Source organism: Vulpes lagopus, chromosome 6 (genome assembly GCF_018345385.1).
Source record: "Vulpes lagopus strain Blue_001 chromosome 6, ASM1834538v1, whole genome shotgun sequence".
Taxonomy (NCBI): domain Eukaryota; kingdom Metazoa; phylum Chordata; class Mammalia; order Carnivora; family Canidae; genus Vulpes; species Vulpes lagopus.
The window spans coordinates 1,503,200-1,640,979 of NC_054829.1; the positions used below are offsets into that span (position 1 = coordinate 1,503,200).

General features: G+C 64.6%; 3 protein-coding genes across 6 annotated transcripts; 1 reads left to right on the forward strand and 2 right to left on the reverse strand.

The window, feature by feature from the left end:
* Positions 1–38,771: 38,771 nt before the first annotated feature.
* Positions 38,772–77,141, reverse strand: KIF26A (kinesin family member 26A). Of its 4 annotated transcripts, none has more exons than XM_041759468.1 (16): positions 76,947–77,141; positions 76,413–76,658; positions 64,811–65,242; positions 57,605–57,795; positions 51,172–51,361; positions 47,121–47,333; positions 46,543–46,636; positions 46,033–46,295; positions 45,740–45,899; positions 45,484–45,646; positions 44,993–45,155; positions 41,491–44,347; positions 40,883–41,088; positions 40,647–40,752; positions 40,216–40,366; positions 38,772–39,991 (listed from the first exon to the last, which is right to left on the reverse strand). In XM_041759468.1, the coding sequence occupies exons 1-16, from the start codon at positions 76,986–76,988 to the stop codon at positions 39,685–39,687; spliced, it is 5,784 nt and encodes a 1,927-aa protein (XP_041615402.1). In that variant the 5' UTR covers positions 76,989–77,141; the 3' UTR covers positions 38,772–39,684. The 4 variants fall into 4 exon arrangements, with proteins under 4 accessions (XP_041615402.1, XP_041615405.1, XP_041615403.1 ...); XM_041759471.1 differs by having other exon boundaries at positions 40,732–40,752; positions 76,947–77,140; XM_041759469.1 differs by having other exon boundaries at positions 40,216–40,373; positions 40,667–40,752; positions 76,947–77,140.
* A 1,783-nt stretch (positions 77,142–78,924) lies between these two features.
* Positions 78,925–91,915, forward strand: LOC121493334 (translation initiation factor IF-2-like). Its single transcript, XM_041759112.1, has 10 exons — positions 78,925–79,104; positions 79,328–79,475; positions 80,717–80,866; positions 81,614–81,654; positions 81,840–81,941; positions 82,002–82,178; positions 83,280–83,310; positions 89,271–89,406; positions 90,592–90,712; positions 91,526–91,915. Exons 1-10 carry the CDS (start codon positions 78,925–78,927, stop codon positions 91,913–91,915), a joined length of 1,476 nt encoding a protein of 491 aa, XP_041615046.1.
* Positions 91,916–95,807: 3,892 nt separating this feature from the next.
* ASPG (asparaginase) lies at positions 95,808–117,822 on the reverse strand. The gene is made up of 16 exons (XM_041760283.1): positions 117,634–117,822; positions 111,883–111,991; positions 111,130–111,241; positions 109,204–109,329; positions 108,823–108,906; positions 107,756–107,882; positions 104,242–104,354; positions 103,105–103,287; positions 102,902–103,015; positions 102,286–102,402; positions 101,283–101,378; positions 100,936–101,099; positions 98,994–99,080; positions 96,907–97,006; positions 96,615–96,677; positions 95,808–96,029 (listed from the first exon to the last, which is right to left on the reverse strand). Exons 1-16 carry the CDS (start codon positions 117,713–117,715, stop codon positions 96,009–96,011), a joined length of 1,698 nt encoding a protein of 565 aa, XP_041616217.1. The 5' UTR covers positions 117,716–117,822; the 3' UTR covers positions 95,808–96,008.
* Positions 117,823–137,780: the final 19,958 nt, after the last annotated feature.

Sequence of the window (137,780 nt, forward strand, 5' to 3'; positions counted from 1 at the left end):
CCGGAGGCCGAACACCTCGGTGCAACTGGGTGGGTCTGAGGCGGGCGCCCCGCATCCAAGAAACGGGGTTGGGGGGGCTCCGCGGAGGGCGAGCGTCCAGCCAAGCGGCCGTGCCCGCCAGGCTCTGGGTGCTTGGCTCCCACCGGGCCGCCTCACGCTCCGGGTCGGCGCCACCTCCGACCACGTGCCCATCAGCCGCGTGTCGGCCCGCGCAGAGCCCACATCCGGCCTCCAGCTGCACCCCGGCCCGCACTCCCCTGCCGGCACCTTTTGCTCCAAGACACTGGACCAAACCAAATCTAAGCCCCGAGCTTCCTGCCGAGGCCGAGGAGGGCCCGGGCCCGGGGGAAGTACATCTCTTTGGAGACACCGGCCCCACGTCAGACACCAAGGCCCATTAGCAGGCTCAGGGAAGGGAGCGGAAAGCTGAGTGCGCCCGGCAGCAGGCCTGGGAACCAAACCAGCACCCACCGCAGCCTCACCTGCAGGCCGGTAGCACACAGGATGGGGTGCTCCCCCGGGGCGGTGGGGGAGGGGGTGCTGCGGGGGCTCCCGGGAGGCGAGGCTCAGGGGCAAGAGGCCGCTGCGTCCCCCTCCGGCCTCGGCGGGCTGCAAGCTCCAGCCAGGCGGTGCAAACGGTCCCCTCTGTCCCCAGGGACTTCCTGCCCAGCTGAGCTGGAGAACAGGGCTTCCTCGGGGTTCCCCGCAGGGTCCCAGACAGGGCTCTGCAGGGCAGGAGCCAGGCAGGACCAGAACCAAGCCCTTCTACCCCAGGTGGTGGCCGAGGGACCCCAGATCCACCAGGGCAGGAGCAGGGCTTGGTCTGGGACTCGGGTCAGGGCTCAGCCCCCTCGGGGGGTCAGGGAGATTCCAGCCTCTGGCCTCCTGAGCAGGGGCCCCTCGAGGCTTCCCTGGGCTGGGCTGAGGGCCCCACACTCTCGGCCCCCAGATGCCCCAGAGGGACCAGCCTCAGCCGGGGTGCTGCCTGCAGTTTCCCGACTGGCCTCGGGCCGGACCCAGGTGCCCACCACGGCCTTTGAGGTCTTGCTGTTTCGAGGCCCACAGGGCTCTCCGTGTCCTTCGTGTGTCCTATTCCGGCCTTCGGAAACACGTGTGAACCCCCTCCGGGACAGGCTCCATGAGCCGCTGCCCCGCTGAGCCAGGATCCGGGGTAGCCCGAAGCTGGCCGTGCTGCGCTGCCCACGCCCCGGACACCGGCCAGGGCTACCAAGGATGGTTTTCTGGTTCCTTTGGGGAGACGCACGCAGCCGTGGCACGGGGACTCATCTCTGACCACAGAGGGGACTCCACGTGACCCACCCGCTCCCACCCCCTCCTGGGTCAGCTCGCATCAGCAAACGTTTGTGGAGGCTCTGGGGCGCCTGACCCAGAACTCGGCACTGGGGATCCAGGGCGCAGGCTCCCAGATGAGCCCTCTCAGGGCCCAGGGGGTGGGGGGGCAGGGGATGTGCTCAAAGATGAGCGTGAGCAGAGCCAGAAGGCTTCTCCTGCCACCTCCCGTCCCCCAGGCCTGTCCACGGGACGCTAACACTTGAGTGGGAGCTGCACCCAGGCAGCCCAGCGCAATTTCCAAAGGCGGGGGCCACGCTGGGGCGCACGGGGCCGTGAGAGCAGGTCTCTAACCTGCACACCGAGGTGCACAGGAAAGCCTTCCTCCAATGTCCCCCCACACAGGAGTCTGACTCGTCAGGGAGCAAAACTTCTCCGTCGGGGCTCAGAGCGGCTACTTCTGCTGTCCCAGGAGCCGCTCAGTGTGGAGCCATCAGAGCCAGGCCCGGGGCCCCCAGTGACCCTCACTGGCCGCTCCCAGTCAGAGGTCGGCAGCCCGAGGTGCAGGACTCGAGGGAGGGTCCTCACGCAACTCGGGGGAGGTGGGGCCCAGAGGGCCCTGTGGGTGCCACACCTGCCACTGCCCCCGGAGGCCCTTCCAAACCCAAATCCAAACCCAGATGGTCACCCATCAGCCCAGGGCCTCCAGACTGCCCCCCCCAACCTGCAGGATGGAGCCCATGTCCTTGGCTGGCATCTGGCTTCTCCGCATCCCCCTGCCCAGGGCCCCGGCCATGCTAGTCCATCGTCACAGTTTGTCCACGAGGTGCCCTCTGACCCCGCACTGAGCACCCCTTCTGCCTTTGTCTCCCTGGGTGCCCATCACTGAGCCCCAGGACGAGGCTCGAGCCCCCTGGGAACCTCTGCGTCCGTCCCCAGTCCCCAGGCCTTCCCCCGTCCTGGCTCTTCACCCGCTGGGCAGTGGCTCCCAGTGGGCATATCCCAGCTCTGATTGGTTTCGGGCGCCTGCTGCCAGCTGGGGCCTGGTGCTTGGTGAGCTTGTGTCCCAGAGTCGCAGAGAGGCTTCGGGAAGGACCTTATCCATCCTCAGCAGTACCCGCTCCACCAGCCAGTGCCCACCAGGAGCAGAGCGCCCAGGGAGGCCACCTGCTGCCTGCATGTGGAGCTCGGAGCAGGGCTGCGGGTGGGGGTGCTGGGGGCTCTGGGAGCTGCATCGGGGCCTGGGAAGCCGCTACTTCAGTCCCTATTTACGGATGGACACACTGAGGTGCGTCGCACTAAGTCACCTGGTCACATGGCCAGCAAGGGGTCCCCGAGCCCCCGCTGCTTGCATCAGTGCTTGGATTTGCACCTGCTGCGGAGCTGGGCCAGCTGCCCGGTCAGCTCCCTCACTTTGCCTTGTCCTCCGGAGGAGCCGCCACAGGAACACCCGTTCGCCCTGCAGGGACCAGGGGCGGCAGGACAGCCGCATCTGGCCCCACTCGGAAGCCCCTGCCGGCCTGAGCCGATAAGCGTGAAATGGACTTTGTGTCATCAGCCCGAGGCAGCTCCCCGTGGGTCACCCTGAGTCCTGGAAGATGCAGCCAGCTGGCCCGGAGAAGGCCCCCAGGGCGCCCCGGGGCCGCCACGCTGCCTGCAAGGGAATGCGCCCGCCCCATCTCCTCTGAGCAGACCCGGGCCTCCTCACGGCCCCAAAGCCAAATGGCGCGTGCAGCTGAGTCAACAGGACCACCCGCCTCCTTCCCAAAGGGCCAGGAGCGCGGCCGGATAATCCCCGAGCCCGGAGCCTCCGTATATCAAGGACCGCGCTGCCATCCACCTCGCAGTGTCGCGGCCAGCTCCGGTCCCCGCGCACAGGGCCTGTCGCCAGCCTGCCGAGAGGGGCGCGGAGTTATTTATGGACACGGGATCTAGACCCAGAGACACATGGCAGCTGCAAATTGACTCTCTCCTGCCCGCTCGCCTTGTCACCACCCCCCCATTTATCCAGGACGAGGTGGGAAGCTGACACTGCACGTTCGTCTTCGGGCCCCGCACATGTCACCGGGCTGCTTTATTTACCGACAGCCGCCCTGGGTCTCCAGCCGGTGCCACAGTCTCGAGATGCAGACAGGATGAGCTGCTGTCAGAGAGGCTGGAATTCCACAGGGGGCGGGGAGGGGCGGCCACTTGTGCCGTGGTGGTGGCAGGGTGGTGGCCGGGTGGTCCTCGCTCAGCGTGGCCTGCAAAGGGGCAGTGCGCCCAGCCTGCTGCGAGCGGGCCTCCTGGGCTCCTTCCCGCTCCGTAACCCCCTCCCGGAGGTCCTCCCGGGTGGGCGAGGGCCCAGCCTCCCATCTGGAGCCCCCCAACCCCGCACATCCGCAGGCAGGCCCCTAATTACGGGGCCGCCAGGACTTCATTAAAATTCATCACCACGCTCCCCAGCTCCGGGCCCTCGCCCACCCGGCCAATCACCGGCCACCACGGCCTCGTGAAGGAGGTGACCTGTGAGCTGCGGCACCTGCCAAGACCTCTGTCACTGTCGCCTGAGAACGGGCCGCAGAAGGACTTGCCGCCGACAGCATCCCACAGCCTGTCATTAAATATTGATAAAAGGCAAGAGGGGACAGCGCTATGCAAATTAGGTATTGATCTTTCCCGGCCAGGGCTGAGATGACAGGGGCTGTAGGAGAGCCAGGGGCAGGCAGGTGCCGCCCCCCGTGCCAGCCTGCAGGGGCAGGGCCTGCCATCCAGCGGGCTCTGGGTCCCTGGCACCAGAGGAGGGGGCAGGGCAGGGAGGGACGGGGGCAGACGGGTCCATCTGTCCAGCTGCGCAGCCTCCGCTCCTTAGCTGAGAGAAGGCGCTGCTTGCGGGGCCACCCCCAGGGGCAGGACCCCAGTCCCCGTGAGAGAGACAGTCCCACGCTCCTGGATCTGATCTGGGGCTTTGCTGCCCACATTGCTCTTGTTCGGTCGGACTTTGTGATGGAGCATTTGAGGTTTGTTGTTTTCTTTCTTTTTTTTCTTTACCTTAAAACCCTTTTTCTTTACCTTGAAACGAGTTGCATAGTAAATGTCCAAGAATCCGCGGTGACTCGTGTATCCTCGAGCACCTCCTCTGCAAAACAATCTCGGAGAACTCAATGATACATGACTTCAATGGACTTTCAAGAAGGAGTTTTCGAGAAGGAACGAAAGCCTTCTAGAAGGTTAGAACTAGAGGCAGAGGAACTGCGACAGGTGGGGAACATGGCCTGTGAGGTTGGAGGCTTCCAAGAGATGCTCTGCCTTTAATGAAAGGGCATGCTTCCGGAACCTTCTGGTCATCCATGGGACTGCCTACAGGATGGCACTGGGCATCTTACATGCTTGTCGCATTTAATCCACAGAAAGCCCTGGGCCTGTCGCCCCCTGGCCCTATCACTCGTGTGTCCTTGCTGGGCCAGTTCGTAGACTCAGGGCAGCCGACCCCGACAGGGCCCTGTGACTTTGCTTAAGAGATCAGTGGGTCCGTTCTTCGTTCTGGGGAAACTGATGCAAAATGGTTCCGTTCAAGCACGTGGTCTCTTCCCCTCGGCTCTCCCGAGCCCTCTGTCTCGCAGAGACAGACGTCCTCCATCCGCACCGTGGCAGTTGTGGCCAGGCTGGGGGCACACGGGGCAGACGACGGTCCTGCTTCCTCAGCCAACACTTCCCAGCCTAACCCCCGCCGTGACACCTTGCAAGATGTGGGGACTGAAGCAGGGGGGAGCCGGGACCTGCCCAGACAGGAGGCCAGGTTTCGTGGGCCTCGTATAGAATGTACCACGGCCGGGTCTCAAATGGGCCCTTGGGGCCGAGTGGAACCAGGTGGGACCCAGCCCCTACCCCAGGAACCCAAAATCGGCTCCTGAGCTTGGGTGCAGGGCTGATCCCGTAGGTGCCCGGTGGTGAGGACGGGTCACTGAGCCGGAGCAGCCGTGTGGGCACCGACCCCTCCCCAGCCAGCCTCGCACCCTCCCTGGGGGGGGATGTCTGCAGGAGGGGGTCAGGCCCTCCTCCCTAATGGCCCCCAAGGGCCCCTTCCCCTCTCCCAGGCCAGGGATGACAGGGCCTCAGGTCTGAGCCTTCCCTAGGCCCCTCCGCGACTCCCCGGTAAGACGCATCGTTAGCAGGAACCACGGTCCTCGCTCACCCGGCCCTTCAGCAGGAGCCTCCCTCCTGCGTCTTCTCAGCAACTTGCCCCCTGCCGACGGCTCCGTGCCCTGCGTCCCCCTGACCTGTGCCGTCCTCCCCACGCCCCGCAAGTCCCCGCCGCCGCGGCCCCCTCGCCGGGCATGGCAAGCACCACTGAACGTTCTGGCAAGAGTCCAGCCCAGCGGGCCTGTCTGCCGGCTGCATGCACGGGGCCCCTGGGCTGACGTCCCCACCCGGCCCGGCCTCTGCCCTCAGCTCCCTGCAGCTCCCCATCACTCAGGGCCGCCACCGCCCTGCAGGCTGCGGAGAACTCAGGGCCAGAGCGCAGGTGGGGCCTGGCCAGGTCGTGGTGTGCACAGACTGCGTGTGCCGAGAGCACTGGGCACAGCGCGTGTCCTCGCCCGGCGGGGGCAGGGGCTACAAGGCCAAGGGTGTGTGTGCGCAGCTGGGGCCAGCGGGCGGTGGCTGAGAACGGGCTCTGCAGCCGCATGTCGGGGTTCAAATCCAGCTCCTGGAAGTGTGAGAAGTTCCCCTGCGTGACGATGGCTGTTAGCATCTACTTCCAGACCCGCTTCCTGTGCCTGGCATGGACCCTGCACCTGCCTGGTGGGGCCACTGCCCCTGGTGGGGGGCAGCGGGGTGAGGGGGGCATCCGGCACCTTCCAGTGCACAGCTGTCCCCGGGCACTAGCTCAGGAGGGAGGAAGAGGCCTGGCGAGGAGCCTGCCTCCCCTCCCGCAGGCAGCCCTCCCTGATCTGTGTGTTGATGTGGGACGGCCTGGGCTCCCCGCCTCACTGACAGGGTCCCGACGGGGGCCCACACTCCCAGGGCATCACGCCCCAGCTCAGTGCACCCTCCGAGGCCCAGGACATCCAGGGCTTTCCTCAATAGCCGTGACCTTCCAAGTGAGGGTCAGATCGGGACCTTAGAAATAATTGCATTCTGCTTGTGGGGGACGTTGGTGGGGCGACGGGGACACACGTGTGCGCTCCCATGTTCCCGGCCCCCCTGCCCCGCGTATTCAGACACTGTGATGCTAGGCACACTGCTCCTGCAGCCCAGCCCAGGCTCCCGACGGGGACAGGCCCGGCCACCCCTCCGGCTGGCGAGCACAGACACGGGGCCGGCAGCACCCTCCCCGCGCCCAACCTACACCTCCGGGGCTTCCTCCTGCCTCGAAGCAAGCAACAAAGGGGTTCTCCTGCCCTCCAAACCTGAGGATGAAGGGGCCTGTGGTCGGAAGGAGCGAACACCGGGTGTCTCCTCCGTGTCCTCTGGGAAGGCACACCCGGTCCCTCCCCTCCATCGCGGGCACCTAGAGCCCTCTGGCCCCTCCTGCCTGCCCGCTACGTCATGCAATTGGAAATCCAACCAACGAGCGTCCTCGTGCTGGCAGTGGGGACTTGCCACCCCCGAGCACCGTGCTGGGGCAGGGGACAGTCTCTGCAGAGGGCCCATTGCTTCTGCGCAGACCCGAGTCTCCGGGGGCCAGATGTGGCGAGGCCACCGTCGCTGAGAGCCCCGAGGTGCCCAGGAAGGGCAACCGCCTCCACTCGCCTCCCCCCAGCCTGGGGCTGACGGCAGTGCCTCTCCACTCATTACTGACCCAGACGGCCCTGCCTATGTCCGTCTGCCCGTCTGCACCCCAAGCCGGGCCTTTGGAGGAGGGGCTGGGTGACCACGAAGCCCAGGAGTGAGAGCAGCCCCCGCCGCTTGCTACATGAGCAGGTTTCCCAAACAGGGGTGCCATCTGCAGGGTGCCTCTGCTCCTCCTCGGGGCCGCGGGTGCGGTCAGCTGCGCGAGGTTCATTCCGAGGTGTGAAGAGGCAGTCGCAGCAGGAGGAGGCGTGAAAAGCAGGTTCCCATTAACCCGCGCTACGCTTCCCACGGCGGACCCGCGTCTGTTCCTCACGCCCGCCTTTGTCCCGTTGCAAACGACTCCCACCGCTGGAGATAAATTAACACCAAGTAAAACTGACAACAGCCTGAACTCTCGTGGACAAAGCCACACCTGGACACAGCTGGAACCAAGTGGTCTTGACCGATTTTGGCTTGCAAGCGACAACCCACTCCCGCGGGGCGGGAGGGCACGACCCCACCTCAAACACTCCCTGCAGAAGGACACAGAAAATCGGACGAGGAAGACTTCAGGGACACGGGCACGTTTAGGGGGAAAACGGGAGATGGGGTTTAACTCTCCTGCAGGGAAACGGTCAGGCAATTTGATTGTCTTTGAGGTGAATGGTGGCCCCAAAGATATGAGGTCCCAGCCCCAGGAACTCCAAGGGTGGCCTTATTTGGTATAAAGGCCTTTGCAAACGGGATTAAGTTCAGGATCTTGAGACGGGAGGTTACCCTGGATTGTCCCGGGTTTGCCCGGTGCCCCGATGCAAACATGGACATTCTGATCGAGGGAAACGCAGAGGAAGAGCCGAGTGTCAGGGGCGACCTGCAGCCACAGCGGCCAAAGAGGTGGGAGGAATCTTTCCTGGAGCCCTGGCGGGAGCCCGGCCCTACACACGCCGGGATTTCAGCTCGGTGATGCTTATTTCCACCCCCAGGCCTCCTGAACTGGGAGAGAAGACGTCTCCCTTGTCCTAAGCCCCCCAGGTTGGGGATGTTTGTTACAGCAGCCCCAGGAAGCTAACGTGAGGCACGTTCTCCAGCAGGACGCCCATCAGGGTAGAGTCTTTCTTCTGGCTCCGTGTGGCGGATCATCACTACCTGGAGGACACGTGGCCTGCAGAGGCCCAGTGAGGCCGGGATCCCCGCTCAGGCTGGACCACAGTGTGGGCTGGGTTGGGGTCTCATCCGAAAGCCCGGGGAGGATGAGGACGCCACTGCCAGCCTCAAGGTGTGGTACCAGGTCCTGCTCTCTCGCTGGCAATCGGTGGGGGTGGCCCTCCGCAGGCAGAGGCCGCTTGTCACGTGGCGCCTCCCCCTTCGGCCAGCAGTGGCGTCTGGGATCCTCCTGCTGAGTCCCCACGGCCACCAGCCAGGGAAAGCCCTTAAAGGCCGTGTGGTTAGGTCAGGCCCCAGCAGAGAATCTCCCTGCCTTGAGGTCCACGGATCCATAACCTTCACTGTGAATTCCCATCTTCTAATTCCCTTATGTCGTGGAACAGAAGCCACCGGGGTGGGGGGCACAGGGCCATGTGGGGCTTCAGCACAGCACAGCCAGCTCTGTGCCCTTTATAGAGGTGCGGCCGAGGAGCTCAGGGCCAAACGTCCCCAGGTCGGAACAACAAGACGAAGCAGCCCGCGCCAGGAACATCGGGAGCCCGTGGGGCTGGCCTTGGCGGTCCCGAGTGCGCTGCTGGCCACGCCTGCGCGAGGTGGCCCCCGGCTGCAGCCCTGCCACCCCCGCCTCCAGCCCCTGCCCAGCCAGGACCTCAGGCCTCGTTCCTGGTCCACCCCCTGCTCGAGCTGACGTCCAGTCCTTGAAGGGGCCTCGGGGCCCCGGGCCTGGCTCCCCGTCCCAGCTGTCGACAGCCGCCGAGGGTCCCAGAGCCCACGCAGGTGCATGGAGCACCAGCTGTGCCAGCTGCGCGCTCAGCGCCCCGGGGTGTGCTCCCAACCGTTAGGTGCCTGAACGGCCGCCACAGCAGATGCCGTGAGCCCTCAAGCCTCACCTGCCGTGCACCCAGCCTCGCCACCCACACCCACCCGAGACCCTCCACCTAAAGGCGTCCGCAGCCATGCCCCCGGGAGAGCAGCCCCCAGCCAGCTCCCGTGGGGCGACTCCGGCACGTTCTGCATCGTCTCCCAGAGCACCCCGGGGGGCCTGCATCCCTGCCGCACCGCCAACCCCCCCTTTGTTGGCGTGCAGCCTCTGCGTCTGGCTCCCCCTCCTCTGTGGGCAATCAGGGGGCGCCCTCCAGATTCACCGCTTGCCCCGAATCTCAGGGGCCCTCCCGAGGGGAGCCAACTAGTATCGGAGGATCCAGAGGGAGGCCGCGTTTTCACAGATGAAGAGACGAGGCGGGGCAGCAAAGTAGCCAGCCCTCAGCCACAAGGCTGGTAACGCGCCAGAGCGGGGATCCCCTCCGAGGGCTGGCTCCAGGGCCACCCGCTGAGCCGCCGGATTTCTGCCATCCGTGCGTGTCCCCCTCCTTGCCCGGCGAACCGAGGCCGAGCGTCCCTGCCCTGGGAGCACAGGATCCCGGCAGCCCCGAGACTCGCTGAGCACCCGACCGGTGGCCCCGGCGTCCCCGCACACGGCCCAATTTGTCATTCATGAATTCCTCCAGACAGATGGACCGGGCTTATCTGCGAGGCGGAAGCCGCGGGATTTATGTACTGAAAAGTCTATTTCTAAAGCTGACAATAGTTGCTGAGCAATTTCTCCACAATAAATTCTGCCTCCAGCACCGGGGATCTTCTTTCTGCTGATTTGTCACATTCTAAGCTTCTCCCAGGGATCGGAATCCCACCCCGTGCATCTGAGAGGCAGGGCCCAGCCTGGCGGGGCGGACGGGCAACCCCCACCCCCGGCACCGACACGGGGGCTCGAGATGCCGCACCGCCCGCCCTCGGGGACCCGTAGACCTCAGGCGGCTGGAGGCCCGCCGGCTCCTGGCCAGAGCACCCCGGTGCAGGTCGGCCCGGGGTGCTGGGTGCCAGGCTCTGACGGGCTCCCCGGACCTGCGCCTGCAGGGGCTCCCAGCCCACTGGGCCCTGGCGCATCCCGGCGTGCCCTGTGCTGTGACCCAGGCTGGCTGGCTCGCCCGGCCCGTCCTCAGACCCCCGCAGCCCCGACCTGCGACTCTGGCGCCTACGAGAGGCCTGCTGGCCCCCCGAGCCCCCTTCCTAGAGTTCTCAGCTCTAACATGTCCCAGGGCCCCCATCTCTGCTCCCGGAGCCCCACAGTCGCTGCGCCTCTGGGCCGGATGGGACCTTCCCCGGGCACTTCCGAGGCCTGCTGGGCTCTGGCACAAAACGGTGCCAAGGACGTCCTGATGGCTGGGAAGGAGAGACACCGATTTGGTTCACACACGAGGCAATTGAATCCTCAGCTTGACATTTATTTCAGCAGAGCTGTAATTAAAATGCATTTGGGAAGCACTTACTTGTGTCTAATTAGACCTCGTTGGGTTTCTATGGAGATCCCTTCAGTCGTAACAGGAAGACCGCCGTCCCCACCCTCTCTGGCGGGCTAGGACAGAGCAAAGGCGCGCAGGGCCAGCTCACGCCGGCTGCTCCGTTCCCGCCACTCACAGGTCATCTGACGAACCCACGGGCACCCGCGTGCCGGACACCCAGCTGCACCGGGTTGGCCAAAACGGTTCCTGATGACCGGCCGGCTTCCCCAAGGGGGGTCCAGCATCTCTGCTCCCCAGGACCCCCACCCAGTCCTCCACAGAGAGGGGGCCACCAGGCCGGGAGGGCCCAGACCTCGGCCCCCCGCTCCCCAACCTTCCAGGAGCACCTGGCTCCCCAGGATGGCTGCGCGGCCTGCGACCCCTGCCCCCGCTCCACACGCAGCAGGCCAGGTCACCGCACGCGGGCTGGCCCCTGACCCAATCCCTCGGAAGGACGGACGGTCAAGAACTTTCTAAAGGGGACACAAGACAGGCCTTTGGAGTCAATGTCCTGCATCCACTCAGCGCCTCGGTGAAGTCCCGCTGTGGACGTCGCAGTGTGACGAGCGCTCAACCCCCTGAGGGCCCGAGGTCTGCGTGGGTGGCAGGGAGACAAGCAGAGAGGCTGGCAGCGCCACCTCAAGTGGCCACCCGTCTTGTCGGCGAGGAAACAGGCGGCAGGGCTCAGCCTGGAGAAGGGAGGGCCAGGTAAAGCCAAGAGCGCGCACAGCTCTCCAGGCTTGGCCGCCAGGCCCAGTGAGAGCCAGAGCTCGGGGGCAGCGGGCATCACAGGTGAGAGGGCAGGGTGCGCGGGAGGGCCTGGGCTGGCTCGGGGTCTGCATGGAGCGCAGGGTGCCGGCCGGAGGTCCCCGGAACCTGCCGGGGAAGGCGCCTCCCCCCAGGCCCAGCCCCAGGCCACCCGGCAAGGCCAGCACCCAGGAAGCCACACAAGTGGGGGGTGGCAGTGGGAGGGCCTCTCCTTGCCCTGAGCCTCCCATCCATCATCTCTAGAAGGGCCTGGTGACACCCCTCCTGCAGTTGGCAGGGCTAAGGTGGGGTGTGCCGGTTGCCAGGCGCGGGCAGCCCCATCGCTGTTTATCATCTGGTAAGAACTCGGTCCCCTTCACCTGGCACCCGTGGCACCCGGCATCCTGCGGCCTCCCCTCGTGAGCAGCCACGCTCCCATCCTGCCCAGGCGCGTGGTTGCAAGCGCCCAGGAGTGTCCGTGCACACACACGCACTCAGGGCTTGCACACGTGCACACACATGCCCCAGCGCTCATCCGCAGCCGGAGGGCGGGACTGAGTCCTGAGCTCACATTAGGCACCGCCCAAGTTGGGCTCGGAATTGGACCTGGGGCAGGAGGCCGGGGAGGCCGGCGATCCTCAGGCTGGCGGACGTGGCCCCGCCGGGAGCAGGGCCCTCCCGTACCTGGCTCTCCTCCTGCACCCCGGGCTCTCTCCTCAGACACAGGCACGGCTCCTCCCAGGCCCCCCCACTGTCCTCTGTGCCCTGCCTTGTCTTCAGGGCAGACATCGTGCATGATCCACGGCCCTCACCCGGCAGACTGTGCCCCCACAGGACCAGGAAAGTTCCACCCCATACGGTGGTTTTCCCAGGGTCCAGAAGGGTGTCCATGCTCTCCAAATGAATGCTCAGTGTTGGGGAAACTGAGTCCAGGAGAAGAGGAAGCCTCAGAGCTACAGCAGGCAGGATCACGGTGGCATGGGGTTCCGGGGCTTTCTCGGGGGACTGCTCTGGGACCCAGATGGGGGCTATGCAGGGACCACCCCACTACAGGATGGCCTGGGTCTAGCCCTTCCTGGCCCCAAGACAGCATCTGGCACATCTGGACAACTGGGCACGACCCTAGTTGTGCCACTTGAGAAACCTGAGCTGGAGGCTGTGCCAGTGGGGCCCCAGGCCCTTGCAGTCACTTTGGTCCAGGGCACAGTGCTCAGGTGGCACCCCCATCCCAGGGCGGGGGATGGAGGCGCCAGCTCAGCAGGGCCTGGAGCAGAGACATGGCCCTGGGACGGTGGGGCCTGCCAGGCTGCCCACCCACCCACCCCGCCTCCTCTAACCCCCTTGGCAGCGCCCCATGAGCCCCCCACGCTTACGGGGAGGGAGGGGACGGGCTGTTTCTCTCTCCACCCCGCCACGTGCTAAACCCCCGTCTGCGCCCCCACCTGCGGTCTGTGTGGACGGGGGTGTCCGTAGACACCTGCAAGGAGCCGTCTCTGGCTGTCTCGGGCTCCGGCAGCAAACATCTGCCCTCGGTGCCCCGAAGACACATATGGGACAGGAAACAGAGACAAAAGGGACACAGCCCGCCAGCCCTCCCGGGTGGGCCCCACAAACGGGGGCTGCAGGGACGCCCCAGCAGGAGGCACGGGTCCCCGGGGGACAGCCGCAGAGCCACTCGTAGCACCCTTCCATCATGAGCCGTCCTCTGAACGCAGCCCCGTCACCCCCGTGAGCCCCGGCCGCAGCGCCGACCGAGAACCCCCACCACCGCCAGCCTGGGGCGCACTGTGACCCAGGGCCACTGCCCTGACCACTGAGCGGTGCGGACCCAGAGAAGCCCCCCACAGCTGTGCCTCGTCAGCCCCGGCCTCCCTCGATGGCCTTGGACGGACCCCGATGGAAGCTCCCGGCTGGCCCAGCAGCCAGGTGCAGGCGGGGCGCAGAGGCCCGGAGAGCTGCAGCTGGGGTGCTGTGCCGCGAGGCCGGGGAGGGAGACACGGACGGCCACCCTGGGTCCCCCCTCTCACAGCGCCCTCTCCTTCCTCTTTCTTGAAGTTTCTCTGGTCCCTCCCGTGCCGTGCTTGTCTCCCGCCAGCATCGTCCGAGCCTGCACCTTGCATCCCGGGCCCCAGGCCCCACTGTCCTGGTCTCACTCGCCGCCCGCCGAGCAGCCAGCACACGGGTGTCCTGCCCACCTCCTGGCCGCAGGGGGCACAGCGCCGGCGTGTCCTGAACTAGAAGGTGCCCGTGCACCGTGCGCTGTGCTCTGCCTGCCTGTCTTCATTCAGGTCCCACGCGCCCTGGATGCGCTTCCCTGCGCCGTCGTCAGCTGGACCCGCCGCCGGAACAGCCCCAGCAGGCTGGTGTGACGGGACCACGGCAATCTGCCTCCACAGGGCTGGGGGGGAGGCAAGCGCCCCCAGGAGCCACCGGGAAAGGCTAAGCCGTGCTGGGCCGGGTGGATGCAGACAGGCCCCGCGCGGTCGGACGGGGCCCCTGGGCTGCCGTGTGCGCCGGGCCCACAGGCCTGGGGCAGGACGTGTCCTGTTGGCCGCTGCGGCTCCCCGCGGCCGGAGAGCAGAAGGAGGGCCGGAGCGCTCCCCATAAAGCCCACACCTGCCCGGCTCCCGTTGGCGGCCGCGTGCCCACTGCCCGCTGGGCGGGCCCAGCTGTGCCACGCGCTCGGCAGAAGGCAGGCGCGTGTGTGTGGCGGGCACACGTCGCAGCCGTGGGGGCTCAGGGGAGCCACCCAGCCGGGGTCCAAGAAGCCTGCCCCCCCACCTCCTCCCAGCCCTTCTGCCAGCTACTCACCTCCCAGAGAACATTCTAAATCAATATTTAACAGCCAGGGAGAGAGGGGGGCGGGGGAGGCCTAGGAGCGGCATCTGCACGATGCTGGTTTATGATCCTTCCTGAGAGCGGAAACAACTCGGGCACCCCCCGCCCCCCGATCCGATGGAGGAAGCCGGGCACGGGCCCAGCCTGGCCATGGGGGCCTGTCGTCCGCAGGAAGCCCCCGGCCAGCGACCCCAGGCCTCCCCCTAGCCCAGCCTGCACCTCCCCTGGTGAACCCTCCTGGGGGTGGCAGGCGAGGGGCTCAGGCCTCCTCCGTCCAACTGCTCTGCTGCTCCGACGGCAGCCACACCCCAGGGCCACACAGGGCCCGAGAGCAAGTCTAGGTCTCCCGGTCAGGCCCTCCTCCAAACATCCTGTGTCCAGGGGCTGAGGTACAGGGGAGAGTCAGGAGGGCCAGGCTGCGTACAGGGCCCCGAGGGCGGAGAGGGGCCTCCCTCCACACCTGCTGAGCCCCCCTGTCCCCTGGCCGCCCTGTCTTCGGGGTCCCTGTACGTAGCGCCTGATGACAGGTAAGCCTGGACCCGCTCGCAAGGTCAGCAAGGATGGGGCGGGGCCACAACTCGGACGGCCCCTCCTGACGTTGGCACCCACGCGGCAGCGTGACAGCTCCCCCCTGGGCCATTCAGGTCCCAAAACCAGATCAGAGGCACCCGAGCCCCAGCACGTCCCGTCGGCGCTAATGGTCCTTGAGTACCCAGCTCAACTGAGGCACCAGCTGGGGCCTCCGGGCAGCTCAGGGACCCCGGGCCACCAGCACGGGCCACCAGCACGGGCCCTAAGCCCTGGCCACACCCTCGTCTATACGCAGGATGAGCTCAGCCTCGGACACCAGCTGGGGGTGCAGCCAGGGAGCTTGGGGGCTATTTTAAGGTCCCAAGCCCCACTGCCGCTTTCTCAAGGGGGACTGTAATTGGAGGCTCCGGGAACAGACAGGCCTTGCTGCCATGTCACAAAGCACCCCCTGGCTGATCCCCCAACAAAGATAGGCAGGGCTTGGGCCCCTAATCCCGTCCATGTCCCTGGAGGGTGCCCAGGTGCCCGGGCTGGGCCAGGCCTCTGATAAGAGGCTCTAATTGGTAAGCCCAGAATAGGGCTGGTCCCCAGGGCGATCGTGTGGTCGCAGGAGGGGGAGGGTGTGGGCCAGGGGCTGGGGGTGCTAGGGACCCCGCAAGCACACTGCAGACCCTGGCGGCCTCATCTGTGGTTCCAGAAGTGAGGGGCTTTGCCCATCTGCCCCAAGCAAGCAGGGGTTTCAGCAACTGTCCTGGGTACTGGGCATCCACCTCCTCACCACCTGTCGGGGGACCGAGGCCGCTTCCTCACTCATGTACGTCTGTCCCCAACACCTGCCTGGGCTGCTGCACAAGATGGCTCTCATGCCATCTCCTCTTTAGGGGAATGGGGGTGGAGGGCCAAAAGAGAGGCCCCAGCCCACCTCCAAGGAGCTTGCAACCCCCACTCGCCTGGCTCCAAGCCCCCAAGGGCCCAGCCCTGGTTTCCCAGCCAGGAGCCTGGGATTGCTGGGCCCTCCCACAGTTGTCTCTCTAAGGGTCCCCAACCTGCCCCCCAACATCCTCTCTGTCCAGCACCCGGCCACCCATCCCTGCTGCCTCCAATCCCATGCCGTGTCCCCCAAGCCCTTTCTTCGGGCAGCCAGGCCTCAGTTCACTTTCTAGAAGACGATCAGAGCCGACCCCAAACCACCACTCCCACCATGGCTGGGGTGAGCTCTCCCCTTGGCTTCACCACCGCCCCATTTGAGGGAGTGCTGGGAGCACACACGCCTCCTCCGCCTCCTCACTCCTCATGCACGTGCATTGAGGAACCACACTGCCAGCCCCAGAAGGGACCTAACTCAGGTCCACAGAGGACAGAGCCCTTCTCAGGCACACGCACACACAGGTACACAGGCAGTGTACACTAGTGCACACACCCATGTGCATGTATGCAAGCAGGTACGTGCACACACATGTGCACACATACATGTATACCCTGCACACATGCACACATTGTACTTGCATGCACAAATAAACACGTAGACGTGTGCACACGAGTGCACACATGCCCATGTGGATGTATGCAAGCAGATACGTGCACAAGTGTGCACACATATATGTGTACCCGTGCACTTGTAGATGCACACATTGTACATGCATGCACACATACACACATGGACATGTGCGCACACAAGTGCACACACCCATGTACATGTATGCAAGCAGGTACACACACATACATACCGTGCACACATATATCCACACATGAACACAAATTATACACACATGGACATGTGTACACACCCATGTGGACGTATGCAAGCAGGTACATGCACTCGTGTGCACACATACATGTGTACCCGTGCACACATACATGCACACATTGTACACATGGACGTGCGCACACATGAGTGCACACACCCCCATGTGGATGTAAGCAAGCAGGCACGTGCACACATGTGCACACATATACGTGTATTCACGCACACATGCTGGCACTCCCAGTGGGACGCCCAGCCTGCCAGTGTGCACAGGTAACAGAGCCCTGGATGGGTGCTCTGGGCCAGCACCCCCAGCTCTGCGTGGCCTGCACAAGTCCCCCCCTCGAGGGGTGCACAGACGGCTGAACGCCCCCGGGGAACCCACGGCCTTGCCCGGTGCTTCTGGGGCCGTGTCCCTGGCGCTGCTCCAGGAAAGGCGCCCTCAGAGGTAACTGATGAGGCTGGTGCAGAAGGAGCGAGGGCAGGCCCGGGCGTGAGATGAACTATTCGTTGTGCCCGTTGCAAGCCCCGGACAGCCCCGCACGACAGACAAAGGCTGCGCGTTCCCCTTCACACGCGTAATTTATTCTCCATTAATGCCCGTGACAACCTGACAAATTAAATGTGTTTTAAATGTAATCTATCCCTAATAGTTAGCAGAAGGGGGAAAGCCCTACCTGGCTTTGAATACTTAAGCCTCCACATACGAATCGTGAACCCCCGGAGCACGAGTGCAGCGAGGATCCGAATATTATCTTTAGGTGAGACGCTGCTCGGCACCATTCACTTCCCCCGATGCAAATGCCCCGTTTTTATCTGCAGCTTACAGGCACGTCACAAATAGGATTAGAAAACCATTTCGTGAAATGGAAAAGAACAGGATTTAATGGAAAAACTAAAAGATGGTCCAAGACCCATTTTTCTTTAATGATATATTCCAGCCAGGAGATCGCCCAGGTCTCACTCCGCCCCCCACCCCGCCACCGAGACACCTGCCCACCACCCCCCGCAAGTGGAACAAAAGCCAGACCGAGCTAGGGGACCCCGGAGAAAGAAGGGGCCGCCACCGGCCAGCCCGGAAGCCATTAGGCAATTGATCCACCAGCAAAATTCACTTAGCGGCTCCCCTGGAGCTTGGTTGCCATGAACGACTTAATCCTTTGTCCTGAAGTCCATCCTGGGGTCGTCGGGGGACCGCCCTCCAGCCGCGAGCCAGGAGCCACCCAGCCGGGTGGGCAGAAGGGGCGTCTGTGCGGTGGGGGCCGGCGCCGTCTGCCCGGCCCTCTGCCCATCGCCCTGGCACTGGCCGGGGGGGGGGGGCGGCCCTCCCACACCTCACAGGCCAGGCCGGCCTGCGGGTCCCTTCCTCCTGGGTGCCCAAGGCGAGGAGCCACAGAGCTCCCGAGTCTGTTACTCTGGCTTCACGGGAAGCCTCAGCCCTGTCCTCCCCACCCTCGGGGCCCTGACTCCTGCATCCTCACCCCACGGGCCCGCTGCCTCCGGGCCTCCCGTCTCCCACGGCCACGCGCACCCTGAGCCCTGCCCACGCCCTCAGCCAGCTGTACCTCTCCCGATCTCCCAATCCCCCGATCGCCGAGCCTCCAGGCCTGCCCAGAACCCGGAGGGGTGCTTAGCTCCCTCCTCCCCTCCCCGTCACCCCGCAAAGGCTCCCCAACCAGCCACCTCTCTCACCCCAAGGTCCCCAGGTCCACAGCAGGCTCACCCACGGGCACGTTTGCCGGCCCATGCTCCCCAGCCAGGCCCTCTGCAGCCCAGCCACCTCCCCGCCTCGCCTGGACCTGCCACGCTGGGGCCCACTCACGCGCCCCTCCAGCCTGGCATCCTTACTCCCTGGCCCCCACGGCATTGACTCAGCGCCCCCGGCACCCCAGGCTCCCCCACCCTCTGCCTTCCCACCTGCTGCTCCTCCACCCAGAGGCCTGCCCTCTCTGGTCTTCGGCAAGACTCAGCTCAGTTGCCGCCTCCTCTAAGCAGCCTCCCAGGCCTGACCCCCAAGTAAATCCTACGGCTCCATCCTCCAGGATCGCAGCACCCATTGGGCTGTGGTCTCTTCACAACTACAGGCGGGTCTTCCCTCATCTCACGTCAGCGCGTGGTGAGCCCCGAGCAACACGATGTGGGAGACAGCGGGACAGACTTTAAACCAAGTGACTCAGCGTCACCTGTGGGGCTCAGCGGTTGAGCGGCTGCCTTTGGCTCAGGTCATGACCCCGAGGTCCGGGGATCGAGTCCCACGTTGGGCTCCCTACAGGGAGCCTGCTTCTCCCTCTGCCTGGGTCTCTGCCTCTCTGTCTGTCTCTCATGAATAAATAAATAAAACCTTAAAAAGTAAATAAATAAAAATAAACCAGGTGACTCAGATCTGGCTCAGCCCCACTTGTGGGTGAGCAAACCTGGTCTCTCTCCTCTGGCCTGTCTCCCCCCAAGCAGCAAGGAGGTCAATGAGGATGACCTCCCTACCCCTGGCGGTGCTCCATCCCAGCTCTCACCTGCTCTGACAGTCCCTTCACCTGCCAGCCCACCAGGGTCGTCAGCCTCCCCCCTCCCCCACCTGGTGCGTGCCCCACTCTCCCCTAGTGGGACGTGAGCCCTGGAAGGCAGAGGCACCAGAGGGCTGCAGAGAAGCCCCTCCAACAGAGACATGCCAGGCAGGACACCCAGGCGAGGGGCAGCGGGCACCCAGAGGGACTCCCAGTCCTTCACGAAATCGGGGTATCTCACACAGATGGGCATCCCCCACCTACCCCCAGAGCCCCATTTGGAAGACCTCCCCGTGTCCAAGCAGAAGGGAGCAGAGGTGAGGGGCAGCCGGCCGAGGCCGCAGGTGTACACTGCGCTGTTCAGCTTCTGCCGGGCGCCCCGTCCCCTCAGCCCCAGGCTTCCGAGAGGCACTTGGCGTCTCACCCTCCCCTTGACCAGTCAGCAAGGCCAGGTACTCCTGGGCATGTGACCATCTGCTGGTCCTGGTCACTGGGCAGAGGGGAGGGCCCCAGGCTGGCGGGGATGGGTGGCAGGGCCCAGACATTTCAGGATTTCCAGATTTCAGGAGGAAAGCGTTTGGTGCCCAAGAAAAGGACAGACAAAGCCTGTGAAAGGATCCTAGGAAGGCTGCCTGGAAGAGGCATTCCAGCATTCTGCGAAGATGGAGCGGGGGAGGAAGGGGCCGGAGCCTTAGAGGGGCTACATCCTGCATTTTCAGGAGCTGCTCAGCCAGTCTGGCCAGATTCGAGCCTTGTGAGCTGAACTGAGGCCCCCGACACCTGCACGCTCAAGTCCGACCCCCCAGGGCCTCAGAACGTGACCGCATTCAGAGATGGGGTCTTCATAGAGGGGAGCAAGTTAACACGAGGTCGCCGGGGTGCTTCCCAATCCCACAGGACTGTGTCCTCATAAGAAGAGGGCAGCAGGACACAGACAGGCACAGAGGACCGGTCAGGTGAGGACGCGGGGACAGGACGGGGTGGGAGGCCTCAGGAGGAGCCGCCCTGCCCTCGCCTGGACCTCGGCCTCCTGCCTCCACACGCTGAGACAACGAAAGGCTCTTGTCCGGGCGTCCCAGGCAGCCGTGCCAACTCGGCAAGGTTTGAAGAAAGGAGGGACGGGCAGTGGGCCGGGAAGCAGTAGGGAGCTATGGGGGCGGGCAGGGAGGGCAGCTCGCGCAGGGCCGGGTGGGGGCGCCCGCCCCGCCGACTCCCGGGGTGGACTCCGGCCCACGGCCACCCCCGCGGCAAGCGGGTGCTCCTGCCCCTGCCCCGCAGCCCGAAGGGGTGGGGCCGGGTGACCCCGTCTGGGCTGCCCTGGGAGTCAGGGTCCTGGGATCCAGCCGGCTCAGCGGGGAGTCGGCTTCTCCCCCTCCCTCCGCCCCTCCTCCTGCTTGGGCTCTCTCCCTGTCGGATAAATAAATAAAATCTTTATAAATAAATAAATAAATAAATAATCAAATACTTAAGCGCGATCCTTTACACTCAAGCTTTGTAATCCCCTTCATCTGTTTCAGAACAATTCAAGGTCGTTGTGGAAAATCCCAAGGACACAGAAGAGAAGGCAGGTGGCCGCAGTGCCGGGGCGAAGCTGCGGGTTCGATGCCCAGCGTCCCTCCTGAAGGCCCCATGGCCCTTGCCCCCTCAAGATTCAGGGCTGGGGCAGCCAGGTTCTTTCCTCCCGCCTCCTGTCCCCAAGACGACACCAGGACGTCACTGCTCTGCGCCTGAGCAGCCCCCACACCGCACTTGCCGGGGCGTCCTAAACAAAGATGTGAAATGGTTCCCCTGCAACTGGCCATCTGGGCACGGGCTGAGAGTGGCCCTGCCCAGCCAGCTCCACGGACAGCTTCACCCCTGCCCTCCCCGAGCTTGTAGGGACGCCAGGGCCTCCCAGCCATGAGCCTGGCAACACAAAGGACAGTGGGGGACCCCCTGTGATCCCCCCACAGCAGCCCTCAGGCTGGGCCACGGGGTGGCTGAGGGTGAGGAAGGTCACACACATGCCCGGCCACCAGCCACACTGCACGCCAGCCCCCCGTTAGCATCCCTGGTGACCCGTGGGTCCCTCTGCTCAGCTCTGGATGAGTCAGGAGGGCACACGGGCGGTGAGGCCAGCCGCCCCGAGGCCGAGCAGGGAGGGGAGGGCCTGGCCACGATGCGCACCTGGGGGCTCCCACGGCCTCCCGCCCCGGGGCCGCCACCAGCCCTGTGTGGGTGCCCACCCGGAGAGGGCAGCTCCGCTCCCCGTCACGGGGCTCGCTGTCCTGGAGAAGCGCGGCTCCAGCAGGCCTGATGCTTACACAAGTAACGGCTCACAAACATTCCTCAGCTGAGCGGCTCATGGTGTGTGGTGTGCACACGCATACACACGAGAAGCACGCCCGGGCCCCGGAGAAGCCCCTGGCCGCCCCGGCCCAGGCCCACCCTGCAGCAGGGGGGAGGCCCCCCTCCACAGCCCTCCAGCTTCCTGGGCTTGGGGGGGGGTGCCCGGGACTCCACCCAGAGTTCAAGCTTCTGGGTGCTCGGTGCACGCTGCACGGGAGCTTAGTCCTCAGCAAGGTGCAGAGACTGGAAGCACACGGGGCCCCCTCTGCCCAGGACTCTGCGGGATCCTCCCCAGGTCCTGGCCAGTGTTGTTCACCCCCTCAGCAGCAGGGGGACCCCCTCAGAGGAGGCTCCTCATGGCTGGGCCCTGGGGCCCGGGGACGCTGGCCAAGCACAGGCTCCCTCTGGCTGTGACAAGTGCCCACAGCTCTCCTGGGTGGCTCCCCTGGGCAGCTTTTCTCGGTACCATCAGCAGGGCTCCGTCCAGGTGCAGCAGCCCTCTCTCTCCTGCCCCCTGCCCCCAGCCCCCGGCCACGGAAGAGACCCATCAGGGCCACAGGAGGCTCCTCCAGGCTGCGGCAGGTCCCGGGCCTCTGGCCTCAGATCACCTGTCCTGTGGGGTTGGGGGCTGGACCCTGGGTGGGGGGTCTCCTAGCTCAGCCCTGCCCCAGATGTGGGTGGGGAGCTTCCACCTGCCCACCCAGACCCCTCAGGGGCCGTGGCGGTGACAGGGTCAGGGAGGGAGGTAGCAGGGCACCCCCAGCTCCCTGCCCCGAACCACAGGTAAATGACGCCCTCCCACCTGCTGGACCTGGGGCACAGGCACACAGGGGGGCGGGCTGGGGGCAGTGATGAGTGCTCTTTGGGCTGTGTTGGAACAGAGGCCCCTGGGGTGGGTGTCCTGGGGGCACACGCGGAAGGCATTTGGATGCCTGGTCTGGAGTTTAAGCTGCAGGACCAGCTGAAGGAGGAGGTAGGGGTACCCAGGGCCGCGTGGGGGTAGGCAGCAGAGACACCCCCACCCCGGAGAAGCATGGGGGGAGGGAGTGCAGGGCTGCGGAGGCTGCTACCCGGGGAGCACAGGGCCTCCCACCAGCGCTCTGCTAGGCTCTGAGCTTTCACCCAGAGGAGCATCGGGGTATAGGCCACACCTGCACCCCGTGTCCTCCCCAGCTGAGGCCTGGGGCTTGGAGATGCTGGGGGTAGGGGTAAGGCTGGGGAGCAGGGGGAGGCTGGGGGCAGCCAGGCCCTGGGGACCAGAGGAGGGGCCTTGCCACAGTCTCCCTGGCCGAGGCGGCTGAGGAGGTGGAGGCTGGGCCCCATCACGGGGCTGCACTGGCCACGAGGGGGCTGGGATGTGCTCAGCTGTGTCCCCCAGACTCACCCGTGAAGCCTTAACCCCCAGGACTGAGGAGTTGACCGTCTTTGGAGACAAGGCCTTTAAAGAGGCGACTACTTTTTTTTTTTATGCTTTTACTTATTTATTCATGAAAGACACAGAGAGAGAGAGAGAGAGAGGCAGAGACACAGGCAGAGGGAGAAGCAGGCTCCATGCGGGGAGCCCGATGCGGGACTCGATCCCGGGCCCTAGGATTGTGCCCTGAGCCAAAGGCAGACGCCCAACCGCTGAGTCACCCAGGGGTCCCAAGAGGTGACTACTTAAAAGGAGGCGTCCAGAGTGAGTCCCAGGCCCTCCGACTGGCGTCCCATCTGGAGAGATCTGTAGGCACAGACACCCCAGCCTCGCAGGGCAGAGGACACTTCAGGTACAAGCCAAGGAGCGAGGCCTCGGGGGAGCCCGACCCCACCCTCAGGGGCGCGCCGTGTCCAGGCCGGAGAGTGAGCGTCTGCTGCTTAGCCCTGGTCTGGTGCTCTGTTCTGTGGCCCTGAGCAAGCAGCCTCAGGTCTGGGGGCGGGAAACAGGGCTGAGGCCACGGCCAGGCAGGCAGACAGGCAGGGGACAGCTCTCCAGGCCTCACCCCCGGGGCAGGGCCCGGACGCGCCCCGTCCCTCTCTCACCCCGGCCCCCCGCGGGCCTGGTGCTCCTCCACCACCACAAAGCCCAGGGCCCGGCCCCCTCTGCTCGGCTCCACGCCTGCCATCACCCTCACAGCCCGAGCTCCGGAGTGGGGGGCAGGGGCAACCCCTGGAGCCCCCTGTCCAGACCAGCCTCCACGAGCCCAGCCCCACCAGCCCCCGAAATGCGGGGGACCGAATCCCCTCCCTTCCCTGCCCACCCCAAACCAGCCTTTTGCCAAACGCAGTCAATAAATTATTCAGTTTGCAAAATGCCATTATGTGTGAGTTTACTTAATTGAATAGAATAATTTATGGTAAAACCTGGGGAAAGAAAGATCGATGAGGAATGGCACAGAAGAATGATCGAGTTTCAGTGCAGGCAATTTGATTTTTATCCCTCATTATAATAATGTTAAGGGGAAAACACCAACTTAGGTCAGAATCAATATTTGCAGAGTGGCTGGACCATGAATTTTAACTGGAGGTGGGCAGGCGCGTCAATAATTAATGCCGGGTCTGCCGCCACGAGTAACAGCTGGGTTTGGGTACAAATGCCCGCTACCCGCGGATTCGCCGCTGATCATAAAAGATAATTTAGGAACAAGTCTGTTCGCGATGCGTGTGTAACAACCCAGACATGATTCAGGACGCGGCTACGCGTCGGCCTCCCAGCAAATCACCTGGGAGACAGATGGTGCAAACTCCCTGCTCCTGCTCCTCTGCGCGCCGCCCAGGGTGTCCCGGAGCCCGCAGCCGGGCCAGGCCAGGGTCCCCACGGAGGCAGCTCGCGGGGCCGCGTGTCCCGGCCGGGGGAAGCACGGGCCGGAGGCTCGGCACCTGCCAGCCGTGGGACCCCGGGCCCGGCACCTCTGCCAGGAACCTAGTGTCCTCCCCAGGCAAGCAGAACTGACGCCCCCGCTGCTGTGTCTGTGAGGAAAGGGATCCCCGGTTCTGCATAAATGCTGTTTGCCTCTACCTGAAGGCTTTCCTGACTCGACGTATTCGCCGCAGACACCTGTCCTATCCGTGTCCACGGCCCACACCATCTGTAGGGGAAATCCCTGGCTTCAATCCTGGAAGTCTGGGGGGAGCAGAGAGGTCACTGAGCCACAGTCCCCAGGCTTCATGCGTCTGGACCCTGGAGCCTCCCCAAGCCACCTTGTGTGGGCCCCTGGTACACACACCCGTGGTCGGCTCCCGGAGCCTGGGGCTATGTGCAAGTGGATTCGGGATAGCGCCCCATTTTATAGGTAAGAAACAGGCTCGGGAATGTCAAGGGACTTGCCTGAGGTCACATGTCCAGGTGGCAGAGCGAGGCCTGGGTCTGCCCATCTGCCCGATGCCAAACCGCCCTCCCTTCAGATGACCCTGCGTCCATGCAGGGCTCTAAGTGGGGGCGGGATGAGGCGGACACGATGCCACAGTCCTGGGGACCTGGCAGGAAGCTCAGGACTCAGCCACTACTTTGGATCCCTTTGGGAGCCTGGGACATCTGCTCTGAATGGAAAGTGGCAGCCAGCTACTGGCCTTATGCCCAGAGGGTGGTAGCAGCAGCCTGAGCCTACTGGTGACCTTGGGCATGACCTCCCTAAGGTCTTCTCCGAACCCTTAGAAACAGAGGGCAACAGAGAGTGGGCTATGGGCCAGGACCCATCCTCTCAAATGTAGCCCCAAACGACAACACAGGAATCCACAGACTCGGTGCCCTGTGGGGGAGCAGTGCCCATCCAAGCATCTCCCCTGTAGTACAGGTTGGCCAGAGACTGGCCCCAGCCCCACCAAGATCCACAAATGGTTTGAGCAACTTAAGGTCTGCACAGACCCTGCAAACACATTCCCCACAGATGCTTCTCCTGCAAGCCAAAGGATTTCCAAAAGCAGGCACCATGTCTACCTCATATCTGTGCCCATCCCAGCCCTGAGTCCAGCATCAAGTAGCCCTAATTGCTGTTGAGTGAGTGGGCGAGTGAATAGATGGATGGATGAGTGGATGGATGGATGGATGGATGGATGGATGGATGGATGGATGGATGAGTGGATGGATGGATGAGTGGACAGGCAGGTAGATGGAAGGATGGATGAGTGGATGGCTAGGTAGATAGATGGAGGTATGACGAAGAGGCCGTAGGTAGCTGGACACATAGTCAGATGTTAAGGAACTAAGAGACAGCAGAGAGACAGGTTGGGGTGAACAGTGGTGAACAGAATGAGAGAAAGGAAGGACTTCTGGGTAGATGGGAAGGTGGACATATGGGGAGTAGGTGGCCCCAGGAGAGTAAAGATCATCCCTGGGCCAGTTCCCGGTATTCAATACATATTTATTGAATGACCAAATGGGTGAACACATGACATCAAGTCATTGGAAGAGCGATTTCACCCCCTCTCTCCACATTGAAAGGACACAAGGAGGCCGAGGCTCTGATGTTTCTCCCAGCATCGCGGAGAGCAAAGCTGGCACAGACCGCAGGGCCAGCACCCCAGGCCCCACTTCATCCGGTGGAACGACAGGGCCCAGACACGCACCATGCACCTGCTTCACGCCGTGGTCCCGGCCCAGCTCTGCCTCTAATCGCCAGCCCACGGAGAGCATCGCCCACTTCCCCCACCTGATTGGCAAGGCTGGACGCTCACATGAGGATCCGCTCATCCCTGGGCGCTCCACGGGAGCACCTGTCAGGCGGGCTGAGGGAGGGCAGGCAGCCTGTCTGGGCGCGGGCACTAATAAAGGGGGCACGGACCACTGCCACCTGTCACAAATCAGATGGAAGGAACCTGCTTTGGGACTGAGCCACCCTCAGTTCTGCAGAGGAAACGCGAGCCGCTAGCTGCGAGCCCCCCACTGCACCCCTGCTAGCCATCCTGAAAGCCACCTCTGCCCCTCCGTGGCCTGGCCCGTCTCCTCGGCCGGCTGTGTCCCTGACAGGCCCCTCCAGCCCCCAGCCTGTCCTCACCTTCTCCTGCCCTACCTGGAAGCTCCCAAATACGCTCTCTGGCGCCAGGAGCCCGGTCCTCCTGCCTGCCCCTCGGACGTGGGGGCCAGCGGCCAAGCACGGGCTCGGGGAGAGCACCACGTGCGCAGGACACCCCCGGTCTCGGGAGCCAACCTCCCCCGGCTGGCTGCACAGGCATGGAGGTGACAAAGGAGGCCACCACCCAGGCCACCGCCGACTGTCCCCCGCCCTCGTGTAAACGGTATCCATCACCCGGGAACCTGTCAGCTCCGGGCTGGGCGGCGCTCGGGCCCTTGTCAGCTCCTCACGTGCCGCGAGGACCGGGCATGACTTCATTCGACGTTACTTAGTGACAGAGACGCCCCAGCACAGGCGCGCAAAAGCCCTGGCGGCTCAGCAGCTGCCTCTGCCCCCAGCGCGGCCTCGGCCTCCGGCCCGCTGCCCCGCACGAACGAAGGTGGAATGAACCAGAGCCAGCGGAGACACAAATTCGGGGTGCTGGCAGTCCCGGGCCTCACGCCTCGCCGGTCTCCTAAACTGGAATGGCCGGGGGGAGGCCGGACCCGGGGTGCACCCCGCCGCGCGCTGGCTCTGCGCTGGGTCCCGGCTCCTCGCTGGGCCCCTGTCCACTGGCTGACGGAGAGACCCGGAGCCAGCGGTCAGGCGGCCCCCAAGACGGAATGAGGTCCTGGTGCTTGGTAGGGGCACGGCTCTCCATCCCCACCCACGAAGGATGAGGGAGACGGGCAGCAGCGGCCCCCATCGCAGCCAGGTGTGCTGAGCACCCCCACCCCGGGCACCCCAGCTGGGCCTCCGCCCCCCCGACAGCCCAGGCAGGAGAGCCACTAGCCTGCCCACCTCACCCAGCAAACCCCCTGTGATGACATCTCCGTCCTTCATGTCGGGGCTGAACCTTCTGCCAAGAGGGACGCCTGCCTGTCGGCTCCTGCCTGCCTTCCAGGGTCCCCGGGACTGCCTTCTCTCCAGGAAGCCTTCCCTCGCCACCCCTCCCCTTTCTCTGAGCACCCCACGCCCTTTCTGTGCCCTCTCTGCAGGTCACCTGCCGGATTGGGGGTCCTGCTCCAGGACCTGCACAGTCCCGTCCCCAAGCTAATGGGGTTTGTGGGGCAGAGGCTGGGTCTCTGGGACCTCTCCCCCCGCCCCCGCCACCTACACCTTCACGGGTCCTTGATCGCTCCAGGCCCCAGCTGAGCAACGAGAGTCCTACGCCATCCTCGGCTCCTTTAAAAGAGCGGAAGACGCTCAGGTACTTCCACGAGGAAGGCGTCAGACAGGCCATGAGAGGGCCCAGGGTGGTGCGGCTGGTCCGGGCCGGGAAGCAGCTCGGCAGACAGCGCTGGGCACAACAGGCCGGACGGGGCAGGCAGGTGTCACGGGAAAGAAATCGTCTTCGTCTTGCTGTGTTGTTTTGCTCTAAGATTTTAATTTTTTTTAATTTTATTTATTTATTCATGAGAGACACGGAGAAAGAGAGAGAGAGAGAGGCGGAGACACAGGCAGAGGGAGAAGCAGGCTCCACGCAGGGAGCCCAACGTGGGACTCGAACCCGGGACCCCAGGATCACACCCCAGGCTTCAGGTGGCGCTGAACCGCTGAGCCCCCCGGGGCGCCCAGGAGTTTACTTTTATAAGTCATCTCTACACCCAACGTGGGGCTCGAACTCACCACCTTGAGATCAAGCGTCACACGCTCCACCGACCGGGCCCGCCAGGTGTCCCTGTCCGTGGTCCTGTTGAGTGAAATGCTGAGTCTTGAGCAAGGAGGACCTCCTGGCCTGAGTGCTGGTGAGACACCCCGTGCATTCCTCCCTGGGAGCCGGGGTGGGGGGCGGGTGGGCCCCGGTGTGGCAGTGGGAACAGGCTTAGAGGCATCGGAGCCCAGGTCACACCCAGGTCACACCCAGGTGGGGGAAGGGGGCGGAGCTTTGGGGGGCACACAGTGACACATGGGTTTGAGGGAGCACAGACTCGAATCCTGCAGGGCTGGGGGCGTCGGAGGGGCACGGGGCAGATGCAGGGGTGGTGGTGGGGGCAACAGAATCACAGATCTGGGGTCTGGGGCCCCAGTGTCTAGCGGAGATGTGAAGCCACACCTCACAGCGGCCGGGGGTCCCCGTGGGGAGCACAGCCTGGCAGAGGAGGCCGGCCAAAGGGACAGAGCAAGGATGCCCATGAGGAACTGAGGAGCACCCAGGGAGGAGGGAGGCGAGGGGCGGGGCGCCCCAGATGCCAGGAGGAGCAGGCTCAGAGTCAGCCTGTTCCTGCCCTTGGGGGAGGGGGGAGGCTGGCGGGCCTGTGCGAGCCCCCCCCCCCGCCAGCCCTGGGTTCCCAGCTTGCACTGGGGTGATTGCCCCATGAGTAGGGCTGGGGTGTCACCCTGGGCCCCCACTCCGGGGCTGTGGGTCCATTTGCAAGTCTAATCGCCCTGCTCCAGCTCTGGCGTTCACACCCCATATATTGGCACCCACAGCTGTGATGCCGCCTGCGTGAGCTGCTGTCTGGAAGCTCACAAGTCTGGGGGCCCCTCTGCGCCCGACTGAGGGGCCGGGCCCCGTCCCTGCCCTTGCTCCTGCCCCTGGCTCTGGATGAGACCCTTGGGGGGCAGGACCAGGACGGAGGGCAGCCTCAAGGCTTGGGCCGGAAGGCAGGGGGAGACGGCCGAGGCCGGCTGGAGCCCAGGGGCTTCCTGGAGGAGGGGGCTGGGAACATACAGGAGCAGGGCTGTGTCCCCACCTCCACTTCCCTACCTCTCACCCGGAACAGTGGGCCCACCCCCTACACACTCCCGTGGGGGGACCCCATCCCCCAAATCCCAGCCCCTCAGCCTCCCTGACCCACCACCCGTGCTCGCTGCCCCAACCCTGTCCCCACGCAGCCCCCCAACCCGCACCCCTTCCTGCAGCCATGTGCCCTGGCCCCGGGTCCTCTGGCTGGCGCAGCCCCAGGTGCCCAGCTGCTCTGGGGACACGAGGGCCCCAAGGATCATGGAAGGGACAGGACACCAGCCTCCTGGCTCCGTCCCTGGGGACCCACAGGTGTCAGGGGAGCAGGGACAGAGCCCGGGCCAGGCAGGACGGAGCACCCCTGCCATCCCCTCCAGGGCCCTGCATCCCTCCACCTTGAGCACCCCAGGGGGGCAGAAGCCTGATTCCAGGGGCCTTACCGCCCCCACGCTCACCCAGGGGGCACCGCCGGGGGACCCCAGCCCACATTCCCACCTCCATGGCGAGCCTCCCCCGCGTGTTCAGAGCTGCTGTGCGCCCTTCCCCTGCCTCAGATGCCGTCCCAAGCCCTGCGGGGCAGGTGGGAGTGAGCGTCCCCCTCTAGCGGATTAGCAGAGAGGTTCAGCAGCGCCCCGCGGCCACACAGCGGCTCCTGCACCCGACAGGCTGGCTGGGCCAGGCCCGCGACCAGTCAGCGCCTGCCCATGTCCCCGTGACCCTGGACGGGCCTCAGAGACCTGCGTACAGACCGGGAGCCGGAGCCGGGAGGGCCCGGGCAGAAGCGCGGGGCCGCCAGAGCCCTCCTGCTGCTCCAGCCGCGACAGGCGGGTCCTGCCCAGGAGCTCAGCACATGGGCCGCCTCCAGTCCCCGGCCGTGCTCAGGTGGCCACCCTGGGGATTCGCGAGCCACCCTGGGCCTTCCTGTGGTGGCCCCGCCGGGGGGGACCGACCCTCTGAACTCCAAAGGGACCCCCCAGAGGAGGTGTGGGGAAGCCTGGGCGCAGGCCCCTGCCCCGGGGTGCAGGCTTCCACGGCGTCTCCCCATGTCGGCCCTCACCTGCCGGGCCTCTTGCACCCAGGGCCCTCTTCTGCTCTCTCAGTCTGGGGCCCCCGATAGCGGGGCCCCTGAGGGGGAGACCCCGGTTCAGAGCCAGCTCCAAAGCCGAAAGATCCGGGGTCAGGGTCCCTGTTTCACGGTGGAGGAGAGTGATGAACAGAGAAGTCCGGGGGCCTGCCTGGGTCACACGGCGGTTTCTGATGATGCCTCTGAAGCGGGGGGGCCGCACCTCCTCCCCGCCTCCAGAAGCCCCCAGCATCCGGTCTGTGACCCCAGGATCTGGCTCAGGGCTGGGGGAGGGGGAGAAGAGGCAGACGGAGGGGCTGGGGTTCACTGCCCGGCTCCCAGGGCAGCCAGCTCCCGGAAGGGAGCAGGTGGGGCCTGACTCCCCCAGGGCCGGGAACCGAGACTTTCAAGGTGGCCACAGCTGAGCATCAACACAAGTGGGGGCCGCCGGGACTGTGCCCGCCGCAGCCCTGCCCCCTCCCCTCCATCCTGCCTGCTCCACCTGCATTCCCCTCCCCCCAGAACCTTCCCTGCCCCTCCCTCCCCGTCCCTCCCCTGAGCCCCACGGCTGCTGCCTCCACGGGGCCTTTGGGGAGGCTGTCCAGGACTCCAGGCGACAAGGCCACGGGCCACTCGAGGCCCACCTGCCCCTTGCATGGCCTGGCTGGTGCCAGCTCCTGGACAAGAGTGGCCAGTGGAAGCTTCTAAAAGAAAAGACTCAGAACCCCCGGGTGGCTCAGCGGTTGAACGTCCCCCTTCAACCCAGGACGTGATCCCCGAGTCCCAGGATCGAGTCCCAGGGAGGCCTGCAGGGTGAAGGAGTGAGCAGAGGGCCTCAGGCAAGAAGGCTGCGGTTCCTCCAAACCTTAGGCCTGAAAGAAGGCAGATCCGGCTTCGCCCAGCTGAGGGCTGACCCGGCTGGGGGCGTCAGCCAGGGCGTGGGACGGCCCGACCCCCCAAGACCTGCCCATGCCCCAGACCAGCCGCACCGCCCTCTCCAGAGCCAGGCCCCTGTCTGCCCGGAGAAACAAGCAAACCAGGAGAAAGGACGTGGGGATAATCATGTTTTAAAAAGTGAGTGCGGGGGCCCTGGGTGGCTCGGCGGTCGAGCACCTGCCTTCGGCCCAGGGCGTGACCCCAGGTTCCCAGGATCGAGTCCCACGTCGGGCTCCCTGCATGGAGCCTGCTTCTCCCTCTGCCTGCGTCTCTGCCTCTCTCTCTGTGTCTCTCATGAATAAATAAATAAAATCTTTAAAAAATAAATAAATAAATAAATTTTTAAAAAGGTGAGGGCCCCCAAACCGGCATCCACCCAGCCCACCGGCTAGCGGCCCTCGCCCTGTTGGGTCCTGGTGCTTGCATGCCACTTCCCATGGTGCCCACCTCCTGCAGCCTCCCTTCCCCCGCTGCCCCCAGCTCTGGGACCCCAGCCCCTCTCAAAAGGAGGGCTCACCTCAGTTCTGGCTGCCAGGAGCCTAGACCCCACTCCTGCCCAGGACCGTGCCCGCCCCCACCCTAGGGCGAAGGTGGGCTCCTTGGGCTGGCCTGATGGGACCTGCTTGGATGCCATCAGCCTGGGCGGCCAATCTGAGGGACTCTGGAAGGACACTTAAGGATCCTTCCAGCAGGCACCCTCCACCCCCCAACCCAGCAGGCAGGCTTGTGAAGGGGCCTCCATAACAGAAGAGGGCTTCCCGGGGCATCAGCCAAGGGCACCGACCCAGGGCAACCACAGCACAGAGCCCTGCCCCCAGCCTTCCTCCTGCCGCCAGGAGCTCAGGGGCCTCCTGCTGCCCCGATGGTCTGGCCTTTTTGCCCAGACAGCCCCGAGTGTCCTGCGGGGCCAGAAAGCCCTTCTGTCAGGCGATGTGGGGAAGAGCCGTCCCCTCCCGTGCGTCCCCGAGGCTCAGCGTGCAGGTTTGCTCTGGGAGCCCTAACCTGTGGCAACCATGGCCAGGGGGCCTCCCTGCAGACTTGCCAGAAAGAACTGGGGCTGGGGGGCTGGGGAAGAGGATCCCCACCCCCAAGCCAGGATTCCAAGAACTCTGACGTGACCAGCACGGAGCACTGGGGCCGCAGCCCCACACGTGTGCGCGCGTGTGTGTGCATGAATGTGCACCGATTCATAAACCCGGCTCCTGGGGGAGGCACGCTTCCCGCCGAGACCTATTTTCCTCTGTGGCTTATTAACAAATTACATGGCCCGACACACATATCCCCCCGGGACCCAGTCTCCCCACAGATCAGGACGACGGGAAATAAGTAAACGGTGCCCCCCTACTCAGCCAGCCAGCACCCCCTCCTCGCCCTGACCCCGTGCCCCTGCCTGGTCCCCTGGGCCCTGCCATCCAGCTGGCTGAGTCTTCACCCGCTCCGCCCTTGACCCCCTGCCACCCCCCACCCTGGGGGCTCAAGCACGCCAGGTTCCAGCCAGGCTGTCTGTCCTGGGACTGACCCCAGGAACCCCTGGCTCCCCTCACACGGCGGCCAGACCCAGGGAACTGTCCCCAGCTAGGCCCTCAGCCACCCCCTGCGTAGGGCTTACTGGAGGCCTTCGGGGGTGGCCCTCAGGGCCACTGAGGCGTTTATAAGGAAATAATGGACTCAGGAAGGCCCTGCCTGCTGCTCACACAGGGACCCTCTCTGCTGGGAGCCGTGCAGACAGCTGCAGGTGGCCCCAGCTGGCTCTCCCGGCCCAGATGGGGGCACCAACCCCTGGTGCCGGGACACTCCCCCCAGCCCCCCCTCCACCGCCGCCTCCCAGATTCCCAATGCCCCTCTCCCTGATGGGGGAGGATGATTGTCTTCTCTTCTTGCTAAGCACGAGCACAGCGAGCCAGCAGGAAGGCAGGACAATGGGGTGCTTGCTCCCTGATGCCTGGGACTCAGAGAAGGGGTCACCTGCCCAGGCCACCCGGCTCAGAACCTTCTGTTCCGCTGCTCTGAGGACTCCCAGAGCCTGGGAACCAGGATGCGCAGTTTTGGGGCTTCCATCAGGCTGGGGGTTCCAGGGCCAAAGAGCCTGGGGAGGGGAGACCCTGGCTGGAGCCTGCCATGCATTCTCAGCATCCCCCAGCGCAAGACGGAGCCCGGAACATTCACCTTTGGGAAATCCTGGGCTTCTGCTGCGAGGTGTGTCCCTCAGAGTGGACCCGTGGGGGTGGCCAGAGGCTCGCCTATATGAACATGTAGGCACCACGTCCCTGAAAAAGTCAGCCTCCAGCAAGCCCTGGAAACCCCCGGAAGGCTCCAGAAACCCGAGGCCAGAAGCCTTTGTGGGAGCAAGGGCACCAGCTCCCTCGGGGACACGGGTGTGCACGGGGGAGAGAAGGCGGGGGCGGCTCGGGCTGCAGAGCAGCCCCCCCAACCCCGACGTCCTGGGCTCCCAGCCGAGGCCCATCCTGTCTCGTAAAGATGCCTGCGCGCCCCGCACCAGCGCAGACAGGCCCACAAATCAGGGCAGGCCGCTGGATTTAGAACATCTCCACTCCGCCCGGCGCATCGGCTTCCCCCACGGCCACCGAGGGCTGCAAGAAATACGGCCCCGTGTCTCCGGCGCTGGAGAAACAGGAGAGATTTATTCCAAACCGTGGAGACCCGGGGCTGGCTCAGCCAGGCAGCCTCCTACAGGAGGGGAAACAGGCACGGGACGGGGGCACCTGTCCAGGACCCAGAGTGCAGCAGCCCTCCTGGGCCCCGTCCCCGGGGGGCCTGTGACAGTCTCACCCCGAAGCCCCGGTCCCCGCGGCCGGGCTGTGTGGGGCCCCCTTCCAACGCCCCGAGCTTGGGGGCTTGCTCCCTGCGGGGCCCGGGTCTTCCTCGGGCGCAGGAAACGCATTTTATTAACCTAGACCTCGGTTTCCCCTGAGCAGGGCCGCTGACGGAGCTGGGCCCGGCTGCCCGGGGCGGTGGCGTGCCCCAGCTGACCTCATAGTTCCCAAGTGATGACAGCGTGAAGGCACGTATGGGGTGACCTCACCTGGAGCCGCCCTGCGGGTTCTGGAGACGTCACCGGGCGGCCTCCAGCCCCGGGGCCCTGGCCCAGCAGGTCACTCGGGGCACTACGGCGCGGTCTGCACCAGCCGGCAGCGGCCCCCGCACACACGCCTCCCCACGGTCCCTGAGCAGACGTGGGCTCGCTGAGAGGCCCGGGGCCCGGCCACCCAGCTGTGGCCACCGAAGGGCCGCTCCCGGCCTCAGGCAGCGCCCAAGGGCCCCCTCGCTGCTCCAGACTCCCAGGGCTCCACAAGGCTGCTCAGAGCCGAGGGGACGTCCTGCCCGCAGCCCCGCTGCCTCCCGCCACAGTCGGGGAGCCCCGGGGAGGGCCCGGGCCACGGGTGCTCCCTCCCCCCGGCTGTCACGTCGGGGAGCCAGGCCCGCAGGCTCCGACGGCAGCCGGGAACCAGTGAGGAGTCAGCAGAGAGACCAGGCCGGGCAGGGACCCCGGCGCCGCAGGACGGGCGGTACGACCCCCTCTCCACACGCCCCGCACCTCAAGTCTGGCTCTGGCCAGCGGCAAGGGCTCCCGTGGCCAAAGCTGGAATAATTCTGCAACAAAGTCGAGTCGTATTGGCTTAAACCCCGAAGTAGGAGATCAGTACCCACACAGCTCGCACGGAGGGGGAATCGAGAGAGGAGGCCGGCCTCTTGGGGGATCCCTGGTATCGAGGCCGTGCCCCGCAGTGTGCTGTTCGGGGGCAGCCTGGACCAGGGGGGCGTGCGGGGAAATCCGGACGCCCGTGGGCGTTAGCTGCTGACCACGCATCAGCCGGCTCGGCCGCGCTCTGCAAGATGCTCGCGGGGAGCTGAGCCTGGGTACAGGGGACTCTGCTCGAGAGACGTCACCGGCCCTTCTCAGAGCTCTCCTGTAAATCTAAGATACAATTATTTTTAAAAGGGGGATTCTAGAACGAATATGGCGAAGGTTTAATGGGGCTGGGCGGTGGCTGCATGTGAAGTCCTGTACTTGTCTCTGGGGGCCTATATCACAAGGTGGAGGAGAAGGAGGAGGAGGGGAAGGGAGGGGGAGGAGGGGAGAAGGAGGGGAGGAGAGGGGGGAGATGGAGGAGGAGGGGAGGGGAAGAAGGGAGAGTGGAGGCAAATGAGGGGGAGGAGTGGGAGGAGGGGAGACAGTGGGGGAGGGGGGAGATAGAGGGGGATGAGGGGGCAGGAGGGAGGGCGAGAAGGAGGGAGAGAGGCAGGGGCACATTCAGGAACCCAGCTGAGAAGCCAACATTTGTTTAGAAGGCTGAGAGGCATTTGGGGTCTTCAATCTGGGGTGGGGGGACCGGGTCGGGAGGGCGCAGGTGCCGCAGGCTAGAGCTGGCCTGGAGCCCGGTGCCTCTGGGGCAGGACAGCAGCAGGGAGGGAGGGCCCCCAGCACCTGATCCAGGTACAGGCACCCGGTGGGGGCCACACGGTCCACCCCCACCCCTCCCAGAAGGCCCTTCCCCCAGCCCTGCGTTCCCACCTGCCCCCGAGCCAGGCCATGCTAGACGCCGCCCAGGTCTCATGGGGCCTCAGTGTCCCCAGCCACAGCACGGGGCGGGGTCACTGGCCACCCAGAGCCCCCGGGCCTGAGTCCTGGGCGCGGAGGCTCCTCTGCGCACCCCACCCCCACTGCAGACCCGCCCTCAGGAAGCGGGCTTCTTGGCCAGCCCAGGGAATTCCTTCCCGGCCCCCTCCCAGCCTCCTCCCGGCCTCCGTGGCTTCCTGTGTGGAAATGGGGCCTGGATCCCGCCTTGGTAAACACATTATCAGGAGGGAGAAGTCACCCTCCGAGCTTCCTGTTTGCAGCAGCAGACTCCAGGGCCAAGCGCCAGACCCCAGGACCCTCGGGCACCCAGTTGGGGACGAGCAGGGGCTGCTCTGTCCCCTCAGCCCCGGGCCCAGGAGCGGAGCCAGTGGGGGTGTCCAGCCCTGAGACAAGCCCTGCCCGACCCAAGGCTGCAGGGAGGCCCCCTGGGGGTGCTCAGACTGCCCTGGGACAGTGCACCCCAGATAGCCCATGCACCCCTGGGTGCACCAGGCAGAGGCAGGCCGGGGGGCAGCACTGGGGGAGACCAGGGGTGGACAGATGCCCAGCGCGGACACCCTCTCAAAGCCTGAGGAGGAGACTGAGGCACCCCTGCCGGGCTGCTTCTCTGCCCCAGACCTCAGGAAACGCCCCGTGCCCTGGCGGCCAGGGAGGACTGGCTGGTCACTGGGAGGGGACGACCCATCACCTCAGCCACCCCGTCCAGGCCGCAGGGCTCGGGCCCGGGGGGAGCCCACGGAGACGGCTGGCGTGACCTCACCCCCAATTCCCCGGGGGACATAGGTCAGGAGGGGGCGAGGCCCCGCAGCTGGCTTCACAGGGGCCGGGGGCCAGGAGGGGGACGGGGGCCCGGAGCGGGACGGCCCCACAGGCACCGCAGGGCCCGAGACAGGCTGAATGTGTGCTGCTCCGAGCTCCGAAGGGACCAGGCTCGCCCATCCCTGCCACCACCATCCCCAATGTCACTGCTGCCACTGCGATGACCCTGGGGATGCCGCCACCGCCCCCCCACGATCGCCACGGCGGCCAGCATCACCTCCCCGGGGCCACTGCTGTGTGCAGGTGGTCAGAGGGGGAGGCTCAGAGAGGCAGGCGCCCACTCCTGAAGCTCCCGGCTGTCCCCGGGCTGTCCCCGGGCTCCCGAAACCCCCGGGGGAGGGGGGAGCGGGGAGGTCCTCATGGCCCTTTGCCCAGATTAAGGCCGGGAAGGAGGGGGCAGGCTCCAGCCCAGGAGAAGCACCTCCTGGGGGCTGCAGGCCAGGCGCCCAGCTCCCGCCCCAGCCGCCGCCTCTCACCCTGGCTCTGGCCTGTTCCCAGCCACGCCGGTCCCTGCGCCCCCCGCCCCGGTCATCCGGCCCCGCCTGACCTCCGCCTGGCCCCCCTTCCTAGGCAGCCTCCCATGCCCAGGGCTGGGGTGGGCAGAGCAGGCCCGGACTCGCAGGGTGAGTCAGGCGGGCACCTCACCCAGGGGAGCAAGCTGGCTAGGCGCCAGGCCGGCCTTGGAGGCCGTGAGAGATGCCGCGCCTGGGCCGGCTCGTGTCCTTGTCCCCAGATGGCCCAGGCGGGCCCTCGGGCTCCCCCGGCCAGCGCTCCCACCTCCAGGGTTGGCTGGCCCCGGCCCCCACAGAGAACCCCTCGCCCCACCCTGCGAACTCTGCACCCCCTCCAAGAAGAAAGAACACGGGACCAGGAGCTGGAGGCAGCCCTGCCCACTTGGGGCTCCGTTTCCCCCAACCTCCCGAATGCAGGGCGCCCACAGATCCCCGACAGCGGGCACACATGGGGCCGCCCCGGCCGCTGTCACAGAGCTGGGTCCCAGGCGGCGGCAGCTTTCCCATCCATAAAATGGGCGCTCCCCAGCGGGGTTCCCAGCCAGTAATGACAGGGCCGAGGCTTTGATGTCCCAGATGAAAGGCGCCCCCGGCTCCCAGCTGCCCCCAGGATGGGGTTCCCACCCAGAAACGCAGGCACCACCCTCCCGGTGCTTCCCCAGGACTGTGGGAAGCAGACTCCCCTGGCTGGTCCCGAGGGTCAGCCCTCCCCAGCCCCGGGGCCTGCTCCACAGACACCCCCAACCAGGACAGGTGCAGGGGGCAGGGGTCAGAGGGGGTCAAGGGCAGGAAGGGCTCCCCGAGTGACTGAGGGGTAGAAGGAGCAGGGGTGTCCTCTCACCGGAGCCCCTCTCCCCTGTTATCAGGCCCCACCCCCCAACCCACCCAGCATCCCATCACCCCCGCCTGGACCCCTCACAGCCCCCCAGATTCAGTGGCGGAGAAGCAGGCCTGGTGGCGGTGGTGTAGGGCCAGGCTCCTCCTGGGAACCAAACCCGACCTCAGGAGAGAAAGGGACAGCCCGGGGCTGGTCTGGGCCTCCAGTGCCTCTGGATGACATGTGACCCCCACCCCGGGGACGGGGTGGGGGTGCCCACATGCCCCCGGCAGCAGGGGGCTCGGATCCAGGAGGGTCCAGGGCGGCTCTTGAACCTGCCTCCGCCCCAGCAGGACCTCCCCCTTTGAAGAGAAACTCCGTTTACTTTCTCATGCGTTCATTCTTCCTCCACCAAGTATCCTCTGAGGCCCTGCCGAGGTGCAGCCCTGCGCCCAATGTGGGGGAGCAATGACTCAGATCCCCCCCCCCTTCGAGGCCCCATGGAGGCCGGGAGTGCGGGCAGAGACCACACCAGGTGTGATGTGCAAGACGGAGCAGCCCCCGTGCTGCAGGTGGAGCCCCAGACCTCACTAGGAAGGGCCCGGCCGGCCGGGAGGGGGCACCCAGATGGAGGGGGGCAGCAGCCTGGGCTGCTTAGGACCAGGACCACAGTCTAAGCATCAGGGGGAGCAGCCTGAGGCCCCGCAAGAAGGTGCGGGGTGGGGAGGGTGGCTGTGTCCGTTGTATCTACTCACCTGTCTCCTGGAAAGACAGGCCGGGCCACCCCAGCACCTGCCTCAATTTCCCCAGCTAACATAACCCCTGGGAAGGGCCCGGGAGCCCACCAGAAAGCGCCATTTCCCCGCCAGCCCGGCCCCGCCCCCAGCCTGGGGACCCCAAGAGCTAGGGCAGCTCAGGAAGGCGGTCAGGGAGGGAACAGGGCTTGAATCCCAGGCCCCTGGGGCTGCTGCAGGGGCTGCAGGTGGAAGGCAAGTCCCCTGCCGTCCTGAAGAGGGGTCCCCCCTCGCCCGGGACCCTGGGAGGGCAGCGCGCCGCCCAGTGAGCTCAGGAGCCGTTTTAACAACCGACGTGTGTTTTATTCACAAATAAAAGCTGTAGCAAGAGGTTATCTACACATTTGTACAAAGGTCTGGACGCCCCTAGAAAATACACAAAGGTCCGAAAACAGAGCCCACTGGGATGGGAACACCACGCACGCGGGCAGGCCCACCCCCGGTCTGCAGTTGGCAAGCAGTGCCCCCAGGACCCCCGCCCTGCCCCGGGTGCCCCCCAGAAAGAGCCCGGCCTGAGGGAGACCTTCCGTAGAAAACCATAAAAACATAGATCATTTGTCTCCAAATTCCCACTGCAAATACTGCATTTATAGGCAAAATGATATAAAAATATGAACCTAACAGAACCTTTACAAAACCCTTAACTCCCCTCCCCGCCCCTTTCGTGTGTGTGTGTTGGTTTTGTTTTTTGCTCGTGGTTTTGGTAAGAATTCCTGCCGTAGAAGAAGGCGCCACGTGGGCGCTGCCCTCCCTGTGTCCTCAGGACAGAGCAGGCCCTGGGTGCTCCCAGGGAGGTGGGCCCTCCCCGCACCGGGGACCCCCCGGTGCGACACGCAGACCGGGGTCTGGCGAGCACCAGGGCCGGCTCCGCCGGGAGGAAACAGCCGTGAAGGAGAAGTAATCGTGCATCCTGGCACACGGGCCGCCCGGCCCAGAGCTGTCCTGCTACATGAGGCTGCTTGGCCGGGAGGAGCCCCGGCCGGCACCTGGACGGCCACCGCCGCCACCCGGGCCGCGGCCCGGGCACACCGTCTGCTGGTGTCTTGAGTCCTTAGCACCAAACGCAAAAAAGAGAGAAGTCCAGTTCAAGGTTAAAGGCACTTGCGTTGCTGTCTGGGTGGTGACCGTCGGTCCCCGGCACACTCCCTCCCTCCCTCCATCCTCTCCGCTTGGCCAGCCCCTCCCCCATGCCGCTCACCTTCTCCGAGCCACCCCCGGGCCACCCCGGCCGCGCCGGACCCTCCGCATCCTCATCCCTCCGACCCCCGCCACATCCACGCTCCATCCCACGTCCCCTTCCCGCGCCCCAGCGCCCAGCCTCAGACGTCCACCTCCTGCGGCCCCGGCGTGGCAGCGGGGGCGGTGACGCTGATGTCGAAGCAGGTGACCATCATGACGTGCGCCTTGCACAAGTTCACGCACTGCTCCAAGGCGGCCGTGGCGTGCTCCAGGGCCGCCAGGTACTCGGCTGACTCGGGCTCCAGCTCCGGGTCCACCTCGACTGGGGAAGGACAGCGGGCAGCCGGTCAGGCCGGGGCGCCCTCGGGGCCGAGGAAACGGGGCCCCGTCTGGCCGCGGTGAGGAGGGCACCTGGAGCTCTAGAGGGCAGTGGCCGGCTTGGGGGCGCCCAGGGCAGAGAGCAGAGTCCAGGGCCTGCAAGCCTGTGCCTCCCCCGGATGGGGAACCTCGGTGCTCCCCGCAGCGGAGGCGGGTGGGGGGACTCACACTGCTCCAGCCAGCGCCCCGGCTCCACCATCAGCCGGCCCTGGGTCTCCGCCAGCTCCCCGCAGAGGTGCTCGTGCTTGGCCTGCACCTCCCGAAGCCGCTGCTGCCTGCGCTCGGCCAGTCGCAGCTTGGCGCTGGCGCACACCAGACCCTGGGGGGCAAGGGGCAGGCGGGCGCTCAGGCACGGAGGGCCCCTACTCCCAGGGTCTCCCGGCACCCCGGGCTTTGGTCCCAAGTCCTCCTCCAGCCTCCAGGGCTGGGCAAATGTACAACGGGGGCCTCAAGGGTGGGCGAGGGCCAGACCCGGACCCCCCACCCCATGTGAGGCTTGCACGCGTGACCTTACTGCCTGGAACCCGGGCCCAGGACGACCCGGCCCAGCTATGGGAAGCCCTCCATCAGGTGCAGCTCCCCAGGACCCCGGTGCTGACCTGGGGACCCCTCCGACCACCCACTCTGCCCACGGTGGGCATTGGCGGCCGCCACGGGCTCGGGGCTGGGAGGGCTGGTTCCTACCTTCTCCACATCCTGGGAGGGCTGAGGGAAGAGGGGAAGAGGTCAGCTGGCCACTGGGCCACACCCCCAGGGGTCCCGCCTGCCATCCCAGGACTGTCACCACCAGCCCCCCTCCCGGGGGCCCCAGCGCCCGGCCGGCTGAGGCCCTGACCTCGGCCGGGTCCTCCCTCGGGGGCGGGCGGTGTCGCTGCAGGCGCTCCACGTCGTCAATCTCATACACCTTGATCTCGAAAGGCTCCTTCAGGGAGCCGGCCAGGGGCGGGGGCAGGTCCACCCACTGCCCGGGGAGGCTGGGCTTGCGGCCCAGGGCAGCGGCGTCGGGCATGGGGGCGGGGATCAGCCGTCTCCGCTGCAGACCTGGAGCAGAGATCAGGGCGCTGGGTGGGCGCGGGGGGCTGAGGGCGGAGAGAGCACAGGAGCCCGTCCAGGAGCCCCCGCCCCCACAGGCAGCCTCAACACCCCGTCGGTCACCCTGAGGCCCTGCTCGACGCCCCGGGGACAGAGTCCTGAGCCAGGCCCACCTGCATCTCCCAGGACGCCCCTCCGTGCCCCCCGCCCAGAGCCGGGAGCTGGCCCAGCCCCAGGTCCCCTCCACGCCAGCGGCGGGGGGCGCTCCCAGGCAGCTGGGCCCGAGCCCCAAAGCCAAGGCCTCGCCTGGCTCCCTGCGCCCCAGCGGGGTGACCCGCGCACGCCAGCCTCACCAGCCCGCTCCGGCGGGGCCAGCGGGGTCAGAGGGCGCGCAAACCGCCCCACACCCACCTGTGGCCCTCTTCTTGGGGGACCGCAGGCTGCGGGAGCGGGCGCCCGGGGAGGCGGCCCCGCTGTCGCTCATGGAGTCGGGGGCGGAGGAGGCGCTGCCGGTGGCCTCGCTGTCGCGGAGCACGCTCTCGTAGCCGCTGCTGCCGCCGCTGTGGTAGAACAGGGCGGTGCGGCCCATGGCGGGCGGCAGCTCCCCGCTCAGCACGCTGCTGTTGTCGCTGCCGTGGCCGCTGCTGCAGCGCTGGGGCCGCCGCGGGGCCGTCACCTTGCTGTAGGGGGACGGCAGCGCCGGGCCGGCGGGCGGCCGCTCCTCGCCCACGTTCACGCCGCTGTCACTGCCGCTGTCCGAGTCCGCCGAGCCCCAGGACGGGCCGCCTCTGCCGGGGGCCCCGCTGGCCGCCAGCTCGTTGACGCGGCTGTGGGCGGCCCGGAGCGCCTGCTTCGTGCCCATGATGGTGCCGCGGCTGGCCTTGGCCCCCACGCCGGGCGCTGCACGCGGGGCCGCCCTGGGAGCCGCCGCGGGGCCGCCGGGCATCCTGCCCACCGCGGGGGTCAGCGGCTTCACCGGAGCGCCCGGGGCCCTCGACCCAGCAGCCGCGAGGCTGCGGCCCTTGCCCCCGCCGGCCGGGGCCTTCGGGACCCCCGCACCTTTGGCCGGGCTGCCCCGGCAGGCGGGAGCGGGCCCGGGCACGGGGCTGGCGGATGGTACCCCCAACCTGGGCACGGCCCGCGCAGGCCTCCCGGGGGCGTCCCTGGCCTTGCCGCTGCCGTGCGCCAGGCCGTCGCCGCGCTCCAGAGAGCCGTGGGGGCCGGGACGGAACGCGGCCTCTGCCTTGCCGGCCCGGGCCTTCAGGCTGGCCGTGGCCCTGGGGACCGAGTGCTCGGCCCGGCCGCCCAGCCTGGCCTCCTCCTCCCCTCGGGGGAAGGCGGCAGCCGCGGCCCGGGTCAGGCCCCCGGCCGGGGGCGCGGCGGGAGCCGGGCTGCTCTTGTGTTCCAGGCTGGACTTGCGCACGGGAGGGGCCGGGGGGGCCGCTCCGCTGGGCCTGGGGAAGAGGCCTCCCTTGGGAGCCACGCTCTTCTTGCTGCCAGGGGCAGCCTTCGGGTTGGCCAGGCAGGCGGCCGCGTCGGCCAGGGCGTCCCTGCAGGATGCGGTGGGCGTGGTCACCCCCAGCGTGGTGGCCCCCCTCCGCAGCGGCGGGATCGGAGCCGCGGCCTCTGGCCTGTGGGCCGCCCTGCCTGCCAGCTCACAGCCGTCCGCCACCCTCCGGGCACAGGCCAGCACCGGGGCCGGGCTGGGGGCCCTGCCGGCAGGGACCAGCGGCAGCGGGCCTCGTTCATCGGCCCGCAGCAGCCAGGGGTCCTCGAACAGGCCTCCAGGGCCGGGCGGGCTCGGGGCCAGGCGGGAGCAGCCTGCACGACCGGCCGCAGAGGAAGTCCTCGGTTTCCGGGGAAGGCTGGAGTGGATAGTCTGCGCCGGGGCTGCCCGCCACGGGGACGCGGCCGGGGACTCCCTGCCAGGTCGGGCGGGGGCTGCCGCAGCCCCCTCCCCGGGCCGGGGACTCCGGGCCAGGCCAGGGCTGTCCGGTCTACCGTGCTCCGGGAACCGACAGCTGCCCTCATCCGGGGAGCTGCCCAGGACCGGGGGGCCCAGGGGGTCAGGCCGTGCTGGTGAGTCGGGGCTGGCCCCGAAGGGAGGCTGAGGCGCGGGGCTGTGGCGGTCGTCCGTGTAGACGCTGACCTCGCTGAGCCAGGAGCTGATGGAGGAGCCGTGGCTGCTCCCGGTCCAGGCTGCTCCCTCTGAGGGCCCGCCAGGGGCCTGCGTGGTGTAGGCATCGAACTCGTCATTGATGCTACTGATGATGCTCACCGGCCTCGACCCCGAGGCCAGGGCCTGCAGGGAGCAGTTGCTGCCGAAGCTGGCCAGGCTGGCAGGGCGGCCGGAGCCGGCAAGCCCGCCCAGGGACAGCTCCTCGACCACTGTGAACACCAGCTCATCCTCACCGTTCAGCTCCACGGGCTGCTGCAGGGTCACCGTGGTGGTCAGCAGGCCGCGCTCCAGACGGCGGCCTTGTGCCGAGGGGCGGGGGCAGCCCGCCTGCCCACTCATGCCCACGGGGGGCGTCCGTACCACGCCGTCGGCGCTCCCTCCCCCGGGGTCCTCGGGCGCTCTGCTGGCTTCCAGCTGCCGAGGAGGCGGAGGGGCCGGGCTGGGCAGTGGCCTCCTGCCTCCGCCCCCTGCGGCCTTGTCCGGCACGAGCTGCTCGGGCCTCGTGCTGCCGCCCTCCTTCTGGTCAGCACCGGCCTTTGAGGGCTCCGGGGCACCCCGCTGGGTGTCTGGGGCAGGGCTGCCTCGGGGCGTGCTGGCCGCCAGCGGGGAGCCCACTGCCTTCCTGGGGGAGGCGGCGTCAGGCGGGGAGGGCTTCCTGCCCCCGCAGGCCGGGCTGGCCTGGGCTCCGCTGGGGACACCCAGGGCGCCCGGGGGGCCCTCGCTGCCGTCAATGCCCTCCAGCCGCTCCTGCAGCTCCGCGAAGGTGCTGCAGCGGAAGTGGTCGGCGTCCCTCGGGCCCTCGGAGGGCCGGCGGCGGCTCAGCGCGGGGATGATGGGCACGAAGTCAGGCGGGCCCTCGTTGTCAGTGAGCTCGCGGTCCGAGAGCGCTGCCCCGCCGGGCCCCACGTAGATGACCGTGTCGCAGGACTGCTCACTGCTGGAGGAGTAGTCGGGGTCTCCGGGCGAGCTGGGGGCCAGGCGGCCGGGGTCCGGGGCCAGAGAGCGGGGGTGGAAGGGTCGCAGGTGTGGGGGGCGGCGGGCGCGGCCTTCCTCGCAGGAGCTGTCCCCACCTGAGGAGCTGGACGCGTACTGGGGGCGGAGCGGGCCCAGTGAGCGACCGCCTTACCCACCTCCTCATCCCCCACGTCCCGGCAACGCATGATGCACCCGGGGGAGGCACGATGCTGGCATCCACCGACCGCACCCCACCGAGGTGGCGGCAGCACCAAAGTGCTCGGGCAGCCAGCCCAGCGGACTCCGGAGATCCAAGGAAACAGCATTAAGCCGAATCACAGGGAAGCAAGAACACGCACCCAGAGCCACACCACACATAACTGCAAATCCAGGCCTCAGACCCAGGTCCGTCTGACCCCAGGGCGCCCCCCTAACCGCACTTTCCTGCCCCCGCTGACGGCTGGCACCAGGGGGCCAGAATCGGGAAGGGCCTGGGCCACGGGGACCCCAGGCCGACCCCTGACAGGCACACACAGGCCCGGAAACCACAGCCCCCACCCTAGGAGCAGTTCCAGTTCTGCTTGAGGTGCAGGTGATTTCGGGTGCAGCTCCCTGCCCTGTCCAGGCAGAGCCACAGGGGGCGGCCCCGCGACCCCAGGGCACACAGGGAGTCCAGCCAAGGATGGGCGCAGGCCCCCTCACCGTGCCAGGCAGGAGCCTCGGAGGACACGAGACCCCAGGGGTCCCCAGGAGGAGGGGCGGGCAGGAGACAGGACCAACCTTGACCTTCTTCCTGCGCAGGCGGTGGATGCGGGCAGCCAGCTGCACGGTGCTGAGCGTTTCGGCGTGGCGAGCCGGCGCGTCCGAGACGTGGGCAATCATGGTGGTCCGGCAGCTGGGGGCGGCCAGGGACTCACGCAGCAGCATGGTGAGCCTGTGCTCCCTGGGGGCGAGGGTTGCTCAGAGGCTGAGGGCCTGGGGAGGGGATGTCAGGGTGGGAGGCTGGGCGTGGGGGGTGCTACAGGGCCGGCGGGAGGGAAGGAGGCAGGCCGCCCCCCAGGACAGGGCCAGGGTCAGGTCGGGCACGCAGCCCTCGGGGCCAGGACCCCCCCCTCCTGCCACACACAAGCCCTCGGGCAGCGAGGCCCGGCGGGTGAGGGGGACATAACCGAGGGGCTCAGCGGTCTGGGCACCCTGGACAGGCCCGCCATGCCCCAGCTGGCTCCCAGGGGCCACCCCCACCAGTGCCCACCAAGGAGCCCACCACTCACCTGTGGGGCACGTGCTTGGCTCCACTGACCAGGGCCAAGATGACACTGCCCAAGGCCGACAGAGGCAGGCACGAGGGCCCCCCGGGGGCCTCCCCGCCCCGGCTGGGTGCCCCCTCACAGCCGCCCAGGTCGATGAGATGCAGGCGGCTGCGGCCTCCGGACACTGAAAGCACAGGGCAGGAAGGTGGCGGTGCGGCCCCCAGGCACCCGGACCCTGCGGGGCACCGTGTGGGGGGGGCACGCGAGCGACACCTACTTCCGCCCCTGCCGCACTTCTCCACGCGGTACTGGTAGACGTGCAGCGTGAAGAGCAGGTGCGAGCTGCCGCCGGGGCGGGTGGCGCTGCGGGCCGCCAGCGCGGCGTCCAGGTACAGGGCCGCCTTCTCGGCCGTGGGCGCCCGGAGCTCGCTCTGGTTCTGCAGTGGGGACCGGCGGAGCGGGGAGCACCAGCTGTGGCCGGGCCTGCCTCCCGGAGGCCACCCTCGCCGCCCCCAGGACCCCGGCCCTGCCCCCATCCCCGCCCCGGTGGCCACGGTGCTGGTGGCGTACCTGCGCCCCACACGCAGGGTCCTCCCGCAGGTACATGCCCGGGGACTGGGCGTCCTGGGGGCTGCCGGAGGCCACCTCGGCCAGCAGGTCCCGTGGGCTGTCGTCGGGGCCACACACCTCCGCAGCCGACACACGGACGGAGAAGCGGGTGCCCGTCCTCTCCTTGCGCTCGTCAATGAGCCTGAAGAGCCAGGAAATGGCGCAGGGCACAACGCCCAGGCTCTGGGGCGAGCTGTCCTTCCCGATCATGGTATAGGACTTGCCTGGGGGCCACGTGGGCGTGTCAGGGCCCCACGCTCGGCGTGACACGCCCTCAGAGCCCAGCCACACCCGGCTGCCTCCTGGGCCCTGCCTGGGGCCTCCTGCAGGTCGAGGGCCCCTGCCTCCCAGGACTGGCCCCCTCCCCGGCCCTGTGCCCACCTGCTGCCCACGTGGGATATGTCCGTACCCCCTTCCCGATGGCGAAATGAGCCCAGAGATGGCCGAGAGGGGATGGTGCAGGATGCTCACCGAGGCTCGTGTGGCCAAAGGACAAAATGCAGCCATCAGCCCCACTGACCACCGACTGGAGCACGTCAGCCACTGTCCCCGAGCAGACCTCCGCCTGGGAGAGGGCCACAAGGCACCGGGCAGGCGCCAGGGTCAAGGGGCCAACACCTGGCCTCCCCCCACACCCGTGTGCCCCCCGCTCACAAGGTGGCCACGCTGGCACACACGGGACCCAGGATCCACAGATCTCCACGCGCACAGACCGTGCAGACACACACAACACACACGGCACCGGCCCGCCAGCCACACGGCCCACGCCGCCACGTGGAGGCAACCAGGGACACGGAGCGCACCGCACCCCAGGTGCCCACAGACACCCAGCCAACAAGCCCCGCCACAAAGCTTCCCTGGAGCTCACCGAAAATCGGGCCCTTCCCCTGGAAACGGCCTGACCCCCCAGGGCCGGGGCCAAGGAGGAGCGTAAAGCACAACAGGCTGGGCCTGGGCCCCCCTGGCCTCGCTCCTGCCTCCTGCTCCTCACTGGGCACCAGAAGCAAGCACAGGCCTGCACCCCCCTCGGGATGCCCGCACCCCCTCACCTGCTCCGAGTCCTGCGGGAAGACGGCGTCGAAGGCAAACATCTTAGGAGCCGCAGCAGAGGCTGGCCGTCGGGGGCCCGAGCTGCCCGGGGGCCCGGCGGCCGGGTCGTACAGGGTCACCTGCTTCTTGCGTGGGTCCACCTTCAGGAAGGACGTGGACTCGGCCGAGTGCTGGGCCCCCTGCGCCGGCCAGATCCGCAGCATGACCTTCACCTGGAGGAGGCGGGCGGAGCGGGCATCTGAGCAGCCGCCTGCCCGCCCAGCGGCCGCTAATTACAGGGCAGGAGAGCTCGCGCGAGTTGAGACAGCAGGCCAGGCCCTGGCACGGGGATCCCCTCCGCAGGAATGTGGGTGCTTCACCCCAGCTCGGGCTGGAGCGGATCCCGCAGGCACAAAGCAGGGCTCACGGCAGGGACGCTAGCCTGGTGTGGGCAGTCAGCAGGCGAGGAGGCGCAGGGGCCCGGACGGGGGAGCCTGCAGGGGGAGCAGGCTCTGGGCGCCCCCGCGCACACAGGGATGCAGTGTGGGGTGACACCCGGGTGCACCCCACCCGCCCTTGACTTGCGGCTCCTCCACACCCCGTCGCTGACCCCGAGGCAGAGCCAGAAGCTAAGTGAGCTCAACCCCAAGGCATGTGGCCTTTGGGACCAGAATCAACCCCTTGCAGTCCGCAGCTCTGCTAACTTCCCTGGGAGCCCCCCCGCCCAGGCCCCCCTGGGCTTAAGGAGGAGGAAACATGCTGACAGGTCCATGTCTCTCCAGGTCATACAGCTGGAAACTGGGTCTCCTCAAATCCCAAAATGAGGGCAGAGGGCAAAGGGGAGGCCGCGGAGCAAGCAAAACAGGCCAAAGACCCCGTGCGTGGAGGGGAAGGTGCATGGCCCACACTCCCCCCAACAGGGCCTGGTCCCAGGGTGCTCCGCTGCGGGAAGGAAGGTGCTACCTGGAAGCCCGGCCGCCCCTCAGCCTGGCTCGGGAAGCGGCCAAGTGCAGCAGCAAGGAAAGCGGGCTCAGGCCTGGGGCCGGGCCCACAGGGCAGAGCATTCACCCCAGCTGCTCCCACAGGGCAGCCCAACCCCCAAGTCGGCGGCCTCTGGGCCTCCCAGCAGCACCCCCCTGCCAGCTCCCAGCCCCCAAGCCGCTCAGGGGCCCTGAGCACACCTGCGTCCACCACGAACTGGGCAGGAGGAGCAGAGGCAGAGGCGCGGACGGCCTGGGGGAGAAGCTGGGGGCCCGGTGCTGGGAAGCCCCACTTAAACCCCAGGTACGGGCAGGATCCCGGGCCAGCAGGATGTGGATGCCCCCCAGGGAAAGCTCGATTCTGCCCAAAAGGGGCTGGGGCGGGGCGGGGGGCAGGACCCTGCCTTAGCTGGCAGGTCACCAAGCAGCCTCTGTTCCGTGTGACCCTAAAACACAGAAACAGACACAAAAGCGTGCCCCCATCCTCCACCCCTGCCCTGGGCTGGGTTCCACAGGAGACAGGCACCCTAGGGAACAGAGGCCCAGAGGGGAGGGGACCCGGGACCTAGGCACAGGAGCCCAGAGCAAGCGTCACAGCAGACACCCCAGAGCCTTCGGGGAGAACCAGCACCCCAAACCGCAGCCCGTGCACGGCCGCAGGGGCGCCTCCCGACCGGGGTGAGCCCCCCGGGGAACCAGGGTCCCTCCGGGGAGGGCCCTGGACTCCACTTTCTGCCGAAGGACGCCACCTTCCACTCCCCGATGAGGTCTTCGATTTCTCCACCACAGCGTAAATCAAATTACCAGACTCATTTCAGAGCCAATATTTTTCACGGATTTAATTGTAAGTGACAGATACAGAACGCCGCAAAATTGGTTTACCGTGGGTGGCGCACCGAGGCCCACCCTCTCCCCTTGGGCACGCGGCAAATTGACACGCAAACCGGCTCCGGGAAGGAGGGTGCGTTCTCAGGGGGGCGGCGGGAAGAAACCCTTCTCCTCCGCACACCCGAACCCGGCTCCGCCCGGCGAGAATCGATTCTTTTATTCCCCCACGACACCGGCAGACAGAACTATTTCGTTTCCAGATGCCGCTGCCAGGCAGACGAAAATGTGCACTTCCCAGTAATTTCTGGCAATTTTTTTCTTTCCTTTTCAGCGTGAACTCCTGGCCACTTCAGGAGTCACCTGGGTTGTGCAGATTGGAGGGGATTCCTGGGGGGGCCCTGGGCCTGGGCTCTTGCGGGGGCAGGAGGTGCCCCCGGGGTGGGAGCCGGCCACAGTAATGGGCCCCCAGGGACCCACGGCCCGCGGGGCGGGGACAGAGCGGCCCACAGCCCGCCGTCGCCCCCGTCCTCGTCCTTGTGGAAGGCACAGGCCATTGTCTGCAAGGATCCTGTCATCGCAGCCCCGAAACAACAGGGTCTTTGCACAAGGCCGGGGCAGTAGAGTCTCCCCCCTAAATGTTCAGCGACCACAAAGCCCCCTGAATGGCTGCCAGGTAGGGGAAAAACACGTTTTGCATAAAAAAGGGCTTCCCCTCCTGCAGGGTGGCCCAGCGCGAGGGGGAGGGGCGCCCCGCACCCAGGAAGGCGCTCCTCGGTCTCTTAATACGGGAGCGATGATGAATTATCTTAAGTAGCGCATTAATGTCAGGAACCGAGCGCGATCCAACTTCTCTGTGACAATGTGAGACGCCTTTCAGGAGGCATTTCTGACTGTGACGTTCGAGCAAATCACACCCAGGGAGCCGGGGAGGGGGCACGGGAGGTGCGCAGTGGGGGGACTGGTGGCCAGGGCTCCCCGGGGGAGGGGGTGGAGGGACGGGGATGAGGGGGGGACAGGGAGGAGTCTACCACAGAGAAAAGGGAGGAGCCCCCCCCCCCCCCCCGCCCCAGAATACTTGGCTCTGTGCCTGAGACACGAGGCCCACCCCCACGCACCCCGCTTGCAGACAGAGGAGCCCAGGCGGTGCAGACGGGCCAAGTGAGCAGGCCACGGGCAGGGCCAGGCCCCGGGGCTCTCTGCCTGCCCAGCTCAGTGTCCCGCCATGGCCCTGGCGCTTGCACACCCACAGGCCGGCGGGGCTGAGCTCCCCCGACTCGAGCAGGCTCCCAGGGACCCCGAGGCAGGATCTTGAGCTTGGCTCAGGCCTGGGGCACGGTACCCTGTGAGCACCTCAGACCCCCTGCAGATCCTGTCACTGGACCCGAAGCCCCCTGAGGCATGCCCCCAGGTGGGGTGGGGGGACCGTGCCCGGGTAAGCATGGAGCCCAGCCAGCCACCTCTGCAGGGGGTGAGCCTCTGGGCGCTGGTGAGGCTGGACCAAGAGCCCAGGCGGGCGGTGGGGGGTCCACCCAACCACCCTCAGGGAGGCACCTGGGAGCGCCAGCCGGCAGCAGTGCGGGCAGACAGTGGGGAAGACACTCGGGGTCAGGTCCTGTCCTCACCCCAGAGCTGAGTGACTGCTTGGCCTCCCCACCTCCGTGGGCACAAACCGTCCGCCTCACTGACGTGCTCACACCGATCCCACGCACGCAGGACCCCGAGTAGGGCCAGGGTGCAGCTACGAGCAAACCACATGGGCCCCAACAGAAACCCACTCTCGGCAAAGGGCCACAAGAGCGGGGGGCCAGCCGGCCTGCGGCGAAACCAGGCGAGGCCCTTCCCCGCTCTGCGCCTCAGTTTCTCCACCTGAACCAGTTGACCATACATTAGCCTGGAGGGGTCCCATCCCCGCCCTGGAGCCCCACCTCGGGGTGGCATGCCTACATCTGTGGGGTCCCTGCGGGCAGACCCCAACCTGCAGTCCCAGGAAGACCCAGCTGAGTGGGCGCCCCCACTGAGACCAGCTTGTGTCCCAGGGACTCCCACCCATTCCCGAAGCCCCACCACAGTCTCCAAGCCACCAAGGTGTGCCTGGACCTCCTTGTCTCCTTGTCTCCTTGTCTGTACCCCACCTTGTCCAACCTGGGAGAAGGACAACGATCCTTCCATCTCCTGCACCCCCTCCCAGCAACTCCTCAGACCCCCGGCGTCATCCCCCCACCCCCAGCCCCCAGGGTCACCTCCAAAGCAGGAGTGGGCCTACCTTTCCAACACTGCCGGGGTTGTCCTTGACCTTGGAGGCGGCCCTGAGCAGGCAGGGGGGCGCGGGAGGCGGCCACAGCTGCAGGACCCCGCTGAAGTCCGTGGGGTAGGGGGAGGCACTGCGGGTGGCAGGGGCCGGCGGCGGATGAGGTTTCTTGCGCTTGGAGGCCAGGCTGAGCTTCTGGGCAGCCCTGGGGAGGGGAGGAGAGGGGGCTGGGGGCACTCGGCGCTGTCCTTGCCACCTGCCCGGCCCAGGAGGGGCCCCAGGACTGGGGTTGCTGTGTCCTGTGTCCCATCCTCGCCAGGCCAGGCCACAGACACCCCTCCTCTTGCCCAGCCTCAGTGCGCCCTCTTCTCACCAACCTCCATCTGCCCTGGGTCCCCAACCCAGCAGCTGCCTCGGGGTGGGGGGCAGGCTGGGGCGTGCTGGGGTCGGCCGCTCACAGGCTGTGTGACCCGGGCACGCTGACTCAGTCTCTGTGCCTCGGTATCCCCACCGCTAACATGGGGTGGCATGACCTGCACAGGCCTTGCGTGCAGCCCCGACCAGCTGAGGCGTGCAGGGCACCCAGGCCGCTGCCAGCATACAGGAGGAGCTCAATAAAGCCTGGTGTTGCTGTGACCACTGGGGCCCCCAGAGCCTCCCGCCGCCCTCACCCCACGCCCTCACCACGGCCTCCGATCCCACCGGACACGCTGCCCCTGCCGCCCCAGCCTCCAAGGCCACTCGGCCCAGGGAGGCGCCTCCAGCAACCCCCCCGACCTCCCTCCCGCCTTCACCACCGTCCTCGGCCTGGCACTGGGGCCCTGCGAGATGTGGTCCTGCCAACGGCTCGGCGTCCCCAGAACATACAGACCCACCGTCTGCCCGGACTCTGTGGTCCCAACCCTGGAGAGGCTTCCGAGGCACGTTGGAGAACCGCTGTTCCGGACTCCCGGGGCACCTGCACGCGCACACACGTGCACACTGCACGCCGAGGGCCCACCACACTCCCAGGCCTTGGCTCACGCTGACCCTCCCACCAGGGTCTCCCCACAGCGGCCCCCATGGCCGTCCTGCACATTTTCCCACAGCCCCAGCCCCCAGAACCTCCACCCCGCTCCTGGGGGCCACCGGGGCTGCACAGCACCCACCCCACGCCTCCAGCAAGGTGACACCGGGTGGCACAGATGTGAAGGAGCACGCGCTGGGCCTCGGTCTGCATCTGCCCAGATGGCCTGGCCTCGATCACCCCCTTCACGGGGGGGGGGCCGGTCAGAGGGGTACCCCGGGATGTGGTCTGAGCCCGGCCTGAAGCGCCCGCCGACGCCCATTTGCGGCCGTGCCCAGCGCCCTGCGGTGCCCGCGCTCCCCCCAGAGCCCCGCCCCGAAGGTCGCCCACAGAAGGGCCTGCCCACACGGGGCAGCCTGGCCCGCGGCTGGTCTACCGCCAGCGTCTTGCTTAACCCCACTCATCTCTAATAGGAGTTGTCTTTTAAGAGACCCCGGGGACGGCTTTCCTCCTAGCGAGGTGTCAAGGCGGGAAATGACAGTAATCTACGACGCGTGGCGGAGCTCACAGAGCGGGGGCCGGCGCCGGTGTGCGCCCGGGCGGGGCGGGGCGGGGTCCGGGGAGCGAGCCCACGGGCTGCCCGGGAGGAGCCCAAGCGACTGGGGGCGCAGGGGGCCCGGAGTCAGCCACAAGCCAACATTAGCCCGATGCCTGCCCGAGCCCACATGCTTGTAAACCTCAAAACCCCCTGCAAGGAAAAGACCCAAGACCCCCGGCCCCGTCTGCCAGCAGAGCAGGGCAGAAAGCAGGCTGCCGGCATGGCCTGGCGCAGGAGGAGTGGGAGCCAGAGAGACTGTAGGAAAGCAGGGCACGGCCACAACCCCAACGGCAGTGTGACCGGCCCTGGGGGCAGTCAGGGCTGCGAGGGGCGAGGACCAGGGAGCCTGGGCCCCCCTGCCCTGCCCGCCGCCCGGCCTCGGACGCCTGTCCTGGACCCCAACCACCCTGGGCTACGCCACGGCTTCCTGCCAACCACCCCGTGGGGAGGAGCTCGGTCCCTAACTCGAGGGGCTCCCAGCAGGCAGCCCCACCCCACCTCCTTGGCGCTGCCCCCAGGGCTGGGAGGCCGGGAGGCCGGGGAGGGGCTGGGGACCTAAGCTGAGCCTGCGAAGGTCAAGGAGGCCCCGGGGATCCAGTTCCTCACCTGTAGACTGGTTCCCAGGATTGCGGGAAGGGCAGCACCGGCAAGCGCTGGACGGCGTCGGCCAGGCCCTCAAGCTGATGGGACAGGTCAGCAGACGGCCATGGCCAAGGCACGCCTGCCCACCCCTGACAGCCCCTCCTCCCTAGGTCGAGCAGGGTCAGCCTGGGCCCCTGAAGCTGTGGGGTGCAAAGGCATCCTGAACCCACACCCCTAAGCCTCCAGGGGAAGGAGAGGCTGAGAAGGCCCGTGGCTTATGGGTAAGGTGCTGGGGAGGCCAGAGCAACGTCAGGTCGGAACCCCAATCTTCAGAGGCCACGACCGGAGGGCAGTGCTTCACCCGGTGGCTCACACACAAGAGCACAGATGGCTCTGCACCCTCCGTGACCCTCTCACGTCTGTAGCTCAGACCTCGGCGCGCCTGCGTCACCCTCAGGGGCCTAGCAGTGGAGCATGGGGAGGTGTCCTTCCCCATCGGACATGTTGCAGTCACGCCTGGACAGAGGCTGGGCCTGGCACTTTCTGAGGTCCCACCAGCCCTGGGAGTCTGCGATATTATTGGCCAGGCGTCTGCGCCCTGTGGTCGGACCTAACTCAGGGCACCCCCTCCTCCCTCCCCAGCCCTGTGGTCAGCCGCCCCGAGTGGCTGGGAGCCCAGGAGCTGTGCCCTGGCCCGCCTGGCCCTCCAGGTCCTGCTCTTACAGGCTCACCCCACCAGGCATGACTCAAAGGCATGTCTCTGCATTAACAAGAGCCCAGCACGGACACTGTCTCCTTTGATGAAACGTAGGCTCCTGTTAATTGGGACAACCCAGTGGCTGCACCCCAGTCCCTACGGCCTGAGTGGGAGCAGGGTGGGGGATCTGGGGGCCTGACCTGGTTTCTGACCAGTGAAGGTGCAGAGAGCAAGGGGAGGTGGTGCCGGGCCTCACGGAGGCCAGGAGAATGCACGGGCACCACAATCAGGCCCAGGAATGCCCACGGCACTGCTGGAGGTGGGGGCCCAGGGTGGGACCTGCAGGGGTGAGGAGTGGTGGAAGCCGGGACAGGCAGGGGAGTGAGTGGCCTGGCTCTGAAGAGAAGGCTGGACAAGAAGCAACTGCACCCCTCAGAAGACCCTCTCCCAGGAAAACTGCCCAAGCCGGGCTTCCACGGAGCCTCTGCCTCTTGCTACTACAGGAGCCAGTCCCTGTCCTGAGACGAGTTCAGGAGGCTGTGTCCCTCCACCAGGTGGGTCTCGGTAGGGCACGTGTTTGCCAAGCCCAAGGCAACATGAGAAGCTCAGGACACCCTGACATGGCTAAGCACGGGTGTGTGAGTGAGTGCATGGCCGCGTGGGTCAGCAGGTGCCGAGGTCAGCGGGTGCACAGGTCAGCAGGTGCAGGGGCGTGCACATGCATAGAGAGGGGGTGCGCAGGTGCTCCGGTGAGGGTGTAAGCAGGTGCACAGAGGAGCAGATGCACGGGTAAGTAGGTGCATGGGTGAGTGGCTGCTCAGGTGAGGGGGTGTGCAGGTGGGGGGGTGCACAGGTGAGAGAAGGAATGAGTAGATGGACGAATGAGTGAGCGGGTGAGTGAATGAATAAGTGAATGGGCACAAGGAGGAGTGGGTGAGCGGGTGCTCAGGTGATGGTGAGCAGAGAGGAGCGGGTGCACAGATAAGCAGGTGCATGGGTGAGGGAGTGCGTGGGAGAGTGGGTGCTTGGGTGAGGGGGTGAGCAGGTGCTCAGGTGAGGGGGTGAGCAGCTGGGGGGGGCACAGGTGAGAGAATGAATGAGTAGATGGATGAATGAGTGGGCGGGTGAGTGAATGAGTAAGTGAATGGGCACAAGGAGAAGTGAGTGAGTGGGTGCTTGGGTGAGGGGGTGAGGGGGTGAGCGGGTGCATAGAGGAGCAGGTGCACGGGTAAGCAGGAGCACGGGTGAGGGGGTGCCTGGGAGAGTGGGTGCTTGGGTGAGGGGGTGAGCGGGTGCATAGAGGAGCAGGTGCACGGGTAAGCAGGAGCACGGGTGAGGGGGTGCCTGGGAGAGTGGGTGCTTGGGTGAGGGGGTGAGCGGGTGCATAGAGGAGCGGGTGTGCAGGTGGGGGGTGCACAGGTGAGAGGATGAATGAGTAGATGGATGAATGAGTGAGCGGGTGAATGAGTAAGTGAATGGGCACAAGGAGGAGTGGGTGAGCGGGTGCTCGGGTGACGGGTGAGCAGGTGCAGGGAGGAGCGGGTGCGCAGGCGAGTGAATGGATGAGTAAGCGAGTGGCTGGGGGATGGGCCCCTCCAACGCCCCTCAGGGAATAGTTTGTCTTTTTACAAAGAGAAAGTGCCTCTGCCAAACCAGAAGGTGGTCTCACAGGCAGGTGGCCTTGATGGCAAAGCCTTGACCTATTCGAGGGTCTCCGGGGTGTGGGTGTTGGGCAAGGCCACCCAGGGTTTCCTAACTGGGCGGGGAAGAGGCTGGTGGTCCCGGCACGCCCCACTCGCCCTGCATCCACCCAGCAGGGAACTGCCAGCCGCAGGCCCCGAGAGCCCCCAGATCTGCCCAATGGGGGCCCAGCAGTGCGGGGCTGCCAAGAGGGACCGAGGTCACCGCAGCCAGATCCCTGACCCCGACGACCACGACTGGCATGTTCGTGTCCCCTGGGAACCTCACCTCGGGACGCACATGCCGGAGCTCCCCCCCCCCACCGCGGGATCCAGCAGCTCCTCCTCTCGTCTCTCGGGGGCCCTCCTGTCTCTGAGCCACAGCCCCCCACCAAACCCCACTCTCAACAAGAGGGCGCTCCCATCCCTCCCAGTGGCCTAGGGCCCTGCAGCCCCAGAGCAGCCGGTCTCCGACCAGACCGGGTCAAGCACGAGCTCGGAACGACGTTCCCCGCCAGACGCCGCCCCCTCGCAGCGGGCCCAGGAGCCTTGAGGAAGCTGCTGGGATCCAGCGTGGCCAACGGCGACCGACCGACGCGACGGGCTGGAAGTAATGGCAGCAGGCAGCGCGCGCCGCCTCCCCTCCCCCTCCCCCTCCCCGTCGGAAAACTTGCCTCCCGCTGTCCCCAGCACTTGTTTCTATGGTAACTTCCCAAGGTCAGCGGCAGCCTTGCTCGGGGGAGACAAAAGGCAGCCGGCACCTGCTCTGCAGGCCACGGGGTTACTAATGAGGCAGCGTGGCCCCCGGAGGGGACCTTCTCTCAGGGCCCGGGACCCTCCTGCCAGCGTGGGGGGCCGGGCGGGCTGGGCCACGACACGCGGCCTCCCACGGAGGCGGACCAGGCAGGGACCTGCCCCCGCCCGGCCCGCCCCTCCCGTGGCCCCCACGGGGACTCCAGGGCCACTGCGCAGGGCCCCCACCTGCCCGCCTCGGCGCCCCCACTCAGCAGTTAGGTCCCCAGCCGCGCCGATAAGGCTCCCGCGTGATTCATGGCTGAGCTTATCGGTGCCCGCCAGGGCTGCTAATGGGACAGTGACCCGCGGCTGGGCCTGCCATTACCGTTCATTACCACCATCACACCCGGTAACCCACAGGCCTCCCGCGGGATGAAAGCGCCGCCTCCCCTCAGCAGCCCCCCAGGGCCTGGCAAGGAACAGCTCCCCAGGGGCGGGGGCAGGGAGAGCCCCGGGCTCCCACACCCTCCAGCTACCGCAGCCCACGTCCCCGGGACCTGGGGCCTGGCACCCGACAACCTGGAGGGGGCAAACCCGGGGCTCCAGGCACATCCCCACGCCGGCACTCAGGCGGGGACAGGACCCCTGGGTGCCCGGCTGACCGTGGAGCCGCCTCTAGCGGCAGTCAATGCCCCCCCACCCGGGGAGGGGAGGGCCGTGGGTGGGGTCTGCCCCCCGGGACACCCTCCCTAGTCCATCCCAACGTCCTCCATCACTCCAGGACCCTCCCTGAAGCCCCAGGCCCGGCCCCCCCCAGCCCCCCACTGAAGCCTGAGGCCACCTGCTGTCCGCAGCCCCAGCGCACAGGCCCAGCGCAGGCCCCAGGGCCCCCGGGGCTGCACCTCCTGGGCTGGGCCTGCAGCGCTGGGTGCTTCACAGACGGGGACTCGCTGCGCCCCGCAGCACCCTCAGTACACTACCCGGAGGCACAGACGGGGCGTACGACTCACCTGTGGTTACGCGGCTCCGAAGGGGCAGGGACTGGCTTGGAACCCCGCCACTCCCCGTCCGCAGGCCACAGGGGCCGGGATCGAGGTCCCCCGCCCACGGTGCATGCCCGCCGCCCCGCCGAGGGCCCCGGGAGGACGTACCTAATGAAGAAGGAGGCTGCAGCAGACGGGCCCGTGGAGCCGCCCGCTGGGGTGCCCGGGGCCGGGGTGACCAGCGCTGTCGTGCAGACCCCGCCGTGGCCCCACGCCTTTGACACGCCGTCCGAGCTCAAGGTGGGGGGGCCGTCCCGGACCGTGTCTGCCACCGCCACGGCAGCCACTGCCGCTTCAGCCTGGGGGGAGGAGGGAGCCCGCGTGAGACCCAGACCGGTGCTGCGGAGGCCGCCCAGCACACCCCAGCCTGCCCAGCACGCTCCCGGGGGGCCTGCACGCGGGGGACCCTGCTGACGCAGCGCGGCCCACACGGGGAGGAGGACACAGACGCCCCCCCCGGGGGGACCAGACTTTCCAGCCTCTCCCGTAGCAAGTTCCAGAAATGTCGTGAGCACAGTGGTCAAGACAGATGGCCGGGGGTCCCCACCCGCTCAGCCCCAGGTCACCCACCTGGAGCGCCCAGAGGCATGATCAGAGGAGAAGCCACAATAAATATTTGTCACAGGCGCTAATTGCCCCATGTATGATAATGTATGACGTCCCCGGCATCCGAAATACTAGTCTGGCATTTCCAACTAATTAGCTAAAATAAATTCTAGAAGGGGAGACAGCCTCGTAATGAAGCACAAATGTAATTGAATGATCCCTGAGACGGCGCCAGCAAACTTGAGATCCGACCACCGTATATCACATTTATGTGGCTTGTCGGGCGCTGGACCCCAGGCCCCAGGCCAGACCCGGCCCCAGACGGGGTGCGCGCGGCCCCTGGCAGTGGAGGGAAGCGGCTGCCTCAGCCTGGGCCCCCCCCGCCCCACCCACGCCCCCGAGGGCCCCCCGGGCTCCCCGGGCACCTCGCCTGGGCCCCAGGAAGTGCATCCACTGGGCCCGACCTGGGAGGCCCGCGGTCCTCATGCTGACAGGACACGGGCCTGCCTGGCGACCCTGAGGGTGAGGAGCCCGGGCGACAGTCACATCCTGGAGGGTCCAATGTCCTCAGGGTCTCCCAAGTGACAAGGCCGGGGCAGCAGAATAAGCCCCCACGCGCCCCAGGAGGCACGTTCTGAAGCAGGTCCTGCCACCTGAGGGCAGCATTCCCCACCACGGCGGAGGGTCTCCCCCTGCCCAGCCCGTGGTCGGCACCGGCTTCCAAACCCCTCCTGGGACACAGTAAAACCAGGTCTGCAGAGGAAGGTTGCAGAGAGCCCCAAACTTTTAGCTGGATGGAAACCACACGCCACCCCCGCCCCAGCCACTGGGGCCCTGGCCGCTCCCCAAGGCTTTGAGGGACAGGTCAGCAGCAGAGAAGGGTGAACCTGAAACAGCTCAGGCCCTCACCCAGCACACCCTGCACCTGCCTTGTCTGCCTACAGGGCACGAACTCCTATGCATCCGTCAGAACCCGGCCCAGCCAGCCCTCTCCCCCAGGCCACTCCCTGCACCTGCCCCAGGGGCCCTGGCCTCTCCAGCCCTCTGACTTCGCCTCGGCCCCTCTCACTCTGTCCAGAGCTCCCTGCACCCCACCCCCAGAGTAACGGGGCCACGCTCAGCATCAGGGCTTCTCAGGCCACCAGCTTTCACGGGCACCTGACCTGTGTCAGGAATCAGGGAGACCCTGGGGGCCCTACCACACACACTGGTCCCCTGCACATCCTTGGGCTAACAGCCCGCCTGGCACATAGTAGGTGCCCCACAGAGCTGTCGTCCAGGAGTGCACAGCCTGGCAGGGGCGCAGACACAAGCCAGACCAAGCCCTTGGCTGGGAGGCGACCCCTATGCCTGAGGGAAATGGGGGTGCCAGGACACAGGGGGCCCCAGCTCACAGGGAACATTCCAGAAGGAGGGTCAGCCAGGCCTCGACCCAGGCAACAAGAAGCTGCTTCCTCTCCAGGTGGCTGCGGAAGCTCAAGGCAAATGTGTAAATCACGCAGAGCGCCGGCCCTAAGGACCCCGACGGCCCGGCCACGCCTGTCCCCACACTCCCGTCCCACACACACGTGATACACAATCGTCCCCGGCCTCCAGAGTGAATTCCTTCTGCACCGCTCGATGCACGACGAGCCCCCGGGACAGGTGCACCTCGCTGGAGCAGAGCGCGGCGGCCAAGGGCCCTAAGTAAGCTGGTCCCAGCGACACGGACCGCGGGGCCGCCTGCCCCGTGCCCGCCCCGTGCCCACCCAGTGCCTGCCCCGGCTCCGTCCAGCCCCCGGCGGCTCTGCCGTGGGGCCCAGGCCCGGTGGCTGTTCAGCGAGGTGTCCTGGCCGGCGGGGCGCCGGGGTCACCGAGGGGGCCGAGCCACCGCGCCGTCCGCTCCCGCCGAGCCCGGGCAGCCCAGCGTCGCAGGCAGCCTGTCCGCCTCGGGCCAGAACATTCCAGCACCAGCCGGCGAGGGCGCAGGCCGCCCGCACTGACCTGTCTCAGGAGTCCCGCACGCGCCTCGGCTCCACCGTCCCACGAGCTGCCGAGACACGGCTCCGGCCACCCGGACGGCCACCGCCGACTCCCGCCAAAGCAGAACCCGGGCCCGCCCAAAGAAGCTGGACAGGGCGGGGGGGGGGGGGGGGGCAGGAGGGGCAAACAAAAGGAGGTGGAGGCACCAGAGCAGCAACGAGAGAGAAGCACGAGGGGGAGAGAGGAGGGCGAGGGGCGCCGCACCGTCCCGAGGGCCCCCCGCGCCGAAGCTCAGAGCCCAGCACCAGCCAGCACCAAGGGGCCCCAGGGCGGGCCCACCGCGGGGCGCCGGGTTCCGAGGAGCACGGTTTGGGAAACGCCACAGGAACCCTCCTGAGGAAGCCTCTGGGCCCGAACGCCAAGGCCCGGAACGTTCTGGCTCGTGAAGGACAGGGTCGGCCAGGCCCTCGGGATGAATACCTCCCGGGGGCTACTTCCAGCCACAGGGTGGGGGCGGCCCGGGCCAGGGGCAGCCAGAACGGGAGCATGCACACAGCTCGCCCAGCGCGGGCACAGTGGCACTGCTTGCTGGGAGTGTGCTGGGCACAGAGCCTGGGCGGGCACCCACCTGCCCCTCGAAGCTCCCGTCACAGAAGCAGTCTCGTGGCCCAAAGTCCATTCCATGGGGCCGGGGGGCAAACTGAGGCCCAGAGGGAGGGCACCAGCAATGGGCCGGGTCCGAGAGGCAGGCCAGAACCCTCCACCCCCTGCCACCGCGGCCACATCCCTGAGGATGGGTGGGCATCTACCAGAGACCCCACGGGGGATCACAGGGACGAGGAGGCAAGCAGGCTGGCCCAGAGGTCAGCAACACTGACAAGCTGGTGCCGCACAACCTGCTCCCAGGCCTCCACCCAAGCGACCTCACCTGCTGTTGTGCGCATCAAGAGGTGTGTGGCACCTCCACCAGGAAGCCCTCCATCCTCCCACCCACGGGCCAGCCTGGAGCCCTCGGCGCTGGGTTCTCCTCCCTGGACTACGAGCCCCAGGCTCTAAGGTGTGTGCAGGATGCAGGAAGGTTTGCACAGACCCCGCTGGCCTGGCAGCAGCACCACTGACCCCTGAGCTCTGTCAGCGTGGGGGAGACAGGCTGCAGTCCACGGCCTGACCCCACGGCCATCACCCAGCATCTCGGGGCAGCCAGGGTAGCGACAGGCCAGTGCCTGGCCTCATAGGCACCTCCATCCTCCACCTGACGGTCTGAAAAGCAGCTGTCCGCCAGACTGTCTGCCGCCAGGTGGGTCCCACACCAGGTAGCATCGCTGGACACCCAGGCGGTGGAAAGAGCCAGAAAGGGCCGAGCTCCGTGCTCCCAGACGAGGGCAGCGGGCTGCTTCAGTCTTGATTACAGCCGTGGCGGGCTGCGGGCTGCTCCACCTGGATACAGGGCTCTCCTGACGGCCAGGCCATGACTTGACCCCGGCAGGACCACGGGGCAGGCTCCCGGCAACAGCACCCAGAACGTTCCGGGCCTCAGAGCCTGGGGTCCCCCGTTCCCCAATGACCATCCCTGCCACCATCCTCTTGCTCTTCATGCACCGGAACAGAAGGCGACAGGCCCAGCCCTCCCGGCTGCTGCAAACAGCCAGGCCCCGGGGCGGCTGACAGGCTGTCCTGGCCACTCGCAGCATGTCCCCCCAGAAGCATTTCCTCCCGATAGTTTAACATTCCAGAGCCGCTTCGAGCGATCGATGCCCTGGTTCCGGGGAAATTACCTCATCTGAATCCTAAAGTTCTATTTATGCTTCTAATAATCTCCCCATTGATCGCCAGGACCGTTGTCTAATTATAAATCCATTCCCACCCACCCCGCACGCAATCAATGTGCACATAAAACCGAGAGGGAGCCTTAAATGCCCGCGTTTTACAACGTGCTGGCTGCTGGCGGGGCTGCCCGGCAGGAGGCCAGCGGCCCCCCGCCCCCCGGGCCACGGAGGCAGAAAGCCTGTCAACGCCAGCTGCACCCACCCCGCTCGCTCCGCGGTCGCTCCTGCCCCTCCTCTACCTCTGGGCACTCTCAGTGAAGGACCCTCCTCTGCCTGGCACTGAGGCCCCGGCAAGGCACGCACTGGGCTCCCTCCCCGGGCAAGGAGCCCCCTGGCTACTGCCGGTGCCCCCCTCCCACTGGCCCACCACCCCTGGTGCTGGGCCTGCCATCTCTGACGCTTCCGTCTGGGCCCAGCTCAAGGCCACTTCCTCCAGGAAGCCACCAAGCTCTCCTGAGCTGCCTCCCCACCACATTCCTCCCGGGCAGCCCAGCTCTCCGCCCCGGAGACATGGGGCATGCGTGGTGGGGGCTGGCCGCCCTCTTCGTGCCTTCACCCCAAGACTCAATAAAGGAGGACTGAGAGCAGCAAGACCACACCCAGGAGGTAGCTTCACACCAACAGGAGGCTAGTTCAAGGCCCGAAGCTCTTGCCCGAGCCTCTGCGCACCCAATGCCCAAGCTGCCAAGGGCCAGGGGGCCCCAAGGACAGAGTACCCTCTGGAGGACCGGCCCCAGCAATGGGTCACAGGGTCCGGCTCCCAGCAAGGGCAGGATCTCCTCAAAGGCCATGCGGGAGGTAGCGCTATCAACCAGTACGGTCTCACGGGGCTCAGAGGGGCCAACGGGCCTGGGGGTGGAGGGGGCAGGGGCTCATCCTGCTTTGGGACCGAAAGTGCCCCCCGAAAGGCCTCCAGAGAGGCCTCAGTGCTTCACACCTCCAGTGAGGCCTCATGCTTCACATCTCCAGGGAGGCCTCCGTGCTTCATCCTTTGGGACCCATGGCCGGGGACCCTCCTTGTACCTCCATTGCCCAGGGCCCCACAGGGCACAGAGTCCCTGGGGAAGGTCTACCCATTGCTCTATTTCAGAGACGCTCCCCGGGGAAGCTTGTGCAGCTGGCTCGGTAGTAACTGGACCAAGCAGAACCAGCTTTCGTTGTCACCCACGGATCTCTGCCCCCGGCTCCATGGGGGTAGGTGATGCAGGGGGCAGCGGGGGCTTCTCCATATAGCCACACGCACCAACGCAGCAGCGTCAGGACTCACCTGGCCAGGCCCGACCCTTCTACTGTCTCCCCTGCTCTCCCCACAGCCCCATCTCCTGAGAAGGCTTCATACCTCCAGGGAACCCTCTGTGCTTCATACATCCAGGGATGTTGGGATACTTCACACCCCCAGGGAGGCCTCATGCTTCACACCTCCAAGGAGGAGGCCTAGAAGCTTCACACCTCCAGGAAGGCTGAAATGCTTCACACCTCCATGGAGGCCTCAGTGCTTCATACCTCCAAGGAGGCCTCAGTGCTTCACACTTCCAGGGAGGTTGGGATACTTCACACCTCCAGGGAGGCCTCATGCTTCACACCTCCAGGGAGGCCTCATGCTTCACACCTCCAGGGAGGCCTCATGCTTCACACCTCCAGGGAGGACTCATGCTTCACACCTCCAGGGAGGACTCATGCTTCACACCTCCAGGGAGGCCTCATGCTTCACACCTCCGGGGAGGCCTCATGCTTCACTTCCAGGGAGGCCTCATGCTTCACACCTCCGGGGAGGCCTCATGCTTCACTTCCAGGGAGGCCTCATGCTTCACACCTCCAGGGAGGCCTCATGCTTCACTTCCAGGGAGGCCTCATGCTTCACACATCTGGGCCTCCACACAGAGGGTTCCCTCGGCTTGGAAGGTCCTTCCTACTTGTTTGCCTGATGAACCTCTCTCCTGGGCTAAATAGGTGGACACACCTGAGGGCACAAGAGCCCTAGGAGAAGGTATCCCCTGAGGCTTGGGCAGAGTAGCCACGTGCTTTCTGGGGAAAGACCTTCCCAGGACAGCCTCCAGCAGTTAACCTCATGCACTACCCAAACCCAAACCCAAACTCCCTCCATGTCCTAGGAGACCCCTAAGCCAACAACCCCCCACTCCATCTCCTATCCTAGTATCCTTTCTGCCCGATGGAAAACTGGGGGTACAGCAGACACCTGGGAGAGACCACCACCAGCCAAGCTCCATGGACAGCGGGGAAGCAGCCAGCCTCAGCTCCGCCCTCCAAGACTGGCTTCATCTCAACCATGGGGGTGACACAGGCCCAGAGCCCTGCCTGACGACACTGACCCAAGTCCGTGGCACCCACAGTGCCCCCCGGTGCCCAGAGCTAGTCCCATGGAGGCCATGTCCCCCGGTGGGGGCCACAATCTGGTGCGCTGAGAGAGGAGACTTTGAGGGGGGGCGGCCTCCCCCCTCAACATGCAGCCAGCTGGAAAGGGGCGGCTCCTGAGACACCATGGGAGTGGACACAGACCTCCTCTGCCTGTGGGCCTCACCCCGCACTCCAGGCTGTGTCAGCTGGACCACAGCCCTGGGGGCAACCTGGCCTGGCAGAGGAGCCTGGAGGGGAGGGGCACTGGGGACCGCTCCTCACAAGGAGATGTTCCCTCTGTCACTAACCCTGAGAAGGAGGATCTGACGGCGTCCCAGGAGTCCTCCTGTGAGCCCACGGAACCCCACATGGTCTCAGAAGCAAGAGTGGCCAACACCATTGCCAACCACGCATGCAGGTGATGTATGAGGGGACACCCCCAGGGACGTGGCTGGGCCCTGCCCACTGAGACTCTGCCAGCAGGCCGACCGGGCCTCCCGCCACCGCGCTCATGGCCCCTTGAGCTGGGGGGAGCCACTGAGCCTGCATGACATGGGCCACGGTGAGGGGTGGACGGGGAGCCCCAAGCGGGAGCCCAGCAGCCCACCCTGCCCGGGGGACTCACCAGGCACGACGGCGGCAGGAAGCTGTTGACCCTGGAGACGCTCCACATGCCCTCCAGGCACTGCTGGGCCTGGATGGTGACGGTGCTCAGGGCCCCGCCCAGGCCAGCGGGCGCCACCGACACCTGGACACTGCGCCCGGCGGGCCAGGCCGCCCCCTTCCTCTTGTCGGGCCCCACTCGGCCCGGCTGCCTCCCTGGCGGGCCGGCAGGCACGGGCGCATCCCGCGGGCCGGTCACGGTGCCGGGACCCCCTCGAGGCGCGTCGGGGTCCTCGCGGCTGGCAGGTGCCTGGAGCAGCCGCAGGGCCTCCCGCGTGAGCTGGTTCAGGCGTGTGGCACAGACGTCACAGCGGCGCTCGGCCTCCGGGCGGCACGCAGGCAGGGTTCCCGGCGCCGGCAGCTTGTCGAGCAGCAGGGCGGACAGGCAAGGGTCCTGGGGGGACACGGGACAAAGGTGGTCAGGCCCGGGCACTCGCCCCGCACGGCGCCAGGCCAGCTCGTGCTGTGGCCGCCGCAGAATCCATAACTGATTAATAAGCCGCAAACGGTTCCGTCTGCGTGAGCCCAGCAGGACAATGATTATCGGCGCTTAGCGGGGAGGCCCACGGTGCCCCTGACAACTGCCCGCCGCCTCCGCCGAGCTAACGAGGCGTCTGTGCGCTCCCCAACCGCCAGGCCACCGGCGGCCAAGGCCAGGCGGCCCGGAAGCAGGGTCGCCGCATCCTCCAGCCCGGCCCAGGGCCCTTCCCCCGCCGTGTGCGCCCAGCCCCCGGGGGCCCCCACCCCACTCCACCCACCCACCCCTCCACTAAAGCAATAGCCATCCAGAGCCACGAGGGCTCCCCGGGCTTGGCTGGACACCCTCTCCCCGCCTTTGTGAACCCTCCAGCCCTGGTCCGAATCTGCAGAAACATGAAATGCGGCCCCACGCTAAGTGCCGCAGAAGTCATGCCGTGCAGGGACACCGGGAGGGGCGAGCCAGGCAGTCCCGGGCCCACGGAGGATGGAGGACGAGCGCCAGTGGGCAAGGAGGCAGGAGGCTCGATGCCCACCCCGCTGGACCGCAGACTCGGACTCGGTCCCCTGCAGCCCCGGCGTCCCCGCAGTACACTGGGTGAGGGGGACACACGGGTCTCCCTCATTGGGAGCCTAGTGTCCACAAAGGGCTAGGAACAGGAGCTGGGGGAGCCCAGAGGAGGCCCTCACCCAGACTGGAGGCCAGCGAGGGCTTCCTGGAAGAGGTGACACCACTGGGAGGAGGAGAAGAGGAGGGAGTCAATCCTTGGAAGGAACCTCACTGGAGAGAAGTTATCAAGAGTCCTAGTCCCAGGGCCCTCGCCCCGTCCCTCGATGGCCCCACCAGGCTCTGCCCTGGCGCCTCCCTGGGGCAGCCCTGCGGGGATCAGGCCTGATCCAGGCCCAGCCTCTCGGGCTCCCTGCCCTCCCCCAGGGAGGTAAGCCCCAGCCACAGGCACCTGCTGGCCCGGCCCAGCTGCGGCCATGACCACCCGGGACTTTCCCAGTGCCAAACCCCAAATGCGGGCCTAGGTCTTCACTTTGGCCAGCTGGGCCATGCGGGGGCGGGGGCGGGGGCGGGGGCGGGGGGTGCACCTGGACCTTCCCCTCCCCACCCAGCCAGGACCTGCTACAACGCCCCAGAGCTGGAGGCCTCTTCCCTGCCTGGCCCCAGGCAGCCCCCCGCAGCCCCCTACTCTCTGGGTGGCCACACCGCCCCCACGGACCCCAGGCAGGACCCGACTCCCGCCGGCTGCCTCGCCGGCCACAAAGGGGCCACGGCTCCCCAAACACACCCATTCCTCCGAAGAGGAAGCCGAGGCCACCCTCCCAGTGGGCGCATCTCACGCACCCCAGCCAGGCTCCCCGAGCCGGAACCGCGGCCTGCGGGGGACGGTCCAAGGGGCACCCGCTGTGGCAGGGCGGCCTCGCTGGGAGGGCGCACCGCTGGTGGGCCCCGCTCAGCCTCAGCCGCAGGCCCTGCTGCCCCCACGTACCCCGGGCCCAACGAAAGGGTGGCCCCGGCCCAGGCAAGTGGCCCCAGCTGCCCGACTTGTGGGTCCCTCCGGAAGGCCTGGATGTTCTCCGGCCGAGGGCTGGAGGGCTCCGGAGCCTCTGAAGTGCCAGCATGTCTGGTCCCAATTAGCGGACGGCAGGAAGCCAGGGCAGGGCCGGTGAGCCCGAGCCCTGCGGGGGCGGCGGGGGGGGGGGGGAGGCCCATGGAAACTCTGTGGGAGCCCCCGCCCGGGCTGGCACGCGGGGCCACCGATGGAATCCAGACACCCGGTCCCCAGCCGCAGGCCTGGCTCTGTCACTTGTCACTCCCAGCCTGTTTTCCAGGTCCCAGCTCTGATGACTCTGGATTTTCCACTCAGCGGGAGGCTGCTCCGTGGTGGACGAGCAGGAGGGAAGGAAGTGCGGGCTGCTGCAGCCATTAGCTGACTTGAAAGGCGGCCCAGCCCCCCCTCCCCGCCCCCCACCCCTTGGCCCAGCTGCCCATTGTTCCACTGCCTCTGCCTGGCCTGGGGACGTGGGGCCCCCGGGGGAGCCCCGTGGCACCCCCTGCACGGCCGCACAGAGGAGGCAGGAAGGAAAGGCCGAGCTGGAGCAGGGGCCGGCCGCTTACAGGCCTGAGCGCGCACCAGCCCCCCACCACGCTGGCCAGGGCACGGGGGCTGGGGGCGAGGCGGCAGGAAGCCAGCAAACCCCCCTCCCAGCTGTGTCATCAGGAATTCGGATGGCAGCTGGCAGGGAGGCTCCAGCCCCACCAACGCCCCAGGCCCTGGGCATCAAAGCCCCAGGAGGAAGGGAAGCAAAGCAGGAGGGCTGCTCAGTGGGGGGCCGGGCGCACCAACCCCAGCCCCGGCCTCCTGAGCCCCCAGGACGCCCGCCCACACACACCTGGGCCCCTCCCGCACTGGCAGCCAAGCGCACCTCTTGGGGGAAGCTCCCAGTGCCTGCACCGGGCCCCAGCTGACACCCCAGGGCCGCGGGGGCCTCCTGGCAGCCCAGGGAGGGGCAGGGGCGTCCTCCAACCTGTGTGTCACGTCACACACACGAGACACACAGAGGACAGAGCTGCCCTGGGGGACCACACGGAGACCCCGTGGGGCTGAGGGCCCACCCGGCCCAGCAGCGGTGGCCCAGGTGAGCATGGGGGCGGGGGCTGCCAGGCCAGAGCGGGAGCCCCGAGCTGCACGGGCCCCACGCACCCCACGCAGGAGGGACCCAAGACCTCCCACCCGTCTGCTGGCCCGGCCCGGCAGGCAGCAAGCTGCTCCCCCTCCAGGACCACGGTGGCCCTCACGTCACAAGCCAGCAGCCCCTAGACCGCCGCACGTGGGGGTGGGCAAGGCTGGGGGGTCCTTCCCAGGCCTCCTCTCCGGGCCGCGCCCAGGGGCCACGGGCCCAAGCCCCAGCTGTCGTTGGCGCAGTATCAGGAGTTCGGAGCCCCGAAAGGCCCCGCCGCCACGCCACCCCTCAGGCACCCCCGGGAGCCCCGCACCTTCAGGAAGACGGTGATTACCCCGCTGCAAAATATTACTTTTCATTTCCTCTCTACAGTCTAATTAAACAGATATTTTACTTGCATTTGGAAAATGTTTTTCTTAATTTGATTCAATTTAGCGCCGCACACCACCTACCCATCACACCGCCGGGGTTTTAGGGAGCCTCCCCCCACTTAAAAATAACGACTCGCCATTTCTCATCTGCTTTCTGGGGCTTCCGAGCTGCTTTAAGTAATCCTTCCATTTCCTCCTTCATCCAAGGCCCAGGGTGACTCCTCCAGGGATGGGCTGCCCCGTTGCCCCGCCAGGAGAAGCTTCTCGAAGCCTGGCCGGCGGAGCCCACCGCAGGGCAGAACCGGAGCCGACCAGGGCAGAGGCAGGCCCTCCGCTCCCCAATCGGCACAAACCCCCAGACTTCAGTCTGTGAGCCCCGTCACCCCGTGTCTAGAAAGGGGGCCCACGGGCGGAGCCTCCGGGGGGGCGAGCAGGCCCAGAGGCCCCCGGGAGGAGCGCCCCGAGGCCCGGTGGGCCCCTCCCCAGCACAGGCTGGGGCCTGGCCCTCTGCCTCATCCTCCCCTCCCTCCACGAACACATTGCCCGGGGCCCTGACCCTGTGCAGCTGCGCCTTCCGGAGCCGACGGCAGGTCCGGGGATGGGGGGGACCCCGCCTGCTGGGCCCGGCGCTGCTCTTGCACGGCTCCGTCGGCGGGGACGTTCCGATGCCACGTGCTGCCTGCCGGACCGGGGCTGGGGGCCGGTGGGGTTCGGTTTGCCATCCGGCCACACCCCGGCCCCTCCCACCTGCCAGGCACCTCACCGAGGAGCCCAGTGCCAGCCAGGGGCCCTGCTCACCCACGTCTACCCAGAGACCCCCGGACCTGACCCCCTCCCACCTGCCCGCGCAACCCTGGAGACCACTCCGGCCCCACCGGTCTGCAGCTCTGAGGGCCCCCTAGCTGACACCTGCCCCCCTCCTCAGCCAGAGGCAGGGGTGGGGACAGCCGGGGGTGCCGCCCGGCCCACCCAGCACGGACTGGTCCCTAAGGCCCTGTGCCAGGCACCAGCCAGCTGGGCGGTCAGGGCACACACTGGTTCATTGAGACCCCCTCCCTTCAATAGCCTCCCCTGTCCTCCGACGCCGCGATGCCACACAAGGGTGCTGGGGATCCCGGCGGCTGAAGGCCAGGCCAGCAGGATGGCCTCAGCTGGGGGCAGGGGACAGAGAGGCCAGCATCCTGGGAGCACTCACCCCACAGAGGAGGCGCACCACACACTTCGGGGGGAGCCTGGAGCCCCCCCGCACAGCTCAGTACAGCCCCGTGGGTGTGGGCCGCCGCCGCATGGACCTCATTCTCATCTGAGCAGGTTCTCACCACCGAGGAGGGGTCCACACTGCATGCAGGGCCGTGGCCAGGCTCCCCGATGCCACTCGGGAGGGCTCCAAACCCCCAGGAGGCCGGACACTGACCCGGGTGGGCCCGCGGGAAGAGGCCGGGTACAAAAGCGCAGTGGAGCCCCTGGAGTAACCCGCGTCCCCCTGCTGGGGGCCCTTGCACGCACATGGCCCCAGCCCAGAGGGGTCCCCAGCCACCAGGTCCCTCCTGTGAGGCTGCAGCTGTTGAATCAAAGGACCTCGCAGGACACCCCAGCCCCCAACCTCTGCTCCTGGGCTGGAGGGTGACCCCCCTCCTCCAGACTGCTCGACCCTTGACCTCACCCTGGTTTCCCCTCCTTGCTCTACCTGGCACCCCATGACAGTCCCCAAGCATGCTGCAGCTGTCCCCATCTTGGACCCCTTAAGGTTCCCTCCCCTCAGAGACCCTCGCTCCGTCTCCGTGGGTCTAATTCTAACCGAGATCAAACACCACCTCCTCCAGGAGGCCCTCCTAGATGCCCCTTTCCAGAGCCCTCTCTCCCAGGCCCCCAGCACTTCAGTTCGAGCAGAAACAGTGGAGGGAAAGTGGCCGGGGTGGGGGGGTGGCCTTAGGCAGGTGCCTGCTATTCCCTCCCTCGCCCCGTAGGGTGGTGGACAGTTCAGCATGTTTTGCTCAGGGGCCTGAAGCCTGGTTGCCGGTATGAGCCCTCCCGTCTCCCCTGCTCCCCCTCCCGCAGCACAACCCCACGGGCCAGGTACCCTGGGTGTCCACCCTGAGGCTCCTCTCCCCCCAGGGCTGCCGGGCGCTCTGAGAGAGGAGGGGTCCCACCCCGCGGCACACACCCAGCCCACCCTCCCCGCCGATCCCGCAGCAGCGAAGGCTGACACCATCTGGAGACGAGCACCCGCAGGCCTCCCGCTGGCCCGCTGCGCCGGCTGCAAGTGCCCCCAGGGTGCCAGGGCCGCGGGCCCATCGCCACCGACGCCCACTCTGCCGGGGACCACAGGACTCACCCGCTGCCCTGAGCCTGGGGCTAAGACACTCGGATCAGACCACAAGGCTTGAGCAGCAAGGGCTCAAAGTATGGAGGGTTCAAGAAGGGGGGCCCAGGAGAGGGGTCCCCAGGGACGAGATCAGGAGGGCCTGTGGCTGCATCAAGGGCAACCACCGAGCAAGCCACACCCAAATGGCTTCCAGACAATTCCTTGAGGTTTAGATAGGCCAGGTCCTTGGAGCTGTGCCGCGGCTGTGAAGGGTGGACGGGGACCTTTAGGGACCGGCCGACCCTATAGCCATTCCCGAGGCAGGTGCAGGATACGGGGCAGGGCCAGCGGCTGACACGCCCCACCTGGGGCAGGCTGTGGCGTGGGTCAGCATCCGTCACACAGGGGCGGAGGTGAACAGAGAGCCACGGCCCTGGGCCACGCGGGACCATCAATCCGTGGCTGCAGGAGCCCGGCCGAGCCCACCCACCCCAGAGCCGAAGCCTGGGATGCTCCAGGGGGATGGAGAGCAGAGCAGATGAGGCCAAGGAGCCCTCCCACGGACTGCCAGGAGCCCACCCCACCCCATGGGGGTCCCCCAGCCACAAAACATGACACAAAAATGAAAACGGCCTCCTTTTAACCCGGGGGAGCAAGGGACTCAGCCCCCCGGCCCTGCACCTGTCTGCTCGCATCCCCAGCTCAGCCCTGCCGCTGCCCGCAGCCGGACTCCCCCCAAGCAGACCCTCCCCGGGGGGGCACCGGGGCAGCCTACAGGGCCCGCAGCCCGCCAGCTCCCGAAGCTTCAGCCCTGCTCGTGCTGGTGCTCCGAGGGCGCTGGCTCGCACCCCCGCCCCTGGCTGCCCCCTCTCACTCCCTGAAGCCCTGCCTGGACCAGCAGGACATAGACAGGCACCCCGGTCATTCCTCACTGGACCAAGGGACACCAGAGGACACCGGCTAGACCACCTCTGTCTAGAGAGGAGGGAGGCGCTGAGGTCCCACAGAGGCTGGATGGCGAGGCGAGGCCCTCCCCGGCCTCCTCCCTCAGCCTCCCTGCCCGGGCTTGGCCGTCCCCCCGCAGTGGACGGGGAGCCTCCGAGCCCGCAGACTGCTCCCGTCCCCGCTGAGTCATCGGGGCCCCTGCCAGCTGGGAGCCTGCCCAGCCACCAGCCCCAGGGAGCGCCCGCCCCTCTCACACCTCCCTGGATGCCTCTGGAGCTGCCAGCACCTGGCTCAGCGGGGGAACACTGCCCCGCGGAGCCCCAAGGCAGGCACCGTGGTCCTGGCACAGGGGTGGCCCCCGAAACCAGTCGAGCTCAGGGCCAGGCTGCAAACAGTGTGGGGAACGGGGCTTCGGGGACTCACAGGCAGCAGAGGTCCCTCGCCAGCTGGGCCCAGCCCCTGCCCTCTCAGGGGCACAGGCAGTCGCGACAGCGCACCCAGGACGCCAGTATCGCGTGGCAGTGCCCTCAGAGCGGGGTGCCGAGGACACAGGGCATGCGGGGCCCGGGAGGCTTCCTGGTGGGGGCAGTGACAGGTGAATGCCCGCAGCCTTCGGGCTCGCTGGCCAGCGTGGTGTAAAACGTGAGCAAATGCCTGGGGGCTGCAGCAGCGGTCAGGGACCATCAGCGGTGGTTCTGGAGCTCACAGGGGGCCACGAGGACCAGGAGACCCCCTGCCGGGGCGAGCAAGAGATTTGCAAGGGCTAAATGAGAATTGATCCCTCTCCCCCATCAGGGGCGCTAATCAATTCAGCCCCAGTACTGACACGGCGAATGTCACGGGGTCTCCGGAAGAGGCACTGCCTCGGCAGCGAATGTCACGGGGTCTCCGGAGGAGGCACCGCCTCGGCGTGGCGCATCGGACTGGCAGCTGGAATGGGTCCCCGAGCAGGATCCGGGGTCCCCCTGCACCAAGGAGGGTGAGGATCGCCATCCTGGAGGATGGCGAGGCTGGTGGGGAGCTGGAGTCCAGCCCAGCAGCCCTGGGGCCGGACACAGAGGGGTGTGGGAGGGAAAGCCTGGTCACTCAGTCATTCCACAAACATTTCTGGGTGACCTGGACCCCATGCCTGTCCTGATAGAGCTCCCGGCCTAGGGGCAGCACGGAGGGCACAGAGTCCACACGGGGGTCACGGGGTGTGACGGGGTCAGGGGCAGCAGCAGGGGCTGCCCAGAGACGGGGGTCCCCGGAGTCTCCCTGCCACGCTGGCGGCGTGGCCACGGGTACTGGGGAGACACTGGTGACTCCTGAGCATGGGCGGGACGAGGGCTGGGCCTCTGCAAAGGGCGTGCTTGTGACAAGCCACTGCGGGATAAAGGCAGAGGCAGCCCCGTGCACCGGAAGGCACCTTTCGGTGAACCTTGGTCAGGCCAGAGACCCCCCCCAAGGGGTCCATGGTTGGACAACTCCCCTCTGGGTGCCCTGAGTGTGGGAGGCTGGAGGGGCACAGGCATCGGGGCCTAGACTGGAGGGGACGCTGAAAGGAGTCTGCGGGAAACTGGTGACCAGTTCACCGTGGAGGTGAGGACACAGATCGGCTGAGGCCGGGGTCTCAGGTACTCACTTGGGGGAAGGAGGACGGAGTGACCAGTGAGAAGCTGGGGGGCACTCGGGCCTGGCGGCAGAGCAAGGCCTTTGGTCCCTTGGAGGGAGGGATGCGGAGCCCCCAGGAGACTTCTCAGAGGTGGGGGCACCGGGCAAGGGCATGGGGAGCTCAGGGCAGGGAATGGGTGGGATGATCTGGGGTCACTGGGGGCCTAGGGGGGAGCACAGCCCACAGGGGGAAGGGCCCTGGGAGGCTGCTGGATAGTCCAGAGGCGGTGGCTCAGGCCCTGAGGATCCTCAAGGGGTCACCTGGACAGAAGCCCGGGGACCCTGGGGAGAGCAGAGGGGAGATGCTGGGGGGGTGCGGGGGCAGTGAGGGGTGCTCAGCCTGAAGGCCCCCATCTGGGTGTCTCCTCCACACCCGGCCCACTGCCCATCTTGGTTCAGAGAGGACAGTCTCCCAGCCTACACCTGGGCAGCAGAGCATGTTCCCTCCCCGAGGCCCCTAGCGGCCTCAGGGCACAGTCCTATCCACTCCACATAGATGACATCCCTCAGTGGGGACCACGTTCCCCCCCCCCTCACTTCCCCAGTGGAGAAACTGAGGCAGGCACAGATTGAAGAGAGGACAAGGCAGCCGGGAAGAGGCAGGCCACCTGATGGCCGGGGGCACCCACTGCCCCACTCGACCCCCATGGGCACCGAGGCCCCGGCACACAATGACTCTGGAGCCCACATCCCAACAAAGCAGCAAGGGCTGAGGTGTTCAGCCACCTTGTGCTGGCGCTGCTCTACCTGCCTGTGAAATGGGTACAAAGATGGTTCCAGATCTCAACAAATCTGCTCAGTAAGGAGAGTGGACAAGGAGCCAGCGGGGTGGAACCCTGGCAGGGACGCCAGGGGCACAGGATGGGTGGCCCAGGATAGCCTACGGTCACCTGTCTCTCTACCCTCTCAAGCCCCACCCCCAAACCTGAGATCAAGTGGGGACCCTGAGGTGAGGGCCTCCATGAGCCAGGCTGGGGTCCAGCTCCAACCCCACCCCCAGCCATAGGAGCCCAGCAAGCCCCGCACCCCAGTCGGAGCCTCCCTGGATGCAAGCGTGAGCTCAAGTGAGACGCAGGGAAGTTCTCTGTAAACTGTGAAGCGCTGTCCTTATGAAGCTCATCTGTGCAGGATGCAAAACAAGAAAGGGCCCCCTAGGGAAAATCCTAGAATGCCAACTCTACCCTCCAGCGCCTTGCTGGCCTCAGAACAGAGCCCAGGGCTGCTGGACATGGGCCAGACTCCGAGGAGGTCTGGGCTCGCCCAAAGCCATCCACACAGGCCCCCGCCCCGCCCACCACCTCCCAACCAAGGGCAGAGCGGGTCCCCACACACGCGTCCCAGACGCCACCTCCCCAGCCCTCCCTGAAGGAAGTTCTGGGGCACGGGGAGAGGCTGCAGGCTGAGATCCAGCCAGGGTGCTGGGGAGAGCCCAGGCTGCCCAGGACTATGACACCCACCAAGGTCCCAGGGTCTCAGGCCCAAGCCCCCATGTCCCCCTGGCTTGGGTGGCTCAGCCCCAGGGCCCGGAACCCCCCAAGACCTGCTTCCATCCTCACGGGAAAAACAATGCATAATAGGGCCTTCCCTGCCCTGGGCACAGCATCCTACAGGTTGGATCCCACTCCCAGAATAGCCCCAGGAGGCTACACCCATCTGACAAAGGAGGAAACGGAGCGGGGGAGGGGCCGCAGACCAGGAACAAAGCACGGGACCCTGGTCTGCAGGGTGAGCGAGCCGCTGGGGAGCAGGGGAGGCCGGGAAAGGGGATGAGCCCCCACCTGGCACCGAGGGGTACTGCCAAACTCAGAAGAGGCTGAGGCAGGGGAGGAGGTGAGCACTCTGGGTGGTCAGGGCGCTTCCCCATCAGCGTGGGCAGCGGGAGACCCCTGGGCCAGGCCCCCGCCCCCATGAGGGGCTCTCTCCACCGGGATCCCCCACCCACCTGCAACCAGCTGGCCACACGCTCAGCACCAGCAGGCAAAACCCAGCTCGGCCTCCGAGGCCCCTCCTCCCTCCGGGCTGTTTCCCCTAATGGGGTAGTAACCTGGCCCCGAGGCTCTGACAGGCCCCCAGGAAGTCGGTCCCAAACCACCGTCTCACGGGACCCAACCAGATTCAGGCCACCTGAGGCACAGAGCTTGGAAAGGCTGCGCCCCGCTCCGAGCAGCACATCGGGAGGGTCCAGCTCCAGCCCAGGGCAGGCCACAGGTCCCCTCTCGTCCGTCGCCACAGAGTGTCACCAGGACAGAAACCAGACTCACCTCCCTTCCCAGCCCCGCCCAAGACAGGAACACCAAGGGACCCCTGGAACCCAGGCTCTCGCCCCCATCCCGGCCTGCTAAGCCTCCTTAGAGAACTATATTTAGATTCAATGGGGATTATGCGGACTTCCCAAGACCGCTTTCAAAAAGACTGAAGGTCTGGCGGGAAGGGCTTCCTCTGGAGACCCCCACCTTCCCAGGCTTTGCAAACTTCCAGGGCTCATTGTTCCTAGAACAATGGTCCCAGCTCCTTCCAAGACCAGGGCAAGCCCATTGGCTGGAGAATCTGGCAAAGCCCCCTCCGAGGGCAAACACCTAGGCTGCCCGGGGCCCAGCTGCCCCCCGGTTCCCAAATGGGTGGTCACTGCCTAAGGAGGCAAAGCCCCAGGCTGTGTCCCGCACACAATTCTTAGTCCTGTCCCAGGGAGGGGTAGGCAGGGCCCCCCTCACGGTGGCAGGCCCACCGGCCGGTCCTCCAAGGCCTCCTGCCCCAGGTGTGCAGTTTCCAGACACCTGGCTGGGGGCCCAGGTGCCCCAAGGGCGACACCGCACCCAGTAACCTCTTGCTGCTGGCAGGGCAGGAGCTGTCCCGCCCTGGGTGGGGTCCGCGCCGTCTCCCTCTCGCCCTTCCCCTCCCAAACACAGGCTGTGGTTCCAGCTGCGGGACATCTGTGGCTCCGGGGAGACCCGCCTGCCCAACCCCCTCCCGCCCGCCGCGGAGCCTGGGATGAGCTGCTCCAACTCACAGGCGCTACAGGAGGAGAAACCGAGGCCCACGGAGGGAGCCAAGCAACGCCCCCTCCGGGCCCCAGGTGCTCAGGCCCAGCCCGGGAGAAGTGGGTCCCGGGAAGGCTCACTTACCCGGAGGGGTGTCCCGGGCCCGCTGACCAGCTTCCACGCCTGTCGCTTGAGCTCGGCGAGCTTCGTGTGGCAGTGGCGGCACCAGCCGCCTCCGCCCGCCGAGTGGCCCTGCTCCGCGCCTGCACCGGCGCCCTCGGGCGCGGGGCGGCTGCCGCACGGGTCCTGCTCGGGCCCGCCGGGCAGCCTCTTGCGGGGGGACACCTCCAGCACGGGCAGCGGCTCGCGGGCCGGGCCGCCCTCGGCCACCTGCGGGGGTGGGGGCAGAAGGGGGCGTGAGCCTGGGCCCCCGGGCGGCGTCTCCCGGGCCCCGGCCCCGCGGGCGGCAGAGCCCGGCGCGTCCCGGCCGCAGAGGGGGCGCCCGACCAAGTTGGGGGCGCGGGGCGCGAACCTGCCGCCCGCCCTCCGCTCCGCCCGCAGGAGGCCCGGCGCGCCCCCCGCCCCCGCTGCAGCGCGGCCCGCACCCCGCGAGCATCCTCGGCGTCCCGGGCCGCCTCGGGGCGCCCGCCGCCCCCCCCCGGGCCTGGCCGCGCGTACCGCGGGTGGCGCCGTGCACAGCGGGGAGCCGCGGCCGCCCATGGCCTGGGCGCGGGGGGGCCGGCGGGCGCTTCGGGCCGCGAGGGCTCTCGGGGTCGCCGCAGCTACGTGACCCGGCCCGGGGGCGCCCCCATGGTCCCGCCGGCCGCTGCGAAGTTGGAGGCGCGGGCGAGTGGAGCAGAGCGCGGCGGCGACGGGCGAGCAGGAGGCGAGGGCGGAGCTACGGGGGCGGGGCTACGGGAGGGGCGGGGCTATGGGAGGGGCGGGGCTATGGGAGGGGCGGGGCTACGGGGACGCCTTCCCGCCCCGCCCCGCCCCCCGCTCCGCGGCGCCCGCGGGGCCCTCCTCGCCGCGTGGCCCCTCCCCTCCAGGGACCCCAACCTGTTCGGCGAGTCCCGCCCGAGCGAGGGGCGCGGGGGGCCGAGGTGAGACGCCGGCACACTCGCGCGCATGCGCCTTCCTGCTCCCCTCCCGGGACAGCGGGGTCCGCGGGTCCCCTGGGGCGCACCGACCCACTCCTCACTTTACAGGCGAGCAAACTGAGGCCGCAGAGGGGAAGGTCTCGCCCGGGGTCGCGCCGCTAGTCGGGACGAGGTAGGGGCTGAACCGGCCCGGACACCCCCCCGTGCCCCCCTCCCCGTTGCTTTTTCCTGCAAATCCAGGTCGAGGGCACCCTCTGGGTCTCGGGGTCTCAGGTCGCACGCAGGTGAGCGTCGCCGCGGGGTGCGCCTCGGAACTGCAGCGCCTGCGCCGGAGCGTGTGCGGGGGGGCGGGGGGGCGGGGGAGCGGGGGTGCGGGGGGGCGGGTGTGCGGGGGGGCGGGTGTGCGGGGGGGCGGGGGGGGCGGGGGGGCGGGTGTCCGCCCCGGGCAGCGAGAGGTCGCGGCGCGCCGGGCCGGGGACGCGCCGGACCTGTTGTCAGGCCTGGCAGATGGGGACTTGGCTCCGGGATTAATTGCCCGTTTGTCTCCGGCTAAGAGGTCGCCCCCCGCCGCGGCGATCGGCTGCTCCCGCTGCAGCCCCGGCCTCGGAGCAGCCGCCGACACGCAGGCCGCTCGGGGTCCCGGCCCCGGGTCGGCCCCGATCGCCGGGTCGGGCTCCGAGGGCGCGGCCGCGGGCTCGCCGTGACGCGAGCGCCCCCTGCCGGCCGCCCCGAGGCGGGAGCGGGACCCGGCGCCGCGAGTCCCGGGCGGGGAGCCGCGTCCCGGGCGCCGCGAGGAGCCCAGCCGGGGAGCCCAGCCCCGGGCCCAGGCGGAGCCCCCGGCCGCGGCCGCGGCGCGCACGGGCCACCGCGGACTGCGCCCCGCCTGCCCGAGCCGTCACGCGGCCCGTCCTGTATCGGGGCTTGCCCGCCGCCCCTCGGCCCACGCACGCCTCCCCGCCGGTCCCCCCGCCGGTCCGGCCCGCCACGTGGCGGGGGATGAAGCGGGCAGGGCTCCCGGTGCCGCCCCCCAGTGCGCAGCCCAGCGGGGCCGGAGCCCCGGCGCCCGCCCTCAACTCGCGTGGGACACTCGCGCGCACGCCCCGCGCCCGGAGGTCGGCTCGGTGCCACGCGCGCCCCCCGCGCCCCCGGAGCCCCGGCGCCCCGGCCGGCCACGCCCGCAACTTCGGCGGCCCGCACCCTCGCGCCGCCCCGCAGCCCGCAGCCCGCAGCCCGCACACCCGGAGCCGCTCGGGGCCGCGCCGGCCGCAGACCGTGGGACCCCGCGTCCCCGCGCGGCTGCCCCGCGCCCGGGTCCTTGGACACAGCCTGGGGCCGAGGGGACGGGGCGGCACCGGCCGCGGGACGCCGCTCGGGACCCGCCGCCCGCGCCCCCGCACCGCCACGCCCCGTCGCGCGGCCTCACCTTGGCCCGCCGCCGCAGGAGGTGGCTGGTGAAGCCCAGGACGATCTCCGAGTCCAGGCAGAGCGCCCCCATCTCCAGCAGGCCCGGCGCCCTGCGGGGCGGGCGGGGCGGCTCGGGCGGCCCGGGCAGCGCCATGGAGAGCGGAGCGCGGGGAGCGGCCCCAGCTCCTCCCGCCGCCGCCGCCGCCGCCGCCGCCTCCCGCGCGCGCTCCCCGGCCGCGCGCCCCGCCCCGCGCACCGCGCCCCGCACCGCGCACCGCGCCCCGCGCCCCGCGCACCGCCGGCCCGAGCTCCGCCGCCCCGCGCCCGCGCCCGCGCCCCCGCGCTCCGCCCCGCCCGCCCCGCGCGCGCCGACAGCGCCCCCTCCGCCGGGCGGGCGAGCCAGACACCCGGATGGGGGCGCCGGCGCTGAGCAGGGCTCCCGGGACCTCTGCACCTCAGCCCTCCCCTCTCCAATCCGTCCCGGGGTGCGGGGGGCGGTCCCAGGCCCCGGAGACGCGTAAGGAGCCCAGGGGCCCTGTGCTCCCCATGCTCCAGAAGGCCCCTAAGGCGGCTGCTCGGAAACCCCCATCCCATGCCCCGACTTGGCCTGTGGATCCCCCAGGGCAGCCCCCCAGAGCCCCGATTCTGCCGCCGCCGGTAGCGTCTCTGCCCCTGACTCGACCCCCCTGCCCCAGCCGCTCCAGTAAGTGCCCCCAGGCTGGAGGATTTCCGGCGAGAACAAATTAGGGTCGGAGTTTCCCAAGGGTCAGGGGTAGGCCTGCCCAGGTAGCAACTGGAAGCCAGATTGTGCGTGGCCCCTGGGGTCACAAAAGGGGTCAGAGGGACATCTGTGGGGTTTGGGGGGTTAGGGGGGAGACAAGGTCCCCTAAATAATTTGGGCTCCTGGAGAAGGTCTTTGAGAGTTAAGGTGTCAGGGAAGGTGCTGCGGGGAGGGCCGTACCTGGAGGACCCGGAAAGCAGATTGGAGAGCGGCCGAGACCTGCAGGTCGGAGCCCTCGCAGAAGCCCTGCTGTGCGATGGCACCACACACCGTGTGGCTGGGGCGCTACCACTGGACCAGCCGGGCCATCCCCTCTGCCCCATGGAAGGACCACAGAGTCTCCCACCCCCCAGGCCCCTTGTGAGCCAGGAGACCCTCCCGCTCCCCAGGTTCCTCCCCTGAGTCCCACAGATGGCACCTGAAGGACCTTGTTCCCCCCAACTACACCCAACAGACACATGGCAAACACCTTATCTGTGGGCCACCAATTGCCAGCACCCTGCCCCCACCCACACTTCCGGTCAGGAGAGAGACCCTGGTTGGAGCTGGCCCCTTCCTGCCCCCGTGGCCAACTGGAGCTGTAAGAGCAGCCCGAGTTCCCCCCCACTGCCCCCGCCCCCACCAGCCCCTCCTGTGGGCTCCAGCAGGCCCCCCACGACCCCCACCTTTCCCCTCCCCCACACGCAGGCACTGGGGAGAACTGTCCTACCCCCCTCCCAAGACCCTGGGCCTAGAGGGGGGCTCCCTCCAGTGGACCCCGCTCTTCTGGGAGGAGGCTGCCCGCCATCTCAGTGGATTGATTAAAGTCATCGTGGAGATTTTTTTAACGTTTAATTTACCAGGCACGCGGTGCCGGTCAGAGCTGTCCCCAGGGAAATCTAGGCCAAGGGAGCAAACAAAACAGAAACCCCCTGCAATTGAGCGGAGTTCTGACGGGATTAATTGCTGGACTCAGCTTCCAATCAGACCCCACGTGGCAATATTTCAGGGAGGCAGGAGGACAGCGGGCTGGAGTGGTCAGGCTCCTGCGTCAGGTGTGGGAGGCCTGAGCCCAGCATAGCACCATCTGTCCGAGGTTGCCGGGGACGGTGGGAGCCCTCCTGCCCCCACGTTACACACAAACCAGCCCCTCCTGGGCCCAGCACCCTGGGGGTGGCCTCCAGCTCAGCCCCACGCCAGCCTTTACGAGAAGGGCCAGGCCTTTCGTCCAGCAGTCAGAGGGCTGGGAAGCCCCTGGCCCCCTGACGCCCCCACGGCGCCCTCTGGAAGACTGCACGGGGCAGCAGTCTCCGTGGTGCTGGAAAACGGGATCGGTAGGAAAATGGACAACGAATTCTAGCATTTGATCGTCTGTGACTGTGGACACAGGTCAACCCCCGGGAGCCCAGAGGCAGGGTAGGGCATGGTCAGGCTTGCCTCTCTGGAGATTTCTGCCCATAAAGGCTTGGACCCTTGGTGGGAGAGACACAGGACACAGGTAAGAGTCATCACCTGGGGTGGGGGGGCGCTTTCACTTCCACTTTATATCCCTCAGTGTGGTACTAACCCCTGTGGGATTTTAGCCCCGGCTGTTAGAATCTAATAAAGACATACGGATGTGTCAGTGCCTGAGGTCAGATGACCGAGGCGCATGGGCTAGAACCACCTCGGCGGGGACAGACACTCATCCCCTCCAAGAGTGGGGAGAGAGGGACGCCCGGGTGGCTCATGGGTGAAGCATCTGCCTTTGGCTCAGGTCATGATCCCGGGGTCCTGGGATGGAGCCCCATATCAGGCGCCCTGCTCAGCGGGAAGCCTGCTTTTCCCCCTCCCTCTGCCCCTCCACCCCCCCTTTCATGCTGTCTCTCTCTCAAATAAACAAATAAATTCTTTTTTTAAAAATAGGGAGGGAAAGAACCTTCCCCCTCATCTCAAAGGGGCCTTGGGACCCTCCCACGCTTCTGCAGGCCTGGTCAGCTCACCAGGCTCCCCTTGGCACCCCTGCAGAGGGTGGGCTGCGGTGGGGGAAGGATGCCTCAGGACAGCAGCGGGGATGACAGCCCAGCCGTGCCCACCTTCAGGGGCGCCTGAGTGCCGGCGGGAAGGCAGTCCTCTCTGCGGGGTGAGCAAACACTGGCATCAACTGTGGACCACACTTACCCAATGACAACATTCTCGTGATCCCCGTCTTAAAGCAAGGAAGTAGGCACGGAGCGGCAAAGGGACTTGCCAGCGTGTGTCCCAGGCGCTGTCCCTACAATCAAGAACCCCTGTGTCCTGCTGCATCTTCTCCCCCGTTGCCCCCAGGGCCTCGGGAGTGCCGCTGGGGAGGCGCAGGATGGCCGGGGCCCTCGCCCGGGAGCTCCCAGCCTGGGGACGGAGCAGGAGCCCAAGGCGGTCAGCCCCACAGTGGGCTGAGGGATCAGGGCCTGTCTGTCTAAGAGAGGGAGACTGGCCGGCTCCCTGCAGAACGGGGATGCTCACTGTGACCCCCCGCTGCCCTGCTGCTGGGTGCCCACCGCTGCCTGGCACCCCGGGGCACCCGCGCTCCCTCCGCGGCAGGCTCCCGGCTTCAGCACCTCGGCCAGCGCCGAGGCCCGGCAGGGCTGCTCCGGGGCCCTCCGCCTCGGCCCATCGGTCCCCGCGGTGGGGAGGGGCTCCAGGAGGGGGCTGGTGGCGGGGTGTCAGGTTCCCCATCATTCCTCTGCTCCTCCGTTCACTCAGCTCTGTCAGCCTAGAGTCAGCCTCGACTCCTGCTTGCTCTCACCACCCCCATGTGCTCTCCACCAGGACCTCCTGTCCCCGCTACCCTGGCACCAGGTCCAGAGTCAAAACCCACTTTCCACGGCTCTGCACCCCCTGCCGCTCCCTGGGGTCGGCTCTCCACACAGCAGCCCCGGGGGGCCTTTAGGAAGACGGGTGAGAGGGATCCCTGGGTGGCTCAGCGGTTTGGCGCCTGCCTTTGGCCCAGGGCGCAATCCTGGGGTCCCGGGATCAAGTCCCGTGTCGGGCTCCCGGCGTGGACCCTGCTTCTCCCTCCACCTGTGTCTGCCTCTCTCTCTCTCTATCATGAACAAATAAATAAAATCTTTATTTAAAAAAACGGGTGAGAAAAATAAAAAATAAAAATTTTAAAAATTAAAAAAAAAGAAGACAGGTGAGGCCAAAACCCCCACTTCCCATCTCTTTCCCAGTGAGCCCGGGGAGCCCCCGTGCCCTGCAAGGCCTCACCGACCCCCTCCGTCCACCCCAGACCCACAGGCTTCCTCGCTGCCCCTGAACACAGGCGACTGCAGGGGGTGCTGATCCCCAGACACCCGCAGGGCTCTCTCTCTCCCTCTCCAGTCATCTTCCGGTAGGTCACCCCAGCAAAACCTTCCCCGCACACGGTTCCTACAACTCCAGCCCCTCCCGACTCCCAGACCTCCCGTGCTTTCATTTTGCTCCTTTTGTCCTATCGTGAACCGCTGTACACGTTTCCTGTTTGGCCCATTGTCCGTCATTAGAATATCACCGCCTCCCTGGCCCCTGGCACAGAGTAGACCCCCTGATATTTGTTGAAGAAATAAAGGCATGAGTGAATCCCGGGCAGGGTTTTTGTTGCCAGTTCCTGTATGAATTCCCATTGCAGAGGGGCTCCTGTCTCTCCATCCCTCACCCTGGCCCAGCCCTCCTGGCCCCCAGCCCCATCCCGGCCCTGGCCTCCTGGCTGCCCCCAGCTGACTCCTCCCCCCACCCCACCCACAGCAAGGCTGCAGTGCCAGCCCCTGCCTCTGGGGTAACTCGACCAGGCTCCCCCGGCCCACCCCCCAGGTCAGCCAGGTTGACAGCCTTGACACATTCAGGTCCAAATGGAAGCATTACTGGCCTGAGCCTTCCCCGATCCTACAATGAAATGCATGTAACACCAAGGGGCCCCCAAAGCCCTTCAACCTTCACTGTGACAGCGGAGCACTCAGGCCCTCCTGCCCAGCCTGCCAGGGCTCCCTGCCCTGGTAGAAATCTGAGCCACAAGTGGCAGTCCCTCAGCCAGCCTGGATCTCGTCCTCTCTGGGCTCAGCTCACCTCTCCCTCCTACTCTCGTGCCTGCGGGAGTCCAGTCCTGCAGGTCTGTCCCCTTCCCCTGGACTTCCCCCTCAGAGCTGGCCAACTCCACCTCCAGGTCACACTCAGATGCCCCCTGTGCCAGGAAAGCTCCCCGGTACCCCCGCTGCACCTGGCTGTGCAGAAATCAGATTCCTGTCTGAGCGCCCAGAGCCCTGCTCAGGCCAGGCAATCCCAGGTGTCGGTGAAGGTTTAGGGAAGACAGGCAGCCAGTCGGTAAGGCTGACAGGGAGCAGAAGCAGACCCCCGACTCCCTGGCTCCTTGGGGGTCACAGAAGAGGCAGGACCCTGGGGAGCCAGTGCCCAGTGTTCACGCAGCCACCTCTTGAACGGGCACTGCCACCTACAGCCAACAGGTGGCGCGTGTTGGCCACAGTCTCGGTGGAAGCAAAAGTATTTGGATCACCGGGTTTTGTAATTTCAAAACAACACCAGGACCCAACAGTAGATACTCATGCAGATAGGGAAACTGAGGCCTGAGAGGGGCAGGGGCTCACTCTAGACCCCAGAGGGTGCAGGGTGCACCAAGAGGTCCTCCTGTGTCCCCACCCCCCCTGCCCCGCAGGCCTCAGCCCACCTGCCCCACATGGCTGACCTCCTCCCTTCTCCCTCCGGGAACAGGCAGTGACTGGGCCAGAGGGACACATGGGGGGCGTGGGGGGAGGCCTGGAAAATGTGGAGAACTCCTCAGTGCAAGCCTGCCGCTGTGCCAGAACCGCCCCCCAGGGAGCTCATCCCCAACACCCCTTCAAGGTCAGGACAGGGTCCCTCACAACTCCAAACCCCCGGGGACCAGGCTGGGCGTGAAGGTGGCCTCATGAACATAAGCTCTGGGCCTGCACAGGTGCACGTGCAATAGGGCTTACGTAAGTGTGCACAGCATTGGTGAGAACAGTGGGAGCTAGGTAAACAAGGAGGGGGCGCTGAGGGAGCCACTCCCTCCCTCCAGGCCCTGGGCTGCAGCACCACCGACTGGGGCTAGAAGGGGGTGGGGGCTGGGGGGCTGCTCAGGGGCGGAGGAGAACTGAGTACAGACGCAATCCAGAGGAGCAGGAGGAAAGCACCGGGAAAATAAAAATATGGGAGCAGCAATAAAACTCAAGAGAAGGGTTGGAAACCAAAGTCGAGATCTCACGGAGGGCAGAGGAAGGCGACGGGGAGGAGGGACACAGGGGCAGGATTAGGGCAGCAAGTCCAGTGTCTGGATACTAGGAGTTCCAGGACAAGAGAGCGACACTCTCACAGTGAGGAAATAATACAGCGCCAGGCCACGACGGAGCACCAGGGGTCACGGCCCGGAACGATTCACCTTCATTCACATTGGGGTGGGGGTGGGGCAGGATTCAAGCCTCCGTCAGGCCGGAAGCCGGTGTCCAGCTTGCAGCAGAAACCCCAGGAAGCTGAGAGACTGAGCAAAGTCTGCAAATCTCTGAGGGAAATGACTCCTTACAGGGAACTCTGCACTCGGCCCTGCTGTGAGCACAGAAAGGCCATAAAGACAAGCATCTGACCTTTGACTTCTTCCCTTTCTCAAAGTTCCGGCAGATAGGTTCCCCCGAGATAAGGACCTGAACCAAGGAAGGAAACGGTACCCCAACCCAGAAGGACATGCAGGGCATCTGGGGTGGCAGTGAATGGAGGTCTCGGCTTGGCTGGACTCCCCAGGGGTGCAGAGGGGAGCGGGCACTCAGCACTCCATGGGGACGCCCTCAGGACAGAGCAGGGGGGAGGCAGGGGGGGAGGAAAGAAGAAAAGAAATGATTTCATATATTTGAACACATTAGGAAAGACTTAAACTTCAAAGGTTTGAACATCAAAGAGCACGGAGTTCCTCACAATTACATAAGAAAACTGCAAATTTTTTAAATGAGGTAATTATTAAAAAAAAAAAAAATTCAAAAGCTGAACCAGGAAACATCGCTGTATGATCACAGTGCGCAGAGGATGCTCACTTGGAGCAGGAAAACAGGGCAGGAGGCGCCGGTGTTTCTCAACGAGCTTTATAATTACTATCTGACTTTGTAAAATTACACACGTGTTTAAATTTAATTTTTCAAAAAATGATTTGTTTAATTTAGAAATGTAGATAAAAGGAAAAATATGCTTCTGAATAATCACAGAGAAAATTCCCAATGGGAATTACAAGGAAAGCAACTGCATGCTATACATCACCTCTCACGGTCTGAGCCGCAGTGACTCCTAAAGAAAATTAAATCCTTACGCGGATGTATTATAAACCAAGAAGGAGGGACGCCGGGTGGCTCAGCAGTTTAGTGTCTGCCTTCGGCCCAGGGTGTGATCCTGGGGTCCAGCATCGAGTCTGCATTGGGCCCCCCGCAGGGAGCCTGCCTCTCCCTCTGCCTCTGTCTCTGCCTCTGTCTGTCTCTCATGAATAAATACATATAATCTTTAAAAAAATAATTAAAAAACAAGGCATAAACACTAAATAAGCCTGACTTAGCAAAATGTACAACCAAGCGTTGCCTGGGCCATGGCTGTGTCCTTGGCCCGAGCATCAGGGTGTCTTCCCAAGACCCCCGTTCTGGCCCGAGGGGCATTCGAGTGACTTTCTGCCTGCAGTTACAGGAAGGCTGGTCCGCGAGTCTCAGGGCAGGAGAGAAGGTACCCAGAGAATCCCCCTGAAGGACTGCGCTGGCTCTGCCGCTGAGACCCACCAAGTAGCCACTCCTGGGGGCGGGCCCTCGGGGCAGCACTGACGCGTCCCCAGGCTGTCAGGGAAGTTGTGTGCAGTGTGAAGTGCTACACCCGGACGTGGGTGAGCTGTGATGGACAGCCCCATGCCCCACCTTGAGCAGAGGGTACATCTGAGCCCCCAGGACAGTCCAGTGTCAGACGGTGGCCCTGAAGAGCCCAGCAAAGGCCTAACCACAAATGAGGCCATGCGCAGATGGCCGGCTGGGACAGCCAGAGCCGTCCCCAGGAAAGGAATGCAGCAGGAGGGTACCAGCGGTCCGCAGCTGGATGCTTCAGCGACCGTCCTTAGGATAACAAGGAGAAGGGGAAGATTTCACTTTGGGCCAAGACAGAGTGACAGGGACCAGATTCACAATCCCACCAAAAACAACTTAAAAATGCACCAAATAGGGCAGCCCCGGTGGCTCAGCGGTTTAGCGCCGCCTTCAGCCCGGGGTGGGATCCTGGAGACCCTGGATCGCGAGTCCCACGTCGGGCTCCCTGCGTGGAGCCTGCTTCTCCCTCTGCGTGTGTCTCTGCCACTCTCTCTCTATGCCTCTCATGAATAAATAAATAAAATCTTTTTTTAAAAAAAATGCACCAAATATATGAAACATCAGTTCATGGCTATGGGATACCAGGCAGGAGCCAGGCAACAAATGAGGCCAGCCCCGCAGTTGCCCCAGCCTGCGGCCTGCGGAGAGCCGAGGGGCCCAGCGTGGAGAGGGTGCGTCCCGAAGGGTGCAGGCACCGCCAGACAGAGGTGTGACTGTGGCTGTGGGTCGGCAGAAGCTGAGTCACGAAGAGAGAGAAGAGAGCGAAGAGAGCGTGGCTCTGGGGACCTGCCCGGGGCAGACACATGCACACCCATGTCCTCAGCAGTGTCGCTCACGGAAGCCAAAAGGTGGAAGCAGCCCCAGTGCGCATCGTTGGGTGAAGAGACAAACGAACTGTGGTCCGCCAGTACAACGCAACATTTTTCAGACATCATCATCATCATCATCATCATCATTTTTTTAAAAAACAGAAAATTCTGACACCTATTACAACATGCATGAACCTTAAGGACATTGGACTCAATGAAATGAGCGAGTCACAAAAAGACAGATGTTGTATGGTTCCATCTGTATGAGGTACTGAGGGGCATCACATGGATAGAGATAGGAACTAGAAGGGGAAGGGACTGGGGAGGGGGAAGAGGGGTTTGTGTCTATGGGGCAGAGCTTCAGGTTGGGAAGATGAAAAAAGTTCTGGAGACAGGTGGTGCTGCTGGTGGCACAACACTGTGACTGTACTTAGCAGCACTGAACAGGACACTTAAAAACGGTTAAAATGGTGAGTTTTATGTGATGCATATTTTCCCCGAATTTATTTTAAAAAATACATGCCAGAAATGGTGTGTGTTCCCATCCATCAGAAGGAATTAGCCTCACCATTCACAGGACACAGAGTACAGATACTCCTTGTTGGGGAAAACTTTTCCCTAGAATAAAGGTGGAACCAGTCCTCAGAAAGTTTATGAGACCTTCAAGGGGATCAAACACAATCAACTTAGCTGTGTCCCAGAGCAAAGCTCACACATACTTACAGGATACAGAAGTATACAGCGCCCAGCGATGTAAAACTCGCAATGTGTGCCAACCGACCCAAGACCAGGCATACAAAGAAGCAGAAAATCACACAATAGGGAGAAAAACCAAGCAATAGAAACAGATCCAGAAATGACACAGGCGGCAACAGGAACACTAAAACTATTTTGTATTTATATTCCAGTATGTTCGGGAAGACCCAGGAATGCTCAAATACGTTCGGTAGAGCCATGCAACCCTGAAACAGACCCAATCAAACCTCCATAGACGGAAAATCTGGTGGCCGGGATGGAAATTACACTCGTGGAGTTCGTTGCAAATTGTCCGCTGCAGAAGCAGCGAGCATCTAGGTAGAAACAGAAACTATCCAAGATGAAACACAGAGGAAACAAAATACTATAAACGACAGACACAGCTCGAGTGGCCTAACGCACACCACCCTAAGAAGCTAGAAAAGCAGGGACGCCTGGGGGCTGGCTCAGGGGTTGGGGTCAGCCTCTGGCTCAGGGCCTTGGTCCGGAGTACTAAGATCAAGTCCCGCATCGGGCTCCCTGCATGGAGCCTGCTTCTCCCTCTGCCTGTGTCTCTGCCTCTCTGTCTCTGTCTCTCATGAATAAATAAATTAAATCTTTAAAAGAAAAAAAAAAAAGCTAGAAAAGCAGAGCAAATAAACCCAAAGTGAAGAGAGGGGAAAAAAACAGAGATCAGAGCGGAAATCAATTAAATAAAACACAAAACAATAATACAGAAAATCAATCAAGGCAACATCTGGTTTTTCCAGAAGATCAGTAAAATAAATAAATGAACAAACAAAGCTCTAACCAAGCTGATCAGGACAAGGAGTGAGAAAACACAAGGCACCATATTAGGAAGGGGAGAGGAGGTAATGCCAGAGACCCTACAGATATTAAAAGGATGATAACAGGGTATCACGCTTAAGTTCACAATCTGACAGTTTAAGCAAACAGGAGAGGAGCCCAGCTCTCCCCTCTTCCTGGGGAGACACGGACGGTGGAACTCGCCCGAGCAGGAACAGATAACCTGAATGGTGGGGTTTCTATTAAAGACATTGAACTTGCAGCTGAAAATCCCCCCAACAAAGCAAACTCCGGGGACAGGGGAGTGGGGAAGGGAGGAGGGGGCCACAGGGAGCCAGATGAATCCTGGCCCTGACTAGCGGCCTATGTGCCCACCGCCTCCACGGGGTGATGGTTTGGTGGGTCATGCACGCGACCCAAGTCATCAGGTTGTAAACGCTGGAGGCAGACGTCAATCATACCTCTATAAATGGGGGGAAATGAGAAGGATGACCCCCTCCCAAGGACTGGCCGTGTGCCCTCCATCCCCACAGGGGAAGATCAGGGGCCGGAGGCTCTGGCCCCAGAGCCCTCGCAGTGTGGGCAGCTGTGTCCCCAGGGGCTGGCCAAGTCCCCGAGGGTGTGGCGGAGGCAAGAAGCCATCATCTGGCCCCCGCTTCCCTGCCTGGCGTAGGCCCCCAGCGGGTTGAGGGGGGTTGGGGCTCACAGGCAGGTTCTGTTTGGGGGCTCCTGGTCCCCAGGGCTGCAGTAGCCCGGGACAGCCCCAAGAGCCGCAGGTTCCCGGTCTGTCTCCCCTTCCTCCACCCGTTCCTCGTGACGATCTCCTACATAGGGCGGCTGTGCTCAGCCTCAGGCCTCTCAGAATCACCAGGGAACGCGGGAGGGAGGCCGATTCCTGGCCCATCCTATGTGCTGAGCCCAGGCCTGGGGGCTCTTCACTAGCACCCCCCACCCCCGCCCAGTGATTCAGCCACATGGCGAAGCTTGAACACCCCTGACTCGGAATACTGGTTTAGCTACTTTGATAGAGACGGAAATAACCGCGGCTTTAACGAGACACAGTTTATTTCTCTGTGGAAGACAGGCCGTCAGCCGTCCCAGGAGCTGGGGGCTGTGTCTGCCGAGCCGGTCCCAGGCAGAGCCACCAACTGTGTCAGGTTGCCCAGACGGAGGGGGGTCTCCTAGGCCATGAGACTTTGGGTGCTAGAACCAGAAAGTCCCCGGCAAGCCAGGATGATTCCTGCGACCGTGTCCGGGGAGGCCCTCTGTCTGCACAACTAGAGCAGGCTCAGCACCGCAGGCCGGGTTCTGGGGGGACAGGGCAGGGAGGAAGGGGGGCGAGTGTCCCCGGGGGTCCGGATGCCTCTCCTGTCACCTTGCTCTGCGCAGAGCCTCCCGCTGACAGCCCAGAGGCTTCTGTCACTAAAGAGAATGACTCCTGGGACCCAAAGTAGGAGCTGCCTTTTGGCTTGGAGGCCCCAGGGATCGAGGGGGCCGATTGTGAGCCCCCCGCCCACTGCCACCTGTGGGCCCCCCATACCAACCCGCCCATGAGGTAATGCCATCTCTGGGGTGAACCCTCGCTCTGTTCCACATCATGCTCTGGCCGCAGTGGCTCCTGGGCTTTCCAGCAAGTCCTGTGAGGCGGGTCCCAACACCCCTCTTAGAAGGAGGAAGGGATGAGCGCTCTGAGAGGCAGGGGGACTGGCCAAGGGCACCTGCTGGTAGGCGGCAGAGCTGGGATTGGAAGCCACAGACCCGGGGATTCTCCGTGTGTGTGTCAGGACCGGGGAGCAGAGGAGGGTCCTCCATCACCCCAACCCCTCAGCCCTCCAACCTTGCCCCTGCCCACAGCCAGAGCCTCCTGCCGGCCCGGGGTGGCAGCTGGCCGGGGTGCCAGGACAGGGTGACGCTGCGCGCAGCCTCCTCTCCTCCACCTGGCTCCAGGAGGCTGCAGCTCAGGGCAGAGGAGACGGTGTGTGGCCCAGAGGCCTGGCTCAGGGAGGTGGGAGAGGGTTCGAGGGCCCTACAGGGGTCTCCACCCCCATCAGAGGAGCTGATGCCGGCAGCGGGGCTTGCTGGGAGACCACAGGGCCGGGCCCAGGGTGGGGACCTGGCCGCCCCACCCACGATCCCTTCCTCTGGGATTGGAAGGAAGAGGGAGGGACCCCGATGAGGTCTGGGGAGGAAAGGACGGACAGCCCCGGGACGCGGTGAAGCTTTGAACACACATTTATTTTCATCAGTCACGTACCCACAGTGTACAAAGGGACTCTGAGCTACAGAACAGGAGACACCCCAGAGGAGCCCCCCACCCCCACCCCCACCCTCACCCCCTGGTCTCACTTGGGCCGAGCGGATGGCGGAGAGCGCTGTCGAATTAAATCAGGGCCAACCGGCCTGCGGTCAGGGCAGCATCACTGCCAAGAGCCTCTGGACTCCTGAGAGCAGGGTGGCCCGGCCGGGCGCCGCGCGGGGCTCCTGGGCGCTCCCACAGAGCGGGTGGCGAGCAGTCGGCTGGGCCAAAGCGGGAGGTGCTGGCTGGAGGGGACCCTCCTCCCAGGAGCGCGTCGTCCTCCTCCGGCGGCCTGGGGTCCTGCAGTCTGGGCCTCACCTGCACCCCGGGGGCCGGGGCAGGGGCAGGGGCGACCCCCCTCCCTCCCACGTGCAGGTGGGGCTCAGGGACAGCAGGTGACTGGCCCGGGGGCACCCAGCGCGGCGCGGCCTGGTGGACCTGGAACCCAGACCCGTGTGACCTGCCGTCCAGGCTGCCCTGTGCTTCCTCCAGACACTGGGCGGAGGCGGCAGGGGTTGGGGGGCGCCCGCCGGTGCTGCTCCCCAGAGGCTGCGGCCACCCCTCCCGCCGCCCGACGTGCCCCCCACCCGGGCTGGGCGTCGCCTCTCGACCCCGCGCCTGCCCGCTCGCTCCTGGCTCCTCGCTCCTCGGTCCTGGCTCCTGGCTCCTCGCAGGGGCGCGTGGCGTGCGCCGCCGCCGGGCCCGCCGGGGCTAGTGGTCCTAAACATTTCACAATTGCGCTACAAACTGTTGAACTGTCGAGAACCACTGGACCCAGCGCGCCGGGAAGGCCGCCGACCCGCCGCACCGCCCGCCGCGTCCCCTCCGCCCGCGCCCCGCGTGGCCCAGCGGCTGCGTCCGGGCGGCGGCGGCGCCTTTTAAGCCCGCGGCCGCCCCCCCGCCGCGCCGGCCCGACCGGTTCTTCCGGGCAGGGCGGCTCCGGGCCGGCGGGGCGCGCGGCGGGAGAGGGCGGCCGCGGCCCGGGGACCTGCTCCCCGCTCCCTGCCCGGCGCGCCCGCGCGGGGGCGGCCCTGACTCACCGGCCCGCGGCCCCGCCCCCCGCGCCCCGCCCCGCCCCGCGCCCCCCGCCCCGCGCACCTGGCGGCCCCGCCCCGCGCCCCAGCCCCGCCGCCGCGCTCCGTGGGGCCCGCGCTCCGGCCGCGCCGCGGGGCTGGGGGGGGTGACGCCGCCGAGCTGGCCCGCGGGCTCGGACACGCCCCCCCTTCAAAGAGGTCCCGTGGGAGGGAACAAAGAGAAAGTGAAACTAGGCGAGGGCCGCGGGGTCTGGCTCTCAGCCCGGCCGCGCTCTCCTCGGAGGGTACGAGGGTGCCCGCGCCCCCGGTGCCCGCGCCCCCGCCCCCCCCGAGCCCCCGCGCCCCCCGCCCCCCCCGCGCCCCCGCGCCCCCGCGCCCCCGGTGCCCGCGCCCCCGCCCCCCCCGAGCCCCCCGCGTCCCCCGCCCCCCCCCCGAGCCCCCGCGTCCCCCGCCCCCCCCCGCGCCCCCCCGAGCCCCCCGCGCCCCCGCCCCCCCCGAGACCCCGCGCCCCCCCCGCACCCACCCCCCTGCGCCCCCGCGCCCCCTCCCGGGCGTCACCCGCGCCGCGCTGGGCCCGCCCACTTAGCCACCCGGAGAGGTTAGGGCCCCACCTCCGAGGCCCGGGGGCTCCCACGGAGGGCACAGACGGGCTTCAGGAGGGAAGGTCCGCACGGAGGCGTCCCGGGCTCAGAGCCACCTGCGGGCTGCGCGGCCGTCGAGCCGAGGTCAGGGGCTCACACACCCGCGCACGCGCACAGCCCACCCCGCCCGCCCGCCCGCCCGCAGACGAGGGTCCCCGGGCCCCCCCCCCACACCGATCCCACGCGAGCACGCAGCCGCCGAGTTGCCAAGTTCGGGGGACACGAGACATTTCCACATGCGCCGTGGGCAGTTTACCTGTCACCACCCTGCCACGTGACTGGCAGAGGTTTTATTCTTTGCACTTTGCAGTTGGAGAAACAGGCTCGCCCAGGGGACGTCACTGCTCCCAGGCTGAAGGCTCTGGGGGGGGCAGGGGGCCACGTCTCCACGCCCAGCACCTCTGCTGAGTCCACAGGCCTGGGTCCTGGGCTCGTGCTCCGGGTCAGACACTGGGGCCGGGGTAGGGGATGCAACCCGGAGGGGGAGGTGGCGCAGAGGCCAGTGACCAAGGAGCAAGGAGTGGAGCTTGGGCATGTCTCCCGGTCACCACCGCCAGGGCCATCACCACATGGGTGGGAGCCCCCCCTCTCCTGTCCCCAGCTCCCTGCACAGCCCAGGCTGGGGCAGACCCCTCCCTATACACTTCACCCTCCCCCCAGTGCCCTCTCCCCATCCAGCAAAGGTGGGTCACTGGGTCCCGCATCAAAGGGGACTGGTGAGGTGAAGGTGACAAGGACAAGAAGCTGTGATTCCCACTTGCACTGTGCCCAGAAAGGGAACTTCCTGTCCTGAAAAGAAATCAGGTGAGCCGTCCCCGGGAGCCGGGTGGCCTGGGTGCCCTGACTGGGACGTCTGGCTTTATGATGGGAAACACTGGGTACCGCAGATCGTGGCCTAAGCGAGAGGGAGACAGGTTTCCCAGGGATGACCCTGCGATCCCGGTGACTTGAGAGGGGCCGCTGGGAGCCAGGCCTCACCCAGCGAGGGATTAGTGGGTGCGAGCAGTGCAGCTGTCCAAGGAGTCGGGGCCCCCGAGCCCCTCTCCGCACCCCCCCGTGGCTCCCTCCAGAAGCGAGGAGGCTGCCCCAGTGCCAGGCGGGCCCAGAGCCCAGCTCCGCCGTGTGCCGACGCACAACCCAGAGCGCGGGACGGGGCCTCAGTGTCCTGGGCTGTAGAGCGGGAAGGAAGATGAACCGGCCCCTCCCGGAGCGTAGCAGGGACAGGCGAGCTAGCACACGGCGGGAGGGGAGCCCCCAACACGTCCCGCGTGGCTCTCCCGCCGGGTGGTGTGTGCCGGGCCCTAGGCGACGGCCCGTGGCCGCCCTGTTGCCGCTCCGTGATTCTCAGAGGCGCTCGCCTCCAGCCCAGACCGGCCTCTCCCCAGGAATGACAAAATGGCTCTGAGGAAGCTTCCAGGCATGCTCCCGTGACTTTCCAAGCTTCCAGACACACGCCCTGTCCGGGAGCCATGCCTGGTAGGGTTCTGTGTCCCACAGGTGTGTGCAGGGCACGGACCGAGAATGGGGGCCTCTCCCCACCTGCCCAGCTGGCAGGAGCTGGCAGTGACCCACGGGGGGAAAGCCAGATGACCATGTGCCCTCCGTGGGACACCCAGGACACAGTGGGAGTTTCCGCCCCGGCAGGATACCCATCCCAGGATCCAGTGGGCACTTCTACACCGGCAGGTTGACACCTGCTCTGGGAGGGTGCCCCACGTGGGCTGATGTGAGCCACCTGCAGCTTTCACAATCTGGGGCTCCTCGGGGTCTGAGAGAAGTGCTGAGTACTGAGTGGCCGTGAGCAGCAGGCTCTGCCCCAGCCCCTGGCAAGCAGAGCCCAAGGGGTGGGGGCCTCTGGAGAGCTCTGGGTTCTGGGGACAGAGCGGCGGGGGGCAGGGGCGGGACCCGAGACGCAGCCTCCTCCCTCCTGGCCTCCGCCAGGCTTCCGTCCAACTGTCCCACCCCGCTGGCAGCCACCCCCTGACTGTCAAGCCCCGAGCCCCCTTCCTCCCCCACACACCCCACTCATGGGGCCTTCATCAGGGTGTGGGGCAAAGGCTCCTCGGGACCAGCCATGCTCATGCGGTGCTCCCTGGTTGTGCAAGGCCCAGGCACACCCGTGTCTGGGCGAGAATCTGGAAGGCTGCCAGCCAAGGTGCCAGCCTGGGCCTGGGAACCGGGCTGAGAAGCCTGGGGGTGCGGGCGGAGCCACCCCCAGCCCGGCCCACCTGGAGAGGTCCCAGCTGCTCGGTGGATGCCAAGGGCGAGCTCTTGGGGGTCATGCTTTCGCCCAGCATCTACAGGGCACATGCCCTCAGGCTGGGCCCGGCTCCCCGGAGCCTGCAACCCAGGAGCCAGACGGACAGAGGGACACACGGATGGGAATCCTCCTGTGGGCAGTCAGAGGTTCGAGGTAGCAGAGAACCGGGACGGGGGTACTCCCCAGCCCCACACCCCCTCCCTGCCCCCACACTCCTCATGCTCAGCAAGGAGGGCTCAGGGGTCCTCAGCCTCTGGCCGGGCCAGGCCCGGAGTCACAAGGCAGTGGCGGGCCTGAGCCTGGGGGTGCCCTCGCCTCACTGGGCTGCTTATAGCTGGGACAGAGCACCGGACGGGGTCCAGACAGCTGACTCAGCCCCAGCCAGGCCTCTGACAAGGCTCAGGGCTGTCCCCCGCCTCGAGAGCCACCCCGACCAGGGCCGCCACAGGTCACCCCCTCACGCCTCCCCGAGCAGGGCTATGGGCATGGGGCCAGACTGAACCCCGCGCGCCGCTCGGACAGCAACTGGGACGGACCCGGAGGACTAGCGAGAGGGGACGGTCCCGTCAGCACAAGGGGAGTCCGGGCAGAGGCTGCCCTGAGGAGGGGCCTTCAAGCTTCGAGAATGAGAAGGATCGGAGCAAAGGAGACGCGACAGGGGTTGTCTGGAGCAGGGAGCGGGAGAGGGCCGGCCCGGCTCACAAACCTCCATCCTGCTGCCCCCCCCCCCCCCCCCCGAGACGACCTCCTGGGGTGCCCTGTGACCCAGAGCCTGGGCGCGACTCCCCACACACATACCCACGGTCCCAGGACCCAGAAGCACCCACTGGAGCTGGGCTTGGGGACCGGGGGAGGGGGCCCCGGAGAGACTTTATTGCCACTCCACCCCACAAAGACTGTCTTGGAGATGGGATGGGACACAGTCACGGCAGCGGGGGCACATCTCAGGCAGAGTCACCGGCTGGGGCGCCCGAGATCCCCTCCAGCAGGTCTCAACCGGAAGTCGTGGCTTACACCGCAGCAGGACAGCTTCAGGTCAGTCAGACACCAGGCAGGACTTCCTGAAAACGGGAGGTCTCCTGAGACCTCTCTCCCGAGGCCCAGGTAGCGAATGGGGCAAGGGCAGACAGACAAGCCCGGGCACCTCCCCGCGGGGGCCCAGCCTTCTGCAGGGAGGGACCCGAGGACCTGAGCAAATCGAGCCAGACTCGGGAGTCTTCTGGAGGCCTGGGGGATGGCCTGGCCCACCTACCCTGGGAGGCAGGGGGAGCGCCCGGCCCGGGGGGGGGGGGGGGGGGGGGGGGGGGGGGGGGGGGGGCAGGACGCCGCAGAGAGATCTGAGGTCCCCTCGGGGCTCAAGGAACTTCTTGGCTGGGGTCCTCCAGGGCTGTGGGAAGGTGCGTCAGAGTGGCCTGACCGGACAGCATGCAGGAGGCGTGCGTTGACCCTTCCTCCGGGAAGCCCTTCCTGACTGCTCCCTCGGGCATTTTCAGCGGGCCCAACGGGGGGAGCTCCGCAGGCCTGACCCGCTCTGACCCGTCAGGCCTCCGGCTGCGGCCCCGGGACTGGCCCTTACACGCAGGCCCTAAGCCAGGGTCCGGCCTCAGGGGGAAGCCCCAGTCCCTCGCGGGGCAGAGGAAACTCACAGGTGCCCCACCCTGGACGTGCTGCAGAAAGGTCACCACTTCCAGGTTCCCGGCCGCCTCTGCCTGTGGGAGGGAGCCTGTGACCAGCAGCAGGGCCCCTGAGCCCCCCCCCCGCTGCCTCCCGCCCATCAGGATGCCTCCCCACAGCTCTGCCCAGGGAGGGGCCTGGGGTGGGAACAGAGAGCAGGAGTCTGGGCACTGGGGGGTAGGGGTGGAGGAGGGAGAGCGGGTGGAAGTGTCCGGAGGCCTTCCTGGAGGAGGTGGCCTAGGAGAGGGCAGCGCAGACACTCACAACAAGCAGGGCACTGCGCCCGTCGTAGCCCGGCCGCCCCAGGTCAGCCCCCGCCTGCCACCAAGACCGAAGGCCTTCAAGGTCGGCCCTGGCCGCCAGCCTGGGAGGGCAGAGCAGGGGAGCGGTCAGGGCCCCAGGCGCTTCCACCAAGCCAGCCCCGGCCCCAGCATGGGGGCCCCCAGCGGCGCCCCACAGCGGCAGGGTGGGAGCGCGGGACTCCTGGGGCCAGCCAGTGGCCTGGAGTCTGGGTTCACCCAGCGGGGGTGACGGTGACTCAGGTCAAGGGCACAGGCATGCACGCACTCACACAAGCATGCACACGCGTGCGCACATGCACACACACCCCACAAGGAGCGCCACGGGCCAGTTTCATATTTCACAACACAGCCGTCCTCGGGCGGGGTCGGCAGAGGCAGGAGGGAAGTGTGCGACAGCCCCGTGGCTCACACAGACGCAGGAGACGGGGCCTGGGCTCAGCAGGGGCGTGGGGGACCAGAGCCCACCTGCGCCGGGGGGAGGAGGACGAGGAGGACGAGGAGGAGAGGCCCTCACCAGGTCCTCCTCGCCCCCCGCCCCTCTCCAAGGAGCCCGCTCCCCACCCGGCTGTGCTGACCAGGGCAGGGGACGTTGGTGCGGGGGGTGGGGGGCTGTCCCCCCAAAGGGGCGCCAGTGACTCCCTCCCGGTCAGGAAACAGCAGCAGCCCCCAGAGCGGCGCTGAGTTATTTCTAGGGTGAATCATGCTGGATGGCACCGCCAGCGCCTCCCAGACCTGTCGCCAGCCTCCCACACCAGCTCCCACACGCTCGCCTCTCGGCGGGGCCCCCAGATCCAGCCAGGCGGCCCAGGTTGGACGCACCCTCCCCCAGGACGTCGTGGGGCCTGGCTACCACCGCCCCCCTCTGCCTGTTTCCTGCCTGGCCTCGCAACCCTGAACCAAGTCCCAGGGAGTCCCCTCAGAGCCAAGGCCAGTGGCTGTGAGTGGCCCCCTCCCCGGCCAGGCCCTGGCCCCTCCCCTACTAGCTAAACCCTGGCCCCTCCCCTACTAGCTAAACCCTGGCCCCTCCCCTACTAGCTAAACCCTGGCCCCTCCCGTGCTAGGCCCTGGCACCCCCCCGGCTAGGCCCTGGCACTTCATCATGTCCAGGAGCCCACCTTCCCCTGCCACCTGGGATGGGTGGGGGCTGGGTTGGCCAGCAGGGTTTGTCCCCCGAGAGGCCTGAGGCAGGGGCCAGTGGGGGCTCTCCACCCCACCCCACATGTAGGACTGGGACCCCCAGGGTCGGCTGAGGCTGGCACCGAGGCACGGGGCCGGGGGAGACCGAGGCCGGGGCCGAGGAGGCCGGAGCTTCCAGGCCCTCTTCCCGTGAGCGCACAGTTCAGCCCGCCTCGCTCCCAGCTGGCCAGCCCGACAGCCACGGCCGTGACCCGCTCCCCACACTTCGGGGGGCCTCCCGGGGCTGCAGAGCGAGGCTGCCTCCAGCCCCCCCCGGCCCGGCTACCACCACCCCCGGCCTCGCCTCCTGGACAAGCCTCTCCTGACCTCCGCGCCTGTCTGCGCTCCGCACCTGGGCCCTCGGCCCTGGGGCTGCTGGCAGGTGGCCCCGAGCGCACCGCAGCACGGCGGGGGGGGGTGGGTGCCAGGGGTGGACGAAGACCTTGCGCTCTGCGGCCCCCGCCTGTCCCCCCGCCCACCGCCAACACCCACCCTCACGGAGACCTCCAGGGCCCCCCACTCCCCTGCCCCTGTCTCCCCGGGCCTGCTTTTGTCACCCGGGGCACCTGTGAGGCCAGAGGCCCGCCAGCAACGGGCTGTGGGGTGCCGGGGCAGGACCGCCGCTGACCGTGGTCAGTTTAGCCCATGACAGGGGCCAGGCCCACTCCGGTGAGGCCCGTACTGGGGAGGGCAGACGCAGGAGGCCTGTCACCTCGCCTGAACAGGGTCAACCCCCGCATCAGCCCCAACCTCCAGCGGCCAGGCTGGCACAGGGTGGGGTCTCCTCCCCGGAAGCCCCCCGCCCGGCTGGCTGTCCCTTCCTGGAGCCCCGTGCCTGCCTCCCGGAAGCACGGGTACACCTGCAGCCCTCACCTGCACAGCTCCGTCCCCGCGTCTTCCAGCTCCCGGGGGGACAGGCAGGCCCCAGCCGCCCGCAGCAGCCCAATGACACCCCGATGCCTGCCACGAGAGAGTGTGCTGACCGCCCGCCCCGGCAGCGGCTGCCCCATCACGCCCCCACCTCCAGCCCCCGGCCCGGGCCAGTCCCGTGCCCCTCCACGCGTGCAGGGACCTTCCCCGGACGTGGCGGGTCTGCGGGGGGTGCCGGGCTGGAGGCACCCCAGAGCTCGCCCCATGCTGGGGAGTCAGCCCCGGCCGAGCAGCTCCTCCGCCCACACCGTGAGGCCTCTGCCATGGTCTCCCCCAGCCCCCATCCTAAGGGCCCAAGCACGCCCACGGGCCCCTGGGGGCAGCCTGGCCCCAGTGCACACACCAACCAGGGTTGGGCCTGGGGAAACTGAGTCAGCTGGGCCTGCACTCTGCCCTTGGAGGCGAGATGGGGACGAGACACTGGTGGATAAACGCAAACAGTAGGATCCCAGAGTAGGGCCCTGACGTCTGGGTTTCCAGAGGCTGACTGGCCCAGGCCAAGCCTGGAGCCACCCCCTGGGCGTGCGTGGGATGGGGCCGAGGGTGGCGGCTGGGTCGGGGTGGGGGCTTGTGCAGCAGGGGCCGGGGTGGGCAAGGAGAGGGAACAGAATGTGCAGAGGCAGACTCACGCATGACTGCCAACCGGGTCCCTTCCCCCGCAGTGTCCTTGTACCATAAATTGCACGGTCACCCACTTTTAGGAAGGCTGGAGAGGAGGGGGCCCTCCCAGGCCTGCCCTCCCCACCCCGAGAGCCCTCTAGGGCACAACAGGTCCAGGCCCAGGACTGAGGCCTGGAGAGCGAGGCTGGGAGACCGGTTTGGGGGGGGCTGCTGGGGGGGTGGGGTCAGGCATGAGGAGGCGGGACCGGACGGTGAGCTCATCACCATCCACCCACGACCAAGGACTCAGCCTGGAATCGCAGCCAGATCGCTGCAGCCCCCTCACCCCCATCCTGGGAACCGCCTGGCCCCATGCACGTGTGTGTGTGTGTGTGTGTGTGTGTGTGAGACATGCCCCCCCTCCCCCGAGGCTCACACACTCTCAGCCTCTCTCCGTGGGACTCGCAAGCACTTGCTGGCAGGCTGAGTGTCCCTGGGGAGAGGACCCCAAGGAGAGGCCAGGGGTCTGGGGACTGCGCAGATCCTAAATAAGCCGACAAAGGATTCAACACAGGAGCTGTGACTCCTTCCCGCCCCCCGACACAGCACGGGCTCTACACCGAGGTTCACGTGTGTACACATGCACACGCACACACACGCCAGGCCAGGACCGTGCCTTTAAAAAGCCAGGGTATAGGGGGATCCCCGGGTGGCTCAGCGGTTTAGCACCTGCCTTCGGCCCAGGGCGTGATCCCGGGGTCCCGGGATCGAGTCCCGCAACAAGTTCCCCTCAGGGAGCCTGCTTCTCCCTCTGCCTGTGTCTCTGTCTCTCTGTCTCTCATGAATAAATAATGTCAGGGGGGCCAGCTTGAGGGACGTCCCCCCACCCGCCGTGCTGGCTGAGCCTGCCCCCGAGGGCACCGGTGCCCATCCCAGCCTAACACCTGGCACAGCGTAGCCTGCTTCACACCTATCACGTGCAGGTGCTGGGACAGGGGCTTCTCCCCTTTCCCTGCCCTCTGGCCTCACAGGTGTGTGTAGATGACTTGGGGAACACGCACTCGACCCCCTGTGCTTCGTCCGTGTTTTTCTTTTCTAAAACTCTGTACCAGGGTCTTGCTGGACCAGCCTGGCCGAGCTGAGGGGTCGCCTCCTCCAGGAAGCCCTCCCTGAGTGGTGGGTGGGGCTCTCGGAAGCACATGTCCGCTGTGTCACCTGGCGGCCCCCTCTAAGGCGGCTCCACCCTGGCCCCCCACATGGTGCCCCGGCCTGCGCGCCCAGGTACCTGCCCTTCACGGCCAGCAGCAGCGGGCTGAGTCCGTCCTCATCTCGGGTGTCCACAGGCACCCCTCTCTGCAGCAGCATGGTGACCGCCCCGGCCTGGCCTCGCCGGGCGGCCGCGTGCAGAGGAGTCTGACCGTTGAAGTTCTCTAGGCTCAGATCGCTGCCCTGGGGTGACGCAAAGGCATGCCACCTGCCGAGGGGGGCTGGGCGGGGTCAGGGCGGCCGTGGGGGGACGGGGAGGGTCGGGTCAGGGTGCACCCGGGAGCGGGGCCTGGCACAGCCCAGCCGTCCTGCGTCCCTGGGACTGGCGTGGCTGGGGCTGGCCCCCGAGGGGCGCGGGGGCCTCACCAGCTCCACGAGCGCCTGCAGCGCCTCCAGGTTGCCAGCGTGGGCCGCGGCACAGGCCAGACCAGGCAGCAGAGCGTCCCGCACGGCGTCGGCCTCCTGTGGGGAGCACAACGGGGCCTTCAGCACCTGCCCCGGGGGACACGAGGCCACCATCTGGCTCCGTCCTTCCCAGCTGTGTGCCCGGGGCAGGCCACCCACCCTCTGAGACCACCATTAGGGACGGAGAGACAATCACAGCAGGCACCCAGGGCGGGGGAGCGTGGGACGGGGTGCTCAGTCCCCCCACCTGGAAAGAAGGGCACGACACCCCAGAGCTCCTACGGGCTGCCCGCCCCATGCCGGGAATGCCCTGGGGCGTCTGGGAGCTCCCCTGAGGCCAGAGGGCCGGGAATCCCAGCGGAGTCCCCGGGGGCAGCCCCACGCGTGGCCCAGCCCTCGCTCAGCCCAGCAGCCCGGCCTGGCCGACACAGTCGCCCTAGCAATGGGCTGCACACATCCCCGTCCCCATCTGACCGCGGCCTGTCCCCCCGGCAAGTGGCCGTGAACAGGACTGCAGCTGTCTGTGCCGGGCAGGTGGGAACGGCCACGCGTGGCGTGACCCCGGGCGGCACCCGGCTGCAGTGCCAGGCCCGGACGCCTCACCCTGAAGCAGCGCCCTGGCTGGGAAGGTGAAAGGGGCGTCCCAAGGCCAGGATGCACCCACAGGTGCGGGAAGACCCTGCAGGCGGCTCCCTCCCCTTCCAGCACCCAGGACCCAGGCACATGAGGGCCGGCCACACGCGATGGCCCACCGGGGGTGGGGCCACATTTTGACCGTGTCCACATGCTGCGAAGACTCCGCTAACCCGTCCGGGCCCCTCCCACGTGCTGCTCCCGCCTGAATCCCCGCAGACCGACCCTCCACGGGCCACACCACGCTTTTCTGCTCGCGCTGGAATGACACTGGTGAGGGCTGGTGCCTGGCACGTCCAGCCGGGACCCCAGCACCCCCACTGGGCAGTACCTGGCTCAGAGCGAGGAGCTGGGCAACCCCCCGGCCCAGCGTGCTGCAGCTCAGGGAGGGCCGGCGCTCGTGGCCCGTGGGCAGCGTCATCTCCCCCCGCAGGTCCTGGGCCAGCAGCTGCGGGAGGAGAGCGCGGGTCAGGAGTGCTCTGCGGCCCCGGAGCCCAGACCAAGCTGGCGCCAGGCACCCCAGGGCATGCGGGGAGGGCCGCCCCGGGCCCGAAACTCCCGACCCTCCGGCCCGAGCCTAACCCCAGCCCGGTCCATCCCACTAGCCTCGGTTTCCCAAGGGTCCTGTGGCCTCTGCCAGGCTGGCGGCGTCTGAGGACCCCCGGGGAAGGGTGGGGGCTGAGGGGATATCCTGGGAGCAGCGTGAGGAGCCTCAGCCCGAGCCGGACCAAGGCTCCCCGAGAGAGGGGAAGAACAGGTAGTCTGGGCTTGGGGCTCGCAAGGGGTGGAGGGGGCCCCCGAGGAGGCCCTGCATCCCTGCCCCCCTTCCAGACCAGGCACGCACGCCGCTGGGCTGGCTGGCCCCACCGTCTGCCCGAGTCGCACCCCTGCCATGCCCTGGAGCCCTCGCACTTGTGTCCCCACGCCCACAGCCCAGCGGCGTGCACCTCCTTCCTGCCGTCCAGGCTCAGCCCCGGCTGGCCCAGCACATAGGACAGCTTGGCCAGCGCCGCCTCCGACGTCATGTCGAAGCCTGAGATGATGCCGGCGCCCGCCATGGCCTGTGGGCAGAGGGGTGCGAGCCGGAAATGGGTGCAGGGTCTCGGGGCCCATGCCCTCGCCACCCCGGGCCCCGGCTCCCCGCCCCCACCATGCCGGCCGCGTAGTCGGAGGTCACGGCGCCCTGGAGGCAGTGAGTGCAGTTGAGGATGATGAGGCCTCGCCGCGCCGCCGCCTGGAGCTCCCCCAGCAGCTCGGGCTGCGTGGGCCCGTTCCCCGAGCCGAACGTCTCCATGACCACACCCTTCATGGGGGGCTGCAGGAAGGCCCGGACCTGGGGTGCGACAGGATGGGGACGCCCGGGCCTCTCGCCCCCGCAGCAGAGCCCACGGGCTTGTCTGGCACCTGCCCGTGGCCGAGGCTGCTCCCAGGGCTCTGAGCAGGCCCCACGGAGGGCCATGCGGGTCGCCCCCGGCCTCGACCCCCCAAGGGACGCCGGGTCCCCTCTGAAGGGTCTAGGCCGTGGTGTGTGCTGACCACAGAACGCCCCCCACCCCCGCACGTCTGTCCCCAGGGCCCTGTGATGGCATCAGGCACCGGTTCACACGCTGACCCAGGGCTCTGGGGCAGCGCATGCCGAGTCCCGCAAGCTGGTGACAGGTGCCGGCCAGGCCCCCCCGTGTGTGTGGACATGCCTGTGAAGCCACATCTGTCCACACGGAGGAGGGGCCAGGGTGCTCGGCAGGTCACAGCACTTGAGCAAGTGTCCTCTGAGCTGTGGTGCCTGCAGCCCCACCTCCCCGCAGCCTGGCGGTGCCTCTGAGACCAGCACCAGCACCTCCACGCTTGACCCCAGGGTGCCCAGAGGTGCTTTGAGCTCAGACACCCTCTACATAACGGCCACGTGGCCTCTGAGCCCAGTTCACACGGCGGCCAGAGTCGGGCAGCCCGTGGCTCCGGGGTCGCCGGCAGGGAGCAAGCAGGGGACCACCAGGGCAGCCCCATCGGCCACCGAGGAAGCCTGGACCAGGTGCCGTGAGTCCACAGGCATCTGCAGGGTCAAGCCCACGGGGCAAGTAAGGGAAGACTGGGCCCCGAAACCCAAGCTGGGGAGGCGGGGGAGGAGGTGGAGGTCCCAGGGACGCCTCAGCCCCCGAATGGCTCAGCCTTGGCCGTGGAGGCTGAGGAGCTTCACGCAGTTGCTGCCCCCTGCGTGCCTGTGGTAGGTGACGGGACGGGGTGGGAGGGCAGGCGCCAGGGAGCCACGGGGGCGTGGGCGGGTGCCTACCAGGGCGGCGGGGATCCCGGGGTAGAGGCGCAGCAGGCCCACGTCCCGCTCCATGCTGCTGTGCACGACCAGCCGGTCCTTGCCTCGGGCCTTCCGCACCAGCTCCCGGTTGACTGTGAGGGCAGAGCCGCGCGTGGTCCTGCGTCCCGGGACGGGTCCGACCGTCCAGCCTCGCCGGCCCTGACCCGGCCCCCCCCCGCCGCCCACGGCCCAGCAAGTCAAGCAGGGAACGAGCAAATGAAGAAATGAGCGAGTCTTCCAGACCCCTCAGCTTTGGGGAAAGAAAGCCTCCATCTGATTGACCCCAGTCTCGGGGACCCCCCAGCCCCGTGGAAAGTGGAGAGGCAGATATCGGGGTCAGTGCCCCTCAAAGTCGCCGCAAAGAGGAGCCTCCCTGGCCGGGCTCCCTGCGGGCCGGGGGTCACTGCTCCGCCAGGACCGAGCCGCGGAGGCCTCCCCTTCGTGCATCCCACTCGGGGGGGGGGGGTGGGCAGCAGACCCTGCCTGCGAGCCCCTCAGGAGCCCGGCTCACCGCCCCCGCTGTCCATCCTGGGCACAAGCCCGCGCCGCTCGGGGCGGAGGCCGGGTGACGATGGCCTCAGGGGACACTGTTAAAGCCTGTCCGAGGGGGCAGGGGCCGCGTCCAGCGCAGGGCCCCGCGGCAGGGCCGGACCACAGTGCCGGGGAGGGGTCTCGGGGAGCCTGCCAGGGCGCCTCCCTACCCCCACGGGGGTGTCAGCCTGCGCACCTCCTGCTGCGGCCACCAGGGCAGCTCGCGTGTGACGACAAAGCAGGGACCATTCCAGACCCAGGCTGCCCCCTCGCGCCGTATCCCGGGGGCGCAGGGGGCCGGGCAGCAGGAGGGGCCCCGCAGCGACCGTCAGCAGGGAGAGGCGGCCTGTAATTTAGGGCCGTGGGACCCATCTGGGAGAGCAGATAAGCCGGCAGCGGGGTGGGGGCGCTGCCACCCACAGGAGTTATGGCCGCAGAGGGGGCTTATGGAGACAAAGCGAGCCCACTTCCCCGAGAGCCGTGGAACCCCAAGTCCCTCCCCCGGGGGAGCTGAGGCAGGAAGGAGGGTGGTAGCAGCATAGCGTGGGGTGCAGACCACCCCCCACACTCTGTAGGTGGTGACCGAGCCCCCTCCGTGTCCCCACAGCCCATGGGGCAGGCCCAGCACCATCACACGCCCCTGGACCCCCCACCAAGCCCTGTCTACACTGGCCTCACGGAGGGAAGGAAAATGCAAGGGAGAGTCCTGGCTGGGCTGCGCTGGCGGCGTCTCCTCCACCCCCTGCAGCGGGAGAGTGGGGGTCGCCCCTGCCAGCCCCAAGGTCCCCTGAGCCCCCCCTCGCCCCTCCCCGGCGGTGCCACCAGCCCTGCGCTGGGCAGAGCCTGTGTTTCTCAACACCAGGTGCCAGAGGGCCGCAGGGCCTGACCGCCACCCTGGGGCAGCGGGGCCGAAGGTTCTCACACCCCGCACGGGCACCCTGGCCCGTGAGCAGCGATCGCAGGGGGCCGTGGGCCTGGGGCTCAGCCCTGCGCCCACCCAGCTGCGGGGGGCCCAGCCTGCCTCAGCGTGCCCTGGGCCCTGCGGCCTGCCCGGGCTTGGTACGGCACAGACAGCCCCGCCACCCCGGTGAGCCGCTCCGCGCCTGCCAGCGGGGTGCGTCCCCGGAAGCTCGGCTCCCGAGCCCCAGATGAGGTGTGACTCAGTCCCCACGGGGGAGCCGGGCCTGCAGCGCGGCCGCCCACTGCCTCGTGCCCACCCCTTCCTTCCTCCGCGGCCGGCACCAGGGCAGGAGGGGCCGAGCACCCCCACTGCCCCCCAACACCAGCAAGGAAGCCCATCTGTCCGCGGGGCACCACATGGGCCATCTCCTCTGGGAGCCCCCCCCTCCGACTGCTCTGGCCCTCATCAAGCAGGTGGACCCCCCCCCCGCCCCTAGAGCCCTCCCATCCACCTGGGGGCTCTGTTGTAGGACCCCTGGAGGGCCCTCACAGATGGGGTGAGTGCGGGGAGGGGGTACAGGATAAGGCCACCAGAATGGGGGTCTGGGCCCAGGCTGAGCCGACACCTCGCTGTGGGCCCCTGTGCCTCACCTGCCCACCCTCTGGCCTCCTGCTGCCCTGGCCGGCTGCGGCCTCACAACTGCCCAGCGAGGAGCCGGGTCCTGCACATCACCATGCTGGGACTCCCACGTCTGTGTGTCCCGCGGGGACCCCAAAGGCACTGGGGGCTTTTGGAGTTTCGTGACCAGCCTGCCCGTCCCAGGAAAGGGCCTGCTTCATCATCTCTCCACGGACGGCCAGCAGCACCGGCCAGAGCGCCTCCCCGCTCTTGTCCCCATCACCAGCCTCCCCGGAGAGGCTCCTGCCCTGCGGCCCCTGCCCGGCCTGGGCCTGGCGCTCCTGACCCCGTCTGTGCGGGAGCCTTCCGGGAAGCCCCCCGCCCTAGGAAGTCAAGGCCCTGGGACCCACGGCCCCTCCTCCCGGGGTCTTGATCTGTTCCTCCTCATGGGGACATGGGGGCTGCGGCATGGAGACCCCCAAGGGCTCTTCTCGTGCCAGTCTGCTGGAACTGCCCCCACAGGCCGGCCCCCAGCCAGGCCTAAGCCCAAGCTGCGCAGTCCAACCAGAAGGGCCACCTCAGCCCTGCAGGTGCTGGGCTCCCGAGTCCTGCCGAGGCAGCCCCGCCTCTCCACGCTGAGCCCACCTGCAGCAGGGCTTCGAAGCCCGAGAGCCCCCAGAGCAAGGCTGGTCCTGCCCGGCCCCGCAGCCCCCACCCCCCACAGGGTCTCGGGACAGGATCCCACAGCTGCGGGGTGGGGACAGATGCCCAGGCCGGCATAAGGCCCAGGACCTCCCCGCTCAGTCAGGGAGTGACACGGGGCAGACTTGGGGGCTGCTCTTAGGCGCCAGGGAGTGGGAGTGGAGGGCCGGCCAAGCCCACCGTGGACCCACCCAGGGCGGGGCCAGGAGATCACCGGGACACGGCAGGGGGGTGGACACCCTGGGTGGAGAGAGGGCAGCCCTGGAGTGACTCCCCCGGGGCACTGAGCTCCAGGCCAGCAGCCCTGGCTGAGACCAAGGTCCGAGGCAGCCCTACACCCAGGCCCAGGGGAGGGAGGGATGGGGCTCCCGGGGGCTCCCGGGGGCTCCCCAGGGGCTGGGCTGGGACGAACAGGACTCCCAGGAAGTCCCAGGGAGGAGGTCACGACACAGGACCCACATCCCGGGGTGGGGGGGCAAGGTGTGTGGCAGGGTCACAGACGGTCACTGAGAGGGATTCCTGGGCTCGGGGTCACATGGAGGGCAGGTCCCCCAAACCTGCTCCTCCCCCAGGTCATCCCTGGGCTGTGAGCCGGGGCTACCCGCTGGGACCTCCGGCTGCGGGGCTCCCCGGCAGGCCACCTTCGCAGCCCAGGGCAGAGTAGAGCGTCGTGCTCCCTCCCATTCAGGGGGTGCCCCTCCACCCCAGACTTCTCCCGCCCCGGCTCCCCGCCCCACTTACTTAGGACGTCAGTGCCCACGACAGCCAGAGGGGGCAGGTTGGGGGAGCAGAAGGCCGCGAACCTGCGCGAGTCCACCTTGGTCACTCGGTTGCCCCGAAACAGCTGATTCTGGAAGAACAGACAGACCTGCGGGGGGGGGGGGCAGAGGCTCAGCGCGGGGAGCCCCTGTGCCCTGCGGTGAACAGCCTGCAGACATCGCGGATGGGCCTGCAGGAGCGGGGCGGGGGTTGGCCTCACGAGGGCCCGCACCCCTCCGCTCCCGGCCCCCGCTGCCCCCACCCCTGCTTCTCCGGGAGCTCCTGGTGAGCTCAGCCCGAGGTGCAGAGAGACCCCTCCCCATAGCACTGTGGTCCCAGCAGGCCCTGCTCCGGAGCCTGGGGGTGGGGGTCCTGGTTCTGTCCCCCCACTCTGAGCAGCCCCAGAGCTGTTCTCCCGGGGAGGGGCGGGGCACCCAGCGAGATGGTGAGCCGCACTTCAGTGAAGCCCCCTCCCCCGGGCTGGGGCCCACCTCCCAGCACTGGGTGCCCTGCAATGCAAGGGGTCTTGTAAGGTGTCCCTGCGCCCCCACATGAAGGGGGAAAACCAGCTCCGCAGATACACCCCGAACAATCTGCTTGTACAGAGACTCACCTGTACACACGCATTTAACGTGAATGTGACCTGGGGGACCTGGGGGGCCTGAGTTGGGGAAGCGTCTGCCTTGGTTGGGCTCAGGTCGTGATCCTGGGGGTGCTGGGATCGAGCCCCACATCGCAGGGGGGGGGCCCTGCTCAGCGGGAAGTCTGCGCCTCCCTCTGCCCCTCCCCCTCCCCCTATTCGTGCTTTCTCTCAGATTAAATATATAAAATCTTTTTTTTAAAAAAACCTAACAGCAGCATTTCTGGGAAGTAAAATGTGGGTGGCTTTGTTTCCTTCTGCTTTATTTTCTGAATTTTTCTATGGTGACAGCATGTGTCATTTGTAAGACAAAAGGCAGATTTTTGAAACCCTGGGGACTCTTCCTCAGTGTGTCCCACCCCGACAGTCAACCAGACCCCCCACCGCCCACGCCAGGGAGCGGGGGTACCTCGGGGATCACGTACTGGCCGGCCATGAGCAGGGCCCCCAGCAGGTTCTCTCGGCCATCGTTCCACAGGGCATGGATGGGCACCTGGGGGGGGGCAGGGAGGGTCTGAGGCTCACGTGGCCCCAGAGGGACAGAGACAGGGCAGCTGGACTAGGCTGAGCGCGGGCCATGGACCCGCCCCGGGATGCCAGAGCTGGTGCCGGCAGCGCCCAGGGTAGTGACCGGCCTGGCGGCCAGCCCACGCGGAACAGGCGCTGCCTCGCGGAGCCGCAGGGCTGAGCAAGAGGCCTGGGGTCTGGCCCGGGTCCCCCATACCGCTGACTCCCCCTGCGGCCTGGGGAGGGCAGGCCCTCATGCCCACCAGCCAGCCTGGGCCATTACCTGGGCGCCAGTGAGGACGACGGTTTTCTGCAGGTTCTCCAGCACGAAGGAGAGCACGGAGGCCGCGAAGGCCATGGTGTCAGTGCCGTGGATGACCACGAACCCGTGGTACTGCTCATAGTGTCTCTGAGGGGGGCAGCAAGCTTAGGTAGGCCTCTTCTGGGGGATGGGCCTCTCCCTGGGGACGGGCAGCTAGCTGGTCCCCTCCAGGGAAAGGAAGGAAAGGGTCCCAGATGCCCAGGAAGGGAGTCAGTGGGGGGGCTCTGGTGGGATCCTGGTCACTGCTGGAAAGCAAGCCCCCGCCTGGAGACCCATTCCTCCGCGCCCTCCCCACACGCAGGACAGCTTCCTTTCCTGACTGCGTGAGAGGCGTGGGCCTGGGGCGGGTGGCGTCTCTGGACACTCTCCTAGGACAGGAAGGTGTGCTCTAGACTTCTGGGCGGCATCTCCTCCAGCTGACGCCCCGTCAGGGCTCGCAAGGACACTGGTCAGTGGAGGACCACACCGGAACTCAGCTCAGGGCTCCCGGAGAGCACCTGGCTGTGTGGCCACTGGCTCGAGGGCAGGTGCTGCAGGGCTGAGTGAGCCTGAGAGCCCATGGTCCAGCGGGAGGGCCAGCCGTGGACCCGGATGGGCGCAGGGCGTAGCCGGGGCTGGGAGCTGCCAGGGCACCTGGGAGGCTGGCTGGAACGGGGCCTGGCAGGACGCTGGTGTGCAAACATGGGGCAGAGTCCTTCCAGGTACAGCAAAGTCTAGGAGGTGCTCCCAGGCACTGGCCACCTCTGCAAGGACATCCCGCCGAGGCTGGGCCTCAGGGGCAGAATTCTGGGAACCTAAGGGGTCAGGCCCCCCTGAGGGGTGCACCCTCCATGCCCACCGAAAGACCAAACCAGGCTGGCCCTGGAACTAGGTTGCCGGCCGAGCGGCGGGCTGGGGCACCCTCTGCTGGCCACCCGGGGCACTGCCGCAGGCCGCTGGCCAGGGAGTCGGCCGTGGCTGGACACTGGGGCAGGACAGCAGCGCCCGGAGCTCAGCAAAGCGGTCAGGCCCCAGCCAGAGGATGCTGCTGGCCACAGACCAGGGAGACTGCCCCGGACTATGGCCACAGACATGCCCACTGTCGGCTAGTCCCGTTCAGGAACATCAGGACCAGACCCACAGGCCAGGGCCACACGCTATCCTGCTCACAGTGCAAGGGGATGTGCCCAGGAAGCCGCTCTCCCCACTAGGGCAGGAGAACACAAGCGTGTGGCTGGGGCTTGGCTGCAGGGGAGGGGAACCTGGGTGATGAGCCACCGAGGCTCCCTAAGAGGGGAGCATTTGGGCTGGAGAAGTGGGGGAATAGGGGAGGGAGGGGGTGAGAGGACGTGGTCAGGTAACAGGCCCAGGCTCGTGCAGGAAGGGGGCTGGAGATGATGAGGTTGGGCGAACAGAGAGGAAGGTGACGGAGGGGCGCTCTCCAGCAGGTAAGGGGGCCACACCGGGGGCCGGAAACCACGAGACCTGCACGGGGTTCTGTGCCCGAGCCTTTTACGGACTCCAAATCCACGAAGTGCCCCCTTCAGGGTGGACCAGGCATGGAGCTTGCCGACCTTGGGGAAGTGGGGAGCATCCCAGCCCAGGAGGCTACCGGGACAGCTGTCCAGGACATTTCCTCACCAGGAAAGTGGACACGGCCCTTCCTGCCCGCTCTCTGCTCGCGGAGGGAAAGAGCCTCAGGAGCCTCGCAGCTGAGATGTGACCGAGGACCCAGCACTTTCCTGAAGCTGCCATTCTCGGACTTTCCCAAGTCTCAGGCCAGGCGGGCAGGTCCCACCCCGACAGAAGCGGTGAGAGCTTCTGCAGCATTGGCCAGGGGGGGCCCCCCCTCAGCCCCGCCCACACCCAGCCCCGCCCCGGCCCGGCCCAGTCCGCACCCTCAGCTACCTCGATGGTCTGGGCAATCTGAACCCACTCGGTGATGGTCATGTCACTGGAGTCAAAGAGGGGCTGGCACTCGAGCACCGTGTAGATGACTCTCTGGTCAGGGCTGGCCGGCCTGCGGGAGGCAGAACAAGGGCTGCCCCCACCTCCCTGGCCCCCACCGTTGCCCCGCACCCAGCCGGCCCCTGCACCCCGGCACCTCCCAGTGGGCTCGGCAGCACCCCGAGTACTGCGCCCAGCCTCCCTTCCACCCGGAGTCCCCAGGAACACGGACCTTAGTCCTCAGGAGGTTTAAGGACCGGCCGGGACAGGCTCCTAACAGTATGTCACCTTTCCAGAACCAACTTTGAGAGTGTGGCTGGGCCTGGCCCCAGCTGGGCCAGGAGACGACCCCGGAAGGAGAGCCTCCGGCAGGAGGGAGACCCCTCTCAGCCTGACAGCCGTGAAGGGCACCGGGCGGCCTTGGCCGGGGGCTCAGTAACAGAGGGGCCTTCACACTAGGGGCCAGCCCCTGCCTCTCTCCACGGGCTTGTGTCCCCACGTGGCCGGGGCCAGGACCTGGAGACCCCCCAGGTGGTAGGCGGACCCTCAAGGTGATGGGAGTCCAAGGCTCACTTGAAAGGGGAGCATCAGGGGACATCAGTGACCACAGCCTGCTCCATGGGCCCTGCGGGCACCATCCCATCTCAGGATGGCTCTACCCCTACGACAGCCAGTGGTCACCCCTGCCTGGGACCCCAAGGAGCCCACACTCACGGCAGCACCAGGGTGTCCTCAGGGAGGCCACAGGCCCGGGCGTGCTCTTCATCATGGAACATGGGCAGTGTCCTCAAGACAGCGGCCAGGCCCCTCCCGGGGACGAGCACTGTAGGCAGAATCCGGGTTTGGGGGGAGTGTGGGGTCAGGGGCCAGCAGCCACCACTAATGCCTGTGACCACTGGCTCCTCCTCCTCCTCAGGACATTTTCCCAACATGCTGGGGGCCAGGCCCGGGCAGGGGTCAGAATCCCGGGCCACTCCACCCCGAGCCTGCCCCAGCGCACCCCGTCTCCGGGGAGCCCACACTCAGACGAGCTTCAGGGCCAGGCCCTCTCCCCCCTTTTCTCACAATGCAGCCCAGCGCACCCCCGCTTCCTCCCCACTTCCCAGAATGCCCACACTAACTGCTGCCTGCAGACGTACTGCTGGCTCTGCCTGCAAGTCCTTGGCCCCTCGCCCTTAAGCCCAGCAGGTGCTTCACCCCAGCTCAGGTCACACCTCCAGGAAGCCCTCCTTGACCTGCAGGCCCTGGTGCCCTTCCCACGTACCCCCCGCCTGCCCTCGCTCCCTCGCTGGGCAGCATGCGACCCCTCAACAACCCAGCCCAGGCCCTCTGCCCGCAGCCTCCATGTCCCGCAAACATGCCTCTAAGACCCTGGGCAGAAATGATGTTGTGTTTTAAGAAAACCCTAAAAGGTCACTGGTGTGTTTCCTAGAAACAACCCCCGGGCAAAGGCTCCGAGGCATCAGGGTCCTTTTGTCCCACCCTGCTCCTACCAGCACCATGACCTTGGACAGGGCAGCGAACTTCTCTGGGCGTCTGCCACGTGCCTGGCTGTGCACAGTGACGAGGACAACAGGGTCCCCCTCGGCGAGAAACAGCCCGAATCAAGCAAGACCTCCCAGAGCAGGGTCAGTGGCCGCTGGTCGCCCCGGGCCTCAGCTGTCCCCCCACTGCTGCTCAGCTGGTGAGCACAGGACCCCCTCCTCATCACGCGCGCCCCGAGGGCCCAGGTGTCAGCAGGGCTGGGACCCCACAGGTGGGGCGGGGTAGGGGGGAGAGTCTGCGTCGGGGCTGGCTCGGGCAGTGGCGGGATTCAGCTCCAGGCGGGTAGGACGGCGGCTCGCTGCCCCGGGCACAGGGATGGGGGGATGGGGCTCGGCTTCCGGGGGCCGCACCCCCCCCCTCCGGTCTCACCCGTTCATCTCTCCAACTCGGCCTCTGCCTCGTGTCCTCCCTTCAGGGAGCCCAGAAGCGTGGTCGCCTCCCCGACAGGACACCCTCCTAGGCCACATGAGCGCCTGTGTCCCCAGCAGGCTTGGGGCCAGGCTCCCTACCCCGAGGGCACTTGGGGAGAGCGGCTGGGCATCGGGCCCTCCGCAGCCTGCCCTGCAGCTCCCGGCCGCCCCCAGAGCCGAGCGGGTGGGCGTAAGGGGCTCCCGCGGCGCTTAACCCGTTACCCCAGCAGCACACCCCCCCTGTGGGCAGAAGCCCGCCGACTCCAGGGTCAGCAGGACTGCTCACGCTGCCCCCCGGCATAGTCCACCTGCTCAATCCCAGGCCCCAGCTCCCGCCAGCCCCCCGGCCGGCACAGGCGCACTGGCCCCTCGCGTGTCCGTGGGTGTCGGGTGCCATCTCCGCAGCCGGACAGGGAACCCAAGGGGGGGCACACTGAACGACTGCCCCCGTGTGCACGCACCCAGCAGGAGCTCCGCACGCGACTGCTGCAGGACAAAACGTCACGCCTGCGGGGCTCAGTAGACACGGGACATGGGTGCAGGACCGCCACCAGCCTGGCCCCCCCAGGCACCCGAACCTCAGCACGACATGTGTCCGCCTCCACAGAGGTCCGGACCCGCCTGCCCTGCCAGCAGCGAGGACAGAACTTCGGATCCCGGGCACCAAGGAAGGCCGCCAGCCCCCCAGGCCCCAGGCCCGGCGGCCAAGCTCCCCCACCCCACCCGCAGCAGGCTGAATGCAGAGCCTTCACGGATGTGATGCAGGTAAGAGTCTGGACGTGGACATGACCCTGGATTTTGCGGGTGGGCCCTAAGTGTCCTTCTAAGCGGGAGCAGAGGGACACTGGATACACGGCGGGGGCGGCCACATAAGGACAGGGCAGAGAGAGGCATGAAGACGCCGGCGGGAAGCCTGCAGTGATTCGGCCACAGCCGAGGGCCCAGGAAGGACGGACGGGCCCTCGCCCCCCCATGTCAGACCCTGCCTACAGCACAGGGGGCCACCCTCTCAGTCACTTGCTGGAGCAACCCCAGGACACTCACACGGCCACTTCCAGCGCCTTGGGGTGGACGGTGCGGGGGTGTCTCTGCAAACTGGGGTCCGTGTACGGGGCAGGTGAGGTGGGGACACACTTGCTCTGGGTTTCCTGGGACAAGCGCGCGTGGGGTCACCTCCCCCTGCAGCCGGGCTGTTCCTAGCCGACGGCGGGGCAGCGGTTGCCAGGGACGTCCTGCTGCGGCCAGGTGGGAAGGGGCAGGGCCGCAGGGCCCGCAAGGGCAGGACTCCGCTGCGCCCCCAGGGAGCACGTGGGCAGCAGAGGCGAAAGGGGCCCAAGTAAAGGCCGCTCTCCTATCCCGTTCTCTCTGTGCGAAATCCCGCCCGGCACTGGCCTACCAGAGGGCTTGGGAAAACGTGCAGCCAAAAACCCAGTGGGGGAGCAGCTAGGAGAGAGCGTCAGGACATTAAGGAACAACACATTTTTCTGGGTTTTGTGATATTCTTGGCTTTTTAAAGCTGGTGATTTGGGCAGCCCCGGTGGCTCAGCGGTTTAGCACCGCCTTCAGCCCAGGGCGTGATCCTGGAGACCCGGGATCAAGTCACAAGTTGGCTCCTGGCATGGAGCCTGCTTCTCCCTCTGCCTGTGTCTCTGCCTTTCTTTCTGTGTCTCTCATGAATAAATACATTAAAACTCTTTTTTTAAAAAATTAAAATAAAATAAAACTGGTGATTTGCTGTGATTTCCTTAATCGTTCCAAGTAAATATCCACTTTCACAGTGAACTCTGATTTTGTGACTTGTATTGTTGTTCTCAACAAGCCCCTGCCCCCCGGGCCCCTCTAAAACCAGAATCTGTCCCGCCTGGTCTCGTCCTGGGCCACACTGACAGGCTGCCAGTCCCCCGCAGAGGCTCAGCTCCTGCCAAGCCTCTCCTCTGTAAGGGACGGGCTGCCCCCAGGACTGCAGGTCCCCCTAGAACTGCCTGCTTAGGCTATAAAAATGTGATCTTGTGAGCATGTGAAAGGAGGCCCAGGCCGAGGGCTCCGAGGACTGCAGTGACCAAGAGGCTGTGGACATCAGCCCTCCCGACAAGGCTTGGCTGTAGGACGACCTGCAACCCCCCCCCCACTGCGCCCCAGGCTGTCCTGGCACCTTCAGATCCCGGCCCCAAAGCTCTGCTCATCCTGCTATGTCTGCAAGCGCCTGCGAGGGGCAGGGGGCAGGGGGCAAGCAGGCAGGGTCACGCAGGCCTCTGATGCGGCTCGGCCTCGGGCTCGGTGTTAGCTCTTGACTTTGCTTTCGTGATGCCCCTTGACCTGTGACATCTCTGCTGAGCTCAGAGGCGATGGGGTCAAGGGGTGTCCCTCGCTTCCACGGCCCCTGCCCTCGGCTTGCCGTCCTGACCTTTGGCAGGGTTTGGACACGCGGCGCCGTGTGCCCTGTGGGCCACTGTTTACCAGCAGGCGCACAGACGCCAACAGTGACGATCCAAACAGCTCTGCTGTGGCTGGCCTGCGGCCCTCGCCGCCCCTCGCCGCCCCTCGCCGCCCTCACCGGGCTGGAGCCCCGTCAGCAGTGCCAGGCGAGTTAATCATTGATGCTGGCCCCGATCGGAATTCCCGGGACAGGCCTGGAGTCCCGAGTTCAACAAGCCGAGCGGGGCTCGGAGAGGGCAGGGCCGTGCCCGAGGTCCTCAGAGCGCGGCCTCCTGCCCCTGGCCTGGCGCCCCCATCCATCTGCATCTTGCTCTTGCCCTGGCCTGGGCTGCTGACCTGAACCCTGGATACCTTTTCACTCTGTACTCTACATGTTTTTTGCCCTAAAAATGCCAGTAGGAGATGTGCGTCCCTCAAGAACACTGAGAGCTAGTCACGGACTAGAGCAGGCCCGAGGACCCTGCCTGGTCTCAAGGGCCAGGGGCTCGGGGGTTGCACGACCCTAGAGGGACAGCAGGGATCAGATCCCAGGCCTCTTCCTCCTTTGTCCTCTGGGGCTTAAGCCTCGGGCTCCCTGAAGCCTTCCTGATGAGGAAGGATTGACACTTGCAGCGGGGACAGAGGAAGCAGGTCACACAAAGGCAAAGCCCTCTGCAAGGAGCCAGGACATGTGCTGTGGCTCCCAGCAGACGAGGCGCCCCTGCCCCGGGGCGGGAGCCCCCTGCCCCCCAGTCAACAGCTCAGAAGACCAGCTTCCCTGCCGGCTAGGGCAGGCTGGCTCCTCTGAGCTGGCTCCTCTGAGGCCAGAAGGCCACAGTGCCAGAGCAGGCTGAGGGATTCTGGAAGATTCCTTCCCATCTGGAAGCCGACCCCCACACTCTTTCTTGAGTCAAGGTCTCTAGCTGACCTTTTGAACTTGTGACTTTGCAGCGTCTTTGAGAGAAGCAGCACCCGTGGGAGTGAGCCCAGGGCTGCCCTGGAGAACCAGGGCAGGGAGGCACGATGCCGTGCAGGTGGGACAGGGTTGGAGTCCACCTGTCCCTGCAGCCCAGACCCCTGGGAGCTAGCGTTGAGCTCAACAGAATCGCAGCTGACCACATGCCAAGCCTGGAGGGGCAGTGTATGGGGTGGGCTCAGGGCAGCTCCCCCTCCCGGGCCCTCCCTCTCTCCCTCGCCTGGGTCCAAGCCTCGTATCCTCAAGGGAAGCCTGGAGCCACACGCAGGGTCCTGCCCGCACAGCGGCCCGCAGCCCTGGGCCTCCTCAGCAGACCTCAACCACACGCCGCTGGTGCTTTAACATCAGCCCTTCTCGGGCCCGTGGGGGCTGAGGGACCACAGCAGCATGCTGCAGGTGGGGTGTCACCCGGGGGGCCCTGTAGGCTGCACAAGTTCAGCCACGAACTGAACTAAGCAGGTCGGGAGCACAGCAGCAGAGGGCAGGCCCCGGGCAGCCCAGCGGGGAGCCACGGGGGGGGGGGCGAACAACCGCGACCCCCGGCCCGAGCCCCACCAGGACAGGGCTTATGCAGGCCTGAGTCCTGGGGCCCACACGCAGTGGCCCTCGAAAGATGTCACAGATGGAACAGCAGGGGCAGGTGAAGGCAAAGCAGCTGTCGGAGCCACGGACGAGGCGCCAGTGGTGTCTGAGCAGCTGCTTCCACGAGGCTGGGGGCTGCCCAGGCCCGCCTGGGGTAGGGGGCATCCCGCACGGCACAGAACCAGCAGGAGCCTTTGGGGACGGTGCACGCTGCTGCGTCGCCATCCCCCGCCCCAGCCCCGGGGGCCCTGCCTGCAGGTGCAGCTGGCCCCGGCCGCGAGCTCCAGCCCGCAGCAGCCACCTCCACGGGGGCAGAGCCACGTCCTGCACCTGAGCCACCGTGGGGGAGGGGTGGGCTCCGCGGGGAGGCCGGGACGGGGCAGGGGTGGGACAGAAGCCGGGGCCTCCGGGGGCGCGGTGGCAGCAACGGCGCGGCGGAGGGGGGCGGGGCCGGCCTGGGGAGGGTCCGGGCCAGGGAGGGCCCCGCCCCCGCCCCCTCCTCACCCCCGCCCCCTCCCCCTCGGGGTCCCCACTCACCGCCCTGCTCGCTCCGCATGCCGATAGTCCCGCCGGTGTAGACGGCCAGGAGCCGCCGCTCGGGCCCCAGCGCGCGCGCCATCAGACCCTGCGCCGAAGGACCGAGGGGACCGAGGGGAAGTGGGGGCGTCCGCGGGCCGGGGGGCCGGGGCCGTGCAGGGGGCGGGCGGCCGCGGAGGGCGAGGTGCGCCCGGGGGCGGGGCCTCGGAGGGGCGGGGCCTCGGAGGGGCGGGGCCTCGGAGGGGCGGGGCCTGCGCGGCCCGGGGCTGTCGGACACCGACCTGTGCGGTGGCCCCGGGGCTTGGGTGGCTGTGGCACGTGACGCAAAAGCCTCGGGCCTTACGGTTGACCCGAAGGCCCCCGAGCGCAGAGTGGGGCCGCCCGCCCCTCCGGGCAGCGCCCTGGGTGCTCCAGCAAAGCCAGCAGCGCCCACCACACCCTGGGCGCGCTCCTTGGGGGTGGGGGTGGGGGTGGGGGGGCCGGCGGGAGGTGCAGGGAGGGGACCCCTCCGGGCTAGAGCCCTCCCCCTTCCCCCACCTGGAGGGCAGGGCGGGCTGGGCGGGCTTATCTCCGAGGGATTCACCCAGGCCAGCCGCGGGGCTGCTGGGGACCACGCCCGGCTTGCAAGGGTGGGGGAGGCCCATTGTCTCCGGAGAGCCCGGCCCGCCGGCGTTTGGCTCCAGGGAAGCTACTCCCGTAACTGCCGACAATGCGAGAGTAATTCCCGTCTAAGCACCAGCAGTGGATTCTCTGCAGCCGCCCACCCGCCCCGAGGCTGCCCTCTGCCACCAAGGGGTCCCCCTGGTTTCCTGAGCCTGTGTGTCCACGGACACCAGTCACACGGGGTTAGGATTACCCGAAGGTCCTCATTTTAACCTGAACCCCCCCCCTTTTTAAAAATATTTTATCGATTTATTCATGAGACACAGAGAGGCAGAGACAGGCAGAGGGAGAGGCCGGCTACCTGCAGGGGCCCCAGGGTCACGCCCTGAGCCGAAGGCAGAGCCACCCAGGCGTCCCAACCTCATCCCCTCTTTACAGGCTTGTCTCCAAATACACGGGGGTCAGGGCTCACCCTGTGAATTGGGAGGGACACAGTCCCCCCCCCCCCCCAGAATACCTGGCTTCCCTCCATTTTCTTGCTCCAGTCACTGCTCTGGTTCTGCCAATGTGCCCCTGGGCAGCTCCCGGTCCTGACACCTGCCTGCTCCCCCACCCCCCCACCCTAGGGTGAGGGAGTTCCTCTGCCTGCAGGAGGCATCATCACCCTTTGGGGACACCATCCCTCAACCCACCCAGCAGCACCCTGGAAGTCCTGGGAAATAGGCGCCTGGGGCCCAGGCAGGCCTTCTCTGGTGCTCTCCCACGGGTGGCCTGTCTCCCAGGCTGTGGGGCCGCACCAGGATCCTGCCTCCAAACCGCGCGAAAGCCAGGGATGGCCTCAGCCGTCGCAGGTGCCAGCCAGTCCTCAGGCGCTGGCTGCTCTGCTGTGCTTGCAGTTCCGCTGCAGCTACCTTAGTCTACACAGTTCTATGACCTTTTAAATAAATGAGAGAGCGCGTGCACAAGGTGGGGGAGGGGCAGAGGCAGAGAGAGACTCTCAGGCGCACTCCCGAGTGATCATGACCTGAGCAGATATCAGGAGGTGGATGCTCAACGGACCGAGCCCCCCAGGCGCCCCGTTAATCCTTGTGACGTGCAAGGGCCCGCTGTGCCTCTCCAGGCCCTGGGCACTTGGCCCTGGCCCTCCTTACTTTCGAGTGCAGGGGCAGCAGTAGACACCCACCTCCCACGCACCTGGTGGTGACAAGTGCTGTGGGGAAAATAAGGAAATGCAGTGAGAGAAGGTTCTGTTCCTGACGGGGTGGCAGGGGATAGTGTCTCTGAAGAGCTGACCTCAGTGTAGTCTGCACAGCGAGAGAGGACTCCTGAGCACGTGGGGCAGAGGGACAGGCCCCAGGGCCCCGGGCAGGAGGGAGCTTGGGGAGTCTGCACAACCCTCAGGAGGTCAAGGGAGGGCCCCCTGAGGGAGGGGACACTAGCGAGGTCGCTTCGAGGTAAGGCAGACGCGACCATCATCCGCACTCCAGGATTGCACTGGTTTGCCTTAAACTCTGCTGTGTGGAGACAGGCAGAGAGGTCAGAAGGGCCATTAGGAAGCCAAGCCGTCAGGGACCCATGGCTGGGGGGGAGGTGAGACGAGGTCATGCTGGGAACACGTTCTGAAGCTTGGCTGTGAGGCAAAGACAAGAATGGGATGACTCAAGTTTTGGCCAGAGCTTCTCGGTAGATGGGGACTGAGTTCCTGACCATGGAGAGAAAACCTGGGCCAGGAGGTAGCGAGGTGTGCTGGGGGCACTGTGTTGGGTACTTGAATGGCCCAGAAGCAACCAGAGCTGCTCCTTCTGGAGTCACCAACACAGGGATGACGTTTAAAGCCACAATGAGGCTGCCTAGGAGCAGAAGCAGGGACACTTGAGGCTCAGTCCCAGCCTGGCTGTCCAGCTGTAGACGCTCAGGCTGGGGACAAGGTGGGGGATCTGTACCCCGAGGCCTGGGGCTTGAGAGTAGTAGTTCAGGGGCTGACTCTGTGTTGAGCAAAACGGAGGCTGCGGGCAACCTGAGGACCATCGTGCAGCAGAGGACACAAGTGTGCACCAGAGGCCCACGGCGATGGTCCACGGAGCTCCCCACTGCTGGAGAAACCGCTTCTCCCATGGGGCTGTGTGGTAGGTCTGTGGCCCCCTCCCTGGGGTGGAGGGCTGTCCTAGGACCCCCCAAAGCTCCTCCACAGGGAAGGCTTCAGCATAGTGTCAAGGCTGAGAGCTGCGTCGGGAGGACCTGGACGGGCCCATAGGTTCTCACCAAGGTCACCAGCGACCTGCATCTATTTTTCAGACTGTTCCTTGGGCCCCAGGGGTCCCATCCACACCCCTGCTGGTGCAGAGCAGGGGTGCTCAGGCCAGGACCCCTCCCAGAGCAGGACTGGAAAGCTCCCCAGTGGTCCTGAGGTCCTGCTGCACAGCCCGGCTGCCTCACTCCTGGGTCTGCTACGGTTCTCACTGGAACCTGCAGGAAATGCAGACCCCTGGGCCCTTCCCCAGGCCTCCTGACTCAGAAACTCGGGGTCCGTGCTGTCTAGACCAGAGGCCCAACCTGTGACTAGGGCCAAATCTGGCCCACCTGTTTTTGTAACCAAGTTTTACGGGAATAGTAATGCCCATTCACTTTCATACTGTGCGGGGGAGAGGCCAGAGAGGACCAGTGGGCAGGACCCAGTGGCCACGCTGTGGGTAACGAGGAAAGTGGGGGTTCAAGGGAGCCCCTCATACTCGGTCTGTGTCCTTGAGCCACTCATGGGGGCTGGATTCCATTCCCCGGCATCACCTCCACCTTGGGGTCGGGGTCGGGGGCCTCCGTGGTCTCAGCCGCGACCCGAGAGCCCAGCAGCTCCGGCCGAGCCAGGTCTGCGTGAACGGCAGCCGCAGGCGCTGAAGGCACACCCACCCCCAGCACGCTGGGTGCCGCCGTGTAGGTGCTGCCGACGGGGCTGGGCGGTGGGAAGGACGCCCCTCGATCCTCCGAGACACGCGCCCAGCGCCTCCTGTTCACGCCGTTCCTGCCGTTCACACCGCCCACCAGGCCCCGGCAGAGGCACCGTGCAAACTCCGCACAGAGGCGCTCGAGGATACGCCCGTTGGCCCGACGGAGGGCCCGAGGCCCAGCCAGGGCGCGAGGACACCACACGGGCCGCCACGGCTGCCGTCTGGATGCAGGCTGGCGGGGACCGGGCTGGGGTGGAACCTGAGGCTCGCAGGGAACGCAGGGCACCGGACACCCGGGCAGGTCCTGGGGACGAAGATCCGATCTGAGCCCGTCACGCAGAGGGCCACAGAGGCCTGCCACGGCCCCCCGCCCCTCCACAGCGCCCAAAGACTCAGTGTCCCCGGGTCCCGAACTGCTCCAGGCTTCGAGAAGACACCCCCTGGACAAGCCCGGCGCGTCTGCGGTTATTCCACTCTCACGGACGCCTGCCTCTCCAGCTAGGCCCAGCTGCCCAGTGCCGAGGCCCAGCCCGCAGAAAGAGGGTCAGCGCCGAGACGACACGTGGGCCTGGCCTCACGGAGAGTGACACGCGTGTGACGGGGGGCCGAGCATACTGAGCCACTCTCCCTCTCGTCTCCCAGGAGTCAACCCCCTGCCGTCCACACTCAGGTTTGCCGCTGTCACACGGCCGCCTCGGTCACGCAGTGAGGCACAGCAGAGCCCTCGGATGGATCAGTGGAACAGGACGGAATCTCGGGCGTCGCCAGCCTGATGGGGGATGCCCATGGCGGGCCAGGTCTCCCACCCCGGGGCCGTGCCAGCCCGTGCTGTGCCAGCCCGCGGCACCCGGCGCGTCCACTAGGAAGTGCTCTTGGGATGCAGCCTGTAGAGGACAGAGGAGGGTGGCTTGCAGTCCACTCCCAGAAGTTCTCAGCTGGCCCTGGGGTCTCAGGGATGACGTCTAGAGTCAGGATGAAGGTGTCTTCCAAACCCCTGTCGATCAGCTACTGGGTGCACAATTCCCCTGGAGCATGTGTGATCGGGGGTGTGCGGGGGGGTGGGAGATAACTTTTTCTGCAATGAACATCCCTAGTCAACTGCCCACTGAGGGCATCTTCCAGCAGCCCCGGCAGCTGGAGGGGGAACATCTGTCACTCCTGAGGGAGCCCGATGGGCGTGTGGCACAGTGCCCGCACCATCCCACAGGACAGGGACTTCCACAGCTATTGAACCAGATGCTCACATGGAGAAAATAACCTTGCCCATTTCTCACTGCACAGAAAAGTGGATTTGATATGGGTCGTAAGCCCAAACATAAATGCTAAAACTGTAAAATTCATAAAAGAAAACACCGAAGGATTTCTTTGTGATCTGGGGTTAGGCAAAGTTTCTTAGCTAAGAAACAAGGCATGAACCATAAAACTTTTAAATTGATAACTAAACTCATCAGAATCCCAAACTGCTGTTCATCAGATGACAGTTAAAAAATGAATCCACCACACACAGAAACCCAAAATGGGTTAGAGACCTCAATCAGACCCAAAAGAACAAAACCCCTAGAAGCAAACACAGGGGAGAAGCGTCATGACGCTGGACTTGGCAGTGACTTCCTGGAGAGGACATCCAAGGACAGGCAACGAAAGACAAGGCCAGCGGGACATCAAGCTTACACAGACTTGTGTGTGCCAGAGGGTACCAGCAACAGAGTGAAAAACCCTCGGAATCAGGAAAAACACCTGCAATCACCTGACATGGGGCTAAATATACACAACATATAAAGAATTCCTACAACTCAACAACAACAAAAAATCAAGTAACTCAAAAAATTGGCCAAGAACTTGGACAGTTCTCTAAAGATTATACACAAATGGCCAATAAACGTGGTAAGATGCTCCACATCACTCATCAGGGAAATGCAGCTCGAAACCACAATGAGGCAGGACCTCATACCCACTAAGACGGCTGCTATTAAAAAAAAAAAACAAAACAGAAAACCACAAATGTTGGTGAGGATATAGAGAAACTGGAATCCTTCTGTGCTGTTGGTGGGATCACAAACTGCTACAGTCGCCGTGGAAAAAGGCGTGGAGGTTCCTCATGTAATTAAAAATAGAGCTAGTAGATTCACCCTACCTATCAGCCCACCTCAGGTATTTCTCCAAAAGGATTAAAAGCAGTGTCCCATAGTGAAAGGGAATAGAAGGGAAGGGAGAAGAAATGTGTGGGAAATATCAGAAAGGGAGACAGAACATGAAGACTCCTAACTCTGGGAAACGAACTAGGGGTGGTGGAAGGGGAGGAGGGTGGGGGGTGGGGGTGACTGGGTGACGGACACTGAGGGGGGCACGTGGCGGGATGAGCACTGGGTGTTATTCTGTGTGTTGGCAAATTGAACACCAACAAAAAATAAATTTATTATTAAAAAAAAAAAAAGCAGTGTCCCGAAGAGCTACTTGCACAGATCTCATGCTCAGGAACCTGCTCAGAGCAGCACTACCCACAACGGCCAGGAGGTGGAAGCGACCCGGGTGCCCGTGGCTGAGGGATAAACGATCCAGGATCCACACGGCGCAGCACCACGCAGCCATACGAGGGAGCAAATCCTGCACGGCTACGGCGCGGACGGACCTCGAGGACACCGGGCTGCATGAAGTAAACCAACCAGTCACCAGAAAGAGGGACAGGACAGGACGGTCTGAGGGACACAGGGTCGTCGAAATCAGGACGGAGAACGTGGGCAGGGAAAGGGGGAGTGTTCGGTGGGGACAGAGTTCCTGACTCGCAGGATGGCAAAGCTCTGCAGCTGTTTCCCCAATGCTGTGAATGTACTTAACACTGAAAAATGGGTAAAATGGGAAATTGTGTGTGTGTTAACCACAATAAGATGAACAGGCAGAGACAGATTAAGAGACACATTCAGGGGGATCCCTGGGTGGCGCAGCGGTTTGGCACCTGCCTTCAGCCCAGGGCGTGATCCTGGGGTCCCAGGATCGAGTCCCACATCAGGCTCCCTGCATGGAGCCTGCTTCTCCCTCTGCCTGTGTCTCTGCCTCTCTCTCTCTCTGCCTCTCATGAATAAATACATAAAAATTTTTTAAAAAGACAATATTCATAAAAGGACTTTAATAAACAAGACAAATGGGATAGGCAACTCCTACAACTCAGTAAAAAAACACAAATGAGGCCGCCAAAGGGTCCATGAGACCTGCACAGACACTCACCGGGCAAACTGCTGCCTGCAGAGCAGCCGACAGAGAGGACTGGCTACCGCCAGGGTGAACACAGGCAGAGGACAGCACCCCAGGAAGGCACGTGGCAGCCCCTCTGCCACCCCACAACGAGGCTCAGAGCTCTGGGGAGCGAGTGTGCGGTGGCGCTGGGCGGCCAGAGGTGTGCAGGCTGGGGTCCGTGAGCTGGATGGAATCCGTTCCTGGAGAGTGGTGTGGGGAAGCCCCCTGCGCCCCAGCCGCCCCCTCCTCTTCAGTGCCCCCCGGGGCCCTCTGCCAGCAGGGCCTGGCACCGCACCTGCTGGGGAAGGGGGGTGTCTGACTCCAGGGCCACGGCAGAGAAGGGGGTGGAGGGTCAGGGGCCGAGAGGCAGAGGGAGTGTGTGTTACACTTTGGAAATTGTGATAGTTTCTTACCACGTTAGACCACCGGCCCCTGCACGACCTGGGGATACCTCTGCTCCCGGAGAAATCGAGAAATGAAATAGGCCTGTATGAAGACTCGCACAGTGGCTGTATTCCTAACGGGCCCAACCTGAACACCGTGCTCATGCTCACCAGTCGGAGGATGGATCAAGAAATCGGCATATTTATTTTAAAGCTTTTACTTTTTTGAGAGAGACACAGGGTGCACACGAGAGAGCATGAGCCAGGAGGAGAGGGAGAAGCAGACTCCCCGCTGAGCAGGGGCTGACACCAGGACCCTGGGATCATGACCCGAGCCGAAGGCAGACGCTTCACCGACGGAGCCACCCAGGCAAGTCGGTGTGTTTATGCGACGGAGAATAAAAGAACAAATCCTGAGTGGATACAACACAGGGATGGCCCTGCGAGGCTTACCCGCAGCCAGAGCAGCCTGACAGAGGGCACGCGGCAGGCTGCGTCTCTACCGACCTGCACAAGTCACAGCCCCTCCCCAGGGAGGCAGGTCAGGGCGGGGGTGCCATGTGGGGCCGTGCGTGTGAACCCACCCAAACGCCCCCCGCCGTCATGCAGGCCGGCGCCCTGGCCTGTACTTAATTAGACCCACACAATCCAAAGAGGGGAAAGGCACCTCCGATTGCGAGCCAGGCGAAAGCCGTGGGGGCACGTGGAAAGGCTGGTGCGCCTGGGTGTGAGGTCGCGACCTCAAGTGAAGTGACCCCGAGCAACTGAGCAACCCCACCTGGCTCTCTCTCCAAGTCGCTTATAAATAGGCTCCCCCACAAGTCGGTGCAAGTTCACTTGCCATTTTTCCTCCGAATTCCAGCTGGGGGCTGCGGCCTGGGGGCTGGGCACCCTTGCACCCGGAGCAAGGACACGTGCGGGAGGGAAGCCAGGCCTCCGAAGCACAGCCTCCTTAACGTCCCCCAGCCTGGCCCCTTGTCTTCCATCATCAGGCCACTTCTCTGAGGATAGGGTGACATTACTTTGGCTTTAAAAAAAAAGTCTTTTCAAGCTGATGATCTGAAGTCACTGTTGTGACGCAAAACCAAGCCGGGAGGAAGCAGGAATGATGCAGAAGAAACCTCCAGGCAGGGCACCGCTTCCAGCTCTGCTTCTCCCGCGGGGTCCCTACCTGCCCCTGGGCCAGCTGCGTGTCCCTCAGGTTCCTGCAGGCGGCCCCGCCCCGCCGGAGCGGCCGAGCTACCCCGGGTCCAGGCAGCAGCTCACGGCCACGTGAACCCGGGGCTGAGCGAGGCTACATCCACCTGGCTTGGGCTCATCTCGTGATTTTTAACACTCCTGCAGCTTAGCACTTTGGTGTGTAATTCTTTTACTTTTTAAGTGTTTTCGGTACAAACTGTGTCAAACAGGAATCCTGTCTCGCTAGTCATGACACAAACCAAAACTGAGAGGCTTTAAAAAGCTAATTTCACCCTCATGTAAAAGCAGCCTGCAGGTAGGCGGTCGGTGGGGTGGCCCCACGGAGGACAGGAAGCCGGGGCCGCCACTGGTGTGGTGGCTCCCACGTGGGGTCACTCACGGCTGAGGATGGCTGCTGAAGCTCCAGTCGTCAGGCCTGTGTTCCAGGAAAGCAGCAGGAAGAACCCAGGAGGGCCCGCCCCAGCTCTCCCATCCCAGATGACGGACGGAGGTCATCATCTAGAATGTACCCCTCCACACATTCCTCCGGGCTCTTCATCTCAGCCCCGGGCGTGCACAGGCACGTACCCACATTTACGCACACTATGTGGCGTTTTGATTACTCACTTTGTAAATGAGGGATTACGCACCATCCTGCCTCTTCTCCCGCTGGTCTCAGCTTGCGGAAATGCCCTCCCCCTCCGTTCTTCTCTTGGCGGCACACGCCCCCTGGATGTACCCCATGGTTGTCCCCTCTCCGCAGCGGGTATCCACTACTCCTGGGTGGGAATTCTGCTGGGACACTGGGAAGTCCAAGTGGGGGCCTGTTCCCAATTTCCACATTGCCAGGCTGATTTCCAGAGAAGCTACAACACTTCATATTTTACCGGTATGGTCTAAATATTTTTCCTTCCACTGCCCCAACAAGTGACCCAGCTCTTCTGAGAACCTTGCCAGCCGGTCTCTGGGCACAGAGCTTATGTCTACTTCCCTTACCACTAAGGAATCTGGGCAGCTCCATGTGTCTTGGCCATTAGGATTTGCTCTCTCCTGGATCATCTATTCAAGTAAAATTGTCCTGTTTTTCCATTTGATTATTTTTAAAGTTTCTTCACAGTATGTATTAATTCTTTGTCACCTACATCACAAATGTTTTTCCAATCTATCCGTTGATTGGTTTTGGTATCTTTGCCATACCAAGCTCTTTAATGCTTAAATACATTTCTTCTTGAATAGCTTCTGGTCTTGCAATCTGGGTTAATGAGGTTTCCCCTACATCTACAATGACATTCTATCCTTGGGCATTTATTCATCCCATAAGTTTTAAGATATCTTTATCCAATTCCAGAAAGATACCTTTTTGGATTCTAACTGGAACTATACCACATTTGCATATTTATTTGATCTGTTTTCTGGTGTAATATCTTCCTAAGCATGCTTTCACATGTTTGGATTTCCGTAAGATCTGTTTTCTTCATATGGGTCTTACACCTTTATTCTGAAATGTATTTTACCACAAAATATTGGATAGGTTCCTACTGCCACAGTGGAGAAGGCAAATGACTTTTGTATCTTTAGCCTGTATCCAGAAGCCTTACCTAGATTCACTGTGCCTGTTGGCATAAACAATGTGGTTTAGGCCAAACTGGGAGTCTGGAGTTTTGGCACATGCTGGGCAGAGGGTGCCTATGTGAGCAGCCTCCAATAAAACCCTCGAGCACTTAAGACTCTGATGAGCTTCCCCGATAGATACTTCACAGATGTTGTGACAATTCAAACACATTGAGTGCGGCTTCGGTGGCAGAGGACTGAGGGGTTTGCACCTGTGTTTTCTGGACTTCACCCCATGTGCTACTATTCCCTCTGATTTTCCTGCGTCCTTTCACTATAATAAATCTTGGCTGAGAGAACAACTATACGAGCCCTGTGAGTCCTTCTAGTAAGTGACCAAATCTGGAGGTGGTCTTAGAGACTCCCACACATCGTATCAGCAAAACAGCTTTACCGCCTAATGTTGTACTGCTTATTTTATCTTTCTAGAGTTTTGCTGTCTTTGCTAGGACGTTCAAGTCATTTTAAGCAGTAGTGATGATATTCCTAATTTTAACTGACATGGTTTCAATGTTCTGCTATTTAAGAGGACGTTTGATGTTAATTTTTGGCTTTCATTACTATTTTTCCCTAAAGATAGCACATGCGTGTGCATGAGGAGGGGGAGGGGAAGAGAATCTCAAGCAGGCTCCATGCCCAGCATGGAGTGGATGCAGGGCTCAATCTCACCCCCCTGAGATCATGACCTGAACCAAAATCAAGAGTCAGATGCTTAACATACTGAGCCACCCACGTGCCCCAAGGTTTTCATTACTTTTAAGTATAACTGGTCCCATCAGGGAAATACAAATCAAACAATGAGATACCACCTCACACCAGTGAGAATGGGGGAAATTAACAAGGCAGGAAACAACAAATATTGGAGAGGATGTGGAAAAAGGGGGACCCTCTTGCACTGTTGGTGGGAATGTGAACTGGTGCAGCCACTCTGGAAAACTGTGTGGAGGTTCCTTCCTCAAAGAGTTAAAAATAGACCTGCCCTACGACCCAGCAACTGCACTGCTGGGGATTTACCCCAAAGATACAGATGCAATGAAACGCCGGGACACCTGCACCCCGATGGTTCTAGCAGCAATGTCCACAATAGCCAAACTGTGGAAGGAGCCTCGGTGTCCATCGAAAGATGATGGATAAGAAGATGTGGTCTATGTATACAATAGAATATTCCTCAACAATTAGAAACGACAAATACCCACCATCTGCTTCGACGTGGATGGACCTGGAGGGTATTATGCTGAGTGAAATAACTCAATCAGATAAGGACAAACATTATATGGTCTCATTCATTTGGGGAATATAAAAAATAGTGAAAGGGAATAAAGGGGAAAGGATAGAAAATGAGTGGGAAATATCAGAGAGGGAGACAGAACATAGAGACTCCTAAGTCTGGGAAACGAACAAGGGGTGGTGGAAAGGGAGGTGGGTGGAGGTGGGGGTGACTGGGTGACGGGCACTGAGGGGGCACTTGATGGGATGAGCAGTGGATGTTATGCTATATGTTGGCAAATTGAACTCCAATAATAATAATTTTTAAAAAAGGTATAACTGGTCTCCTGACAACACAGTTCAAGTACTAGCTACCCTGTGTCTTAACCAAGTAGCTGCCCCAGGTACAGACTTCGGGGAGCTCTCCAGCCTGCAGATCACTCCATAAATGACAGCTGTGCATCGTGATCAGCGACCATCTGGCGCTTCTTGCAAAGTCCGTGGGTCACTGGTCACCACGCGTGTTACTTGGTTCCCACACAGCCAGCGAAGTTGGTTAAGTGTGCCACCTTCCGTGACGAATATGCTTGATATTTTACAGAAGTGCATCCTGGAAGCAGAACTTGGCCAGCACAGGTGAGAGAGGAGAGAGGAAAGGGAATTGTTAACTCTGGAGGTCTCACTCGGATGCAACAGCACTGAGGTCCCAGAAGAAAGTGCCGCTGAGAGGCGTGGACACGAGCAGCCAGAGGAGCCTGGTGAGGCCACCTTGTGAGAAGGCCCATGCCCCGAGCCAGTGACGCTGTGAAGACTTCACACTGAAGGAGCCCTCAGACATGCTTCCCATGGCTCCAAGGGCAGAGGCAACACTGGAAGCTGATCTCGATCCAGATGGGCCAGTGACAGCTGAGAAAGACCTCGAAAAGATGCTCGCAGCACATCCTAGGTTACACCATGAACAAGCAAGCACCACTGAAAAGTTTTTCACAAAGGGATGAAACACTTCAATTCTCAATGTTTCTAATATTTTAGTGTACTGCATAGTTTTGCTCTTTCCTCATTCTACATATTATCACTGGCAGTGAGGGTCTTTGTTATTTTGACAAAACATTTTAAGGTTCTGGAAACCATCTGTTCTCGCTCGGCAGCTCCAGCGCGTGCCATCCCATGGTCCTGCCGCACCGTGTGAGGCAAGGGCTGCCTGGAGCTTCCCCTACTTCTGTTCTACGGCATCGTTTTCCCTTGGTTGAGGACTGGATGCGGAATCTCATGAACTGCTTCTTCAGGACCCGCTGAATAGACCCATCTAACTCCCCTGTGTCTGTGTTGGACTTGGTTGACTGTTCTTGATATGAAGCTGCGCTTACATTCCTGGGATAGGCCTTGCTTTGTCAGCTATATTTTTTAACGTCATTGGATCGCATTTGCTAATAAGTTAGTTTTTCCCATTTTTATTTATAAATGGGCATTGTGTGGTTTTCTACTGCTGACATCACCCTCAACAGATCTGGCATCGAGTTGAGCGCTAACTTCGTAAAATGAATGGAAGGTACATTCTCTCTGGTGGCTTGGATCTGTTCTCTGGAGGCTGTGAACCCAGCGGAAGCCAGACCCCTTTTTAGCGGTGGATTTTATTGCATGTAGCCTGTTCTGTTTCAGTTCTTATTTTCTCTTAGACTTGTGAAGGGCTGGGGCATCTTCTAGAAAAACCTAGAAATGGGCCCAGAACTACTGGGAGAGAAGGTGAGGGATTCTATTCCAGAGAAAGGCCCAGGTTCAAGGACCCACACAGGGATGGGAACCTGGGAAGAGCTTTCCCTACTAGAGAAGCCTCTCTAGGGGCACCTGGGCCGTTCAGTGATTGAGCATCTGCCTTTGGCTCAGGGCGTGATCCTGGGGTCCCAGGATCGAGTCCCACATCAGACTTCCTGCATGAAGTCTGTTTCTCCCTCTGCCTGTGTGTCTGCCTGTCTCTCTCATGAAAAAATTAATAAAATATTTAAAAAAGGATTTGTGAAGGGCTAATCTATTTTTATGGAACCAGCTTTTGGATCTATTTGTCCTAATTTTTTATTTTGATTTATCTTTAATATGCTTCTCTTCCAAGGAACTGTTTTTCTCTAATTGCTTAAGAATACTTCCTTTTACTTTTAGTGTGAGCAACCCACAGGATTTAGTACCCTTTCATTTCCTTCTCAGTAGTTTGTAATTATTCTTTTAATTTCCTCTTTGACCCAGAGTTATCTAAGGGCGTTTGCTTTTTCAAATTTCCAAGCAGTTGAAATTCAGAAAGGAGGGGCCTACTTTTTTACTATTTATGTCCAATTTTAATGGATTATGACTAAAAAAATTGACCTTTAAAATCCCACTTGGGCAGCCCAGGTGGCTCAGTGGTTTAGTGCCGCCTTCAGCCCAGGGCCTGATCCTGGAGACCCAGGATCAAGTCCCATGTTGGGCTCCCTACAGAGCCTGCTTCTCCCTCCTCCTGTGTCTCTGCCTCCCTCTCTCAATCTCATTAATAAGTAAATTAAAAAAAATAAAACCCCCTCACTTAAAAGTGTTTCTTTGTGGTCAATCTATTCTTGTGAACATTTCACAAACACAGGGAAAAGGAAGGATTTCTCCAATTTGAGGAACGGTGGATTCTACAGACAGATCACCTGTGTATGGACTATATTACTCAATTCCCATCTCTTAATTGGCCAGTTGGAACTCTCAGAAGCAAGCAGAGTTGTACTAGGATCACCAATTATCACTGTATTTTTATGGAATTCTCTCTGTATTTCCTAGTAGTTGTTTTTAAGTAGGTTCCACACCCAGCCTGGAGCCCAATGTGGGGCTTGAACTCACAATCCTGAGATCAAGACCTGAGCTAAGATCAAGAGTCAAGATGCTTCACTGACTGAGCCCACCCAGGCAACCCTAAAAGATATTTGCTTCCATCATTTCATCACTCATATTCATAACATACCATGACTCTGCCTTTGACATTCCATTCCTTGTTATCTGGCACACATGACCTTCCACGTCACCTCACTGGACATTAGTTGTACAGCTTCTGCTTCCTTTTTGTTCACATGTCTCTGGCATCTTTGCTGGTCTTTACTTTCTACTTCCTGGCTTTGATGTGTTCTGGTGGACAGCACAGAGCCAGGCTTATTTTTCAGCCCTATTTGACAGTCTGTCTTTTGGTGGGAAAATTCACTCTCTGTAATTAACATATTTGCCTCTGTTTCTTCCTCCTTTATATTTATTACTTTATGTACATAATGCACAACCATTCCTTATTCTGTTTCCTCTAAGTGCAACTTGCCGTGGCTCTCCCATTTGTTGGATGTTCTGATTCGGGGCTCCGGTCCTTCTCTGTGTTCATGATCTCAGCTGCCACATGAAGGGTCATTCTCAAGTGTTTCCCACATCGTGTTTTCTTCTCTCTAAACCTGTAATAATGCTGGAATATGACACTTCAGAACCTCCACCCTATGCCCCAAGAGACTTTTGAACATTCACTGTAATGATCTGATCCTTATTCCACAAATACAAGGAATGGGCAGCAGGGGAAGGAAGAATAGAAGCTGTTGAGAAGCCAGTTAGGAAGAGATGCTGGTGGCCAAGATGGTGGCAACAGAGATGGCAACACCTGACGTATTTCCAGAAGTGTTCTAAAAACTTAAATCTGCAAGGCTTACAAGTAGGGGAAAAAAAACAGTTCAGACCCCATGTGTGAACCACTGTATCCCAGACCTCTCCCTCTACCCTCACCCCTTCCCTGGCCCAAACATCCTGTGGCTTCTCACACTTCATTCAGTGCGGGTGCTTCCCCTGCTCCAATTCTGTTTTTAGTTCTGCAGACACCACTAACCCAGTTATTTAACAAGCCCTGGAAGCCACCCCAGACGACTGTTCGCCACTCATTTCTAGTCAGTAACCTGTTCTTTTATTATTTATTTGACAAAGAGAAAACGTATGTGAGTACACACAAGCAGGGGAACAGCACGCAGAGGCAGAGGGAGAAGCAGGCTCCTCGCTGAGCAGGGAGCCTGCCGTGGGACTCATTCCAGGACCCCGAGATCATGAGCTGAGACTAAGGCAGATGCTTAACCGACTGAGCCACCCAGGTGCCCCTCAGTAACTTGTTCTGTCGAGTGGGTCTCCCCCAGGGTTTTGAAAATCCCCTCTTCTCTCCCTAACCCCACAGACTGAATTCATGCCAGATCACTGCTTGCCTCCCTCCCAGAAGGCACTCCTTCGTGCCCTGCTACTGTGGCATGGAATACCAGACCTCATTTAGCTCGGAGTTAGAATGGCATCAGGAGGCTGGGAGGGGGAGCGCTCAACGCCCACCACTCACTGACCACTGCAGACCCCACAGGAAGATGCGCCCCTTGCTCCTGGAGGATCCCAGCAGGGCGAAGGAAGGTTTCCTCCTGCCCTGGCAACAGCCCAGCCAATGGGAGATTGTCCCGACCTAGCCAATGTCCAGCCAGCCAATGAGAGACTGTCTTGCCCCAGGCAATGAGAAACCTCCACACTCCAAGCTCCTAGTTTCCTTCAGTGGATTTTCTGTTTATAACACCCCCACCTGCCCCCTATAAAAGAGCCTCCTCTGCTTTGTTCTCAGGACTTGTGGGTGGTTTTCCTGCCGCTGGTCCTGGATGGCAATTCTGTTATTCCCGAATATATCCACCTGCCAGAGAGAGAAGCGGCGGGCTTACTGTCTAGGGGACAGGTCTCCTCCCCTTCTGCCCCTGCTGGTTCTGCTGCTCTTCACCCTGAAGCCAGAAGAGCCTCACTCAGGTCTGCCTGGCTGCTATCTGCTGACTCTGTTTCACAAAGGAACCCACCCTGGTGCAGCACATGATGAGCTCCTGAGGCAGATCATGGAACCACAGGGGGCAGGGCTGAGGCCAGAACCAATGACCCCAATGTCCACCAGGCCCCTCTGCTCCTCCTGTCCCTGCTTCCCTGGGCAGCACTGTGGCTCCAGACATTCTGGTTTCAACTGAAACAGGGAAGAGGGTAAGGAGATGGAGGAAGGAGAAGGGATTAGAGAGAAGGAAGAGGAGGAGGGGAGGGAAGCAGACACACCCTCAAAGCCCACCTCCTCCAGTCGAGAGTTCCTGCCACACTGTAACCTCACTGGACTTTTCTCAAGGCTCTGTCTCCCCACTATATGGTGGGTTCTTCGAGGCGGAAAGCCTCATTTCTATTTTAGCTCTAGCGCCCTGCACCTGAGATCAGTAGGTGCTCAACTGTGTAGAAAACTCCCTAACATTTACACTGCTAATGGTTTACTTTTGCCCTTCACTGTGAACTGCCATGACTCTGTGATCCATCCTACATGAACAAGCTACTCATAAATCTCAGTCTCTCTCTCTCTGACCCTCCAGGAGCAATAAGCCCTGAGACAGGACAAGGTGGCTCTGCCAACTGCCTTGAGGGAAGTACACCAGAGCCACAGACCGTCCAGGTCAGAGGGCCTGGGATACAGAAGACCGCCTCCCTGTTGTGTGTCCCTGGATGCCTCTGCTCTCCTGACAGTCAAGGACAGGCCCTCCTGCAGACAGGCCCCTCCCCAAGCTGGTGTGGGTTCTATTCAAACTGTATGATCATCTAGGTGTCAGATATTTCAGAAGTGAATAAAACACAGATCTGACCCTCAAGAAACCTATAATACAATGTGAAAACTCCTCTTAGGCAGCTTAGCACTTAACTCAGGTGCTGGGGCATTTAACTATAACCCATAAAAAGCCATCCAAAAATGCAGCATAAATGAACTACTAATTCTGGTGGCGTAAACAAATGTGAGGATCACAGGAAAAGAGATATTCCTTTCCTTCCAGAGATTTGTGGACAGCCTAGCAAGCAGAAGGGATGCCTTTGGGGGTAGCAGTGTACAGAGGAAGGGGAAGATTTCTAGGAGGCAGGCAGGGGGAGCAGTTAGTCCAAGCAGAAGAGTGTGTGCAAGGAGAGAAATGTGCAAATACATGAATTCTTCAGATTATAAGAAAGATCCCCGCAGGGGTGGGCCCCAGGCTGTGAGGCCGAGCAGGAGGACCAACGGCATTCCCCAGGTTGGACCTGGAGAGCCCCCTGGACCCACAGTGGCTGAAGCAGGAGTGCACGGCGTGAAGAGCACAGAGGGACAGAAGCAAGCCACCTGGTGGCGAGAGGAGGAAGGGGCAGCAGTTGGAGATGAGCTCAGCTCCCAGCTGCCAGGACTCGGCAACGTGCACCCTGCCACTCGGACAGCATTTTGACAGTGTGTGTGAATTTAAACTACATTAATTAGCACTGTATTAAGTCCTCTCCTCATGAAAAAGTATTTTCTGGAGTGACTTTCACTAAGTCCTTATAATTCCCTGCTCAATTTTCTGAACAAAGTATTTTATTGTTTTTCTAAAAGACCTTTCATCAGTGTTAGAGACTGTAGACGCTTGGGAAAAACGTCTGGGGAGGTGGGTTTCATGTATAATTTTATCAGTCAGAACTTTTGCCATTGTGGATTCTCTCTGGAGCCATTTTTTCCTGATATCTCATGAAGATATTCTAATCATTTTTTAAATTTTTATTTATTTATGATAGTCACACACACACACACACACACACACACACACACAGAGAGAGAGAGAAAGAAAGAGAGAGAGAGAGAGGCAGGCAGAGACACAGGCAGAGGGAGAAGCAGGCTCTATGCACCGGAAGCCCGACGTGGGATTCGATCCCGGGACTCCAGGATCGTGCCCTGGGCCAAAGGCAGGCACCAAACCGCTGCACCACCCAGGGATCCCTATTCTAATCATTTTTAAGCAGTAACAATTGTCACTGAGTATGGTTTTAGGATTGATTATTCCTACCAAGTCTTTTTCCCAGGTAAATTTTTTAAAAATATTTTATTTATTTATTCATGAGAGACATACAGAGAGAGGCAGAGACACAGGCAGAGGGAGAAACAGGCTCCCTGAGGGGAGCCCAATATGGGACTCGATCCCAGGACCCTGGGATCATGCCCTGAGCTGAAGGCAGGGCGCTCAACCACTGAGCCACCCAGGGGCCTCTTCCCAAGTAAACTGTATAGTTTTCAATGTCATCAATTAGGTAAAATGTATTATAGACAAATCAAAGAATTACATCAATCTGTTGTATTTCATGTTAAATTTCCTACCAACAATACATATTATGAATTCCATTTAATGACTGGGGCTGTGTCCACTCTCTGGTTAGTCATAAAAGGGCTGTATAAAGTGCCAGCAATAAGGCAGGTATGCTCCAGAAAGGCTGAAAACAAAGACATGGCTTGAGTCTCAGTACAAGAACGGCCTGCCTCCCACCTCCTCTCTCACCAAAAAAAACAAAAAACAAAAAACAGAAAACAAAAGCACAAAACCCAACAGCTGAGGTTTTCCACAACCTCACTACTAAGTTTATAACATCAACGTCAAGAACTATCAAATGCAACCTCAGGCCACATTATGATACACATCTGCTAATTCCCCAAACCAACATGTCTATTAGCACCGACGGCACACTCCCCAGGCCTCTGCCTCCTTGTGGAAGAGGGTCTGTAATGGTAGGTACACAGAGACCAGAGGCATGCCCGTGGAGTGAGAGCACACAGAATCACGAGAACACACTACTTGGTCACGGTGTATGAGCGTGCTCTTCCAGTTTGCTACTCTTCTGTCGAGGATTTCTACATTGATATTCGTAAGAGCTTTTGGTCTGTACTTTTCCTGTAGTGTCTTTGGGTGTCCAGCTAATGCTGGCCTCATGGAATGTGCTAGGAAGTGTTCCCTCCTCTTCATTTTCTGGAAGAGTCTGAGAAGGATTCATGTTAGTTCTTCTCTCATTTTTCATAGAATGTGTGTTAGTGGAGCCATCTGTTTCTGAACTCTCCTTTGTTGGGAGGTTTTTGATTATTTGATCTCTTTTCTTGTTAGAGATACTAATACACTCTAATTGGCCCAAATTAGGTTCATTTATCCACTACTACTAAATAAGAGTAATCAGGCACTGAAAATGCTCTGCCATGAGCCTTTTCTTGGAGAGGAAGGTAGAACCAGCTCCACCATGACCAGAAGAGGAAAAAAATATAGTTTTCCAGAAAAAAGAGAAGTCTGCTGAGATTTCCTTTCTTCCTCAGTTTTAGCAAGTTTTTTGTTTCTAGAAAGCTGTCTGTTCCACCTAGTTATCTAGTTTGCTGCAGAGTAACCATTCACAGTATTATCTTATAACACATTTCATTTTTGTAAGGTTGGTGGTAAGTTCCTTGCTTTCATTTCTGATTTCTTATTTGTGTCTTCTGTTTTTTCCTAGGCTAACTAAAATTTGGGCCCCTGCCTACCTCCACTTACAAACATTAGTTCAAAATGTATCGATGATTTAATATGAAAGCAGAACTTATAGAACTATTAGAAGATGACACAGGAGCAAATCTTCATGATCTCAGATTTGACAATACAGTCTTCAACACCGAAAGCATGAACAACAAAAGAAAAAATGCACTGGACCTCATCAAAATTAAACCCTTTTGTGCATCAAAGGACATTATCTAGAATTCAGAAAGAAAATCTACAGAATAGAAGAAAATATTTACTAATCACATATCTGATAGGGGTTTACTATCCAGAACACATTAAAAACTCCTATAACAACAAAAAGGCAATCCAATTAAAATATAGGCAAAAGACTTGAAAAGACATTTCTCCAAATAAAATATACGAGCGAAAAAAAAAAATACAAGCGGCCAATAAGCACATGAGAAGATGCTCAATATCACTGGTCATTATGGGAATACAAATGAAAACCACAATCAGATATTATTTCATGCCCACCATGGCTTAAATTTAAAACAAGAAACAGGAAAAAAAAAAAAAAAAAAAAGCAGAGACAAACCACCACTCCTACAGCCCTCACGCTCCTCCAGGGGACTCCCGCTCTGAACAGCCCCTCCCAACTCCCCCTTTTTCTCTATAAAAGAAGGCTCCTTTGCTCT

Coding starts and splice junctions, on each gene's coding strand:
- ASPG (XM_041760283.1), bottom strand. CDS start 117,715: ATGGCGCGCGCGCTGGGGCCCGAGCGGCGGCTCCTGGCCGTCTACACC. Junction 108,907..109,203: donor TCGTCCTCACTGGCGCCCAG/GTAATGGCCCAG, acceptor GCCCCCCCCCAG/GTGCCCATCCATGCCCTGTG. Junction 104,355..107,755: donor CGTGGGCACTGACGTCCTAA/GTAAGTGGGGCG, acceptor CTGCCCTCACAG/TCAACCGGGAGCTGGTGCGG.
- LOC121493334 (XM_041759112.1), top strand. CDS start 78,925: ATGGAGAGCGGAGCGCGGGGAGCGGCCCCAGCTCCTCCCGCCGCCGCC. Junction 82,179..83,279: donor TCGGCCCATCGGTCCCCGCG/GTGGGGAGGGGC, acceptor CCCCACCCACAG/CAAGGCTGCAGTGCCAGCCC. Junction 90,713..91,525: donor AGCTCAGGGCAGAGGAGACG/GTGTGTGGCCCA, acceptor TGCTTCCTCCAG/ACACTGGGCGGAGGCGGCAG.
- KIF26A (XM_041759468.1), bottom strand. CDS start 76,988: ATGGGCGGCCGCGGCTCCCCGCTGTGCACGGCGCCACCCGCG. Junction 45,900..46,032: donor ACCCTGCGTGTGGGGCGCAG/GTACGCCACCAG, acceptor TCCCCACTGCAG/AACCAGAGCGAGCTCCGGGC. Junction 40,753..40,882: donor CGAGGGAGGACCCGGCCGAG/GTCAGGGCCTCA, acceptor CTCTTCCCTCAG/CCCTCCCAGGATGTGGAGAA.